The following is a 144179-nucleotide window of genomic DNA, read 5'->3' as shown; positions in this document are numbered from 1 at the left end:
CGTGTCTGGCGTTCTCAAGGGTGCAGAGAACGATTCTGTGATAATTTTTGAAATCCAAAATGGCTGCCACACACAATTATGTTTTCAGCAATATGGAAATCGTGTCCGAGGTTCACGAGGGTGCAGAGAACAATTTTGGTATAATTTTTAAATCCAAGAAGGCCGCCGCACAAAACTATGATTTTTGCAATATGGATATCGTGTCTGAGGTTCTCGAGGCTGCAGAGAACGATTTTGTGATCTTTTTTGAAATCCAAGATGGCCGCCGCACAAAATTATGATTTCAGCAATATGGATATCGTGTCCGAGGATCTCGAGGGTGCAAAAAACATTTTGTGATCATTTTAGAAATCCAAGATGGCCGCCGCACAAAATTATGATTTCAGCAATATGGATATCGTGTCGGAAAATAACGAGGGTGCAGAGAATGATTTTGGGATCATTTTTGAAAACGTAGATGGCCACCGATTTTGTGATCTTTTTTGAAATCCAAGATGGCCGCCGCACAAAATTATGATTTCAGCAATATGGATATCGTGTCCGAGGATCTCGAGGGTGCAAAAAACATTTTGTGATCATTTTAGAAATCCAAGATGGCTGCCGCACAAAATTATGACTTCAGCAATATGGATATCGTGTCCGAGGTTAACGAGGGTGCAGAGAACGATTTGTGATCATTTTAGAAATCCAAGATGGCTGCCTCACACAATTATGTTTTCAGCAATATGGATATCGTGTCCGAGGTTCTCGAAGGTGCAGAGAACAACTATGACATCATTTTTAAATCCGAGATGGCCGCCGCGCAACATTATGATTTCAGCAATATGGTGAACGTGGCCGAGCTTCTCGAGGGTGCAGAGAACAATTCAGTGACCATATTTCAAATCCAAGAGAGCTGCCGCACAAAATTATGTTTTCAGCAATATGGATATCGTGTCCGAGGTTCTCGAGGGTGCAGAGACCGATTTTGTGATCTTTTTTGAAATCCAAGATGGCCGCCGCACAAAATTATGATTTCAGCAATATGGATATCGTGTCCGAGGATCTCGAGGGTGCAAAAAACGTTTTGTGTTCATTTTAGAAATCCAAGATGGCCGCCGCACAAAATTATGATTTCAGCAATATGGATATCGTTGCAAAGTTAACGAGGGTGCAGAGAACGATTTTGGGATCATTTTTGAAAACGTAGATGGCCACCGCACAAAATTATGATAACAACATTATGGGTATCGTATCCGAGGTTCTCGAAGGTGCACAGAATGATTCTGGGATCATTTTTGAAATCCAAGATGGCCGCTGCAGGAAATTATAATTTCAGCAATATGGATATCGTGTCCGAGGATCTCGAAGGTGCAGAGAACGATTTGTGATCATTTTAGAAATCCAAGATGGCCGCCGCACAAAATTATGATTTCAGCAATATGGATATCGTGTCTGGCGTTCTCAAGGGTGCAGAGAACGATTCTGTGATAATTTTTGAAATCCAAAATGGCTGCCACACACAATTATGTTTTCAGCAATATGGAAATCGTGTCCGAGGTTCACGAGGGTGCAGAGAACAATTTTGGTATAATTTTTAAATCCAAGAAGGCCGCCGCACAAAACTATGATTTTTGCAATATGGATATCGTGTCTGAGGTTCTCGAGGCTGCAGAGAATGATTTTGTGATCATTTTTGAAATCCAAGATGGCCGCCGCAAAAATTTTGATTTCAGCAATATGGTTATCGTGTCCGAGATTCTCGAGAGTGCAGAGAACATTTCTGTGATAATTTTTGAAATCCAAGATGGCAACTACATACAATTATGTTTTCAGCAATATGAATATCGTGTCCCAGGTTCTCGAGGGTGCAGAGAACGATTTGGTGATCATTTTTCAAATCCAAGATGGCCCCCGCACAAAATTATGATTTCAGCAATATGGATATCGTGTCCGAGGTTCTCGAGGGTGCAGAGAACAATTCTGTGATAATTTTTGAAAACCAATATGGCTGCAACACACAATTATGTTTTCAGCAATATGGATATCGTGTCCGAGGTTCACGAGGGTGCAGAGAACAATTTTGGGATCATTTTTGAAAACGAAGATGGCCACCGCACAAAATTATAATCACAATATTATGGGTATCGTATACGAGGTTCTCGAAGGTGCAGAGAATGATTTTGCGATAATTTTTGAAATTAAAGATGGCCGCCGCATAAAATTATAATTTCAGCAATATGGATATCGTGTTCGAGGTTCTCGAAGGTGTAGAGAACGATTTTGTAATTATTTTTGAAAACCGAGATGGCCGCCGCACAAAACTATGATAGCAACAATATGGGTATAGTATCCGAGGCCCTGGTGGGTGCATAGAACGATTCTGTAATCATTTTTGAAATCCAAGATGGCCGCCGCACAAAACTATGATTTCTGCAATATGGATATCGTGTCCGAGGTTCTCGAAGGTGCAGAGAACAACTATGACATCATTTTTAAATCCGAGATGGCCGCCGCGCAACATTATGATTTCAGCAATATGGTTAACGTGGCCGAGCTTCTCGAGGGTGCAGAGAATAATTCAGTGACCATATTTCAAATCCAAGAGGGCTGCCGCACACAGTTATGTTTTCAGCAATATGGATACCGTGTCCGAGGTTCTCGAGGGTGCAGAGAACGATTTTGTGATCATTTTTGAAATCCAAGATGGCCGCCGCACAAAATTATGATTTCTGCAATATGGATATCGTGTCCGAGGTTCTCGAAGGTGCAGAGAACAACTATGACATCATTTTTAAATCCGAGATGGCCGCCGCGCAACATTATGATTTCAGCAATATGGTTAACGTGGCCGAGCTTCTCGAGGGTGCAGAGAATAATTCAGTGACCATATTTCAAATCCAAGAGGGCTGCCGCACACAATTATGTTTTCAGCAATATGGATACCGTGTCCGAGGTTCTCGAGGGTGCAGAGAACGATTTTGTGATCATTTTTGAAATCCAAGATGGCCGCCGCACAAAATTATGATTTCAGCAATATGGATATCGTGTTCGAAGATCTCGAGGGTGCAAAAAACGTTTTGTGATCATTTTAGAAATCCAAGATGGCCGCCGCACAAAATTATGATTTCAGCAATATGGATATCGTGTCCGAAGTTAACGAGGGTGCAGAGAACGATTTTGGGATTATTTTTGAAAACTTAGATGGCCACCGCACAAAATTATGATAACAACATTATGGGTATCGTATCCGAGGTTCTCGAAGGTCCACAGAATGATTCTGGGATCATTTTTGAAATCCAAGATGGCCGCTGCAGGAAATTATAATTTCAGCAATATGGATATTGTGGCCGAGGTTCTCGAAGGTGCAGAGAACGATTTTCTAATCATTTTTGAAAACCGAGATGGCCGCCGCACAAAACTAAGATTTCAGCAATATGGATATCGTGTCCGAGGTTCTCGAAGGTGCAGAGAACAACTTTGGGATCATTTTTAAATCCGAGATGGCCGCCGCACAAAATTATGATTTCAGCAATATGGATATCGTGTCCGAGGATCTCGAGGGTGAAGAGAACGATTTGTGATCATTTTAGAAATCCAAGATGGCTGCCTCACACAATTATGTTTTCAGCAATATGGATATCGTGTCCAAGGTTAACCAGGGTGCAGAGAACGATTTTGGGATCGTTTTTGAAAACGTAGATGGCCACCGCACAAAATTATGATAACAACATTATGAGTATCGTATCCGAGGTTCTCGAAGGTGCACAGAATGATTCTGGGATCATTTTTATAATCCAAGATGGCCGCTGCAGAAAATTATAAATTCAGCAATATGGATATTGTGTCCGAGGTTCTCGAAGGTGCAGAGAACAACTTTGGGATCATTTTTAAATCCGAGACGGCTGCCGCGCAAAATTATGATTTCAGCAAAATGGATATCGTGGCCGTGGTTCTCGAGGGTGCAGAGAACAATTCTGTGATCATATTTCAAATCCAAGAGGACTGCCGCACACAATTATGATTTCAGCAATATGGATATCGTGTCCGAGGTTCTCGTGGGTGCAGAGAACAATTCTGTGATAATTTCTGAAATCAAAAATGGCTGCCACACACAATTTTGTTTTCATCAATATGGATATTGTGACCGAGGTTCACTAGGGTGCAGAGAACAATTTTGGGATCATTTTTGAAAACGAAGATGGCCACCGAACAAAATTATAATTAAAACATTATGGAAATCGTATACGAGGTTCTGGAAGGTGCAGAGAATGATTTTGGGAACATTTTTGAAATGCAATATGGCAGCCACGCAAAATTATGATTTCAGCAATATGGATATCGAGTTCAAAGTTCTCGAGGGTGGAGAGAACAATTTTGGGATAATTTTTGAAATCGAAGATGGCCGCTGCGCAAGATTATGATTACAAAAATATGGGTTTCGTATTCAGGTTCTCGAGGGTGCAGAGAACGATTTTGTGATCATATTTGAAATCCAAGATGGCCGCCGTACAAAATATGATTTCAGCAATATGGATATCTTGTCCGAGATTCACGAGGGTGCAAAGAATGATTTTGGGATCATTTTTGAAATCCAAGATGGCCGCCGCGCAAGTTTATGATGACAACATTATGGGTATCGTATTCAGGTTCTCGAGGGTGCAGAGAACGATTTTGTGATCATATTTAAAATCCAAGATAGCCGCCGCATAAAATTATAATTTCGGCAATATGGATATCGTGTCCGAGGTTCTCGAAGGTGCAGAGAACGATTTTGTTATTATTTTTGAAAACCGAGATGGCCGCCGCACAAAACTATGATAACAACAATATGTGTATAGTATCCGAGGCCCTCGTGGGTGCATAGAACGATTCTGTAATCATTTTTGAAATCCAAGATGGACGCCGCACAAAACTATGATTTCAGCAATATGGATATCGTGTCCGAGGTTCTCGAAGGTGCAGAGAACAACTTTGGGATCATTTTTGAAATCCAAGATGGCCGCCGCACAAAAGTATGATTTCAGCATAATGGATATCGTGTCCGAGGTTCTCGAAGGTGCAGAGAACAACTTTGGGATCATTTTTAAATCCAAGAGGGCTGCCGCATACAATTATGTTTTTAGCAATATGGATATCGTGTACGAGGTTCTCGAGGGTGCAGAGAACGATTTTGTGATCATTTTTGAAATCCAAGATGGCCGCCGCACAAAATTATGATTTCAGCAATATGGATATCGTGTCCGGGGTTCATGAGGGTGCAGACAACAATTTTGGTATCATTTTTAAATCCATGATGGCCGCCGCACAAAACTATGATTTTAGCAATATGGATATCGTGTCCGAGGTTCTCGAGGCTGCAGAGAATGATTTTGTGATCATTTTTGAAATCCAATATTGCCGCCGCAAAAAATTATGATTTCAGCAATATGGATATCGTGTCCAAGAATCTCGAGAGTGCAGAGAACAATTCTGTGATAATTTTTGAAATCCAAGATGGCTGCTACATACAATTATGTTTTCAGCAATATGAATATCGTGTCCGAGGTTCTCGAGGGTGCAGAGAATAATTCTGTGATACTTTTTGAAATCCAATATGGCTGCCACAAACAACTATGTTTTCAGCAATATGGATATCGTGTCCGAGGTTCACGAGGGTGCAGAGAACAATTTTGGGATCATTTTTGAATACGAAGATGGCCACCGCACAAAATTATAATCACAACATTATGGGTATCGTATCCGAGGTTCTCGAATGTGCAGAGAATGATTCTGGGAACATTTTTGAAATCCAATATGGCAGCCGCACAAAATTTTGATTTCAGCAATATGGATATCGAGTCCAAAGTTCTCGAGGGTGCAGAGAACAATTTTGGGATCATTTTTGAAATCGAAGATGGCCGCTGCGCATGATTATGATTACAAAAATATGGGTTTCGTATTCAGGTTCTCGAGGGTGCAGAGAACGATTTTGTGATCATATTTGAAATCCAAGATGGCCGCCGTACAAAATATGATTTCAGCAATATGGATATCTTGTCCGAGATTCACGAGGGTGCAAAGAATGATTTTGGGATCATTTTTGAAATCCAAGATTGCCGCCGCGCAAGTTTATGATGACAACATTATGGGTATCGTATTCAGGTTCTCGAGGGTGCAGAGAACGATTTTGTGATCTTATTTTAAATCCAAGATAGCCGCCGCATAAAATTATAATTTCGGCAATATGGATATCGTGTCCGAGGTTCTCGAAGGTGCAGAGAACGATTTTGTAATTATTTTTGAAAACCGAGATGGCCGCCGCACAAAACTATGATAACAACAATATGTGTATAGTATCCGAGGCCCTCGTGGGTGCATAGAACGATTCTGTAATCATTTTTGAAATCCAAGATGGCCGCCGCACAAAACTATGATTTCAGCAATATGGATATCGTGTCCGAGGTTCTCGAAGGTGCAGAGAACCACTTTGGGATCATTTTTGAAATCCAAGATGGCCGCCGCACAAAAGTATGATTTCAGCAATATGGATATCGTGTCCGAGGTTCTCGAAGGTGCAGAGAACAACTTTGGGATCATTTTTAAATCCAAGAGGGCTGCCGCATACAATTATGTTTTTAGCAATATGGATATCGTGTACGAGGTTCTCGAGGGTGCAGAGAACGATTTTGTGATCATTTTTGAAATCCAAGATGGCCGCCGCACAAAATTATGATTTCAGCAATATGGATATCGTGTCCGGGGTTCATGAGGGTGCAGACAACAATTTTGGTAACATTTTTAAATCCATGATGGCCGCCGCACAAAACTATGATTTTAGCAATATGGATATCGTGTCCGAGGTTCTCGAGGCTGCAGAGAATGATTTTGTGATCATTTTTGAAATCCAATATTGCCGCCGCAAAAAATTATGATTTCAGCAATATGGATATCGTGTCCAAGAATCTCGAGAGTGCAGAGAACAATTCTGTGATAATTTTTGAAATCCAAGATGGCTGCTACATACTACTACTACTGTAATCATTTTTGAAATCCAAGATGGCCGCCGCACAAAACTATGATTTCAGCAATATGGATATCGTGTCCGAGGTTCTCGAAGGTGCAGAGAACAACTTTGGGATCATTTTTGAAATCCAAGATGGCCGCCGCTCAAAAGTATGATTTCAGCAATATGGATATCGTGTCCGAGGTTCTCGAAGGTGCAGAGAACAACTTTGGGATCATTTTTAAATCCAAGAGGGCTGCCGCATACAATTATGTTTTTAGCAATATGGATATCGTGTACGAGGTTCTCGAGGGTGCAGAGAACGATTTTGTGATCATTTTTGAAATCCAAGATGGCCGCCGCACAAAATTATGATTTCAGCAATATGGATATCGTGTCCGGGGTTCATGAGGGTGCAGACAACAATTTTGGTAACATTTTTAAATCCATGATGGCCGCCGCACAAAACTATGATTTTAGCAATATGGATATCGTGTCCGAGGTTCTCGAGGCTGCAGAGAATGATTTTGTGATCATTTTTGAAATCCAATATTGCCGCCGCAAAAAATTATGATTTCAGCAATATGGATATCGTGTCCAAGAATCTCGAGAGTGCAGAGAACAATTCTGTGATAATTTTTGAAATCCAAGATGGCTGCTACATACTACTACTACTGTAATCATTTTTGAAATCCAAGATGGCCGCCGCACAAAACTATGATTTCAGCAATATGGATATCGTGTCCGAGGTTCTCGAAGGTGCAGAGAACAACTTTGGGATCATTTTTGAAATCCAAGATGGCCGCCGCTCAAAAGTATGATTTCAGCAATATGGATATCGTGTCCGAGGTTCTCGAAGGTGCAGAGAACAACTTTGGGATCATTTTTAAATCCAAGAGGGCTGCCGCATACAATTATGTTTTTAGCAATATGGATATCGTGTACGAGGTTCTCGAGGGTGCAGAGAACGATTTTGTGATCATTTTTGAAATCCAAGATGGCCGCCGCACAAAATTATGATTTCAGCAATATGGATATCGTGTCCGAGGTTCTCGAGGCTGCAGAGAATGATTTTGTGATCATTTTTGAAATCCAATATTGCCGCCGCAAAAAATTATGATTTCAGCAATATGGATATCGTGTCCAAGAATCTCGAGAGTGCAGACAACAATTCTGTGATAATTTTTGAAATCCAAGATGGCTGCTACATACAATTATGTTTTCAGCAATATGAATATCGTGTCCGAGGTTCACGAGGGTGCAGAGAATAATTCTGTGATACTTTTTGAAATCCAATATGGCTGCCACAAACAACTATGTTTTCAGCAATATGGATATCGTGTCCGAGGTTCACGAGGGTGCAGAGAACAATTTTGGGATCATTTTTGAATACGAAGATGGCCACCGCACAAAATTATAATCACAACATTATGGGTATCGTATCCGAGGTTCTCGAAGGTGCAGAGAATGATTCTGGGAACATTTTTGAAATCCAATATGGCAGCCGCACAAAATTTTGATTTCAGCAATATGGATATCGAGTCCAAAGTTCTCGAGGGTGCAGAGAACAATTTTGGGATCATTTTTGAAATCGAAGATGGCCGCTGCGCAAGATTATGATTACAAAAATATGGGTTTCGTTTTCAGGTTCTCGAGGGTGCAGAGAACGATTTTGTGATCATATTTGAAATCCAAGATGGCCGCCGTACAAAATATGATTTCAGCAATATGGATATCTTGTCCGAGATTCACGAGGGTGCAAAGAATGATTTTGGGATCATTTTTGAAATCCAAGATGGCCGCCGCGCAAGTTTATGATGACAACATTATGGGTATCGTATTCAGGTTCTCGAGGGTGCAGAGAACGATTTTGTGATCATATTTAAAATCCAAGATAGCCGCCGCATAAAATTATAATTTCGGCAATATGGATATCGTGTCCGAGGTTCTCGAAGGTGCAGAGAACGATTTTGTAATTATTTTTGAAAACCGAGATGGCCGCCGCACAAAACTATGATAACAACAATATGTGTATAGTATCCGAGGCCCTCGTGGGTGCATAGAACGATTCTGTAATGATTTTTGAAAACCAAGATGGCCGCCGCACAAAACTATGATTTCAGCAATATGGATATCGTGTCCGAGGTTCTCGAAGGTGCAGAGAACCACTTTGGGATCATTTTTGAAATCCAAGATGGCCGCCGCACAAAAGTATGATTTCAGCAATATGGATATCGTGTCCGAGGTTCTCGAAGGTGCAGAGAACAACTTTGGGATCATTTTTAAATCCAAGAGGGCTGCCGCATACAATTATGTTTTTAGCAATATGGATATCGTGTACGAGGTTCTCGAGGGTGCAGAGAACGATTTTGTGATCATTTTTGAAATCCAAGATAGCCGCCGCACAAAATTATGATTTCAGCAATATGGATATCGTGTCCGGGGTTCATGAGGGTGCAGACAACAATTTTGGTAACATTTTTAAATCCGTGATGGCCGCCGCACAAAACTATGATTTTAGCAATATGGATATCGTGTCCGAGGTTCTCGAGGCTGCAGAGAATGATTTTGTGATCATTTTTGAAATCCAATATTGCCGCCGCAAAAAATTATGATTTCAGCAATATGGATATCGTGTCCAAGAATCTCGAGAGTGCAGAGAACAATTCTGTGATAATTTTTGAAATCCAAGATGGCTGCTACATACAATTATGTTTTCAGCAATATGAATATCGTGTCCGAGGTTCTCGAGGGTGCAGAGAATAATTCTGTGATACTTTTTGAAATCCAATATGGCTGCCACAAACAACTATGTTTTCAGCAATATGGATAACGTGTCCGAGGTTCACGAGGGTGCAGAGAACAATTTTGGGATCATTTTTGAAAACGAAGATGGCCACCGCACAAAATTATAATCACAACATTATGGGTATCGTATCCGAGGTTCTCGAAGGTGCAGAGAATGATTCTGGGAACATTTTTGAAATCCAATATGGCAGCCGCGCAAAATTTTGATTTCAGCAATATGGATATCGAGTCCAAAGTTCTCGAGGGTGCAGAGAACAATTTTGGGATCATTTTTGAAATCGAAGATGGCCGCTGCGCATGATTATGATCATGAAAATATGGGTATCGTATCCGAGACTCTCGTGGGTGCAGAGAACGATTCTGTAATCATTTTTGAATCCAAGATGGCCGCCGCACAAAACTATGATTTCAACAATATGGATATCGTGTCCGAGGTACTCGAAGGTGCAGAGAACAACTTTTGGATCATTTTTAAATCCGAGTTGGAAGCCGCGCGAAATTATGATTTCAGCAATATGGATGTCGTGTCCGAGGTTCTCGAGGGTGCAGAGAAGAATTCTGTGATAATTTTTGAAATCAAAAATGGATGCCACACACAATTATGTTTTCAGCAATATCGATATCGTGTCCGAGGTTCACTAGGGTGCAGAGAACAATTTTGGGATCATTTTTGAAAACGAAGATGGCCTCTGAACAATATTATAATTACAACATTTTCGAAATCCAATATGGCAGCCGCGCAAAATTATGATTTCAGCAATATGGATATCGAGTCCAAAGTTCTCGAGGGTGCAGAGAACAATTTTGGGATCATTTTTAAAATCAAAAATGGATGCCACACACAATTATGATTTCAGCAATATGGATATCGTGTCCGAGGTTCTCCAGGGTGCAGAGAACAATTCTGTGATAATTTTGAAATCAAAAATGGATGCCACACACAATTATGTTTTCAGCAATATCGATATCGAGTCCGAGGTTCACTAGGGTGCAGAGAACAATTTTGGGATCATTTTTGAAAACGAAGATGGCCACTGAACAAAATTATAATTACAACATTTTTGAAATCCAAGATGGCCGCCGCACAAAACTATGATTTCAGCTATATGGATATCGTGTCCGAGGTTCCCGAAGGTGCAGAGAACAACTGGGGGATCATTTTTAAATCCGAGATGGAAGCCGCGCAAAATTATGATTTCAGCAATATGGATATCGTGTCCGAGGTTCTCGAGGGTGCAGAGAACTATTTTTTGATCATTTTTGAAATCCAAGATGGCCGCCGCACAAAATTATGATTTTAGCAATATGGATATCTTGTCCGAGGTTCTCGAGGGTGCAGAGAACAATTTTGGGATCATTTTTGAAAACGAAGATGGCCACCGAACAAAATTATAATTACAACATTATGGGTATCGTATCCGAGGTTCTCAAAGGTGCAGAGAGTGATTTTGGGAACATTTTCGAAATCCAATATGGCAGCCGCGCAAAATTTTGATTTCAGCAATAAGGATATCGAGTCCAAAGATCTCGAGGGTGCAGAGAACAATTTTGGGATCATTTTTGAAATCGAAGATGGCCGCTGCGCAAGATTATGATCACAAAAATGTGGGTATCGTATCCGAGGTTCTCGAGAGTACACAGAACGATTTTGTGATCATTTTTGAAATCCAAGATGGCCCCCGCACAAAATTATGATTTCAGCAATATGGATATCGTGTCCGAGGTTATCGAGGGTGCAGAGAACGTTTTGTGATCATTTTTGAAATCCAATATGGCAGCCGCGCAAAATTATGATTTCAGCAATATGGATATCGGAATCAAAGTTCTCGAGGGTGGAGAGAACAATTTTGGGATCATTTTTGAAATCGAAGATGGCCGCTGCGCAAGATTATGATCACAAAAATATGGGTTTCGTATCCGAGGCTCTCGTGGGTGCAGAGAACGATTCTGTAATCATTTTTGAAATCCAAGATGGCCGCCGCACAAAAGTATGATTTCAGCAATATGAATATCGTGTCCCAGGTTCTCGAGGGTGCAGAGAACGATTTGTTGATCATTTTTCAAATCCAAGATGGCTGCCGCACAAAATTACGATTTCAGCAATATGGATATCGTGTCCGAGGATCTCGAGGGTGCAAAAAACATTTTGTGATCATCTTAGAAATCCAAGATGGCTGCCGCACAAAATTATGACTTCAGCAATATGGATATCGTGTCCGAGGTTAACGAGGGTGCAGAGAACGATTTGTGATCATTTTAGAAATCCAAGATGGCTGCCTCACACAATTATGTTTTCAGCAATATGGATATCGTGTCCGAGGTTCTCGAAGGTGCAGAGAACAACTATGACATCATTTTTAAATCCGAGATGGCCGCCGCGCAACATTATGATTTCAGCAATATGGTGAACGTGGCCGAGCTTCTCGAGGGTGCAGAGAACAATTCAGTGACCATATTTCAAATCCAAGAGAGCTGCCGCTCAAAATTATGATTTCAGCAATATGGATATCGTGTCGGAAGTTAACGAGGGTGCACAGAATGATTCTGGGAACATTTTTGAAATCCAAGATGGCCGCTGCAGGAAATTATAATTTCAGCAATATGGATATCGTGTCCGAGGATCTCGAAGGTGCAGAGAACAACTTTGTGAACATTTTTGAAATCCAAAGTGGCCGCCGCACAAAATTATGATTTCAGCAATATGGATATCGTGTCCGGCGTTCTCAAGGGTGCAGAGAACAATTCTGTGTTAATTTTTGAAATCCAAAATGGCTGCCACACACAATTATGTTTTCAGCAATATGGAAATCGTGTCCGAGGTTCACGAGGGTGCAGAGAACAATTTTGGTATCATTTTTAAATCCAAGAAGGCCGCCGCACAAAACTATGATTTTTGCAATATGGATATCGTGTCTGAGGTTCTCGAGGCTGCAGAGAATGATTTTGTGATCATTTTTGAAATCCAAGATGGCCGCCGCAAAAATTTTGATTTCAGCAATATGGTTATCGTGTCCGAGATTCTCGAGAGTGCAGAGAACATTTCTGTGATAATTTTTGAAATCCAAGATGGCAACTACATACAATTATGTTTTCAGCAATATGAATATCGTGTCCCAGGTTCTCGAGGGTGCAGAGAACGATTTGGTGATCATTTTTCAAATCCAAGATGGCCCCCGCACAAAATTATGATTTCAGCAATATGGATATCGTGTCCGAGGTTCTCGAGGGTGCAGAGAACAATTTTGGGATCATTTTTGAAAACGAAGATGGCCACCGCACAAAATTATAATCACAATATTATGGGTATCGTATACGAGGTTCTCGAAGGTGCAGAGAATGATTTTGTAATTATTTTTGAAAACCGAGATGGCCGCCGCACAAAACTATGATAACAACAATATGGGTATAGTATCCGAGGCCCTGGTGTATGCATAGAACGATTCTGTAATCATTTTTGAAATCCAAGATGGCCGCCGCACAAAACTATGATTTCTGCAATATGGATATCGTGTCCGAGGTTCTCGAAGGTGCAGAGAACAACTATGATATCATTTTTAAATCCGAGATGGCCGCCGCGCAACATTATGATTTCAGCAATATGGTTAACGTGGCCGAGCTTCTCGAAGGTGCAGAGAATAATTCAGTGACCATATTTCAAATCCAAGAGGGCTGCCGCACACAATTATGTTTTCAGCAATATGGATACCGTGTCCGAGGTTCTCGAGGGTGCAGAGAACGATTTTGTGATCATTTTTGAAATCCAAGATGGCCGCCGCACAAAATTATGATTTCAGCAATATGGATATCGTGTTCGAGGATCTCGAGGGTGCAAAAAACGTTTTGTGATTATTTTAGAAATCCAAGATGGCCGCCGCACAAATATATGATTTTAGCAATATGGATATCGTGTCCGAAGTTAACGAGGGTGCAGAGAACGATTTTGGGATCATTTTTGAAAACTTAGATGGCCACCGCACAAAATTATGATAACAACATTATGGGTATCGTATCCGAGGTTCTCGAAGGTCCACAGAATGATTCTGGGATCATTTTTGAAATCCAAGATGGCCGCTGCAGGAAATTATAATTTCAGCAATATGGATATTGTGGCCGAGGTTCTCGAAGGTGCAGAGAACGATTTTCTAATCATTTTTGAAAACCGAGATGGCCGCCGCACAAAACTACGATTTCAGCAATATGGATATCGTGTCCGAGGTTCTCGAAGGTGCAGAGAACAACTTTGGGATCATTTTTAAATCCGAGATGGCCGCCGCGCAAAATTATGATTTCAGCAATATGGTTATCGTGGCCGAGCTTCTCGAGGGTGCAGAGAACAATTCTGTGACCATATTTCAAATCCAAGAGGGCTGCCGCACACAATTATGTTTTCAGCAATATTGATATGGTGTCCGAGGTTCTCGAGGGTGCAGAGAACGATTTTGTGAAGATTTTTGAAATCCAAGATGGCCGCCGCACAAAATTATGATTTCAGCAATATGGATATCGTGTCCGAGGATCTCGAGGGTGCAGAGAACGTTTTGTGATCATTTTAGAAATCCAAGATGGCCGCCGCACAAAATTATGATTTCAGCAATATGTATATCGTGTCCGAGGTTTTCGAGGGTGCAGAGGACAATTCTGTGATTATTGTGAAATCCAAGATGACTGCCACACACAATTATGTTTTCAGCAATATGGATATCGTGTCCGAGGTTCTCGAGGCTGCAGAAAACGATTTTGTGAACATTTTTCAAATCCAAGATGGCCGCCGCACAAAATTATGATTTCAGCAATATGGATATCGTGTCCGAGGATCTCGAGGGTGCAGAGAACGATTTGTGATCATTTTAGAAATCCAAGATGGCTGCCTCACACAATTATGTTTTCAGCAATATGGATATCGTGTCCAAGGTTAACCAGGGTGCAGAGAACGATTTTGGGATCATTTTTGAAAACGTAGATGGCCACCGCACAAAATTATGATAACAACATTATGAGTATCGTATCCGAGGTTCTCGAAGGTGCACAGAATGATTCTGGGATCATTTTTATAATCCAAGATGGCCGCTGCAGAAAATTATAAATTCAGCAATATGGATATTGTGTCCGAGGTTCTCGAAGGTGCAGAGAACAACTTTGGGATCATTTTTAAATCCGAGACGGCTGCCGCGCAAAATTATGATTTCAGCAAAATGGATATCGTGGCCGTGGTTCTCGAGGGTGCAGAGAACAATTCTGTGATCATATTTCAAATCCAAGAGGACTGCCGCACACAATTATGATTTCAGCAATATGGATATCGTGTCCGAGGTTCTCGTGGGTGCAGAGAACAATTCTGTGATAATTTCTGAAATCAAAAATGGCTGCCACACACAATTTTGTTTTCATCAATATGGATATTGTGACCGAGGTTCACTAGGGTGCAGAGAACTATTTTGGGATCATTTTTGAAAACGAAGATGGCCACCGAACAAAATTATAATTAAAACATTATGGAAATCGTATACGAGGTTCTGGAAGGTGCAGAGAATGATTTTGGGAACATTTTTGAAATGCAATATGGCAGCCACGCAAAATTATGATTTCAGCAATATGGATATCGAGTTCAAAATTCTCGAGGGTGGAGAGAACAATTTTGGGATAATTTTTGAAATCGAAGATGGCCGCTGCGCAAGATTATGATTACAAAAATATGGGTTTCGTATTCAGGTTCTCGAGGGTGCAGAGAACGGTTTTGTGATCATATTTGAAATCCAAGATGGCCGCCGTACAAAATATGATTTCAGCAATATGGATATCTTGTCCGAGATTCACGAGGGTGCAAAGAATGATTTTGGGATCATTTTTGAAATCCAAGATGGCCGCCGCGCAAGTTTATGATGACAACATTATGGGTATCGTATTCAGGTTCTCGAGGGTGCAGAGAACGATTTTGTGATCATATTTAAAATCCAAGATAGCCGCCGCATAAAATTATAATTTCGGCAATATGGATATCGTGTCCGAGGTTCTCGAAGGTGCAGAGAACGATTTTGTAATTATTTTTGAAAACCGAGATGGCCGCCGCACAAAACTATGATAACAACAATATGTGTATAGTATCCGAGGCCCTCGTGGGTGCATAGAACGATTCTGTAATCATTTTTGAAATCCAAGATGGCCGCCGCACAAAACTATGATTTCAGCAATATGGATATCGTGTCCAAGGTTCTCGAAGGTGCAGAGAACAACTTTGGGATCATTTTTGAAATCCAAGATGGCCGCCGCACAAAAGTATGATTTCAGCAATATGGATATCGTGTCCGAGGTTCTCGAAGGTGCAGAGAACAACTTTGGGATCATTTTTAAATCCAAGAGGGCTGCCGCATACAATTATGTTTTTAGCAATATGGATATCGTGTACGAGGTTCTCGAGGGTGCAGAGAACGATTTTGTGATCATTTTTGAAATCCAAGATGGCCGCCGCACAAAATTATGATTTCAGCAATATGGATATCGTGTCCGGGGTTCATGAGGGTGCAGACAACAATTTTGGTATCATTTTTAAATCCATGATGGCCGCCGCACAAAACTATGATTTTAGCAATATGGATATCGTGTCCGAGGTTCTCGAGGCTGCAGAGAATGATTTTGTGATCATTTTTGAAATCCAATATTGCCGCCGCAAAAAATTATGATTTCAGCAATATGGATATCGTGTCCAAGAATCTCGAGAGTGCAGAGAACAATTCTGTGATAATTTTTGAAATCCAAGATGGCCGCCGCACAAAATTATGATTTCAGCAATATGGATATCGTGTCCGAGGTTCTCGAGGGTGCAGAGAACAATGCTGTGATCATTGTGAAATCCAAGATGGCTGCCACACACAATTATGTATTCAGCAATATGGATATCGTGTCCGAGGTTAACGAGGGTGCAGAGAACGATTTGTGATCATTTTAGAAATCCAAGATGGCTGCCACACACAATTATGTTTTCAGCAATATGGATATCGTGTCCAAGGTTAACCAGGGTGCAGAGAACGATTTTGGGATCATTTTTGAAAACGTAGATGGCCACCGCACAAAATTATGATAACAACATTATGAGTATCGTATCCGAGGTTCTCGAAGGTGCACAGAATGATTCTGGGATCATTTTTATAATCCAAGATGGCCGCTGCAGAAAATTATAAATTCAGCAATATGGATATTGTGTCCGAGGTTCTCGAAGGTGCAGAGAACAACTTTGGGATCATTTTTAAATCCGAGACGGCTGCCGCGCAAAATTATGATTTCAGCAAAATGGATATCGTGGCCGTGGTTCTCGAGGGTGCAGAGAACAATTATGTGATCATATTTCAAATCCAAGAGGACTGCCGCACACAATTATGATTTCAGCAATATGGATATCGTGTCCGAGGTTCTCGTGGGTGCAGAGAACAATTCTGTGATAATTTCTGAAATCAAAAATGGCCGCCGCACAAAACTATGATAACAACAATATGTGTATAGTATCCGAGGCCCTCGTGGGTGCATAGAACGATTCTGTAATCATTTTTGAAATCCAAGATGGCCGCCGCACAAAACTATGATTTCAGCAATATGGATATCGTGTCCGAGGTTCTCGAAGGTGCAGAGAACAACTTTGGGATCATTTTTGAAATCCAAGATGGCCGCCGCACAAAAGTATGATTTCAGCAATATGGATATCGTGTCCGAGGTTCTCGAAGGTGCAGAGAACAACTTTGGGATCATTTTTAAATCCAAGAGGGCTGCCGCATACAATTATGTTTTTAGCAATATGGATATCGTGTACGAGGTTCTCGAGGGTGCAGAGAACGATTTTGTGATCATTTTCATCGATATCGTGTCCGGGGTTCATGAGGGTGCAGACAACAATTTTGGTATCATTTTTAAATCCATGATGGCCGCCGCACAAAACTATGATTTTAGCAATATGGATATCGTGTCCGAGGTTCTCGAGGCTGCAGAGAATGATTTTGTGATCATTTTTGAAATCCAATATTGCCGCCGCAAAAAATTATGATTTCAGCAATATGGATATCGTGTCCAAGAATCTCGAGAGTGCAGAGAACAATTCTGTGATAATTTTTGAAATCCAAGATGGCTGCTACATACAATTATGTTTTCAGCAATATGAATATCGTGTCCGAGGTTCTCGAGGGTGCAGAGAATAATTCTGTGATACTTTTTGGAATCCAATATGGCTGCCACAAACAACTATGTTTTCAGCAATATGGATATCGTGTCCGAGGTGCAGAGTACAATTTTGGGATCATTTTTGAATACGAAGATGGCCACCGCACAAAATTATGATTACAACATTTTGGGTATCGAATCCGAGGTTTTCGAAGGTGCAGAGAATGATTCTGGGAACATTTTTGAAATCCAATATGGCAGCCGCACAAAATTTTGATTTCAGCAATATGGATATCGAGTCCAAAGTTCTCGAGGGTGCAGAGAACAATTTTGGGATCATTTTTGAAATCGAAGATGGCCGCTGCGCATGATTATGATTACAAAAATATGGGTTTCGTATTCAGGTTCTCGAGGGTGCAGAGAACGATTTTGTGATCATATTTGAAATCCAAGATGGCCGCCGTACAAAATATGATTTCAGCAATATGGATATCTTGTCCGAGATTCATGAGGGTGCAAAGAATGATTTTGGGATCATTTTTGAAATCCAAGATGGCCGCCGCGCAAGTTTATGATGACAACATTATGGGTATCGTATTCAGGTTCTCGAGGGTGCAGAGAACGATTTTGTGATCTTATTTTAAATCCAAGATAGCCGCCGCATAAAATTATAATTTCGGCAATATGGATATCGTGTCCGAGGTTCTCGAAGGTGCAGAGAACGATTTTGTAATTATTTTTGAAAACCGAGATGGCCGCCGCACAAAACTATGATAACAACAATATGTGTATAGTATCCGAGGCCCTCGTGGGTGCATAGAACGATTCTGTAATCATTTTTGAAATCCAAGATGGCCGCCGCACAAAACTATGATTTCAGCAATATGGATATCGTGTCCGAGGTTCTCGAAGGTGCAGAGAACCAGTTTGGGATCATTTTTGAAATCCAAGATGGCCGCCGCACAAAAGTATGATTTCAGCAATATGGATATCGTGTCCGAGGTTCTCGAAGGTGCAGAGAACAACTTTGGGATCATTTTTAAATCCAAGAGGATTGCCGCATACAATTATGTTTTTAGCAATATGGATATCGTGTACGAGGTTCTCGAGGGTGCAGAGAACGATTTTGTGATCATTTTTGAAATCCAAGATGGCCGCCGCACAAAATTATGATTTCAGCAATATGGATATCGTGTCCGGGGTTCATGAGGGTGCAGACAACAATTTTGGTAACATTTTTAAATCCATGATGGCCGCCGCACAAAACTATGATTTTAGCAATATGGATATCGTGTCCGAGGTTCTCGAGGCTGCAGAGAATGATTTTGTGATCATTTTTGAAATCCAATATTGCCGCCGCAAAAAATTATGATTTCAGCAATATGGATATCGTGTCCAAGAATCTCGAGAGTGCAGAGAACAATTCTGTGATAATTTTTGAAATCCAAGATGGCTGCTACATACAATTATGTTTTCAGCAATATGAATATCGTGTCCGAGGTTCTCGAGGGTGCAGAGAATAATTCTGTGATACTTTTTGAAATCCAATATGGCTGCCACAAACAACTATGTTTTCAGCAATATGGATATCGTGTCCGAGGTTCACGAGGGTGCAGAGAACAATTTTGGGATCATTTTTGAAAACGAAGATGGCCACCGCACAAAATTATAATCACAACATTATGGGTATCGTATCCGAGGTTCTCGAAGGTGCAGAGAATGATTCAGGGAACATTTTTTAAATCCAATATGGCAGCCGCGCAAAATTTTGATTTCAGCAATATGGATATCGAGTCCAAAGTTCTCGAGGGTGCAGAGAACAATTTTGGGATCATTTTTGAAATCGAAGATGGCCGCTGCGCATGATTATGATCATGAAAATATGGGTATCGTATCCGAGACTCTCGTGGGTGCAGAGAACGATTCTGTAATCATTTTTGAATCCAAGTTGGCCGCCGCACAAAACTATGATTTCAACAATATGGATATCGTGTCCGAGGTACTCGAAGGTGCAGAGAACAACTTTTGGATCATTTTTAAATCCGAGTTGGAAGCCGCGCGAAATTATGATTTCAGCAATATGGATGTCGTGTCCGAGGTTCTCGAGGGTGCAGAGAAGAATTCTGTGATAATTTTTGAAATCAAAAATGGATGCCACACACAGTTATGTTTTCAGCAATATCGATATCGTGTCCGAGGTTCACTAGGGTGCAGAGAACAATTTTGGGATCATTTTTGAAAACGAAGATGGCCTCTGAACAATATTATAATTACAACATTTTCGAAATCCAATATGGCAGCCGCGCAAAATTATGATTTCAGCAATATGGATATCGAGTCCAAAGTTCTCGAGGGTGCAGAGAACAATTTTGGGATCATTTTTAAAATCAAAAATGGATGCCACACACAATTATGATTTCAGCAATATGGATATCGTGTCCGAGGTTCTCCAGGGTGCAGAGAACAATTCTGTGATAATTTTGAAATCAAAAATGTATGCCACACACAATTATGTTTTCAGCAATATCGATATCGAGTCCGAGGTTCACTAGGGTGCAGAGAACAATTTTGGGATCATTTTTGAAAACGAAGATGGCCACTGAACAAAATTATAATTACAACATTTTTGAAATCCAAGATGGCCGCCGCACAAAACTATGATTTCAGCAATATGGATATCGTGTCCGAGGTTCCCGAAGGTGCAGAGAACAACTGGGGGATCATTTTTAAATCCGAGATGGAAGCCGCGCAAAATTATGATTTCAGCAATATGGATATCGTGTCCGAGGTTCTAGAGGGTGCAGAGAACTATTTTTTGATCATTTTTGAAATCCAAGATGGCCGCCGCACAAAATTATGATTTTAGCAATATGGATATCTTGTCCGAGGTTCTCGAGGGTGCAGAGAACAATTTTGGGATCATTTTTGAAAACGAAGATGGCCACCGAACAAAATTATAATTACAACATTATGGGTATCGTATCCGAGGTTCTCAAAGGTGCAGAGAGTGATTTTGGGAACATTTTCGAAATCCAATATGGCAGCCGCGCAAAATTTTGATTTCAGCAATAAGGATATCGAGTCCAAAGATCTCGAGGGTGCAGAGAACAATTTTGGGATCATTTTTGAAATCGAAGATGGCCGCTGCGCAAGATTATGATCACAAAAATATGGGTATCGTATCCGAGGTTCTCGAGAGTACACAGAACGATTTTGTGATCATTTTTGAAATCCAAGATGGCCCCCGCACAAAATTATGATTTCAGCAATATGGATATCGTGTCCGAGGTTATCGAGGGTGCAGTGAACAATTCTGTGGTAATTTTTGAAATCCAATATGGCTGCCACACACAATTATGTTTTCAGCAATATGGATATCGTGTCCGAGGTTCACGAGGGTGCAGAGAACAATTTTGGGATCAGTTTTGAAAACGAAGATGGCCACCACACAAAATTATAATCACAACATTATGGGTATCGTATACGAGGTTCTCGAAGGTGCAGAGAATGATTTTACGATAATTTTTGTAATCCAAGATGGCCGCCGTATAAAATTATAATTTCAGCAATATGGATATCGTGTCCAAGGTTCTCGAAGGTGCAGAGAACAACTATGGCATCATTTTTAAATCCGAGATGGCCGCCGCGAAAAATTATGATTTCAGCAATATGGTTATCGTGGCCGAGCTTCTCGAGGGTGCAGAGAACAATTCTGTGACCATATTTCAAATCCAAGAGGGCTGCCGCACACAATTATGTTTTCAGCAATATTGATATCGTGTCCGAGGTTCTCGAGTGTGCAGAGAACGATTTTGTGAACATTTTTGAAATCCAAGATGGCCGCCGCACAAAATTTTGATTTCAGCAATATGGATATCGTGTCCGAGGTTAACGAGGGTGCAGAGAACGATTTGTGATCATTTTACAAATCCAAGATGGCTGCCACACACAATTATGTTTTCAGCAATATGGATATCGTGTCCAAGGTTAACGAGGAAGCAGAGAACGATTTTGGGATCATTTTTGAAAACGTAGATGGCCACCGCACAAAATTATGAAAACAACATTATGGGTATCGTATCCGAGGTTCTCGAAGGTGCACAGAATGATTCTGGGATCATTTTTATAATCCAAGATGGCCGCTGCAGAAAATTATAATTTCAGCAATATGGATATTGTGTCCGAGGTTCTCTAAGGTGCAGAGAACAACTTTGGGATCATTTTAAAATCCGAGACGGCTGCCCCGCAAAATTATGATTTCAGCAAAATGGATATCGTGGCCGAGGTTCTCGAGGGTGCAGAGAACAATTCTGTGATCATATTTCAAATCCAAGAGGGCTGCCGCACAAAACTATGATTTCAGCAATATGGATATCGTGTCCGAGGTTCTCGAAGGTGTCGAGAACAACTTTGGGATCATTTTTAAATCCGAGATGGCCGCCGCGCAAAATTGTGATTTCAGCAATATGGTTATCGTGGCCGAGATTCTCGAGGGTGCAGAGAACAATTCTGTGATCATATTTCAAATTCATGAGGGCTGCCGCACACAATTATGTTTTCAGCAATATGGATATCGTGTCCGAGGTTTTCGTGGGTGCATAGAACGATTCTGTAATCATTTTTGAAATCCTAAATGGCCGCCGCACAAAACTATCATTTCAGCAATATGGATATCGTGTCCGAGGTTCCCGAAGGTGCAGAGAACAACTGGGGGATCATTTTTAAATCCGAGATGGAAGACGCGCAAAATTATGATTTCAGCAATATGGATATCGTGTCCGAGGTTCTCGAGGGTGCAGAGAACTATTTTTTGATCATTTTTGAAATCCAAGATGGCCGCCGCACAAAATTATGATTTTAGCAATATGGATATCTTGTCCGAGCTTCACGAGGGCGCAAAGAATGATTTTGGGATCATTTTTTAAATCCAAGATGGCCGCCGCACAAAATTATGATTTCAGCATTATGGATATCTTGTCCGAGATTCCCGAGGGTGCAAAGAATGATTTTGGGATCATTTTTGAAATCCAAGATGGCCGCCGCGCAAGATTATGATGACAACATTATGGGTATCGTATTCAGGTTCTCGAGGGTGCAGAGAACGATTGTGTGATCATATTTGAAATCCAAGATGGCCGCCGTACAAAATATGATTTCAGCAATATGGATATCGTGTCCGAGGTTCTCGAGGGTGCTGATTATTATTTTTGCGATAATTTTTGAAATCCAAGATGGCCGCCGCATAAAATTATAATTTCAGCAATATGGATATCGTGTCCGAGGTTCTCGAAGGTGCAGAGAACGATTTTGTAATTATTTTTGAAAACCGAGATGGCCGCCGCACAAAACTATGATAACAACAATATGGGTATAGTATCCGAGGCCCTGGTGGGTGCATAGAACGATTCTGTAATCATTTTTGAAATCCAAGATAGCCGCCGCACAAAACTATGATTTCAGCAATATGGATATCCTGTCCGAGGTTCTCGAAGGTGCAGAGAACAACTTTGGTATCATTTTTAAATCCGAGATGGCCGCCGCGCAAAATTATGATTTGAGCAATATGGTTATCGTGGCCGAGCTTCTCGAGGGTGCAGAGAACAATTCTGTGATCATATTTCAAATTCATGAGGGCTGCCGCACACAATTATGTTTTCAGCAATATGGATATCGTGTCCGAGTTTCTCGAGGGTGCAGAGAACAACTTTGGGATCATTTTTAAATCCGAGACGGCTGCCGCGCAAAATTATGATTTCAGCAAAATGGATATCGTGGCCGAGGTTCTCGAGGGTGCAGAGAACAATTCTGTGATCATATTTCACATCCAAGATGGCCGCCGCACAAAACTATGATTTCAGCAATATGGATATCGTGTCCGAGGTACTCGAAGGTGCAGAGAACAACTTTTGGATCATTTTTAAATCCGAGATGGAAGCCGCGCGAAATTATGATTTCAGCAATATGGATGTCGTGTCCGAGGTTCTCGAGGGTGCAGAGAAGAATTCTGTGATAATTTTTGAAATCAAAATGGATGCCACACACAATTATGTTTTCAGCAATATCGATATCGTGTCCGAGGTTCACTAGGGTGCAGAGAACAATTTTGGGATCATTTTTGAAAACGAAGATGGCCTCTGAACAATATTATAATTACAACATTTTTGAAATCCAATATGGCAGCCGCGCAAAATTATGTTTTCAGCAATATCGATATCGAGTCCGAGGTTCACTAGGGTGCAGAGAACAATTTTGGGATCATTTTTGAAAACGAAGATGGCCACTGAACAAAATTATAATTACAACATTTTTGAAATCCAAGATGGCCGCCGCACAAAACTATGATTTCAGCAATATGGATATCGTGTCCGAGGTTCCCGAAGGTGCAGAGAACAACTGGGGGATCATTTTTAAATCCGAGATGGAAGCCGCGCAAAATTATGATTTCAGCAATATGGATATCGTGTCCGAGGTTCTCGAGGGTGCAGAGAACTATTTTTTGATCATTTTTGAAATCCAATATGGCTGCCACACACAATTATGTTTTCAGCAATATGGATATCGTGTCCGAGGTTCACGAGGGTGCAGAGAACAATTTTGGGATCATTTTTGAAAATGAAGATGGCCACCGAACAAAATTATAATTACAACATTATGGGTATCGTATCCGAGGTTCTCAAAGGTGCAGAGAATGATTTTGGGAACAATTTCGAAATCCAATATGGCAGCCGCGCAAAATTTTGATTTCAGCAATAAGGATATCGAGTCCAAAGATCTCGAGGGTGCAGAGAACAATTTTGGGATCATTTTTGAAATCGAAGATGGCCGCTGCGCAAGATTATGATCACAAAATATGGGTATCGTATCCGAGGTTCTCGAGAGTACACAGAACGATTTTGTGATCATTTTTGAAATCCAAGATGGCCGCCGCATAAAATTATAATTTCAGCAATATGGATATCGTGTCCGAGGTTCTCGAAGGTGCAGAGAACGATTTTGTAATTATTTTTGAAAACCGAGATGGCCGCCGCACAAAACTATGATAACAACAATATGGGTATAGTATCCGAGGCCCTGGTGGGTGCATAGAACGATTCTGTGATCATTTTTGAAATCCAAGATGGCCGCCGCACAAAACTATGATTTCAGCAATATGGATATCGTGTCCGAGGTTCTCGAAGGTGCAGAGAACAACTTTGGGATCATTTTTAAATCCGAGATGGCCGCCGCGCAAAATTATGATTTGAGCAATATGGTTATCGTGGCCAAGCTTCTCGAGGGTGCAGAGAACAATTCTGTGATCATATTTCAAATTCATGAGGGCTGCCGCACACAATTATGTTTTCAGCAATATGGATATCGTGTCCGAGTTTCTCGAGGGTGCAGAGAACAACTTTGGGATCATTTTTAAATCCGAGACGGCTGCCGCGCAAAATTATGATTTCAGCAAAATGGATATCGTGGCCGAGGTTCTCGAGGGTGCAGAGAACAATTCTGTGATCATATTTCACATCCAAGAGGGCTGCCGCACACAATTATGATTTCAGCAATATGGATATCGTGTCCGAGGTTCTCGTGGGTGCAGAGAACGATTTTGTGAACATTTTTGAAATCCAAGATGGCCGCCGCACAAAATTTTGATTTCAGCAATATGGATATCGTGTCCGAGGTTAACGAGGGTGCAGAGAACGATTTGTGATCATTTTAGAAATCCAAGATGGCTGCCACACACAATTATGTTTTCAGCAATATGGATATCGGGTCCAAGGTTAACGAGGAAGCAGAGAACGATTTTGGGATCATTTTTGAAAACGTAGATGGCCACCGCACAAAATTATGATAACAACATTATGGGTATCGTATCCGAGGTTCTCGAAGGTGCAGAGAACAACTTTGGGATCATTTTTAAATCCGAGACGGCTGCCCCGCAAAATTATGACTTCAGCAAAATGGATATCGTGGCCGAGGTTCTCGAGGGTGCAGAGAACAATTCTGTGATCATATTTCAAATCCAAGAGGGCTGCCGCACAAAACTATGATTTCAGCAATATGGATATCGTGTCCAAGGTTCTCGAAGGTGCAGAGAACAACTTTGGGATCATTTTTAAATCCGAGATGGCCGCCGCGCAAAATTATGATTTCAGCAATATGGGTATCGTGGTCGAGCTTCTCGAGGGTGCAGAGAACAATTCTGTGATCATATTTCAAATTCATGAGGGCTGCCGCACACAATTATGTTTTCAGCAATATGGATATCGTGTCCGAGGTTTTCGTGGGTGCATAGAACGATTCTGTAATAATTTTTGAAATCCAAAATGGCCGCCGCACATAACTATGATTTCAGCAATATGGATATCGTGTCCGAGGTTCTCGAAGGTGCAGAGAACAACTGGGGGATCATTTTTAAATCCGAGATGGAAGCCGCGCAAAATTATGATTTCAGCAATATGGATATCGTCTCCGTGGTTCACTAGGGTGCAGAGAACAATTTTGGGATCATTTTTGAAAACGAAGATGGCCTCTGAACAAAATTATAATTACAACATTTTTGAAATCCAATAGGGCAGGCGCACAAAATTATGATTTCAGCAATCTGGATATCGAGTCCAAAGTTCTCGAGGGTGCAGAGAACAATTTTGGGATCATTTTTGAAAACGAAGATGGCCACCGCACTTAATTATAATCAGAACATTATGGGTATTGTATCCGAAGTTCTCAAAGGTGCAGAGAATGATTTGGGAACATTTTTGAAATCCAAGATGGCGGCCGCACAAAATTACGATTTCAGCAATATGGATATCGTGTCCGAGGATCTCGAGGGTGCAAAAAACATTTTGTGATCATCTTAGAAATCCAAGATGGCTGCCGCACAAAATTATGACTTCAGCAATATGGATATCGTGTCCGAGGTTCTCGAAGGTGCAGAGAACAACTATGATATCATTTTTAAATCCGAGATGGCCGCCGCGCAACATTATGATTTCAGCAATATGGTTAACGTGGCCGAGCTTCTCGAAGGTGCAGAGAATAATTCAGTGACCATATTTCAAATCCAAGAGGGCTGCCGCACACAATTATGTTTTCAGCAATATGGATACCGTGTCCGAGGTTCTCGAGGGTGCAGAGAACGATTTTGTGATCATTTTTGAAATCCAAGATGGCCGCCGCACAAAATTATGATTTCAGCAATATGGATATCGTGTTCGAGGATCTCGAGGGTGCAAAAAACGTTTTGTGATTATTTTAGAAATCCAAGATGGCCGCCGCACAAATATATGATTTTAGCAATATGGATATCGTGTCCGAAGTTAACGAGGGTGCAGAGAACGATTTTGGGATCATTTTTGAAAACTTAGATGGCCACCGCACAAAATTATGATAACAACATTATGGGTATCGTATCCGAGGTTCTCGAAGGTCCACAGAATGATTCTGGGATCATTTTTGAAATCCAAGATGGCCGCTGCAGGAAATTATAATTTCAGCAATATGGATATTGTGGCCGAGGTTCTCGAAGGTGCAGAGAACGATTTTCTAATCATTTTTGAAAACCGAGATGGCCGCCGCACAAAACTACGATTTCAGCAATATGGATATCGTGTCCGAGGTTCTCGAAGGTGCAGAGAACAACTTTGGGATCATTTTTAAATCCGAGATGGCCGCCGCGCAAAATTATGATTTCAGCAATATGGTTATCGTGGCCGAGCTTCTCGAGGGTGCAGAGAACAATTCTGTGACCATATTTCAAATCCAAGAGGGCTGCCGCACACAATTATGTTTTCAGCAATATTGATATGGTGTCCGAGGTTCTCGAGGGTGCAGAGAACGATTTTGTGAAGATTTTTGAAATCCAAGATGGCCGCCGCACAAAATTATGATTTCAGCAATATGGATATCGTGTCCGAGGATCTCGAGGGTGCAGAGAACGTTTTGTGATCATTTTAGAAATCCAAGATGGCCGCCGCACAAAATTATGATTTCAGCAATATGTATATCGTGTCCGAGGTTTTCGAGGGTGCAGAGGACAATTCTGTGATTATTGTGAAATCCAAGATGACTGCCACACACAATTATGTTTTCAGCAATATGGATATCGTGTCCGAGGTTCTCGAGGCTGCAGAGAACGATTTTGTGAACATTTTTGAAATCCAAGATGGCCGCCGCACAAAATTATGATTTCAGCAATATGGATATCGTGTCCGAGGATCTCGAGGGTGCAGAGAACGATTTGTGATCATTTTAGAAATCCAAGATGGCTGCCTCACACAATTATGTTTTCAGCAATATGGATATCGTGTCCAAGGTTAACCAGGGTGCAGAGAACGATTTTGGGATCATTTTTGAAAACGTAGATGGCCACCGCACAAAATTATGATAACAACATTATGAGTATCGTATCCGAGGTTCTCGAAGGTGCACAGAATGATTCTGGGATCATTTTTATAATCCAAGATGGCCGCTGCAGAAAATTATAAATTCAGCAATATGGATATTGTGTCCGAGGTTCTCGAAGGTGCAGAGAACAACTTTGGGATCATTTTTAAATCCGAGACGGCTGCCGCGCAAAATTATGATTTCAGCAAAATGGATATCGTGGCCGTGGTTCTCGAGGGTGCAGAGAACAATTCTGTGATCATATTTCAAATCCAAGAGGACTGCCGCACACAATTATGATTTCAGCAATATGGATATCGTGTCCGAGGTTCTCGTGGGTGCAGAGAACAATTCTGTGATAATTTCTGAAATCAAAAATGGCTGCCACACACAATTTTGTTTTCATCAATATGGATATTGTGACCGAGGTTCACTAGGGTGCAGAGAACTATTTTGGGATCATTTTTGAAAACGAAGATGGCCACCGAACAAAATTATAATTAAAACATTATGGAAATCGTATACGAGGTTCTGGAAGGTGCAGAGAATGATTTTGGGAACATTTTTGAAATGCAATATGGCAGCCACGCAAAATTATGATTTCAGCAATATGGATATCGAGTTCAAAATTCTCGAGGGTGGAGAGAACAATTTTGGGATAATTTTTGAAATCGAAGATGGCCGCTGCGCAAGATTATGATTACAAAAATATGGGTTTCGTATTCAGGTTCTCGAGGGTGCAGAGAACGGTTTTGTGATCATATTTGAAATCCAAGATGGCCGCCGTACAAAATATGATTTCAGCAATATGGATATCTTGTCCGAGATTCACGAGGGTGCAAAGAATGATTTTGGGATCATTTTTGAAATCCAAGATGGCCGCCGCGCAAGTTTATGATGACAACATTATGGGTATCGTATTCAGGTTCTCGAGGGTGCAGAGAACGATTTTGTGATCATATTTAAAATCCAAGATAGCCGCCGCATAAAATTATAATTTCGGCAATATGGATATCGTGTCCGAGGTTCTCGAAGGTGCAGAGAACGATTTTGTAATTATTTTTGAAAACCGAGATGGCCGCCGCACAAAACTATGATAACAACAATATGTGTATAGTATCCGAGGCCCTCGTGGGTGCATAGAACGATTCTGTAATCATTTTTGAAATCCAAGATGGCCGCCGCACAAAACTATGATTTCAGCAATATGGATATTGTGTCCGAGGTTCTCGAAGGTGCAGAGAACAACTTTGGGATCATTTTTGAAATCCAAGATGGCCGCCGCACAAAAGTATGATTTCAGCAATATGGATATCGTGTCCGAGGTTCTCGAAGGTGCAGAGAACAACTTTGGGATCATTTTTAAATCCAAGAGGGCTGCCGCATACAATTATGTTTTTAGCAATATGGATATCGTGTACGAGGTTCTCGAGGGTGCAGAGAACGATTTTGTGATCATTTTTGAAATCCAAGATGGCCGCCGCACAAAATTATGATTTCAGCAATATGGATATCGTGTCCGGGGTTCATGAGGGTGCAGACAACAATTTTGGTATCATTTTTAAATCCATGATGGCCGCCGCACAAAACTATGATTTTAGCAATATGGATATCGTGTCCGAGGTTCTCGAGGCTGCAGAGAATGATTTTGTGATCATTTTTGAAATCCAATATTGCCGCCGCAAAAAATTATGATTTCAGCAATATGGATATCGTGTCCAAGAATCTCGAGAGTGCAGAGAACAATTCTGTGATAATTTTTGAAATCCAAGATGGCCGCCGCACAAAATTATGATTTCAGCAATATGGATATCGTGTCCGAGGTTCTCGAGGGTGCAGAGAACAATGCTGTGATCATTGTGAAATCCAAGATGGCTGCCACACACAATTATGTATTCAGCAATATGGATATCGTGTCCGAGGTTAACGAGGGTGCAGAGAACGATTTGTGATCATTTTAGAAATCCAAGATGGCTGCCACACACAATTATGTTTTCAGCAATATGGATATCGTGTCCAAGGTTAACCAGGGTGCAGAGAACGATTTTGGGATCATTTTTGAAAACGTAGATGGCCACCGCACAAAATTATGATAACAACATTATGAGTATCGTATCCGAGGTTCTCGAAGGTGCACAGAATGATTCTGGGATCATTTTTATAATCCAAGATGGCCGCTGCAGAAAATTATAAATTCAGCAATATGGATATTGTGTCCGAGGTTCTCGAAGGTGCAGAGAACAACTTTGGGATCATTTTTAAATCCGAGACGGCTGCCGCGCAAAATTATGATTTCAGCAAAATGGATATCGTGGCCGTGGTTCTCGAGGGTGCAGAGAACAATTATGTGATCATATTTCAAATCCAAGAGGACTGCCGCACACAATTATGATTTCAGCAATATGGATATCGTGTCCGAGGTTCTCGTGGGTGCAGAGAACAATTCTGTGATAATTTCTGAAATCAAAAATGGCCGCCGCACAAAACTATGATAACAACAATATGTGTATAGTATCCGAGGCCCTCGTGGGTGCATAGAACGATTCTGTAATCATTTTTGAAATCCAAGATGGCCGCCGCACAAAACTATGATTTCAGCAATATGGATATCGTGTCCGAGGTTCTCGAAGGTGCAGAGAACAACTTTGGGATCATTTTTGAAATCCAAGATGGCCGCCGCACAAAAGTATGATTTCAGCAATATGGATATCGTGTCCGAGGTTCTCGAAGGTGCAGAGAACAACTTTGGGATCATTTTTAAATCCAAGAGGGCTGCCGCATACAATTATGTTTTTAGCAATATGGATATCGTGTACGAGGTTCTCGAGGGTGCAGAGAACGATTTTGTGATCATTTTCATCGATATCGTGTCCGGGGTTCATGAGGGTGCAGACAACAATTTTGGTATCATTTTTAAATCCATGATGGCCGCCGCACAAAACTATGATTTTAGCAATATGGATATCGTGTCCGAGGTTCTCGAGGCTGCAGAGAATGATTTTGTGATCATTTTTGAAATCCAATATTGCCGCCGCAAAAAATTATGATTTCAGCAATATGGATATCGTGTCCAAGAATCTCGAGAGTGCAGAGAACAATTCTGTGATAATTTTTGAAATCCAAGATGGCTGCTACATACAATTATGTTTTCAGCAATATGAATATCGTGTCCGAGGTTCTCGAGGGTGCAGAGAATAATTCTGTGATACTTTTTGGAATCCAATATGGCTGCCACAAACAACTATGTTTTCAGCAATATGGATATCGTGTCCGAGGTGCAGAGTACAATTTTGGGATCATTTTTGAATACGAAGATGGCCACCGCACAAAATTATGATTACAACATTTTGGGTATCGAATCCGAGGTTTTCGAAGGTGCAGAGAATGATTCTGGGATCATTTTTGAAATCCAATATGGCAGCCGCACAAAATTTTGATTTCAGCAATATGGATATCGAGTCCAAAGTTCTCGAGGGTGCAGAGAACAATTTTGGGATCATTTTTGAAATCGAAGATGGCCGCTGCGCATGATTATGATTACAAAAATATGGGTTTCGTATTCAGGTTCTCGAGGGTGCAGAGAACGATTTTGTGATCATATTTGAAATCCAAGATGGCCGCCGTACAAAATATGATTTCAGCAATATGGATATCTTGTCCGAGATTCATGAGGGTGCAAAGAATGATTTTGGGATCATTTTTGAAATCCAAGATGGCCGCCGCGCAAGTTTATGATGACAACATTATGGGTATCGTATTCAGGTTCTCGAGGGTGCAGAGAACGATTTTGTGATCTTATTTTAAATCCAAGATAGCCGCCGCATAAAATTATAATTTCGGCAATATGGATATCGTGTCCGAGGTTCTCGAAGGTGCAGAGAACGATTTTGTAATTATTTTTGAAAACCGAGATGGCCGCCGCACAAAACTATGATAACAACAATATGTGTATAGTATCCGAGGCCCTCGTGGGTGCATAGAACGATTCTGTAATCATTTTTGAAATCCCAGATGGCCGCCGCACAAAACTATGATTTCAGCAATATGGATATCGTGTCCGAGGTTCTCGAAGGTGCAGAGAACCACTTTGGGATCATTTTTGAAATCCAAGATGGCCGCCGCACAAAAGTATGATTTCAGCAATATGGATATCGTGTCCGAGGTTCTCGAAGGTGCAGAGAACAACTTTGGGATCATTTTTAAATCCAAGAGGATTGCCGCATACAATTATGTTTTTAGCAATATGGATATCGTGTACGAGGTTCTCGAGGGTGCAGAGAACGATTTTGTGATCATTTTTGAAATCCAAGATGGCCGCCGCACAAAATTATGATTTCAGCAATATGGATATCGTGTCCGGGGTTCATGAGGGTGCAGACAACAATTTTGGTAACATTTTTAAATCCATGATGGCCGCCGCACAAAACTATGATTTTAGCAATATGGATATCGTGTCCGAGGTTCTCGAGGCTGCAGAGAATGATTTTGTGATCATTTTTGAAATCCAATATTGCCGCCGCAAAAAATTATGATTTCAGCAATATGGATATCGTGTCCAAGAATCTCGAGAGTGCAGAGAACAATTCTGTGATAATTTTTGAAATCCAAGATGGCTGCTACATACAATTATGTTTTCAGCAATATGAATATCGTGTCCGAGGTTCTCGAGGGTGCAGAGAATAATTCTGTGATACTTTTTGAAATCCAATATGGCTGCCACAAACAACTATGTTTTCAGCAATATGGATATCGTGTCCGAGGTTCACGAGGGTGCAGAGAACAATTTTGGGATCATTTTTGAAAACGAAGATGGCCACCGCACAAAATTATAATCACAACATTATGGGTATCGTATCCGAGGTTCTCGAAGGTGCAGAGAATGATTCAGGGAACATTTTTGAAATCCAATATGGCAGCCGCGCAAAATTTTGATTTCAGCAATATGGATATCGAGTCCAAAGTTCTCGAGGGTGCAGAGAACAATTTTGGGATCATTTTTGAAATCGAAGATGGCCGCTGCGCATGATTATGATCATGAAAATATGGGTATCGTATCCGAGACTCTCGTGGGTGCAGAGAACGATTCTGTAATCATTTTTGAATCCAAGTTGGCCGCCGCACAAAACTATGATTTCAACAATATGGATATCGTGTCCGAGGTACTCGAAGGTGCAGAGAACAACTTTTGGATCATTTTTAAATCCGAGTTGGAAGCCGCGCGAAATTATGATTTCAGCAATATGGATGTCGTGTCCGAGGTTCTCGAGGGTGCAGAGAAGAATTCTGTGATAATTTTTGAAATCAAAAATGGATGCCACACACAATTATGATTTCAGCAATATCGATATCGTGTCCGAGGTTCACTAGGGTGCAGAGAACAATTTTGGGATCATTTTTGAAAACGAAGATGGCCTCTGAACAATATTATAATTACAACATTTTCGAAATCCAATATGGCAGCCGCGCAAAATTATGATTTCAGCAATATGGATATCGAGTCCAAAGTTCTCGAGGGTGCAGAGAACAATTTTGGGATCATTTTTAAAATCAAAAATGGATGCCACACACAATTATGATTTCAGCAATATGGATATCGTGTCCGAGGTTCTCCAGGGTGCAGAGAACAATTCTGTGATAATTTTGAAATCAAAAATGTATGCCACACACAATTATGTTTTCAGCAATATCGATATCGAGTCCGAGGTTCACTAGGGTGCAGAGAACAATTTTGGGATCATTTTTGAAAACGAAGATGGCCACTGAACAAAATTATAATTACAACATTTTTGAAATCCAAGATGGCCGCCGCACAAAACTATGATTTCAGCAATATGGATATCGTGTCCGAGGTTCCCGAAGGTGCAGAGAACAACTGGGGGATCATTTTTAAATCCGAGATGGAAGCCGCGCAAAATTATGATTTCAGCAATATGGATATCGTGTCCGAGGTTCTAGAGGGTGCAGAGAACTATTTTTTGATCATTTTTGAAATCCAAGATGGCCGCCGCACAAAATTATGATTTTAGCAATATGGATATCTTGTCCGAGGTTCTCGAGGGTGCAGAGAACAATTTTGGGATCATTTTTGAAAACGAAGATGGCCACCGAACAAAATTATAATTACAACATTATGGGTATCGTATCCGAGGTTCTCAAAGGTGCAGAGAGTGATTTTGGGAACATTTTCGAAATCCAATATGGCAGCCGCGCAAAATTTTGATTTCAGCAATAAGGATATCGAGTCCAAAGATCTCGAGGGTGCAGAGAACAATTTTGGGATCATTTTTGAAATCGAAGATGGCCGCTGCGCAAGATTATGATCACAAAAATATGGGTATCGTATCCGAGGTTCTCGAGAGTACACAGAACGATTTTGTGATCATTTTTGAAATCCAAGATGGCCCCCGCACAAAATTATGATTTCAGCAATATGGATATCGTGTCCGAGGTTATCGAGGGTGCAGTGAACAATTCTGTGGTAATTTTTGAAATCCAATATGGCTGCCACACACAATTATGTTTTCAGCAATATGGATATCGTGTCCGAGGTTCACGAGGGTGCAGAGAACAATTTTGGGATCAGTTTTGAAAACGAAGATGGCCACCACACAAAATTATAATCACAACATTATGGGTATCGTATACGAGGTTCTCGAAGGTGCAGAGAATGATTTTACGATAATTTTTGTAATCCAAGATGGCCGCCGTATAAAATTATAATTTCAGCAATATGGATATCGTGTCCGAGGTTCTCGAAGGTGCAGAGAACAACTATGGCATCATTTTTAAATCCGAGATGGCCGCCGCGAAAAATTATGATTTCAGCAATATGGTTATCGTGGCCGAGCTTCTCGAGGGTGCAGAGAACAATTCTGTGACCATATTTCAAATCCAAGAGGGCTGCCGCACACAATTATGTTTTCAGCAATATTGATATCGTGTCCGAGGTTCTCGAGTGTGCAGAGAACGATTTTGTGAACATTTTTGAAATCCAAGATGGCCGCCGCACAAAATTTTGATTTCAGCAATATGGATATCGTGTCCGAGGTTAACGAGGGTGCAGAGAACGATTTGTGATCATTTTACAAATCCAAGATGGCTGCCACACACAATTATGTTTTCAGCAATATGGATATCGTGTCCAAGGTTAACGAGGAAGCAGAGAACGATTTTGGGATCATTTTTGAAAACGTAGATGGCCACCGCACAAAATTATGAAAACAACATTATGGGTATCGTATCCGAGGTTCTCGAAGGTGCACAGAATGATTCTGGGATCATTTTTATAATCCAAGATGGCCGCTGCAGAAAATTATAATTTCAGCAATATGGATATTGTGTCCGAGGTTCTCTAAGGTGCAGAGAACAACTTTGGGATCATTTTAAAATCCGAGACGGCTGCCCCGCAAAATTATGATTTCAGCAAAATGGATATCGTGGCCGAGGTTCTCGAGGGTGCAGAGAACAATTCTGTGATCATATTTCAAATCCAAGAGGGCTGCCGCACAAAACTATGATTTCAGCAATATGGATATCGTGTCCGAGGTTCTCGAAGGTGTCGAGAACAACTTTGGGATCATTTTTAAATCCGAGATGGCCGCCGCGCAAAATTGTGATTTCAGCAATATGGTTATCGTGGCCGAGATTCTCGAGGGTGCAGAGAACAATTCTGTGATCATATTTCAAATTCATGAGGGCTGCCGCACACAATTATGTTTTCAGCAATATGGATATCGTGTCCGAGGTTTTCGTGGGTGCATAGAACGATTCTGTAATCATTTTTGAAATCCAAAATGGCCGCCGCACAAAACTATCATTTCAGCAATATGGATATCGTGTCCGAGGTTCCCGAAGGTGCAGAGAACAACTGGGGGATCATTTTTAAATCCGAGATGGAAGACGCGCAAAATTATGATTTCAGCAATATGGATATCGTGTCCGAGGTTCTCGAGGGTGCAGAGAACTATTTTTTGATCATTTTTGAAATCCAAGATGGCCGCCGCACAAAATTATGATTTTAGCAATATGGATATCTTGTCCGAGCTTCACGAGGGCGCAAAGAATGATTTTGGGATCATTTTTTAAATCCAAGATGGCCGCCGCACAAAATTATGATTTCAGCATTATGGATATCTTGTCCGAGATTCCCGAGGGTGCAAAGAATGATTTTGGGATCATTTTTGAAATCCAAGATGGCCGCCGCGCAAGATTATGATGACAACATTATGGGTATCGTATTCAGGTTCTCGAGGGTGCAGAGAACGATTGTGTGATCATATTTGAAATCCAAGATGGCCGCCGTACAAAATATGATTTCAGCAATATGGATATCGTGTCCGAGGTTCTCGAGGGTGCTGATTATTATTTTTGCGATAATTTTTGAAATCCAAGATGGCCGCCGCATAAAATTATAATTTCAGCAATATGGATATCGTGTCCGAGGTTCTCGAAGGTGCAGAGAACGATTTTGTAATTATTTTTGAAAACCGAGATGGCCGCCGCACAAAACTATGATAACAACAATATGGGTATAGTATCCGAGGCCCTGGTGGGTGCATAGAACGATTCTGTAATCATTTTTGAAATCCAAGATAGCCGCCGCACAAAACTATGATTTCAGCAATATGGATATCCTGTCCGAGGTTCTCGAAGGTGCAGAGAACAACTTTGGTATCATTTTTAAATCCGAGATGGCCGCCGCGCAAAATTATGATTTGAGCAATATGGTTATCGTGGCCGAGCTTCTCGAGGGTGCAGAGAACAATTCTGTGATCATATTTCAAATTCATGAGGGCTGCCGCACACAATTATGTTTTCAGCAATATGGATATCGTGTCCGAGTTTCTCGAGGGTGCAGAGAACAACTTTGGGATCATTTTTAAATCCGAGACGGCTGCCGCGCAAAATTATGATTTCAGCAAAATGGATATCGTGGCCGAGGTTCTCGAGGGTGCAGAGAACAATTCTGTGATCATATTTCACATCCAAGATGGCCGCCGCACAAAACTATGATTTCAGCAATATGGATATCGTGTCCGAGGTACTCGAAGGTGCAGAGAACAACTTTTGGATCATTTTTAAATCCGAGATGGAAGCCGCGCGAAATTATGATTTCAGCAATATGGATGTCGTGTCCGAGGTTCTCGAGGGTGCAGAGAAGAATTCTGTGATAATTTTTGAAATCAAAATGGATGCCACACACAATTATGTTTTCAGCAATATCGATATCGTGTCCGAGGTTCACTAGGGTGCAGAGAACAATTTTGGGATCATTTTTGAAAACGAAGATGGCCTCTGAACAATATTATAATTACAACATTTTTGAAATCCAATATGGCAGCCGCGCAAAATTATGTTTTCAGCAATATCGATATCGAGTCCGAGGTTCACTAGGGTGCAGAGAACAATTTTGGGATCATTTTTGAAAACGAAGATGGCCACTGAACAAAATTATAATTACAACATTTTTGAAATCCAAGATGGCCGCCGCACAAAACTATGATTTCAGCAATATGGATATCGTGTCCGAGGTTCCCGAAGGTGCAGAGAACAACTGGGGGATCATTTTTAAATCCGAGATGGAAGCCGCGCAAAATTATGATTTCAGCAATATGGATATCGTGTCCGAGGTTCTCGAGGGTGCAGAGAACTATTTTTTGATCATTTTTGAAATCCAATATGGCTGCCACACACAATTATGTTTTCAGCAATATGGATATCGTGTCCGAGGTTCACGAGGGTGCAGAGAACAATTTTGGGATCATTTTTGAAAACGAAGATGGCCACCGAACAAAATTATAATTACAACATTATGGGTATCGTATCCGAGGTTCTCAAAGGTGCAGAGAATGATTTTGGGAACAATTTCGAAATCCAATATGGCAGCCGCGCAAAATTTTGATTTCAGCAATAAGGATATCGAGTCCAAAGATCTCGAGGGTGCAGAGAACAATTTTGGGATCATTTTTGAAATCGAAGATGGCCGCTGCGCAAGATTATGATCACAAAATATGGGTATCGTATCCGAGGTTCTCGAGAGTACACAGAACGATTTTGTGATCATTTTTGAAATCCAAGATGGCCGCCGCATAAAATTATAATTTCAGCAATATGGATATCGTGTCCGAGGTTCTCGAAGGTGCAGAGAACGATTTTGTAATTATTTTTGAAAACCGAGATGGCCGCCGCACAAAACTATGATAACAACAATATGGGTATAGTATCCGAGGCCCTGGTGGGTGCATAGAACGATTCTGTAATCATTTTTGAAATCCAAGATAGCCGCCGCACAAAACTATGATTTCAGCAATATGGATATCGTGTCCGAGGTTCTCGAAGGTGCAGAGAACAACTTTGGGATCATTTTTAAATCCGAGATGGCCGCCGCGCAAAATTATGATTTGAGCAATATGGTTATCGTGGCCAAGCTTCTCGAGGGTGCAGAGAACAATTCTGTGATCATATTTCAAATTCATGAGGGCTGCCGCACACAATTATGTTTTCAGCAATATGGATATCGTGTCCGAGTTTCTCGAGGGTGCAGAGAACAACTTTGGGATCATTTTTAAATCCGAGACGGCTGCCGCGCAAAATTATGATTTCAGCAAAATGGATATCGTGGCCGAGGTTCTCGAGGGTGCAGAGAACAATTCTGTGATCATATTTCACATCCAAGAGGGCTGCCGCACACAATTATGATTTCAGCAATATGGATATCGTGTCCGAGGTTCTCGTGGGTGCAGAGAACGATTTTGTGAACATTTTTGAAATCCAAGATGGCCGCCGCACAAAATTTTGATTTCAGCAATATGGATATCGTGTCCGAGGTTAACGAGGGTGCAGAGAACGATTTGTGATCATTTTAGAAATCCAAGATGGCTGCCACACACAATTATGTTTTCAGCAATATGGATATCGGGTCCAAGGTTAACGAGGAAGCAGAGAACGATTTTGGGATCATTTTTGAAAACGTAGATGGCCACCGCACAAAATTATGATAACAACATTATGGGTATCGTATCCGAGGTTCTCGAAGGTGCAGAGAACAACTTTGGGATCATTTTTAAATCCGAGACGGCTGCCCCGCAAAATTATGACTTCAGCAAAATGGATATCGTGGCCGAGGTTCTCGAGGGTGCAGAGAACAATTCTGTGATCATATTTCAAATCCAAGAGGGCTGCCGCACAAAACTATGATTTCAGCAATATGGATATCGTGTCCAAGGTTCTCGAAGGTGCAGAGAACAACTTTGGGATCATTTTTAAATCCGAGATGGCCGCCGCGCAAAATTATGATTTCAGCAATATGGGTATCGTGGTCGAGCTTCTCGAGGGTGCAGAGAACAATTCTGTGATCATATTTCAAATTCATGAGGGCTGCCGCACACAATTATGTTTTCAGCAATATGGATATCGTGTCCGAGGTTTTCGTGGGTGCATAGAACGATTCTGTAATAATTTTTGAAATCCAAAATGGCCGCCGCACATAACTATGATTTCAGCAATATGGATATCGTGTCCGAGGTTCTCGAAGGTGCAGAGAACAACTGGGGGATCATTTTTAAATCCGAGATGGAAGCCGCGCAAAATTATGATTTCAGCAATATGGATATCGTCTCCGTGGTTCACTAGGGTGCAGAGAACAATTTTGGGATCATTTTTGAAAACGAAGATGGCCTCTGAACAAAATTATAATTACAACATTTTTGAAATCCAATAGGGCAGGCGCGCAAAATTATGATTTCAGCAATCTGGATATCGAGTCCAAAGTTCTCGAGGGTGCAGAGAACAATTTTGGGATCATTTTTGAAAACGAAGATGGCCACCGCACTTAATTATAATCAGAACATTATGGGTATTGTATCCGAAGTTCTCAAAGGTGCAGAGAATGATTTGGGAACATTTTTGAAATCCAAGATGGCGGCCGCGCAAAATTATGATTTCAGCAGTATGGATATCGTGTCCGAGGTTCTCGAAGGTGCAGAGAACGATTTTGTTATTATTTTTGAAAACCGAGATGGCCGCCGCGCAAAACTAAGATAACAACAATATGGTTATCGTATCCGTGGCTCTCGTGGGTGCAGAGAATGATTCTGTAATCATTTTTCAAATCCAAGATGGCCGCCGCACAAAACAATGATTTCAGCAATATGGATATCGTGTCCAAGGTTCTCGAAGGTGCAGAGAACAACTTTGGTATCATTTTTAAATTCGAGATGGCCGCCGCGCAAAATTATGATTTCAGCAATATGGATATCGTGGCCGAGGTTCTCGAGGGTGCAGAGAACAATTCTGCGATCATATTTCAAATCCAAGAGGGCTGCCGCACACACTTATGTTTCCAGCAATATGGATATCGTGTCCGAGGTTTTCGAGGGTGCAGAGTACGATTTTTTGATCATTTTTGAAATCCAAGATGGCCGCCGCACAAAATTATGATTTTAGCAATATGGATATCTTGTCCGAGGTTCTCGAGGGTGCAGAGAACAATTTTGGGATCATTTTTGAAAACGAAGATGGCCACCGAACAAAATTATAATAACAACATTATGGGTATCGTATCCGAGGTTCTCAAAGGTGCAGAGAATGATTTTGGGAACATTTTTGAAATCCAATATGGAAGCCGCGCAAAATTTTGATTTCAGCAATAAGGATATCGAGTCCAAAAATCTCGAGGGTGCAGAGAACAATTTTGAGATCATTATTGAAATCGAAGATGGCCGCTGCGCAAGATTATGATCACAAAAATATGGGTATCGTATCCGAGGTTCTCGAGAGTACACAGAACGATTTTGTGATCATTTTTTAAATCCAAGTTGGCCGCCGCACAAAATTATGATTTCAGCAATATGGATATCTTGTCCGAGATTCACGAGGGTGCAAAGAATGATTTTGGGATAATTTTTGAAATCCAAGATGGCCGCCGCGCAAGATTATGATGAAAACATAATGGGTATCGTATTCAGGTTCTCGAGGGTGCAGAGAACGATTTTGTGATCATATTCGAAATCCAAGACGGCCGCCGTACAAAATATGATTTCAGCAATATGGATATCGTGTCCGAGGTTCTCGAGGGTGCAGATTATTATTTTGCGATAATTTTTGAAATCCAAGATGGCCGCCGCATAAAATTATAATTTCAGCAATATGGATATCGTGTCCTAGGTTCTCGATGGTGCAGAGAACAATTTTGTAATTATTTTTGAAAACCGAGATGGCCGCCGCACAAAACTATGATAACAACAATATGGTTATAGTATCCGAGGCTCTCTTGGGTGCAGAGAACGATTCTGTAATCATTTTTGAAATCCAAGATGGCCGCCGCACAAAAGTATGATTTCAGCAATATCGATATCGTGTCCGAGGTTCTCGAAGGTGTAGAGAACAACTTTGGGATCATTTTTAAATCCGAGATGGCCGCCGCGCAAAATTATGATTTCAGCAATATGGATATCGTGGCCGAGGTTCTCGAGGGCGCAGAGATTAATTCTGTGATCATATTTCAAATCCAAGAGGGCTGCCGCACTCAATTATGTTTTTAGCAATATGGATATCGTGTCCGAGGTTCTCGAGGCTGCAGAGAATGTTTTGGTGATCATTTTTGAAATCCAAGATGGCCGCCGCAAAAAATTATGATTTCAGCAGTATGGATATCGTGTCCGAGGATCTCGAGGGTGCAGAGAACGATTTGTGATCATTTTATAAATCCAAGATGGCTGCCTCACACAATTATGTTTTCAGCAATATGGATATCGTGTCCAAGGTTAACCAGGGTGCAGAGAACGATTTTGGGATCATTTTTGAAAACGTAGATGGCCACCGCACAAAATTATGATAACAACATTATGAGTATCGTATCCGAGGTTCTCGAAGGTGCACAGAATGATTCTGGGATCATTTTTATAATCCAAGATGGCCGCTGCAGAAAATTATAAATTCAGCAATATGGATATTGTGTCCGAGGTTCTCGAAGGTGCAGAGAACAACTTTGGGATCATTTTTAAATCCGAGACGGCTGCCGCGCAAAATTATGATTTCAGCAAAATGGATATCGTGGCCGTGGTTCTCGAGGGTGCAGAGAACAATTCTGTGATCATATTTCAAATCCAAGAGGACTGCCGCACACAATTATGATTTCAGCAATATGGATATCGTGTCCGAGGTTCTCGTGGGTGCAGAGAACAATTCTGTGATAATTTCTGAAATCAAAAATGGCTGCCACACACAATTTTGTTTTCATCAATATGGATATTGTGACCGAGGTTCACTAGGGTGCAGAGAACTATTTTGGGATCATTTTTGAAAACGAAGATGGCCACCGAACAATATTATAATTAAAACATTATGGAAATCGTATACGAGGTTCTGGAAGGTGCAGAGAATGATTTTGGGAACATTTTTGAAATGCAATATGGCAGCCACGCAAAATTATGATTTCAGCAATATGGATATCGAGTTCAAAATTCTCGAGGGTGGAGAGAACAATTTTGGGATAATTTTTGAAATCGAAGATGGCCGCTGCGCAAGATTATGATTACAAAAATATGGGTTTCGTATTCAGGTTCTCGAGGGTGCAGAGAACGATTTTGTGATCATATTTGAAATCCAAGATGGCCGCCGTACAAAATATGATTTCAGCAATATGGATATCTTGTCCGAGATTCACGAGGGTGCAAAGAATGATTTTGGGATCATTTTTGAAATCCAAGATGGCCGCCGCGCAAGTTTATGATGACAACATTATGGGTATCGTATTCAGGTTCTCGAGGGTGCAGAGAACGATTTTGTGATCATATTTAAAATCCAAGATAGCCGCCGCATAAAATTATAATTTCGGCAATATGGATATCGTGTCCGAGGTTCTCGAAGGTGCAGAGAACGATTTTGTAATTATTTTTGAAAACCGAGATGGCCGCCGCACAAAACTATGATAACAACAATATGTGTATAGTATCCGAGGCCCTCGTGGGTGCATAGAACGATTCTGTAATCATTTTTGAAATCCAAGATGGCCGCCGCACAAAACTATGATTTCAGCAATATGGATATCGTGTCCAAGGTTCTCGAAGGTGCAGAGAACAACTTTGGGATCATTTTTGAAATCCAAGATGGCCGCCGCACAAAAGTATGATTTCAGCAATATGGATATCGTGTCCGAGGTTCTCGAAGGTGCAGAGAACAACTTTGGGATCATTTTTAAATCCAAGAGGGCTGCCGCATACAATTATGTTTTTAGCAATATGGATATCGTGTACGAGGTTCTCGAGGGTGCAGAGAACGATTTTGTGATCATTTTTGAAATCCAAGATGGCCGCCGCACAAAATTATGATTTCAGCAATATGGATATCGTGTCCGGGGTTCATGAGGGTGCAGACAACAATTTTGGTAACATTTTTAAATCCGTGATGGCCGCCGCACAAAACTATGATTTTAGCAATATGGATATCGTGTCCGAGGTTCTCGAGGCTGCAGAGAATGATTTTGTGATCATTTTTGAAATCCAATATTGCCGCCGCAAAAAATTATGATTTCAGCAATATGGATATCGTGTCCAAGAATCTCGAGAGTGCAGAGAACAATTCTGTGATAATTTTTGAAATCCAAGATGGCCGCCGCACAAAATTATGATTTCAGCAATATGGATATCGTGTCTGAGGTTCTCGAGGGTGCAGAGAACAATGCTGTGATCATTGTGAAATCCAAGATGGCTGCCACACACAATTATGTATTCAGCAATATGGATATCGTGTCCGAGGTTAACGAGGGTGCAGAGAACGATTTGTGATCATTTTTGAAATCCAAGATGGCCGCCGCACAAAATTATGATTTCAGCAATATGGATATCGTGTCCGAGGTTCTCGAGGGTGCAGAGAACGATTTTGTGAACATTTTTGAAATCCAAGATGGCCGCCGCACAAAATTATGATTTCAGCAATATGGATATCGTGTCCGAGGATCTCGAGGGTGCAGAGAACGATTTGTGATCATTTTAGAAATCCAAGATGGCTGCCTCACACAATTATGTTTTCAGCAATATGGATATCGTGTCCAAGGTTAACCAGGGTGCAGAGAACGATTTTGGGATCATTTTTGAAATCGTAGATGGCCACCGCACAAAATTATGATAACAACATTATGAGTATCGTATCCGAGGTTCTCGAAGGTGCACAGAATGATTCTGGGATCATTTTTATAATCCAAGATGGCCGCTGCAGAAAATTATAAATTCAGCAATATGGATATTGTGTCCGAGGTTCTCGAAGGTGCAGAGAACAACTTTGGGATCATTTTTAAATCCGAGACGGCTGCCGCGCAAAATTATGATTTCAGCAAAATGGATATCGTGGCCGTGGTTCTCGAGGGTGCAGAGAACAATTCTGTGATCATATTTCAAATCCAAGAGGACTGCCGCACACAATTATGATTTCAGCAATATGGATATCGTGTCCGAGGTTCTCGTGGGTGCAGAGAACAATTCTGTGATAATTTCTGAAATCAAAAATGGCTGCCACACACAATTTTGTTTTCATCAATATGGATATTGTGACCGAGGTTCACTAGGGTGCAGAGAACTATTTTGGGATCATTTTTGAAAACGAAGATGGCCACCGAACAAAATTATAATTAAAACATTATGGAAATCGTATACGAGGTTCTGGAAGGTGCAGAGAATGATTTTGGGAACATTTTTGAAATGCAATATGGCAGCCACGCAAAATTATGATTTCAGCAATATGGATATCGAGTTCAAAGTTCTCGAGGGTGGAGAGAACAATTATGGGATAATTTTTGAAATCGAAGATGGCCGCTGCGCAAGATTATGATTACAAAAATATGGGTTTCGTATTCAGGTTCTCGAGGGTGCAGAGAACGATTTTGTGATCATATTTGAAATCCAAGATGGCCGCCGTACAAAATATGATTTCAGCAATATGGATATCTTGTCCGAGATTCACGAGGGTGCAAAGAATGATTTTGGGATCATTTTTGAAATCCAAGATGGCCGCCGCGCAAGTTTATGATGACAACATTATGGGTATCGTATTCAGGTTCTCGAGGGTGCAGAGAACGATTTTGTGATCATATTTAAAATCCAAGATAGCCGCCGCATAAAATTATAATTTCGGCAATATGGATATCGTATCCGAGGTTCTCGAAGGTGCAGAGAACGATTTTGTAATTATTTTTGAAAACCGAGATGGCCGCCGCACAAAACTATGATAACAACAATATGTGTATAGTATCCGAGGCCCTCGTGGGTGCATAGAACGATTCTGTAATCATTTTTGAAATTCAAGATGGCCGCCGCACAAAACTATGATTTCAGCAATATGGATATCGTGTCCGAGGTTCTCGAAGGTGCAGAGAACAACTTTGGGATCATTTTTGAAATCCAAGATGGCCGCCGCACAAAAGTATGATTTCAGCAATATGGATATCGTGTCCGAGGTTCTCGAAGGTGCAGAGAACAACTTTGGGATCATTTTTAAATCCAAGAGGGCTGCCGCATACAATTATGTTTTTAGCAATATGGATATCGTGTACGAGGTTCTCGAGGGTGCAGAGAACGATTTTGTGATCATTTTTGAAATCCAAGATGGCCGCCGCACAAAATTATGATTTCAGCAATATGGATATCGTGTCCGGGGTTCATGAGGGTGCAGACAACAATTTTGATATCATTTTTAAATCCATGATGGCCGCCGCACAAAACTATGATTTTAGCAATATGGATATCGTGTCCGAGGTTCTCGAGGCTGCAGAGAATGATTTTGTGATCATTTTTGAAATCCAATATTGCCGCCGCAAAAAATTATGATTTCAGCAATATGGATATCGTGTCCAAGAATCTCGAGAGTGCAGAGAACAATTCTGTGATAATTTTTGAAATCCAAGATGGCTGCTACATACAATTATGTTTTCAGCAATATGAATATCGTGTCCGAGGTTCTCGAGGGTGCAGAGAATAATTCTGTGATACTTTTTGAAATCCAATATGGCTGCCACAAACAACTATGTTTTCAGCAATATGGATATCGTGTCCGAGGTGCAGAGTACAATTTTGGGATCATTTTTGAATACGAAGATGGCCACCGCACAAAATTATGATTACAACATTATGGGTATCGTATCCGAGGTTCTCGAAGGTGCAGAGAATGATTCTGGGAACATTTTTGAAATCCAATATGGCAGCCGCACAAAATTTTGATTTCAGCAATATGGATATCGAGGCCAAAGTTCTCGAGGGTGCAGAGAACAATTTTGGGATCATTTTTGAAATCGAAGATGGCCGCTGCGCATGATTATGATTACAAAAATATGGGTTTCGTATTCAGGTTCTCGAGGGTGCAGAGAACGATTTTGTGATCATATTTGAAATCCAAGATGGCCGCCGTAAAAAATATGATTTCAGCAATATGGATATCTTGTCCGAGATTCACGAGGGTGCAAAGAATGATTTTGGGATCATTTTTGAAATCCAAGATGGCCGCCGCGCAAGTTTATGATGACAACATTATGGGTATCGTATTCAGGTTCTCGAGGGTGCAGAGAACGATTTTGTGATCTTATTTTAAATCCAAGATAGCCGCCGCATAAAATTATAATTTCGGCAATATGGATATCGTGTCCGAGGTTCTCGAAGGTGCAGAGAACGATTTTGTAATTATTTTTGAAAACCGAGATGGCCGCCGCACAAAACTATGATAACAACAATATGTGTATAGTATCCGAGGCCCTCGTGGGTGCATAGAACGATTCTGTAATCATTTTTGAAATCCAAGATGGCCGCCGCACAAAACTATGATTTCAGCAATATGGATATCGTGTCCGAGGTTCTCGAAGGTGCAGAGAACCACTTTGGGATCATTTTTGAAATCCAAGATGGCCGCCGCACAAAAGTATGATTTCAGCAATATGGATATCGTGTCCGAGGTTCTCGAAGGTGCAGAGAACAACTTTGGGATCATTTTTAAATCCAAGAGGATTGCCGCATACAATTATGTTTTTAGCAATATGGATATCGTGTACGAGGTTCTCGAGGGTGCAGAGAACGATTTTGTGATCATTTTTGAAATCCAAGATGGCCGCCGCACCAAATTATGATTTCAGCAATATGGATATCGTGTCCGGGGTTCATGAGGGTGCAGACAACAATTTTGGTAACATTTTTAAATCCATGATGGCCGCCGCACAAAACTATGATTTTAGCAATATGGATATCGTGTCCGAGGTTCTCGAGGCTGCAGAGAATGATTTTGTGATCATTTTTGAAATCCAATATTGCCGCCGCAAAAAATTATGATTTCAGCAATATGGATATCGTGTCCAAGAATCTCGAGAGTGCAGAGAACAATTCTGTGATAATTTTTGAAATCCAAGATGGCTGCTACATACAATTATGTTTTCAGCAATATGAATATCGTGTCCGAGGTTCTCGAGGGTGCAGAGAATAATTCTGTGATACTTTTTGAAATCCAATATGGCTGCCACACACAATTATGTTTTCAGCAATATGGATATCGCGTCCGAGGTTCACGAGGGTGCAGAGAACAATTTTGGGATCAGTTTTGAAAACGAAGATGGCCACCACACAAAATTATAATCACATCATTATGGGTATCGTATACGAGGTTCTCGAAGGTGCAGAGAATGATTTTACGATAATTTTTGTAATCCAAGATGGCCGCCGTATAAAATTATAATTTCAGCAATATGGATATCGTGTCCAAGGTTCTCGAAGGTGCAGAGAACAACTATGGCATCATTTTTAAATCCGAGATGGCCGCCGCGAAAAATTATGATTTCAGCAATATGGTTATCGTGGCCGAGCTTCTCGAGGGTGCAGAGAACAATTCTGTGACCATATTTCAAATCCAAGAGGGCTGCCGCACACAATTATGTTTTCAGCAATATTGATATCGTGTCCGAGGTTCTCGAGTGTGCAGAGAACGATTTTGTGAACATTTTTGAAATCCAAGATGGCCGCCGCACAAAATTTTGATTTCAGCAATATGGATATCGTGTCCGAGGTTAACGAGGGTGCAGAGAACGATTTGTGATCATTTTACAAATCCAAGATGGCTGCCACACACAATTATGTTTTCAGCAATATGGATATCGTGTCCAAGGTTAACGAGGAAGCAGAGAACGATTTTGGGATCATTTTTGAAAACGTAGATGGCCACCGCACAAAATTATGAAAACAACATTATGGGTATCGTATCCGAGGTTCTCGAAGGTGCACAGAATGATTCTGGGATCATTTTTATAATCCAAGATGGCCGCTGCAGAAAATTATAATTTCAGCAATATGGATATTGTGTCCGAGGTTCTCTAAGGTGCAGAGAACAACTTTGGGATCATTTTAAAATCCGAGACGGCTGCCCCGCAAAATTATGATTTCAGCAAAATGGATATCGTGGCCGAGGTTCTCGAGGGTGCAGAGAACAATTCTGTGATCATATTTCAAATCCAAGAGGGCTGCCGCACAAAACTATGATTTCAGCAATATGGATATCGTGTCCGAGGTTCTCGAAGGTGTCGAGAACAACTTTGGGATCATTTTTAAATCCGAGATGGCCGCCGCGCAAAATTATGATTTCAGCAATATGGTTATCGTGGCCGAGATTCTCGAGGGTGCAGAGAACAATTCTGTGATCATATTTCAAATTCATGAGGGCTGCCGCACACAATTATGTTTTCAGCAATATGGATATCGTGTCCGAGGTTTTCGTGGGTGCATAGAACGATTCTGTAATCATTTTTGAAATCCAAAATGGCCGCCGCACAAAACTATCATTTCAGCAATATGGATATCGTGTCCGAGGTTCCCGAAGGTGCAGAGTTCTCTGCACCTTCGGGAACTGGGGGATCATTTTTAAATCCGAGATGGAAGCCGCGCAAAATTATGATTTCAGCAATATGGATATCGTGTCCGAGGTTCTCGAGGGTGCAGAGAACTATTTTTTGATCATTTTTGAAATCCAAGATGGCCGCCGCACAAAATTATGATTTTAGCAATATGGATATCTTGTCCGAGGTTCTCGAGGGTGCAGAGAACAATTTTGGGATCATTTTTGAAAACGAAGATGGCCACCGAACTAAATTATAATTACAACATTATGGGTATCGTATCCGAGGTTCTCAAAGGTGCAGAGAGTGATTTTGGGAACATTTTCGAAATCCAATATGGCAGCCGCGCAAAATTTTGATTTCAGCAATAAGGATATCGAGTCCAAAGATCTCGAGGGTGCAGAGAACAATTTTGGGATCATTTTTGAAATCGAAGATGGCCGCTGCGCAAGATTATGATCACAAAAATATGGGTATCGTATCCGAGGTTCTCGAGAGTACACAGAACGATTTTGTGATCATTTTTGAAATCCAAGATGGCCCCCGCACAAAATTATGATTTCAGCAATATGGATATCGTGTCCGAGGTTATCGAGGGTGCAGAGAACAATTCTGTGGTAATTTTTGAAATCCAATATGGCTGCCACACACAATTATGTTTTCAGCAATATGGATATCGTGTCCGAGGTTCACGAGGGTGCAGAGAACAATTTTGGGATCAGTTTTGAAAACGAAGATGGCCACCACACAAAATTATAATCACATCATTATGGGTATCGTATACGAGGTTCTCGAAGGTGCAGAGAATGATTTTACGATAATTTTTGTAATCCAAGATGGCCGCCGTATAAAATTATAATTTCAGCAATATGGATATCGTGTCCAAGGTTCTCGAAGGTGCAGAGAACAACTATGGCATCATTTTTAAATCCGAGATGGCCGCCGCGAAAAATTATGATTTCAGCAATATGGTTATCGTGGCCGAGCTTCTCGAGGGTGCAGAGAACAATTCTGTGACCATATTTCAAATCCAAGAGGGCTGCCGCACACAATTATGTTTTCAGCAATATTGATATCGTGTCCGAGGTTCTCGAGTGTGCAGAGAACGATTTTGTGAACATTTTTGAAATCCAAGATGGCCGCCGCACAAAATTTTGATTTCAGCAATATGGATATCGTGTCCGAGGTTAACGAGGGTGCAGAGAACGATTTGTGATCATTTTACAAATCCAAGATGGCTGCCACACACAATTATGTTTTCAGCAATATGGATATCGTGTCCAAGGTTAACGAGGAAGCAGAGAACGATTTTGGGATCATTTTTGAAAACGTAGATGGCCACCGCACAAAATTATGAAAACAACATTATGGGTATCGTATCCGAGGTTCTCGAAGGTGCACAGAATGATTCTGGGATCATTTTTATAATCCAAGATGGCCGCTGCAGAAAATTATAATTTCAGCAATATGGATATTGTGTCCGAGGTTCTCTAAGGTGCAGAGAACAACTTTGGGATCATTTTAAAATCCGAGACGGCTGCCCCGCAAAATTATGATTTCAGCAAAATGGATATCGTGGCCGAGGTTCTCGAGGGTGCAGAGAACAATTCTGTGATCATATTTCAAATCCAAGAGGGCTGCCGCACAAAACAATGATTTCAGCAATATGGATATCGTGTCCGAGGTTCTCGAAGGTGTCGAGAACAACTTTGGGATCATTTTTAAATCCGAGATGGCCGCCGCGCAAAATTATGATTTCAGCAATATGGTTATCGTGGCCGAGATTCTCGAGGGTGCAGAGAACAATTCTGTGATCATATTTCAAATTCATGAGGGCTGCCGCACACAATTATGTTTTCAGCAATATGGATATCGTGTCCGAGGTTTTCGTGGGTGCATAGAACGATTCTGTAATCATTTTTGAAATCCAAAATGGCCGCCGCACAAAACTATCATTTCAGCAATATGGATATCGTGTCCGAGGTTCCCGAAGGTGCAGAGTTCTCTGCACCTTCGGGAACTGGGGGATCATTTTTAAATCCGAGATGGAAGCCGCGCAAAATTATGATTTCAGCAATATGGATATCGTGTCCGAGGTTCTCGAGGGTGCAGAGAACTATTTTTTGATCATTTTTGAAATCCAAGATGGCCGCCGCACAAAATTATGATTTTAGCAATATGGATATCTTGTCCGAGCTTCACGAGGGCGCAAAGAATGATTTTGGGATCATTTTTTAAATCCAAGATGGCCGCCGCACAAAATTATGATTTCAGCATTATGGATATCTTGTCCGAGATTCCCGAGGGTGCAAAGAATAATTTTGGGATCATTTTTGAAATCCAAGATGGCCGCCGCGCAAGATTATGATGACAACATTATGGGTATCGTATTCAGGTTCTCGAGGGTGCAGAGAACGATTGTGTGATCATATTTGAAATCCAAGATGGCCGCCGTACAAAATATGATTTCAGCAATATGGATATCGTGTCCGAGGTTCTCGAGGGTGCTGATTATTATTTTTGCGATAATTTTTGAAATCCAAGATGGCCGCCGCATAAAATTATAATTTCAGCAATATGGATATCGTGTCCGAGGTTCTCGAAGGTGCAGAGAACGATTTTGTAATTATTTTTGAAAACCGAGATGGCCGCCGCACAAAACTATGATAACAACAATATGGGTATAGTATCCGAGGCCCTGGTGGGTGCATAGAACGATTCTGTAATCATTTTTGAAATCCAAGATAGCCGCCGCACAAAACTATGATTTCAGCAATATGGATATCCTGTCCGAGGTTCTCGAAGGTGCAGAGAACAACTTTGGGATCATTTTTAAATCCGAGATGGCCGCCGCGCAAAATTATGATTTGAGCAATATGGTTATCGTGGCCGAGCTTCTCGAGGGTGCAGAGAACAATTCTGTGATCATATTTCAAATTCATGAGGGCTGCCGCACACAATTATGTTTTCAGCAATATGGATATCGTGTCCGAGTTTCTCGAGGGTGCAGAGAACAACTTTGGGATCATTTTTAAATCCGAGACGGCTGCCGCGCAAAATTATGATTTCAGCAAAATGGATATCGTGGCCGAGGTTCTCGAGGGTGCAGAGAACAATTCTGTGATCATATTTCACATCCAAGATGGCCGCCGCACAAAACTATGATTTCAGCAATATGGATATCGTGTCCGAGGTACTCGAAGGTACAGAGAACAACTTTTGGATCATTTTTAAATCCGAGATGGAAGCCGCGCGAAATTATGATTTCAGCAATATGGATGTCGTGTCCGAGGTTCTCGAGGGTGCAGAGAAGAATTCTGTGATAATTTTTGAAATCAAAATGGATGCCACACACAATTATGTTTTCAGCAATATCGATATCGTGTCCGAGGTTCACTAGGGTGCAGAGAACAATTTTGGGATCATTTTTGAAAACGAAGATGGCCTCTGAACAATATTATAATTACAACATTTTTGAAATCCAATATGGCAGCCGCGCAAAATTATGTTTTCAGCAATATCGATATCGAGTCCGAGGTTCACTAGGGTGCAGAGAACAATTTTGGGATCATTTTTGAAAACGAAGATGGCCACTGAACAAAATTATAATTACAACATTTTTGAAATCCAAGATGGCCGCCGCACAAAACTATGATTTCAGCAATATGGATATCATGTCCGAGGTTCCCGAAGGTGCAGAGAACAACTGGGGGATCATTTTTAAATCCGAGATGGAAGCCGCGCAAAATTATGATTTCAGCAATATGGATATCGTGTCCGAGGTTCTCGAGGGTGCAGAGAACTATTTTTTGATCATTTTTGAAATCCAAGATGGCCGCCGCACAAAATTATGATTTTAGCAATATGGATATCTTGTCCGAGGTTCTCGAGGGTGCAGAGAACAATTTTGGGATCATTTTTGAAAACGAAGATGGCCATCGAACAAAATTATAATTACAACATTATGGGTATCGTATCCGAGGTTCTCAAAGGTGCAGAGAATGATTTTGGGAACAATTTCGAAATCCAATATGGCAGCCGCGCAAAATTTTGATTTCAGCAATAAGGATATCGAGTCCAAAGATCTCGAGGGTGCAGAGAACAATTTTGGGATTATTTTTGAAATCGAAGATGGCCGCTGCGCAAGATTATGATCACAAAATATGGGTATCGTATCCGAGGTTCTCGAGAGTACACAGAACGATTTTGTGATCATTTTTGAAATCCAAGATGGCCGCCGCATAAAATTATAATTTCAGCAATATGGATATCGTGTCCGAGGTTCTCGAAGGTGCAGAGAACGATTTTGTAATTATTTTTGAAAACCGAGATGGCCGCCGCACAAAACTATGATAACAACAATATGGGTATAGTATCCGAGGCCCTGGTGGGTGCATAGAACGATTCTGTAATCATTTTTGAAATCCAAGATAGCCGCCGCACAAAACTATGATTTCAGCAATATGGATATCGTGTCCGAGGTTCTCGAAGGTGCAGAGAACAACTTTGGGATCATTTTTAAATCCGAGATGGCCGCCGCGCAAAATTATGATTTGAGCAATATGGTTATCGTGGCCAAGCTTCTCGAGGGTGCAGAGAACAATTCTGTGATCATATTTCAAATTCATGAGGGCTGCCGCACACAATTATGTTTTCAGCAATATGGATATCGTGTCCGAGTTTCTCGAGGGTGCAGAGAACAACTTTGGGATCATTTTTAAATCCGAGACGGCTGCCGCGCAAAATTATGATTTCAGCAAAATGGATATCGTGGCCGAGGTTCTCGAGGGTGCAGAGAACAATTCTGTGATCATATTTCACATCCAAGAGGGCTGCCGCACACAATTATGATTTCAGCAATATGGATATCGTGTCCGAGGTTCTCGTGGGTGCAGAGAACGATTTTGTGAACATTTTTGAAATCCAAGATGGCCGCCGCACAAAATTTTGATTTCAGCAATATGGATATCGTGTCCGAGGTTAACGAGGGTGCAGAGAACGATTTGTGATCATTTTAGAAATCCAAGATGGCTGCCACACACAATTATGTTTTCAGCAATATGGATATCGGGTCCAAGGTTAACGAGGAAGCAGAGAACGATTTTGGGATCATTTTTGAAAACGTAGATGGCCACCGCACAAAATTATGATAACAACATTATGGGTATCGTATCCGAGGTTCTCGAAGGTGCAGAGAACAACTTTGGGATCATTTTTAAATCCGAGACGGCTGCCCCGCAAAATTATGACTTCAGCAAAATGGATATCGTGGCCGAGGTTCTCGAGGGTGCAGAGAACAATTCTGTGATCATATTTCAAATCCAAGAGGGCTGCCGCACAAAACTATGATTTCAGCAATATGGATATCGTGTCCAAGGTTCTCGAAGGTGCAGAGAACAACTTTGGGATCATTTTTAAATCCGAGATGGCCGCCGCGCAAAATTATGATTTCAGCAATATGGGTATCGTGGTCGAGCTTCTCGAGGGTGCAGAGAACAATTCTGTGATCATATTTCAAATTCATGAGGGCTGCCGCACACAATTATGTTTTCAGCAATATGGATATCGTGTCCGAGGTTTTCGTGGGTGCATAGAACGATTCTGTAATAATTTTTGAAATCCAAAATGGCCGCCGCACATAACTATGATTTCAGCAATATGGATATCGTGTCCGAGGTTCTCGAAGGTGCAGAGAACAACTGGGGGATCATTTTTAAATCCGAGATGGAAGCCGCGCAAAATTATGATTTCAGCAATATGGATATCGTCTCCGAGGTTCACTAGGGTGCAGAGAACAATTTTGGGATCATTTTTGAAAACGAAGATGGCCTCTCAACAAAATTATAATTACAACATTTTTGAAATCCAATAGGGCAGGCGCGCAAAATTATGATTTCAGCAATCTGGATATCGAGTCCAAAGTTCTCGAGGGTGCAGAGAACAATTTTGGGATCATTTTTGAAAACGAAGATGGCCACCGCACTAAATTATAATCAGAACATTATGGGTATTGTATCCGAAGTTCTCAAAGGTGCAGAGAATGATTTGGGAACATTTTTGAAATCCAAGATGGCGGCCGCGCAAAATTATGATTTCAGCAGTATGGATATCGTGTCCGAGGTTCTCGAAGGTGCAGAGAACGATTTTGTTATTATTTTTGAAAACCGAGATGGCCGCCGCGCAAAACTAAGATAACAACAATATGGTTATCGTATCCGTGGCTCTCGTGGGTGCAGAGAATGATTCTGTAATCATTTTTCAAATCCAAGATGGCCGCCGCACAAAACAATGATTTCAGCAATATGGATATCGTGTCCAAGGTTCTCGAAGGTGCAGAGAACAACTTTGGTATCATTTTTAAATTCGAGATGGCCGCCGCGCAAAATTATGATTTCAGCAATATGGATATCGTGGCCGAGGTTCTCGAGGGTGCAGAGAACAATTCTGCGATCATATTTCAAATCCAAGAGGGCTGCCGCACACACTTATGTTTCCAGCAATATGGATATCGTGTCCGAGGTTTTCGAGGGTGCAGAGTACGATTTTTTGATCATTTTTGAAATCCAAGATGGCCGCCGCACAAAATTATGATTTTAGCAATATGGATATCTTTTCCGAGGTTCTCGAGGGTGCAGAGAACAATTTTGGGATCATTTTTGAAAACGAAGATGGCCACCGAACAAAATTATAATAACAACATTATGGGTATCGTATCCGAGGTTCTCAAAGGTGCAGAGAATGATTTTGGGAACATTTTTGAAATCCAATATGGAAGCCGCGCAAAATTTTGATTTCAGCAATAAGGATATCGAGTCCAAAAATCTCGAGGGTGCAGAGAACAATTTTGAGATCATTATTGAAATCGAAGATGGCCGCTGCGCAAGATTATGATCACAAAAATATGGGTATCGTATCCGAGGTTCTCGAGAGTACACAGAACGATTTTGTGATCATTTTTTAAATCCAAGTTGGCCGCCGCACAAAATTATGATTTCAGCAATATGGATATCTTGTCCGAGATTCACGAGGGTGCAAAGAATGATTTTGGGATAATTTTTGAAATCCAAGATGGCCGCCGCGCAAGATTATGATGAAAACATAATGGGTATCGTATTCAGGTTCTCGAGGGTGCAGAGAACGATTTTGTGATCATATTCGAAATCAAAGACGGCCGCCGTACAAAATATGATTTCAGCAATATGGATATCGTGTCCGAGGTTCTCGAGGGTGCAGATTATTATTTTGCGATAATTTTTGAAATCCAAGATGGCCGCCGCATAAAATTATAATTTCAGCAATATGGATATCGTGTCCTAGGTTCTCGATGGTGCAGAGAACAATTTTGTAATTATTTTTGAAAACCGAGATGGCCGCCGCACAAAACTATGATAACAACAATATAGTTATAGTATCCGAGGCTCTCTTGGGTGCAGAGAACGATTCTGTAATCATTTTTGAAATCCAAGATGGCCGCCGCACAAAAGTATGATTTCAGCAATATCGATATCGTGTCCGAGGTTCTCGAAGGTGTAGAGAACAACTTTGGGATCATTTTTAAATCCGAGATGGCCGCCGCGCAAAATTATGATTTCAGCAATATGGATATCGTGGCCGAGGTTCTCGAGGGCGCAGAGATTAATTCTGTGATCATATTTCAAATCCAAGAGGGCTGCCGCACTCAATTATGTTTTTAGCAATATGGATATCGTGTCCGAGGTTCTCGAGGCTGCAGAGAATGTTTTGGTGGTCATTTTTGAAATCCAAGATGGCCGCCGCAAAAAATTATGATTTCAGCAGTATGGATATCGTGTCCGAGGATCTCGAGGGTGCAGAGAACGATTTGTGATCATTTTAGAAATCCAAGATGGCTGCCTCACACAATTATGTTTTCAGCAATATGGATATCGTGTCCAAGGTTAACCAGGGTGCAGAGAACGATTTTGGGATCATTTTTGAAAACGTAGATGGCCACCGCACAAAATTATGATAACAACATTATGAGTATCGTATCCGAGGTTCTCGAAGGTGCACAGAATGATTCTGGGATCATTTTTATAATCCAAGATGGCCGCTGCAGAAAATTATAAATTCAGCAATATGGATATTGTGTCCGAGGTTCTCGAAGGTGCAGAGAACAACTTTGGGATCATTTTTAAATCCGAGACGGCTGCCGCGCAAAATTATGATTTCAGCAAAATGGATATCGTGGCCGTGGTTCTCGAGGGTGCAGAGAACAATTCTGTGATCATATTTCACATCCAAGAGGGCTGCCGCACACAATTATGATTTCAGCAATATGGATATCGTGTCCGAGGTTCTCGTGGGTGCAGAGAACGATTTTGTGAACATTTTTGAAATCCAAGATGGCCGCCGCACAAAATTTTGATTTCAGCAATATGGATATCGTGTCCGAGGTTAACGAGGGTGCAGAGAACGATTTGTGATCATTTTAGAAATCCAAGATGGCTGCCACACACAATTATGTTTTCAGCAATATGGATATCGGGTCCAAGGTTAACGAGGAAGCAGAGAACGATTTTGGGATCATTTTTGAAAACGTAGATGGCCACCGCACAAAATTATGATAACAACATTATGGGTATCGTATCCGAGGTTCTCGAAGGTGCAGAGAACAACTTTGGGATCATTTTTAAATCCGAGACGGCTGCCCCGCAAAATTATGACTTCAGCAAAATGGATATCGTGGCCGAGGTTCTCGAAGGTGCAGAGAACAATTCTGTGATCATATTTCAAATCCAAGAGGGCTGCCGCACAAAACTATGATTTCAGCAATATGGATATCGTGTCCAAGGTTCTCGAAGGTGCAGAGAACAACTTTGGGATCATTTTTAAATCCGAGATGGCCGCCGCGCAAAATTATGATTTCAGCAATATGGGTATCGTGGTCGAGCTTCTCGAGGGTGCAGAGAACAATTCTGTGATCATATTTCAAATTCATGAGGGCTGCCGCACACAATTATGTTTTCAGCAATATGGATATCGTGTCCGAGGTTTTCGTGGGTGCATAGAACGATTCTGTAATAATTTTTGAAATCCAAAATGGCCGCCGCACATAACTATGATTTCAGCAATATGGATATCGTGTCCGAGGTTCTCGAAGGTGCAGAGAACAACTGGGGGATCATTTTTAAATCCGAGATGGAAGCCGCGCAAAATTATGATTTCAGCAATATGGATATCGTCTCCGAGGTTCACTAGGGTGCAGAGAACAATTTTGGGATCATTTTTGAAAACGAAGATGGCCACCGAACAATATTATAATTAAAACATTATGGAAATCGTATACGAGGTTCTGGAAGGTGCAGAGAATGATTTTGGGAACATTTTTGAAATGCAATATGGCAGCCACGCAAAATTATGATTTCAGCAATATGGATATCGAGTTCAAAGTTCTCGAGGGTGGAGAGAACAATTTTGGGATAATTTTTGAAATCGAAGATGGCCGCTGCGCAAGATTATGATTACAAAAATATGGGTTTCGTATTCAGGTTCTCGAGGGTGCAGAGAACGATTTTGTGATCATATTTGAAATCCAAGATGGCCGCCGTACAAAATATGATTTCAGCAATATGGATATCTTGTCCGAGATTCACGAGGGTGCAAAGAATGATTTTGGGATCATTTTTGAAATCCAAGATGGCCGCCGCGCAAGTTTATGATGACAACATTATGGGTATCGTATTCAGGTTCTCGAGGGTGCAGAGAACGATTTTGTGATCATATTTAAAATCCAAGATAGCCGCCGCATAAAATTATAATTTCGGCAATATGGATATCGTGTCCGAGGTTCTCGAAGGTGCAGAGAACGATTTTGTAATTATTTTTGAAAACCGAGATGGCCGCCGCACAAAACTATGATAACAACAATATGTGTATAGTATCCGAGGCCCTCGTGGGTGCATAGAACGATTCTGTAATCATTTTTGAAATCCAAGATGGCCGCCGCACAAAACTATGATTTCAGCAATATGGATATCGTGTCCAAGGTTCTCGAAGGTGCAGAGAACAACTTTGGGATCATTTTTGAAATCCAAGATGGCCGCCGCACAAAAGTATGATTTCAGCAATATGGATATCGTGTCCGAGGTTCTCGAAGGTGCAGAGAACAACTTTGGGATCATTTTTAAATCCAAGAGGGCTGCCGCATACAATTATGTTTTTAGCAATATGGATATCGTGTACGAGGTTCTCGAGGGTGCAGAGAACGATTTTGTGATCATTTTTGAAATCCAAGATGGCCGCCGCACAAAATTATGATTTCAGCAATATGGATATCGTGTCCGGGGTTCATGAGGGTGCAGACAACAATTTTGGTAACATTTTTAAATCCATGATGGCCGCCGCACAAAACTATGATTTTAGCAATATGGATATCGTGTCCGAGGTTCTCGAGGCTGCAGAGAATGATTTTGTGATCATTTTTGAAATCCAATATTGCCGCCGCAAAAAATTATGATTTCAGCAATATGGATATCGTGTCCAAGAATCTCGAGAGTGCAGAGAACAATTCTGTGATAATTTTTGAAATCCAAGATGGCCGCCGCACAAAATTATGATTTCAGCAATATGGATATCGTGTCTGAGGTTCTCGAGGGTGCAGAGAACAATGCTGTGATCATTGTGAAATCCAAGATGGCTGCCACACACAATTATGTATTCAGCAATATGGATATCGTGTCCGAGGTTAACGAGGGTGCAGAGAACGATTTGTGATCATTTTTGAAATCCAAGATGGCCGCCGCACAAAATTATGATTTCAGCAATATGGATATCGTGTCCGAGGTTCTCGAGGGTGCAGAGAACGATTTTGTGAACATTTTTGAAATCCAAGATGGCCGCCGCACAAAATTATGATTTCAGCAATATGGATATCGTGTCCGAGGATCTCGAGGGTGCAGAGAACGATTTGTGATCATTTTAGAAATCCAAGATGGCTGCCTCACACAATTATGTTTTCAGCAATATGGATATCGTGTCCAAGGTTAACCAGGGTGCAGAGAACGATTTTGGGATCATTTTTGAAAACGTAGATGGCCACCGCACAAAATTATGATAACAACATTATGAGTATCGTATCCGAGGTTCTCGAAGGTGCACAGAATGATTCTGGGATCATTTTTATAATCCAAGATGGCCGCTGCAGAAAATTATAAATTCAGCAATATGGATATTGTGTCCGAGGTTCTCGAAGGTGCAGAGAACAACTTTGGGATCATTTTTAAATCCGAGACGGCTGCCGCGCAAAATTATGATTTCAGCAAAATGGATATCGTGGCCGTGGTTCTCGAGGGTGCAGAGAACAATTCTGTGATCATATTTCAAATCCAAGAGGACTGCCGCACACAATTATGATTTCAGCAATATGGATATCGTGTCCGAGGTTCTCGTGGGTGCAGAGAACAATTCTGTGATAATTTCTGAAATCAAAAATGGCTGCCACACACAATTTTGTTTTCATCAATATGGATATTGTGACCGAGGTTCACTAGGGTGCAGAGAACTATTTTGGGATCATTTTTGAAAACGAAGATGGCCACCGAACAAAATTATAATTAAAACATTATGGAAATCGTATACGAGGTTCTGGAAGGTGCAGAGAATGATTTTGGGAACATTTTTGAAATGCAATATGGCAGCCACGCAAAATTATGATTTCAGCAATATGGATATCGAGTTCAAAGTTCTCGAGGGTGGAGAGAACAATTTTGGGATAATTTTTGAAATCGAAGATGGCCGCTGCGCAAGATTATGATTACAAAAATATGGGTTTCGTATTCAGGTTCTCGAGGGTGCAGAGAACGATTTTGTGATCATATTTGAAATCCAAGATGGCCGCCGTACAAAATATGATTTCAGCAATATGGATATCTTGTCCGAGATTCACGAGGGTGCAAAGAATGATTTTGGGATCATTTTTGAAATCCAAGATGGCCGCCGCGCAAGATTATGATGACAACATTATGGGTATCGTATTCAGGTTCTCGAGGGTGCAGAGAACGATTTTGTGATCATATTTAAAATCCAAGATAGCCGCCGCATAAAATTATAATTTCGGCAATATGGATATCGTGTCCGAGGTTCTCGAAGGTGCAGAGAACGATTTTGTAATTATTTTTGAAAACCGAGATGGCCGCCGCACAAAACTATGATAACAACAATATGTGTATAGTATCCGAGGCCCTCGTGGGTGCATAGAACGATTCTGTAATCATTTTTGAAATTCAAGATGGCCGCCGCACAAAACTATGATTTCAGCAATATGGATATCGTGTCCGAGGTTCTCGAAGGTGCAGAGAACAACTTTGGGATCATTTTTGAAATCCAAGATGGCCGCCGCACAAAAGTATGATTTCAGCAATATGGATATCGTGTCCGAGGTTCTCGAAGGTGCAGAGAACAACTTTGGGATCATTTTTAAATCCAAGAGGGCTGCCGCATACAATTATGTTTTTAGCAATATGGATATCGTGTACGAGGTTCTCGAGGGTGCAGAGAACGATTTTGTGATCATTTTTGAAATCCAAGATGGCCGCCGCACAAAATTATGATTTCAGCAATATGGATATCGTGTCCGGGGTTCATGAGGGTGCAGACAACAATTTTGATATCATTTTTAAATCCATGATGGCCGCCGCACAAATCTATGATTTTAGCAATATGGATATCGTGTCCGAGGTTCTCGAGGCTGCAGAGAATGATTTTGTGATCATTTTTGAAATCCAATATTGCCGCCGCAAAAAATTATGATTTCAGCAATATGGATATCGTGTCCAAGAATCTCGAGAGTGCAGAGAACAATTCTGTGATAATTTTTGAAATCCAAGATGGCTGCTACATACAATTATGTTTTCAGCAATATGAATATCGTGTCCGAGGTTCTCGAGGGTGCAGAGAATAATTCTGTGATACTTTTTGAAATCCAATATGGCTGCCACAAACAACTATGTTTTCAGCAATATGGATATCGTGTCCGAGGTTCACGAGGGTGCAGAGAACAATTTTGGGATCATTTTTGAATACGAAGATGGCCACCGCACAAAATTATAATCACAACATTATGGGTATCGTATCCGAGGTTCTCGAAGGTGCAGAGAATGATTCTGGGAACATTTTTGAAATCCAATATGGCAGCCGCACAAAATTTTGATTTCAGCAATATGGATATCGAGGCCAAAGTTCTCGAGGGTGCAGAGAACAATTTTGGGATCATTTTTGAAATCGAAGATGGCCGCTGCGCATGATTATGATTACAAAAATATGGGTTTCGTATTCAGGTTCTCGAGGGTGCAGAGAACGATTTTGTGATCATATTTGAAATCCAAGATGGCCGCCGTACAAAATATGATTTCAGCAATATGGATATCTTGTCCGAGATTCACGAGGGTGCAAAGAATGATTTTGGGATCATTTTTGAAATCCAAGATGGCCGCCGCGCAAGTTTATGATGACAACATTATGGGTATCGTATTCAGGTTCTCGAGGGTGCAGAGAACGATTTTGTGATCTTATTTTAAATCCAAGATAGCCGCCGCATAAAATTATAATTTCGGCAATATGGATATCGTGTCCGAGGTTCTCGAAGGTGCAGAGAACGATTTTGTAATTATTTTTGAAAACCGAGATGGCCGCCGCACAAAACTATGATAACAACAATATGTGTATAGTATCCGAGGCCCTCGTGGGTGCATAGAACGATTCTGTAATCATTTTTGAAATCCAAGATGGCCGCCGCACAAAACTATGATTTCAGCAATATGGATATCGTGTCCGAGGTTCTCGAAGGTGCAGAGAACCACTTTGGGATCATTTTTGAAATCCAAGATGGCCGCCGCACAAAAGTATGATTTCAGCAATATGGATATCGTGTCCGAGGTTCTCGAAGGTGCAGAGAACAACTTTGGGATCATTTTTAAATCCAAGAGGATTGCCGCATACAATTATGTTTTTAGCAATATGGATATCGTGTACGAGGTTCTCGAGGGTGCAGAGAACGATTTTGTGATCATTTTTGAAATCCAAGATGGCCGCCGCACCAAATTATGATTTCAGCAATATGGATATCGTGTCCGGGGTTCATGAGGGTGCAGACAACAATTTTGGTAACATTTTTAAATCCATGATGGCCGCCGCACAAAACTATGATTTTAGCAATATGGATATCGTGTCCGAGGTTCTCGAGGCTGCAGAGAATGATTTTGTGATCATTTTTGAAATCCAATATTGCCGCCGCAAAAAATTATGATTTCAGCAATATGGATATCGTGTCCAAGAATCTCGAGAGTGCAGAGAACAATTCTGTGATAATTTTTGAAATCCAAGATGGCTGCTACATACAATTATGTTTTCAGCAATATGAATATCGTGTCCGAGGTTCTCGAGGGTGCAGAGAATAATTCTGTGATACTTTTTGAAATCCAATATGGCTGCCACAAACAACTATGTTTTCAGCAATATGGATATCGTGTCCGAGGTTCTCGAGGGTGCAGAGAACAATATTGGGATCATTTTTGAAAACGAAGATGGCCACCGCACAAAATTATAATAACAACGGTATGGGTATCGTATCAGAGGTTCTCGAAGGTGCAGAGAATGATTCTGGGAACATTTTTGAAATCCAATATGGCAGCCGCGCAAAATTTTGATTTCAGCAATATGGATATCGAGTCCAAAGTTCTCGAGGGTGCAGAGAACAATTTTGGGATCATTTTTGAAATCGAAGATGGCCGCTGCGCATGATTATGATCATGAAAATATGGGTATCGTATCCGAGACTCTCGTGGGTGCAGAGAACGATTCTGTAATCATTTTTGAATCCAAGTTGGCCGCCGCACAAAACTATGATTTCAACAATATGGATATCGTGTCCGAGGTACTCGAAGGTGCAGAGAACAACTTTTGGATCATTTTTAAATCCGAGTTGGAAGCCGCGCGAAATTATGATTTCAGCAATATGGATGTCGTGTCCGAGGTTCTCGAGGGTGCAGAGAAGAATTCTGTGATAATTTTTGAAATCAAAAATGGATGCCACACACAGTTATGTTTTCAGCAATATCGATATCGTGTCCGAGGTTCACTAGGGTGCAGAGAACAATTTTGGGATCATTTTTGAAAACGAAGATGGCCTCTGAACAATATTATAATTACAACATTTTCGAAATCCAACATGGCAGCCGCGCAAAATTATGATTTCAGCAATATGGATATCGAGTCCAAAGTTCTCGAGGGTGCAGAGAACAATTTTGGGATCATTTTTAAAATCAAAAATGGATGCCACACACAATTATGATTTCAGCAATATGGATATCGTGTCCGAGGTTCTCCAGGGTGCAGAGAACAATTCTGTGATAATTTTGAAATCAAAAATGGATGCCACACACAATTATGTTTTCAGCAATATCGATATCGAGTCCGAGGTTCACTAGGGTGCAGAGAACAATTTTGGGATCATTTTTGAAAACGAAGATGGCCACTGAACCAAATTATAATTACAACATTTTTGAAATCCAAGATGGCCGCCGCACAAAACTATGATTTCAGCAATATGGATATCGTGTCCGAGGTTCCCGAAGGTGCAGAGAACAACTGGGGGATCATTTTTAAATCCGAGATGGAAGCCGCGCAAAATTATGATTTCAGCAATATGGATATCGTGTCCGAGGTTCTCGAGGGTGCAGAGAACTATTTTTTGATCATTTTTGAAATCCAAGATGGCCGCCGCACAAAATTATGATTTTAGCAATATGGATATCTTGTCCGAGGTTCTCGAGGGTGCAGAGAACAATTTTGGGATCATTTTTGAAAACGAAGATGGCCACCGAACAAAATTATAATTACAACATTATGGGTATCGTATCCGAGGTTCTCAAAGGTGCAGAGAGTGATTTTGGGAACATTTTCGAAATCCAATATGGCAGCCGCGCAAAATTTTGATTTCAGCAATAAGGATATCGAGTCCAAAGATCTCGAGGGTGCAGAGAACAATTTTGGGATCATTTTTGAAATCGAAGATGGCCGCTGCGCAAGATTATGATCACAAAAATATGGGTATCGTATCCGAGGTTCTCGAGAGTACACAGAACGATTTTGTGATCATTTTTGAAATCCAAGATGGCCCCCGCACAAAATTATGATTTCAGCAATATGGATATCGTGTCCGAGGTTATCGAGGGTGCAGAGAACAATTCTGTGGTAATTTTTGAAATCCAATATGGCTGCCACACACAATTATGTTTTCAGCAATATGGATATCGTGTCCGAGGTTCACGAGGGTGCAGAGAACAATTTTGGGATCAGTTTTGAAAACGAAGATGGCCACCACACAAAATTATAATCACAACATTATGGGTATCGTATACGAGGTTCTCGAAGGTGCAGAGAATGATTTTACGATAATTTTTGTAATCCATGATGGCCGCCGTATAAAATTATAATTTCAGCAATATGGATATCGTGTCCAAGGTTCTCGAAGGTGCAGAGAACAACTATGGCATCATTTTTAAATCCGAGATGGCCGCCGCGAAAAATTATGATTTCAGCAATATGGTTATCGTGGCCGAGCTTCTCGAGGGTGCAGAGAACAATTCTGTGACCATATTTCAAATCCAAGAGGGCTGCCGCACACAATTATGTTTTCAGCAATATTGATATCGTGTCCGAGGTTCTCGAGTGTGCAGAGAACGATTTTGTGAACATTTTTGAAATCCAAGATGGCCGCCGCACAAAATTTTGATTTCAGCAATATGGATATCGTGTCCGAGGTTAACGAGGGTGCAGAGAACGATTTGTGATCATTTTACAAATCCAAGATGGCTGCCACACACAATTATGTTTTCAGCAATATGGATATCGTGTCCAAGGTTAACGAGGAAGCAGAGAACGATTTTGGGATCATTTTTGAAAACGTAGATGGCCACCGCACAAAATTATGAAAACAACATTATGGGTATCGTATCCGAGGTTCTCGAAGGTGCACAGAATGATTCTGGGATCATTTTTATAATCCAAGATGGCCGCTGCAGAAAATTATAATTTCAGCAATATGGATATTGTGTCCGAGGTTCTCTAAGGTGCAGAGAACAACTTTGGGATCATTTTAAAATCCGAGACGGCTGCCCCGCAAAATTATGATTTCAGCAAAATGGATATCGTGGCCGAGGTTCTCGAGGGTGCAGAGAACAATTCTGTGATCATATTTCAAATCCAAGAGGGCTGCCGCACAAAACTATGATTTCAGCAATATGGATATCGTGTCCGAGGTTCTCGAAGGTGTCGAGAACAACTTTGGGATCATTTTTAAATCCGAGATGGCCGCCGCGCAAAATTATGATTTCAGCAATATGGTTATCGTGTCCGAGGTTCTCGAGGGTGCAGAGAACAATTCTGTGATCATATTTCAAATTCATGAGGGCTGCCGCACACAATTATGTTTTCAGCAATATGGATATCGTGTCCGAGGTTTTCGTGGGTGCATAGAACGATTCTGTAATCATTTTTGAAATCCAAAATGGCCGCCGCACAAAACTATCATTTCAGCAATATGGATATCGTGTCCGAGGTTCCCGAAGGTGCAGAGTTCTCTGCACCTTCGGGAACTGGGGGATCATTTTTAAATCCGAGATGGAAGCCGCGCAAAATTATGATTTCAGCAATATGGATATCGTGTCCGAGGTTCTCGAGGGTGCAGAGAACTATTTTTTGATCATTTTTGAAATCCAAGATGGCCGCCGCACAAAATTATGATTTTAGCAATATGGATATCTTGTCCGAGCTTCACGAGGGCGCAAAGAATGATTTTGGGATCATTTTTTAAATCCAAGATGGCCGCCGCACAAAATTATGATTTCAGCATTATGGATATCTTGTCCGAGATTCCCGAGGGTGCAAAGAATAATTTTGGGATCATTTTTGAAATCCAAGATGGCCGCCGCGCAAGATTATGATGACAACATTATGGGTATCGTATTCAGGTTCTCGAGGGTGCAGAGAACGATTGTGTGATCATATTTGAAATCCAAGATGGCCGCCGTACAAAATATGATTTCAGCAATATGGATATCGTGTCCGAGGTTCTCGAGGGTGCTGATTATTATTTTTGCGATAATTTTTGAAATCCAAGATGGCCGCCGCATAAAATTATAATTTCAGCAATATGGATATCGTGTCCGAGGTTCTCGAAGGTGCAGAGAACGATTTTGTAATTATTTTTGAAAACCGAGATGGCCGCCGCACAAAACTATGATAACAACAATATGGGTATAGTATCCGAGGCCCTGGTGGGTGCATAGAACGATTCTGTAATCATTTTTGAAATCCAAGATAGCCGCCGCACAAAACTATGATTTCAGCAATATGGATATCCTGTCCGAGGTTCTCGAAGGTGCAGAGAACAACTTTGGGATCATTTTTAAATCCGAGATGGCCGCCGCGCAAAATTATGATTTGAGCAATATGGTTATCGTGGCCGAGCTTCTCGAGGGTGCAGAGAACAATTCTGTGATCATATTTCAAATTCATGAGGGCTGCCGCACACAATTATGTTTTCAGCAATATGGATATCGTGTCCGAGTTTCTCGAGGGTGCAGAGAACAACTTTGGGATCATTTTTAAATCCGAGACGGCTGCCGCGCAAAATTATGATTTCAGCAAAATGGATATCGTGGCCGAGGTTCTCGAGGGTGCAGAGAACAATTCTGTGATCATATTTCACATCCAAGATGGCCGCCGCACAAAACTATGATTTCAGCAATATGGATATCGTGTCCGAGGTACTCGAAGGTGCAGAGAACAACTTTTGGATCATTTTTAAATCCGAGATGGAAGCCGCGCGAAATTATGATTTCAGCAATATGGATGTCGTGTCCGAGGTTCTCGAGGGTGCAGAGAAGAATTCTGTGATAATTTTTGAAATCAAAATGGATGCCACACACAATTATGTTTTCAGCAATATCGATATCGTGTCCGAGGTTCACTAGGGTGCAGAGAACAATTTTGGGATCATTTTTGAAAACGAAGATGGCCTCTGAACAATATTATAATTACAACATTTTTGAAATCCAATATGGCAGCCGCGCAAAATTATGTTTTCAGCAATATCGATATCGAGTCCGAGGTTCACTAGGGTGCAGAGAACAATTTTGGGATCATTTTTGAAAACGAAGATGGCCACTGAACAAAATTATAATTACAACATTTTTGAAATCCAAGATGGCCGCCGCACAAAACTATGAATTCAGCAATATGGATATCATGTCCGAGGTTCCCGAAGGTGCAGAGAACAACTGGGGGATCATTTTTAAATCCGAGATGGAAGCCGCGCAAAATTATGATTTCAGCAATATGGATATCGTGTCCGAGGTTCTCGAGGGTGCAGAGAACTATTTTTTGATCATTTTTGAAATCCAAGATGGCCGCCGCACAAAATTATGATTTTAGCAATATGGATATCTTGTCCGAGGTTCTCGAGGGTGCAGAGAACAATTTTGGGATCATTTTTGAAAACGAAGATGGCCACCGAACAAAATTATAATTACAACATTATGGGTATCGTATCCGAGGTTCTCAAAGGTGCAGAGAATGATTTTGGGAACAATTTCGAAATCCAATATGGCAGCCGCGCAAAATTTTGATTTCAGCAATAAGGATATCGAGTCCAAAGATCTCGAGGGTGCAGAGAACAATTTTGGGATCATTTTTGAAATCGAAGATGGCCGCTGCGCAAGATTATGATCACAAAATATGGGTATCGTATCCGAGGTTCTCGAGAGTACACAGAACGATTTTGTGATCATTTTTGAAATCCAAGATGGCCGCCGCATAAAATTATAATTTCAGCAATATGGATATCGTGTCCGAGGTTCTCGAAGGTGCAGAGAACGATTTTGTAATTATTTTTGAAAACCGAGATGGCCGCCGCACAAAACTATGATAACAGCAATATGGGTATAGTATCCGAGGCCCTGGTGGGTGCATAGAACGATTCTGTAATCATTTTTGAAATCCAAGATAGCCGCCGCACAAAACTATGATTTCAGCAATATGGATATCGTGTCCGAGGTTCTCGAAGGTGCAGAGAACAACTTTGGGATCATTTTTAAATCCGAGATGGCCGCCGCGCAAAATTATGATTTGAGCAATATGGTTATCGTGGCCAAGCTTCTCGAGGGTGCAGAGAACAATTCTGTGATCATATTTCAAATTCATGAGGGCTGCCGCACACAATTATGTTTTCAGCAATATGGATATCGTGTCCGAGTTTCTCGAGGGTGCAGAGAACAACTTTGGGATCATTTTTAAATCCGAGACGGCTGCCGCGCAAAATTATGATTTCAGCAAAATGGATATCGTGGCCGAGGTTCTCGAGGGTGCAGAGAACAATTCTGTGATCATATTTCACATCCAAGAGGGCTGCCGCACACAATTATGATTTCAGCAATATGGATATCGTGTCCGAGGTTCTCGTGGGTGCAGAGAACGATTTTGTGAACATTTTTGAAATCCAAGATGGCCGCCGCACAAAATTTTGATTTCAGCAATATGGATATCGTGTCCGAGGTTAACGAGGGTGCAGAGAACGATTTGTGATCATTTTAGAAATCCAAGATGGCTGCCACACACAATTATGTTTTCAGCAATATGGATATCGGGTCCAAGGTTAACGAGGAAGCAGAGAACGATTTTGGGATCATTTTTGAAAACTTAGATGGCCACCGCACAAAATTATTATAACAACATTATGGGTATCGTATCCGAGGTTCTCGAAGGTGCAGAGAACAACTTTGGGATCATTTTTAAATCCGAGACGGCTGCCCCGCAAAATTATGACTTCAGCAAAATGGATATCGTGGCCGAGGTTCTCGAGGGTGCAGAGAACAATTCTGTGATCATATTTCAAATCCAAGAGGGCTGCCGCACAAAACTATGATTTCAGCAATATGGATATCGTGTCCAAGGTTCTCGAAGGTGCAGAGAACAACTTTGGGATCATTTTTAAATCCGAGATGGCCGCCGCGCAAAATTATGATTTCAGCAATATGGGTATCGTGGTCGAGCTTCTCGAGGGTGCAGAGAACAATTCTGTGATCATATTTCAAATTCATGAGGGCTGCCGCACACAATTATGTTTTCAGCAATATGGATATCGTGTCCGAGGTTTTCGTGGGTGCATAGAACGATTCTGTAATAATTTTTGAAATCCAAAATGGCCGCCGCACATAACTATGATTTCAGCAATATGGATATCGTGTCCGAGGTTCTCGAAGGTGCAGAGAACAACTGGGGGATCATTTTTAAATCCGAGATGGAAGCCGCGCAAAATTATGATTTCAGCAATATGGATATCGTGTCCGAGGTTCACTAGGGTGCAGAGAACAATTTTGGGATCATTTTTGAAAACGAAGATGGCCTCTGAACAAAATTATAATTACAACATTTTTGAAATCCAATAGGGCAGGCGCGCAAAATTATGATTTCAGCAATCTGGATATCGAGTCCAAAGTTCTCGAGGGTGCAGAGAACAATTTTGGGATCATTTTTGAAAACGAAGATGGCCACCGCACTAAATTATAATCAGAACATTATGGGTATTGTATCCGAAGTTCTCAAAGGTGCAGAGAATGATTTGGGAACATTTTTGAAATCCAAGATGGCGGCCGCGCAAAATTATGATTTCAGCAGTATGGATATCGTGTCCGAGGTTCTCGAAGGTGCAGAGAACGATTTTGTAATTATTTTTGAAAACCGAGATGGCCGCCGCGCAAAACTAAGATAACAACAATATGGTTATCGTATCCGTGGCTCTCGTGGGTGCAGAGAATGATTCTGTAATCATTTTTCAAATCCAAGATGGCCGCCGAACAAAACAATGATTTCAGCAATATGGATATCGTGTCCAAGGTTCTCGAAGGTGCAGAGAACAACTTTGGTATCATTTTTAAATCCGAGATGGCCGCCGCGCAAAATTATGATTTCAGCAATATGGATATCGTGGCCGAGGTTCTCGAGGGTGCAGAGAACAATTCTGCGATCATATTTCAAATCCAAGAGGGCTGCCGCACACACTTATGTTTCCAGCAATATGGATATCGTGTCCGAGGTTTTCGAGGGTGCAGAGTACGATTTTTTGATCATTTTTGAAATCCAAGATGGCCGCCGCACAAAATTATGATTTTAGCAATATGGATATCTTGTCCGAGGTTCTCGAGGGTGCAGAGAACAATTTTGGGATCATTTTTGAAAACGAAGATGGCCACCGAACAAAATTATAATAACAACATTATGGGTATCGTATCCGAGGTTCTCAAAGGTGCAGAGAATGATTTTGGGAACATTTTTGAAATCCAATATGGAAGCCGCGCAAAATTTTGATTTCAGCAATAAGGATATCGAGTCCAAAGATCTCGAGGGTGCAGAGAACAATTTTGGGATCATTATTGAAATCGAAGATGGCCGCTGCGCAAGTTTATGATCACAAAAATATGGGTATCGTATCCGAGGTTCTCGAGAGTACACAGAACGATTTTGTGATCATTTTTTAAATCCAAGTTGGCCGCCGCACAAAATTATGATTTCAGCAATATGGATATCTTGTCCGAGATTCACGAGGGTGCAAAGAATGATTTTGGGATCATTTTTGAAATCCAAGATGGCCGCCGCGCAAGATTATGATGAAAACATAATGGGTATCGTATTCAGGTTCTCGAGGGTGCAGAGAACGATTTTGTGATCATATTCGAAATCCAAGACGGCCGCCGTACAAAATATGATTTCAGCAATATGGATATCGTGTCCGAGGTTCTCGAGGGTGCAGATTATTATTTTGCGATAATTTTTGAAATCCAAGATGGCCGCCGCATAAAATTATAATTTCAGCAATATGGATATCGTGTCCTAGGTTCTCGATGGTGCAGAGAACAATTTTGTAATTATTTTTGAAAACCGAGATGGCCGCCGCACAAAACTATGATAACAACAATATGGTTATAGTATCCGAGGCTCTCTTGGGTGCAGAGAACGATTCTGTAATCATTTTTGAAATCCAAGATGGCCGCCGCACAAAAGTATGATTTCAGCAATATCGATATCGTGTCCGAGGTTCTCGAAGGTGCAGAGAACAACTGGGGGATCATTTTTAAATCCGAGATGGCCGCCGCGCAAAATTATGATTTCAGCAATATGGATATCGTGGCCGAGGTTCTCGAGGGCGCAGAGATTAATTCTGTGATCATATTTCAAATCCAAGAGGGCTGCCGCACTCAATTATGTTTTTAGCAATATGGATATCGTGTCCGAGGTTCTCGAGGCTGCAGAGAATGTTTTGGTGATCATTTTTGAAATCCAAGATGGCCGCCGCAAAAAATTATGATTTCAGAAGTATGGATATCGTGTCCGAGATTCTCGAGAGTGCAGAGAACAATTCTGTGATAATTTTTGAAATCCAAGATGGCTGCTTCATACAATTATGTTTTCAGCAATATGAATATCGTGTCCCAGGTTCTCGAGGGTGCAGAGAACGATTTGGTGATCATTTTTCAAATCCAAGATGGCCGCCGCACAAAATTATGATTTCAGCAATATGGATATCGTGTCCGAGGTTCTTCAAGGTGCAGAGAACAACTTTGGGATCATTTTTAAATCCGAGATGGCCGCCGCGCAAAATTATGATTTCAGCAATATGGTTATCGTGGCCGAGCTTCTCGAGGGTGCAGAGAACAATTCTGTGATCATATTTCAAATTCATGGGGGCTGCCGCACACAATTATGTTTTCAGCAATATGGATATCGTGTCCGAGGTTTTCGAGGGTGCAGAGAACGATTTTGTGATCATTTTTGAAATCTAAGATGGCCGCCGCACAAAATTATGATTTCAGCTATATGGATATCGTGTCCGAGTTTCTCGAGGTTGCAGAGAACAATTCTGTAATAATTTTTGATATCAAAAATGGCTGCCACACACAACTATGTTTTCAGCAATATGGATATCGTGTCCGAGGTTCACTAGGGTGCAGAGAACAATTTTGGGATCATTTTTGAAAACGAAGATGGCCACCGAATAAAATTATAATTAAAACATTATGGGAATCGTATCCGAGGTTCTCGATGGTGCAGAGAACAATTTTGTAATTATTTTTGAAAACCGAGATGGCCGCCGCACAAAACTATGATAACAACAATATGGTTATAGTATCTGAGGCCCTGGTGGGTGCATAGAACGATTCTGTAATCATTTTTGAAATCGAAGATTGCCGCCGCACAAAACTATGATTTCAGCAATATGGATATCGTGTCCGAGGTTCTCGAAGGTGCAGAGAACAACTTTGGGATCATTTTTAAATCCGAGATGGCCGCCGCGCAAAATTATGATTTCAGCAATATGGTTATCGTGGCCGAGCTTCTCGAGGGTGCAGAGAACAATTCTGTGATCATATTTCAAATTCATGTGGGCTGCCGCACACAATTATGTTTTCAGCAATATGGATATCGTGTCCGAGGTTTTCGAGAGTGCAGAGAACGATTTTGTGATCATTTTTGAAATCTAAGATGGCCGCCGCACAAAATTATGATTTCAGCAATATGGATATCGTGTCCGAGTTTCTCGAGGGTGCAGAGAACAATTCTGTGACATTTTTTGAATTCAAAAATGGCTGCCACACACAACTATGTTTTCAGCAATATGGATATCGTGTCCGAGATTCTCGAGAGTGCAGAGAACAATTCTGTGATAATTTTTGAAATCCAATATGGCTGCCACATACAATTATGTTTTCAGCAATATGAATATCGTACCCGAGGTTCTCGAGGGTGCAGAGAACGATTTGGTTATCATTTTTCAAATCCAAGATTGCCGCCGCACAAAATTATGATTTCAGCAATATGGATATCGTGTCCGAGGTTCTTCAAGGTGCAGAGAACAACTTTGGGATCATTTTTAAATCCGAGATGGCCGCCGCGCAAAATTATGATTTCAGCAATATGGTTATCGTGGCCGAGCTTCTCGAGGGTGCAGAGAACAATTCTGTGATCATATTTCAAATTCATGAGGGCTGCCGCACACAATTATGTTTTCAGCAATATGGATATCGTGTCCGAGGTTTTCGAGGGTGCAGAGAACGATTTTGTGATCATTTTTGAAATCTAAGATGGCCGCCGCACAAAATTATGTTTTCAGCGATATGAATATCGTGTCCCAGGTTCTCGAGGGTGCAGAGAACGATTTGGTGAACATTTTTCAAATCCAAGATGGCCGCCGCACAAAATTATGATTTCAGCAATATGGATATCGTGTCCGAGGTTCTTCAAGGTGCAGAGAACAACTTTGGGATCATTTTTAAATCCGAGATGGCCGCCGCGCAAAATTATGATTTCAGCAATATGGTTATCGTGGCCGAGCTTCTCGAGGGTGCAGAAAACAATTCTGTGATCATATTTCAAATTCATGAGGGCTGCCGTACACAATTATGTTTTCAGCAATATGGATATCGTGTCCGAGGTTTTCGAGGGTGCAGAGAACAATTTTGTGATCATTTTTGAAATCCAAGAGGGCTGCCGCACACAATTATGTTTTCAGCAATATTGATATCGTGTCCGAGGTTCTCGAGTGTGCAGAGAACGATTTTGTGAACATTTTTGAAATCCAAGATGGCCGCCGCACAAAATTATGATTTCAGCAATATGGATATCGTGTCCGAGGTTCTTCAAGGTGCAGAGAACAACTTTGGGATCATTTTTAAATCCGAGATAGCTGCCGCGCAAAATTATGATTTCAGCAATATGGTTATCGTGGCCGAGCTTCTCGAGGGTGCAGAAAACAATTCTGTGATCATATTTCAAATTCATGAGGGCTGCCGTACACAATTATGTTTTCAGCAATATGGAAATCGTGTCCGAGGTTTTCGAGGGTGCAGAGAACAATTTTGTGATCATTTTTGAAATCCAAGAGGGCTGCCGCACACAATTATGTTTTCAGCAATATTGATATCGTGTCCGAGGTTCTCGAGTGTGCAGAGAACGATTTTGTGATCATTTTAGAAATCCAAGATGGCCGCCGCACAAAATTATGATTTCAGCAATATGGATATCGTGTCCAAAGTAAATGAGGGTACAGAGAACGATTTTGGGATCATTTTTGAAAACGTAGATGGCCACCGCACAAAATTATGATAACAATATTATGGGTATCGTATCCGAGATTCTCGAAGGTGCACAGAATGATTCTGGGATCATTTTTATAATCCAAGATGGCCGCTGCAGAAAATTATAATTTCAGCAATATGGATATTGTGTCCGAATTTCTCGAAGGTGCAGAGAACAACTTTGGGATCATTTTTAAATCCGAGACGGCTGCTGCGCAAAATTATGATTTCAGCAAAATGGATATCGTGGCCGAGGTTCTCGAGGGTGCAGAGAACAATTCTGTGATCATATTTCACATCCAAGAGGGCTGCCGCACACAATTATGATTTCAGCAATATGGATATCGTGTCCGAGGTTCTCGTGGGTGCAGAGAACATTTCTGTGATAATTTTTGAAATCCAAAATGGCTGCCACACACAATTTTGTTTTCAGCAATATTGATATTGTGACCGAGGTTCACTAGGGTGCAGAGAACAATTCTATGATCATTGTGAAATCCAAGATGGCTGCCACACACAATTATGTTTTCAGCAATATGGATATCGTGTCCGAGGTTAACGAGGGTGCAGAGAACGATTTGTGATCATTTTAGAAATCCAAGATGGCTGCCACACACAATTATGTTTTCAGCAATATGGATATCGTGTCCCAGGTTAACGAGGAAGCAGAGAACGATTTTGGGATCATTTTTGAAAACGTAGATGGCCACCGCACAAAATTATGATAACAACATTATGGGTATCGTATCCGAGGTTCTCGAAGGTGCACAGAATGATTCTGGGATCATTTTTATAATCCAAGATGGCCGCTGCAGAAAATTATAATTTCAGCAATATGGATATTGTGTCCGAGGTTCTCGAAGGTGCAGAGAACAACTTTGGGATCATTTTTAAATCCGAGACGGCTGCCCCGCAAAATTATGATTTCAGCAAAATGTATATCGTGGCCGAGGTTCTCGAGGCTGCAGAGAACAATTCTGTGATCATATTTCAAATCCAAGAGGGCTGCCGCACAAAACTATGATTTCAGCAATATGGATATCATGTCCGAGGTTCTCGAAGGTGCAGAGAACAACTTTGGGATCATTTTTAAATCCGAGATGGCCGCCGCGCAAAATTATGATTTCAGCAATATGGTTATCGTGGCCGAGCTTCTCGAGGGTGCAGAGAACAATTCTGTGATCATATTTCAAATTCATGAGGGCTGCCGCACACAATTATGTTTTCAGCAATATGGATATCGTGTCCGAGGTTTTCGTGGGTGCAAAGAACGATTCTGTAATCATTTTTGAAATCCAAAATGGCCGCCGCACAAAACTATGATTTCAGCAATATGGATATCGTGTCCGAGGTTCTCGAAGGTGCAGAGAACAACTGGGGTATCATTTTTAAATCCGAGATGGAAGCCGCGCAAAATTAAGATTTCAGCAATATGGATATCGTGTCCGAGGTTCACTAGGGTGCAGAGAACAATTTTGGGATCATTTTTGAAAACGAAGATGGCCTCTGAACAAAATTATAATTACAACATTTTTGAAATTCAATAGGGCAGCCGCGCAAAATTATGATTTCAGCAATCTGGATATCGAGTCCAAAGTTCTCGAGGGTGCAGAGAACAATTTTGGGATCATTTTTGAAAACGAAGATGGCCACCGCACTAAATTATAATCAGAACATTATGGGTATCGTATCCGAGGTTCTCAAAGGTGCAGAGAATGATTTGGGAACATTTTTGAAATCCAAGATGGCGGCCGCGCAAAATTATGATTTCAGCAGTATGGATATCGTGTCCGAGGTTCTCGAAGGTGCAGAGAACGATTTTGTAATTATTTTTGAAAACCGAGATGGCCGCCGCGCAAAACTAAGATAACAACAATATGGGTATCGTATCCGTGGCTCTCGTGGGTGCAGAGAACGATTCTGTAATCATTTTTCAAATCCAAGATGGCCGCAACACAAAACAATGATTTCAGCAATATGGTTATCTTGTCCGAGGTTCTCGAGGGTGCAGAGAACAATTTTGGGATCATTTTTGAAAACGAAGATGGCCACCGAACAAAATTATAATAACAACATTATGGGTATCGTATCCGAGGTTCTCAAAGGTGCAGAGAATGATTTTGGGAACATTTTTGAAATCCAATATGGCAGCCGCGCAAAATTTTGATTTCAGCAATAAGGATATCGAGTCCAAAGATCTCGAGGGTGCAGAGAACAATTTTGGGATCATTATTGAAATCAAAGATGGCCGCTGCGCAAGATTATGATCACAAAAATATGGGTTTCGTATCCGAGGCTCTCTTGGGTGCAGAGAACGATTCTGTAATCATTTTTGAAATCCAAGATGGCCGCCGCACAAAATTATGATTTCAGCAAAATGGATATCGTGTCCAAGTTTCTCGAGGGTGCAGAGAACAATTCTGTGATATTTTTTGAAATCAAAAATGGCTGCCACACACAACTATGTTTTCAACAATATGGATATCGTGTCCGAGGTTCACTAGGGTGCAGAGAACAATTTTGGGATCATTTTTGAAAACGAAGATGGCCACCGAACAAAATTATAATTAAAACATTATGGGAATCGTATCCGAGGTTCTCGAAGGTGCAGAGAATAATTTTGGGAACATTTTTGAAATCCATAGTGGCAGCCGCGCAAAATTTTGATTTCAGCAATATGGATATCGAGTTCAAAGTTCGCGAGGGTGGAGTGAACAATTTTGGGATCATTTTTGAAAGCGAAGATGGCCGCTGCGCAAGATTATGATCACAAAAATATGGGTTTCGTATCCGAGGCTCTCTTGGGTGCAGAGAACGATTCTGTAATCATTTTTGAAATCCAAGATGGCCGCCGCACAAAAGTATGATTTCAGCAATATCGATATCGTGTCCGAGGTTCTCGAAGGTGTAGAGAACAACTTTGGGATCATTTTTAAATCCGAGATGGCCGCCGCGCAAAATTATGATTTCAGCAATATGGATATCGTGGCCGAGGTTCTCGAGGGCGCAGAGATTAATTCTGTGATCATATTTCAAATTCAAGAGGGCTGCCGCACTCAATTATGTTTTTAGCAATATGGATATCGTGTCTGAGGTTTTCGAGGGTGCAGAGAACGATTTTGTGATAATTTTTGAAATCCAAGATAGCCGTCGCACAAAATTATGATTTCAGCAATATGGATATCGTGTCCGGGGTTTTCAAGGGTGCAGAGAACAATTCTGTGATAATTTTTGAAATCCAAAATGGCTGCCACACACAACTATGTTTTCAGCAATATGGATATCGTGTCCGAGGTTCACTAGGGTGCAGAGAACAATTTTGGGATCATTTTTGAAAACGAAGATGGCCACTGAACAAAATTATAATTAAAACATTATGGGAATCGTATCCGAGGTTCTCGATGGTGCAGAGAACAATTTTGTAATTATTTTTGAAAACCGAGATGGCCGCCGCACAAAACTATGATAACAACAATATGGTTATAGTATCCGAGGCCCTGGTGGGTGCATAGAACGATTCTGTAATCATTTTTGAAATCCAAGATGGCCGCCGCACAAAACTATGATTTCAGCAATATGGATATCGTGTCCGAGGTTCTCGAAGGTGCAGAGAACAACTTTGGGATCATTTTTAAATCCGAGATGGCCGCCGCGCAAAATAATGATTTCAGCAATATGGTTATCGTGGCCGAGCTTCTCGAGGGTGCACAGAACAATTCTGTGATCTTATTTCAAATTCATGATGGCTGCCGCACACAATTATGTTTTCAGCAATATGGATATCGTGTCCGAGGTTTTCGAGAGTGCAGAGAACGATTTTGTGATCATTTTTGAAATCTAAGATGGCCGCCGCACAAAATTATGATTTCAGCAATATGGATATCGTGTCCGAGTTTCTCGAGGGTGCAGAGAACAATTCTGTGATATTTTTTGAATTCAAAAATGGCTGCCACACACAACTATGTTTTCAGCAATATGGATATCGTGTCCGAGGTTCACTAGGGTGCAGAGAACAATTTTGGGATCATTTTTGAAAACGAAGATGGCCGCTGCGCAAGATTATGATCACAAAAATATGGGTTTCGTATCCGAGGCTCTCTTGGGTGCAGAGAACGATTCTGTAATCATTTTTGAAATCCAAGATGGCCGCCGCACAAAAGTATGATTTCAGCAATATCGATATCGTGTCCGAGGTTCTCGAAGGTGTAGAGAACAACTTTGGGATCATTTTTAAATCCGAGATGGCCGCCGCGCAAAATTATGATTTCAGCAATATGGATATCGTGGCCGAGGTTCTCGAGGGCGCAGAGATTAATTCTGTGATCATATTTCAAATCCAAGAGGGCTGCCGCACTCAATAATGTTTTTAGCAATATGGATATCGTGTCTGAGGTTTTCGAGGGTGCAGAGAACGATTTTGTGATAATTTTTGGAATCCAAGATAGCCGTCGCACAAAATTATGATTTCAGCAATATGGATATCGTGTCCGGGGTTTTCAAGGGTGCAGAGAACAATTTTGGGATCATTTTTGAAATCGAAGATGGCCGCTGCGCAAGATAATGATCACAAAAATATGGGTTTCGTATCCGAGGCTCTCGTGGGTGCAAAGAACGATTCTGTCATCATTTTTGAAATCCAAGATGGCCGCCGCACAAAAGTATGATTTCAGCAATATTAATATCGTGTCCCAGGTTCTCGAAGGTGCAGAGAACGATTTTGTAATTATTTTTGAAAACCGAGATGGCCGCCGCACAAAACTATGATAACCACAATATGGGTATAGTATCCGAGGCCCTGGTGGGTGCATAGAACGATTCTGTAATCATTTTTGAAATCCAAGATGGCCGCCGCACAAAACTATGATTTCAGCAATATGGATATCGTGTCCGAGGTTCTCGAAGGTGCAGAGAACAACTTTGGGATCATTTTTAAATCCGAGATGGCCGCCGCGCAAAATTATGATTTCAGCAATATGGTTATCGTGGCCGAGCTTCTCGAGGGTGCAGAGAACAATTCTGTGATCATATTTCAAATTCATGAGGGCTGCCGCACACAATTATGTTTTCAGCAATATGGATATCGTGTCCGAGGTTTTCGAGGGTGCAGAGAACGATTTTGTGATCATTTTTTAAATCTAAGATGGCCGCCGCACAAAATGATGATTTCAGCAATATGGATATCGTGTCCGAGTTTCTCGAGGGTGCAGAGAACAATTCTGTGATAATTTTTGAAATCAAAAATGGCTGCCACACACAACTATGTTTTCAGCAATATGGATATCGTGTCCGAGCTTCACTAGGGTGCAGAGAACAATTTTGGGATCATTTTTGAAAACGAAGATGGCCACCGAACAAAATTATAATTGAAACATTATGGGAATTGTATCCGAGGTTCTCGAAGGTTCAGAGAATAATTTTGGGAACATTTTTGAAATCCAATATGGCAGCCGCGCAAAATTATGATTTCAGCAATATGGATATCGAAATCAAAGTTCTCGAGGGTGGAGAGAACAATTTTGGGATCATTTTTGAAATCGAAGATGGCCGCTGCGCAAGATTATGATCACAAAAATATGGGTTTCGTATCCGAGGCTCTCGTGGGTGCAGAGAACTATTCTGTAATCATTTTTGAAATCCAAGATGGCCGCCGCACAAAAGTATGATTTCAGCAATATGGATATCGTGTCCGAGGTTCTCGAAGGTGCAGAGAACAACTTTGGGATCATTTTTAAATCCGAGATGGCCGCCGCGCAAAATTATGATTTCATCAATATGGTTATCGTGGCCGAGCTTCTCGAGGGTGCACAGAACAATTCTGTGATCATATTTCAAATTCATGAGGGCTGCCGCACACAATTATGTTTTCAGCAATATGGATATCGTGTCCGAGGTTTTCGAGAGTGCAGAGAACGATTTTGTGATCATTTTTGAAATCTAAGATGGCCGCCGCACAAAATTATGATTTCAGCAATATGGATATCGTGTCCGAGTTTCTCGAGGGTGCAGAGAACAATTCTGTGATATTTTTTGAATTCAAAAATGGCTGCCACACACAACTATGTTTTCAGCAATATGGATATCGTGTCCGAGGTTCACTAGGGTGCAGAGAACAATTTTGGGATCATTTTTGAAAACGAAGATGGCCACCGAACAAAATTATAATTAAAACATTATGGGAATCGTATCCGAGGTTCTCGAAGGTGCAGAGAATAATTTTGGGAACATTTTTGAAATCCATAATGGCAGCCGCGCAAAATTATGATTTCAGCAATATGGATATCGAGTTCAAAGTTCTCGAGGGTGGAGACAACAATTTTGGGATCATTTTTGAAATCGAAGATGGCCGCTGCGCAAGATTATGATCACAAAAATATGGGTTTCGTATCCGAGGCTCTCTTGGGTGCAGAGAACGATTCTGTAATCATTTTTGAAATCCAAGATGGCCGCCGCACAAAAGTATGATTTCAGCAATATCGATATCGTGTCCGAGGTTCTCGAAGGTGTAGAGAACAACTTTGGGATCATTTTTAAATCCGAGATGGCCGCCGCGCAAAATTATGATTTCAGCAATATGGATATCGTGGCCGAGGTTCTCGAGGGCGCAGAGATTAATTCTGTGATCATATTTCAAATCCAAGAGGGCTGCCGCACTCAATTATGTTTTTAGCAATATGGATATCGTGTCTGAGGTTTTCGAGGGTGCAGAGAACGATTTTGTGATAATTTTTGAAATCCAAGATAGCCGTCGCACAAAATTATGATTTCAGCAATATGGATATCGTGTCCGAGGTTCTCGAAGGTGCAGAGAACAACTTTGGGATCATTTTTAAATCCGAGATGGCCGCCGCGCAAAATTATGATTTCAGCAATATGGTTATCGTGGCCGAGCTTCTCGAGGGTGCAGAGAACAATTCTGTGATCATATTTCAAATTCATGTGGGCTGCCGCACACAATTATGTTTTCAGCAATATGGATATCGTGTCCGAGGTTTTCGAGAGTGCAGAGAACGATTTTGTGATCATTTTTGAAATCTAAGATGGCCGCCGCACAAAATTATGATTTCAGCAATATGGATATCGTGTCCGAGTTTCTCGAGGGTGCAGAGAACAATTCTGTGACATTTTTTGAATTCAAAAATGGCTGCCACACACAACTATGTTTTCAGCAATATGGATATCGTGTCCGAGATTCTCGAGGGTGCAGAGAACAATTCTGTGATCATTTTTGAAATCCAATATGGCTGCCACATACAATTATGTTTTCAGCAATATGAATATCGTACCCGAGGTTCTCGAGGGTGCAGAGAACGATTTGGTTATCATTTTTCAAATCCAAGATGGCCGCCGCACAAAATTATGATTTCAGCAATATGGATATCGTGTCCGAGGTTCTTCAAGGTGCAGAGAACAACTTTGGGATCATTTTTAAATCCGAGATGGCCGCCGCGCAAAATTATGATTTCAGCAATATGGTTATCGTGGCCGAGCTTCTCGAGGGTGCAGAGAACAATTCTGTGATCATATTTCAAATTCATGAGGGCTGCCGCACACAATTATGTTTTCAGCAATATGTATATCGTGTCCGAGGTTTTCGAGGGTGCAGAGAACGATTTTGTGATCATTTTTGAAATCTAAGATGGCCGCCGCACAAAATTATGTTTTCAGCAATATGAATATCGTGTCCCAGGTTCTCGAGGGTGCAGAGAACGATTTGGTGATCATTTTTCAAATCCAAGATGGCCGCCGCACAAAATTATGATTTCAGCAATATGGATATCGTGTCCGAGGTTCTTCAAGGTGCAGAGAACAACTTTGGGATCATTTTTAAATCCGAGATGGCCGCCGCGCAAAATTATGATTTCAGCAATATGGTTATCGTGGCCGAGCTTCTCGAGGGTGCAGAAAACAATTCTGTGATCATATTTCAAATTCATGAGGGCTGCCGTACACAATTATGTTTTCAGCAATATGGATATCGTGTCCGAGGTTTTCGAGGGTGCAGAGAACAATTTTGTGATCATTTTTGAAATCCAAGAGGGCTGCCGCACACAATTATGTTTTCAGCAATATTGATATCGTGTCCGAGGTTCTCGAGTGTGCAGAGAACGATTTTGTGATCATTTTAGAAATCCAAGATGGCCGCCGCACAAAATTATGATTTCAGCAATATGGATATCGTGTCCAAAGTAAATGAGGGTACAGAGAACGATTTTGGGATCATTTTTGAAAACGTAGATGGCCACCGCACAAAATTATGATAACAATATTATGGGTATCGTATCCGAGATTCTCGAAGGTGCACAGAATGATTCTGGGATCATTTTTATAATCCAAGATGGCCGCTGCAGAAAATTATAATTTCAGCAATATGGATATTGTGTCCGAATTTCTCGAAGGTGCAGAGAACAACTTTGGGATCATTTTTAAATCCGAGACGGCTGCTGCGCAAAATTATGATTTCAGCAAAATGGATATCGTGGCCGAGGTTCTCGAGGGTGCAGAGAACAATTCTGTGATCATATTTCACATCCAAGAGGGCTGCCGCACACAATTATGATTTCAGCAATATGGATATCGTGTCCGAGGTTCTCGTGGGTGCAGAGAACATTTCTGTGATAATTTTTGAAATCCAAAATGGCTGCCACACACAATTTTGTTTTCAGCAATATTGATATTGTGACCGAGGTTCACTAGGGTGCAGAGAACAATTCTGTGATCATTGTGAAATCCAAGATGGCTGCCACACACAATTATGTTTTCAGCAATATGGATATCGTGTCCGAGGTTAACGAGGGTGCAGAGAACGATTTGTGATCATTTTAGAAATCCAAGATGGCTGCCACACACAATTATGTTTTCAGCAATATGGATATCGTGTCCCAGGTTAACGAGGAAGCAGAGAACGATTTTGGGATCATTTTTGAAAACGTAGATGGCCACCGCACAAAATTATGATAACAACATTATGGGTATCGTATCCGAGGTTCTCGAAGGTGCACAGAATGATTCTGGGATCATTTTTATAATCCAAGATGGCCGCTGCAGAAAATTATAATTTCAGCAATATGGATATTGTGTCCGAGGTTCTCGAAGGTGCAGAGAACAACTTTGGGATCATTTTTAAATCCGAGACGGCTGCCCCGCAAAATTATGATTTCAGCAAAATGTATATCGTGGCCGAGGTTCTCGAGGCTGCAGAGAACAATTCTGTGATCATATTTCAAATCCAAGAGGGCTGCCGCACAAAACTATGATTTCAGCAATATGGATATCATGTCCGAGGTTCTCGAAGGTGCAGAGAACAACTTTGGGATCATTTTTAAATCCGAGATGGCCGCCGCGCAAAATTATGATTTCAGCAATATGGTTATCGTGGCCGAGCTTCTCGAGGGTGCAGAGAACAATTCTGTGATCATATTTCACATTCATGAGGGCTGCCGCACACAATTATGTTTACAGCAATATGGATATCGTGTCCGAGGTTTTCGTGGGTGCAAAGAACGATTCTGTAATCATTTTTGAAATCCAAAATGGCCGCCGCACAAAACTATGATTTCAGCAATATGGATATCGTGTCCGAGGTTCTCGAAGGTGCAGAGAACAACTGGGGTATCATTTTTAAATCCGAGATGGAAGCCGCGCAAAATTAAGATTTCAGCAATATGGATATCGTGTCCGAGGTTCACTAGGGTGCAGAGAACAATTTTGGGATCATTTTTGAAAACGAAGATGGCCTCTGAACAAAATTATAATTACAACATTTTTGAAATCCAATAGGGCAGCCGCGCAAAATTATGATTTCAGCAATCTGGATATCGAGTCCAAAGTTCATTTTTGAAAACGAAGATGGCCACCGCAATAAATTATAATCAGAACATTATGGGTATCGTATCCGAGGTTCTCAAAGGTGCAGAGAATGATTTGGGAACATTTTTGAAATCCAAGATGGCGGCCGCGCAAAATTATGATTTCAGCAGTATGGATATCGTGTCGGAGGTTCTCGAAGGTGCAGAGAACGATTTTGTAATTATTTTTGAAAACCGAGATGGCCGCCGCGCAAAATTATGATTTCAGCGTTCTCGAGGGCGCAGAGATTAATTCTGTGATCATATTTCAAATCCAAGAGGGCTGCCGCACTCAATTATGTTTTTAGCAATATGGATATCGTGTCTGAGGTTTTCGAGGGTGCAGAGAACGATTTTGTGATAATTTTTGAAATCCAAGATAGCCGCCGCACAAAATTATGATTTCAGCAATATGGATATCGTGTCCGGGGTTCTCAAGGGTGCAGAGAAAAATTCTGTGATAATTTTTGAAATCCAAAATGGCTGCCACACACAACTATGTTTTCAGCAATATGGATATCGTGTCCGAGGTTCACTAGGGTGCAGAGAACAATTTTGGGATCATTTTTGAAAACGAAGATGGCCACCGAACAAAATTATAATTAAAACATTATGGAAATCGTATCCGAGGTTCTCGATGGTGCAGAGAACAATTTTGTAATTATTTTTGAAAACCGAGATGGCCGCCGCACAAAACTATGATAACAACAATATGGTTATAGTATCCGAGGCCCTGGTGGGTGCATAGAACGATTCTGTAATCATTTTTGAAATCCAAGATAGCCGCCGCACAAAACTATGATTTCAGCAATATGGATATCGTGTCCGAGGTTCTCGAAGGTGCAGAGAACAACTTTGGGATTATTTTTAAATCCGAGATGGCCGCCGCGCAAAATTATGATTTCAGCAATATGGTTATCGTGGCCGAGCTTCTCGAGGGTGCAGAGAACAATTCTGTGATCATATTTCAAATTCATGAGGGCTGCCGCACACAATTATGTTTTCAGCAATATGGATATCGTGTCCGAGGTTTTCGAGGGTGCAGAGAACGATTTTGTGATCATTTTTGAAATCTAAGATGGCCGCCGCACAAAATTATGATTTCAGCAAAATGGATATCGTGTCCAAGTTTCTCGAGGGTGCAGAGAACAATTCTGTGATATTTTTTGAAATCAAAAATGGCTGCCACACACAACTATGTTTTCAGCAATATGGATATCGTGTCCGAGGTTCACTAGGATGCAGAGAACAATTTTGAGATCATTTTTGAAAACGAAGATGGCCACCGAACAAAATTATAATTAAAACATTATGGGAATCGTATCCGAGGTTCTCGAAGGTGCAGAGAATAATTTTGGGAACATTTTTGAAATCCATAGTGGCAGCCGCGCAAAATTATGATTTCAGCAATATGGATATCGAGTTCAAAGTTCGCGAGGGTGGAGTGAACAATTTTGGGATCATTTTTGAAATCGAAGATGGCCGCTGCGCAAGATTATGATCACAAAAATATGGGTTTCGTATCCGAGGCTCTCTTCGGTGCAGAGAACGATTCTGTAATCATTTTTGAAATCCAAGATGGCCGCCGCACAAAAGTATGATTTCAGCAATATCGATATCGTGTCCGAGGTTCTCGAAGGTGTAGAGAACAACTTTGGGATCATTTTTAAATCCGAGATGGCCGCCGCGCAAAATTATGATTTCAGCAATATGGATATCGTGGCCGAGGTTCTCGAGGGCGCAGAGATTAATTCTGTGATCATATTTCAAATTCAAGAGGGCTGCCGCACTCAATTATGTTTTTAGCAATATGGATATCGTGTCTGAGGTTTTCGAGGGTGCAGAGAACGATTTTGTGATAATTTTTGAAATCCAAGATAGCCGTCGCACAAAATTATGATTTCAGCAATATGGATATCGTGTCCGGGGTTTTCAAGGGTGCAGAGAACAATTCTGTGATAATTTTTGAAATCCAAAATGGCTGCCACACACAACTATGTTTTCAGCAATATGGATATCGTGTCCGAGGTTCACTAGGGTGCAGAGAACAATTTTGGGATCATTTTTGAAAACGAAGATGGCCACCGAACAAAATTATAATTAAAACATTATGGGAATCGTATCCGAGGTTCTCGATGGTGCAGAGAACAATTTTGTAATTATTTTTGAAAACCGAGATGGCCGCCGCACAAAACTATGATAACAACAATATGGTTATAGTATCCGAGGCCCTGGTGGGTGCATAGAACGATTCTGTAATCATTTTTGAAATCCAAGATGGCCGCCGCACAAAACTATGATTTCAGCAATATGGATATCGTGTCCGAGGTTCTCGAAGGTGCAGAGAACAACTTTGGGATCATTTTTAAATCCGAGATGGCCGCCGCGCAAAATTATGATTTCAGCAATATGGTTATCGTGGCCGAGCTTCTCGAGGGTGCACAGAACAATTCTGTGATCTTATTTCAAATTCATGAGGGCTGCCGCACACAATTATGTTTTCAGCAATATGGATATCGTGTCCGAGGTTTTCGAGAGTGCAGAGAACGATTTTGTGATCATTTTTGAAATCTAAGATGGCCGCCGCACAAAATTATGATTTCAGCAATATGGATATCGTGTCCGAGTTTCTCGAGGGTGCAGAGAACAATTCTGTGATATTTTTTGAATTCAAAAATGGCTGCCACACACAACTATGTTTTCAGCAATATGGATATCGTGTCCGAGGTTCACTAGGGTGCAGAGAACAATTTTGGGATCATTTTTGAAAACGAAGATGGCCGCTGCGCAAGATTATGATCACAAAAATATGGGTTTCGTATCCGAGGCTCTCTTGGGTGCAGAGAACGATTCTGTAATCATTTTTGAAATCCAAGATGGCCGCCGCACAAAAGTATGATTTCAGCAATATCGATATCGTGTCCGAGGTTCTCGAAGGTGTAGAGAACAACTTTGGGATCATTTTTAAATCCGAGATGGCCGCCGCGCAAAATTATGATTTCAGCAATATGGATATCGTGGCCGAGGTTCTCGAGGGCGCAGAGATTAATTCTGTGATCATATTTCAAATCCAAGAGGGCTGCCGCACTCAATAATGTTTTTAGCAATATGGATATCGTGTCTGAGGTTTTCGAGGGTGCAGAGAACGATTTTGTGATAATTTTTGGAATCCAAGATAGCCGTCGCACAAAATTATGATTTCAGCAATATGGATATCGTGTCCGGGGTTTTCAAGGGTGCAGAGAACAATTCTGTGATAATTTTTGAAATCCAAAATGGCTGCCACACACAATTATGTTTTCAGCAATATGGATATCGTGTCCGAGGTTCACGAGGGTGCAGAAAACAATTTTGGTATCATTTTTAAATCCAAAATGGCCGCCGCTCAAAACTATGATTTTAGCAATATGGATATCGTGTCCGAGGTTCTCGAGGCTGCAGAGAATGTTTTGGTGATCATTTTTGAAATCCAAGATGGCCGCCGCAAAAAATTGTGTTTTCAGCAATATGAATATCGTGTCCCAGGTTCTCGAGGGTGCAGAGAACGATTTGGTGATCATTTTTCAAATCCAAGATGGCCACCGAACAAAATTATAATTAAAACATTATGGGAATCGTATCCGAGGTTCTCGAAGGTGCAGAGAATAATTTTGGGAACATTTATGAAATCCAATATGGCAGCCGCGCAAAATTATGATTTCAGCAATATGGATATCGAAATCAAAATTCTCGAGGGTGGAGAGAACAATTTTGGGATCATTTTTGAAATCGGAGATGGCCGCTGCGCAAGATTATGATCACAAAAATATGGGTTTCGTATCCGAGGCTCTCGTGGGTGCAAAAAACGATTCTGTAATCATTTTTGAAATCCAAGATGGCCGCCGCACAAAAGTATGATTTCAGCAATATGAATATCGTGTCCCAGGTTCTCGAAGGTGCAGAGAACGATTTTGTAATTATTTTTGAAAACCGAGATGGCCGCCGCACAAAACTATGATAACAACAATATGGGTATAGTATCTGAGGCCCTGGTGGGTGCATAGAACGATTCTGTAATCATTTTTGAAATCCAAGATGGCCGCCGCACAAAACTATGATTTCAGCAATATGGATATCGTGTCCGAGGTTCTCGAAGGTGCAGAGAACAACTTTGGGATCATTTTTAAATCCGAGATGGCCGCCGCGCAAAATTATGATTTCAGCAATATGGTTATCGTGGCCGAGCTTCTCGAGGGTGCAGAGAACAATTCTGTGATCATATTTCAAATTCATGAGGGCTGCCGCACACAATTATGTTTTCAGCAATATGGATATCGTGTCCGAGGTTCTCGAAGGTGCAGAGAACGATTTTGTGATCATTTTTGAAATCCGAGATGGCCGCCGCACAAAACTATGATAACAACAATATGGGTATAGTATCCGAGGCCCTGGTGGGTGCATAGAACGATTCTGTAATCATTTTTGAAATCCAAGATGGCCGCCGCACAAAACTATGATTTCAGCAATATGGATATCGTGTCCGAGGTTCTCGAGGGTGCAGAGAACAACTTTGGGATCATTTTTAAATCCGAGATGGCCGCCGCGCAAAATTATGATTTCAGCAATATGGTTATCGTGGCCGAGCTTCTCGAGGGTGCAGAGAACAATTCTGTGATCATATTTCAAATTCATGAGGGTCGCCGCACACAATTATGTTATCAGCAATATGGATATCGTGTCCGAGGTTTTCGAGGGTGCAGAGAACGATTTTGTGATCATTTTTGAAATCTAAGATGGCCGCCGCACAAAATTATGATTTCAGCAATATGGATATCGTGTCCAAGTTTCTCGAGGGTGCAGAGAACAATTCTGTGATAATTTTTGAAATCAAAAATGGCTGCCAAACACAACTATGTTTTCAGCAATATGGATATCGTGTCCGAGCTTCACTAGGGTGCAGAGAACAATTTTGGGATCATTTTTGAAAACGAAGATGGCCACCGAACAAAATTATAATTAAAACATTATGGGAATCGTATCTGAGGTTCTCGAAGGTGCAGAGAATAATTTTGGGAACATTTTTGAAATCCAATATGGCAGCCGCGCAAAATTATGATTTCAGCAATATGGATATCGAAATCAAAGTTCTCGAGGGTGGAGAGAACAATTTTGGGATCATTTTTGAAATCGAAGATGGCCGCTGCGCAAGATAATGATCACAAAAATATGGGTTTCGTATCCGAGGCTCTCGTGGGTGCAAAGAACGATTCTGTCATCATTTTTGAAATCCAAGATGGCCGCCGCACAAAAGTATGATTTCAGCAATATGAATATCGTGTCCCAGGTTCTCGAAGGTGCAGAGAACGATTTTGTAATTATTTTTGAAAACCGAGATGGCCGCCGCACAAAACTATGATAACAACAATATGGGTATAGTATCCGAGGCCCTGGTGGGTGCATAGAACGATTCTGTAATCATTTTTGAAATCCAAGATGGCCGCCGCACAAAACTATGATTTCAGCAATATGGATATCGTGTCCGAGGTTCTCGAAGGTGCAGAGAACAACTTTGGGATCATTTTTAAATCCGAGATGGCCGCCGCGCAAAATTATGATTTCAGCAATATGGTTATCGTGGCCGAGCTTCTCGAGGGTGCAGAGAACAATTCTGTGATCATATTTCAAATTCATGAGGGCTGCCGCACACAATTATGTTTTCAGCAATATGGATATCGTGTCCGAGGTTTTCGAGGGTGCAGAGAACGATTTTGTGATCATTTTTGAAATCTAAGATGGCCGCCGCACAAAATGATGATTACAGCAATATGGATATCGTGTCCGAGTTTCTCGAGGGTGCAGAGAACAATTCTGTGATAATTTTTGAAATCAAAAATGGCTGCCACACACAACTATGTTTTCAGCAATATGTATATCGTGTCCGAGCTTCACTAGGGTGCAGAGAACAATTTTGGGATCATTTTTGAAAACGAAGATGGCCACCGAACAAAATTATAATTGAAACATTATGGGAATTGTATCCGAGGTTCTCGAAGGTTCAGAGAATAATTTTGGGAACATTTTTGAAATCCAATATGGCAGCCGCGCAAAATTATGATTTCAGCAATATGGATATCGAAATCAAAGTTCTCGAGGGTGGAGAGAACAATTTTGGGATCATTTTTGAAATCGAAGATGGCCGCTGCGCAAGATTATGATCACAAAAATATGGGTTTCGTATCCGAGGCTCTCGTGGGTGCAGAGAACTATTCTGTAATCATTTTTGAAATCCAAGATGGCCGCCGCACAAAAGTATGATTTCAGCAATATGGATATCGTGTCCGAGGTTCTCGAAGGTGCAGAGAACAACTTTGGGATCATTTTTAAATCCGAGATGGCCGCCGCGCAAAATTATGATTTCAGCAATATGGATATCGTGGCCGAGGTTCTCGAGGGCGCAGAGATTAATTCTGTGATCATATTTCAAATCCAAGAGGGCTGCCGCACTCAATTATGTTTTTAGCAATATGGATATCGTGTCTGAGGTTTTCGAGGGTGCAGAGAACGATTTTGTGATAATTTTTGAAATCCAAGATAGCCGTCGCACAAAATTATGATTTCAGCAATATGGATATCGTGTCCGGGGTTTTCAAGGGTGCAGAGAACAATTCTGTGATAATTTTTGAAATCCAAAATGGCTGCCACACACAATTATGTTTTCAGCAATATGGATATCGTGTCCGAGGTTCACGAGGGTGCAGAAAACAATTTTGGTATCATTTTTAAATCCAAAATGGCCGCCGCTCAAAACTATGATTTTAGCAATATGGATATCGTGTCCGAGGTTCTCGAGGCTGCAGAGATTGTTTTGGTGATCATTTTTGAAATCCAAGACGGCCGCCGCAAAAAATTGTGTTTTCAGCAATATGAATATCGTGTCCCAGGTTCTCGAGGGTGCAGAGAACGATTTGGTGATCATTTTTCAAATCCAAGATGGCCACCGAACAAATTTATAATTAAAACATTATGGGAATCGTATCCGAGGTTCTCGAAGGTGCAGAGAATAATTTTGGGAACATTTTTGAAATCCAATATGGCAGCCGCGCAAAATTATGATTTCAGCAATATGGATATCGTGTCCGAGGTTCTCCAAGGTGCAGAGAACGATTTTGTAATTATTTTTGAAAACCGAGATGGCCGCCGCACAAAACTATGATAACAACAATATGGGTATAGTATCCGAGGCCCTGGTGGGTGCATAGAACGATTCTGTAATCATTTTTGAAATCCAAGATGGCCGCCGCACAAAACTATGATTTCAGCAATATGGTTATCGTGGCCGAGCTTCTCGAGGGTGCAGAGAACAATTCTGTGATCATATTTCAAATTCATGGGGGCTGCCGCACACAATTATGTTTTCAGCAATATGGATATCGTGTCCGAGGTTTTCGAGGGTGCAGAGAACGATTTTGTGATCATTTTTGAAATCTAAGATGGCCGCCGCACAAAATTATGATTTCAGCTATATGGATATCGTGTCCGAGTTTCTCGAGGTTGCAGAGAACAATTCTGTAATAATTTTTGATATCAAAAATGGCTGCCACACACAACTATGTTTTCAGCAATATGGATATCGTGTCCGAGGTTCACTAGGGTGCAGAGAACAATTTTGGGATCATTTTTGAAAACGAAGATGGCCACCGAATAAAATTATAATTAAAACATTATGGGAATCGTATCCGAGGTTCTCGATGGTGCAGAGAACAATTTTGTAATTATTTTTGAAAACCGAGATGGCCGCCGCACAAAACTATGATAACAACAATATGGTTATAGTATCTGAGGCCCTGGTGGGTGCATAGAACGATTCTGTAATCATTTTTGAAATCGAAGATTGCCGCCGCACAAAACTATGATTTCAGCAATATGGATATCGTGTCCGAGGTTCTCGAAGGTGCAGAGAACAACTTTGGGATCATTTTTAAATCCGAGATGGCCGCCGCGCAAAATTATGATTTCAGCAATATGGTTATCGTGGCCGAGCTTCTCGAGGGTGCAGAGAACAATTCTGTGATCATATTTCAAATTCATGAGGGTCGCCGCACACAATTATGTTATCAGCAATATGGATATCGTGTCCGAGGTTTTCGAGGGTGCAGAGAACGATTTTGTGATCATTTTTGAAATCCAATATGGCTGCCACACACAATTACGTTTTCAGCAATATGGATATCGTGTCCGAGGTTCACGAGGGTGCAGAGAACAATTTTGGGATCATTTTTGAAAACGAAGATGGCCACCACACAAAATTATAATCACAACATTATGGGTATCGTATACGAGGTTCTCGAAGGTGCAGAGAATGATTTTGCGATAATTTTTGTAATCCAAGATGGCCGCCGTATAAAATTATAATTTCAGCAATATGGATATCGTGTCCGAGTTTAACGAGGGTGCAGAGAACAATTCTGTGATCATATTTGTAATCCAAGAGGGCTGCCGCACACAACTATGTTTTCAGCAATATGGATATCGTGTGCGAGGTTTTCGAGGGTGCAGAGAACGATTTTGTGATCATTTTTGAAATCCAAGATGGGCCCCGCACAAAATTATGATTTCAGCAATATGGATATCGTGTCCGAGGTTCTCGAGGGTGCAGGGAACAATTCTGTGATAATTTTTGAAATCCAATATGGCTGCCACACACAATTACGTTTTCAGCAATATGGATATCGTGTCCGAGGTTCACGAGGGTGCAGAGAACAATTTTGGGATCATTTTTGAAAACGAAGATGGCCACCACACAAAATTATAATCACAACATTATGGGTATCGTATACGAGGTTCTCGAAGGTGCAGAGAATGATTTTGCGATAATTTTTGTAATCCAAGATGGCCGCCGTATAAAATTATAATTTCAGCAATATGGATATCGTGTCCATGGTTCTCGAAGGTGCAGAGAACGATTTTGTAATTATTTTTGAAAACCGAGATGGCCGCCGCACAAAACTATGATAACAACAATATGGGTATAGTATCCGAGGCCCTGGTGGGTGCATAGAACGATTCTGTAATCATTTTTGAAATCCAAGATGGCCGCCGCGCAAAATTATGATTTCAGCAATATGGATATCGTGTCCGAGGTTCTCGAAGGTGCAGAGAACAACTATGGCATCATTTTTAAATCCGAGATGGCCGCCACGCAAAATTATGATTTCAGCAATATGGTTATCGTGGCCGAGCTTCTCGAGGGTGCAGAGAACAATTCAGTGACCATATTTCAAATCCAAGAGGGCTGCCGCACACAATTATGTTTTCAGCAATATGGATGTCGTGTCCGAGGTTCTCGAGGGTGCAGAGACCGATTTTGTGATCTTTTTTGAAATCCAAGATGGCCGCCGCACAAAATTATGATTTCAGCAATATGGATATCGTGTCCGAGGATCTCGAGGGTGCAGAGAACGTTTTGTGATCATTTTAGAAATCCAAGATGGCCGCCGCACAAAATTATGATTTCAGCAATATGGATATCGTGTCCGAGGATCTCGAGGGTGCAAAAAACGTTTTGTGTTCATTTTAGAAATCCAAGATGGCCGCCGCACAAAATTATGATTTCAGCAATATGGATATCGTTGCAAAGTTAACGAGGGTGCAGAGAACGATTTTGGGATCATTTTTGAAAACGTAGATGGCCACCGCACAAAATTATGATAACAACATTACGAATATCGTATCCGAGGTTCTCGAAGGTGCACAGAATGATTCTGGGATCATTTTTGAAATCCAAGATGGCCGCTGCAGGAAATTATAATTTCAGCAATATGGATATTGTGTCCGAGGTTCTCGAAAGTGCAGAGAACGATTTTCTAATCATTTTTGAAAACCGAGATGGCCGCCGCACAAAACTATGATTTCAGCAATATGGATATCGTGTCCGAGGTTCTCGAAGGTGCAGAGAACAACTTTGGGATCATTTTTAAATCCGAGATGGCCGCCGCGCAAAATTATGATTTCAGCAATATGGTTATCGTGACCGAGCTTCTCGAGGGTGCAAAGAATAATTCTGTGACCATATTTCAAATCCAAGAGGGCTGCCGCACACAATTATGTTTTCAGCAATATTGATATCGTTTCCGAGGTTCTCGAGTGTGCAGAGAACGATTTTGTGAACATTTTTGAAATCCAAGATGGCCGCTGCAGGAAATTATAATTTCAGCAATATGGATATTGTGTCCGAGGTTCTCGAAAGTGCAGAGAACGATTTTCTAATCATTTTTGAAAACCGAGATGGCCGCCGCACAAAACTATGATTTCAGCAATATGGATATCGTGTCCGAGGTTCTCGAAGGTGCAGAGAACAACTTTGGGATCATTTTTAAATCCGAGATGGCCGCCGCGCAAAATTATGATTTCAGCAATATGGTTATCGTGACCGAGCTTCTCGAGTGTGCATAGAATAATTCTGTGACCATATTTCAAATCCAAGAGGGCTGCCGCACACAATTATGTTTTCAGCAATATTGATATCGTGTCCGAGGTTCTCGAGTGTGCAGAGAACGATTCTGTAATCATTTTTGAAATCCAAGATGGCCGCCGAACAAAAGTATGATTTCAGCAATATGAATATCGTGACCCAGGTTCTCGAGGGTGCAGAGAACGATTTGGTGATCATTTTTCAAATCCAAGATGGCTGCCGTACAAAATTATGATTTTAGCAATATGGATATCGTGTCCGAGTTTAACGAGGGTGCAGAGAACAATTCTGTGATCATATTTGTAATCCCAGAGGGCTGCCGCACACAACTATGTTTTCAGCAACATGGATATCGTGTGCGAGGTTTTCGAGGGTGCAGAGAACGATTTTGTGATCATTTTTGAAATCCAAGATGGCCCCCGCACAAAATTATGATTTCAGCAATATGGATATCGTGTCCGAGGTTCACGAGGGTGCAGAGAACAATTTTGGGATCATTTTTGAAAACGAAGATGGCCACCACACAAAATTATAATCACAACATTATCGGTATCGTATACGAGGTTTTCGAAGGTGCAGAGAATGATTTTGCGATAATTTTTGTAATCCAAGATGGCCGCCGTATAAAATTATAATTTCAGCAATATGGATATCGTGTCCATGGTTCTCGAAGGTGCAGAGAACGATTTTGTAATTATTTTTGAAAACCGAGATGGCCGCCGCACAAAACTATGATAACAACAATATGGGTATAGTATCCGAGGCCCTGGTGGGTGCATAGAACGATTCTGTAATCATTTTTGAAATCCAAGATGGCCGCCGCACAAAACTATGATTTCAGCAATATGGATATCGTGTCCGAGGTTCTCGAAGGTGCAGAGAACAACTATGGCATCATTTTTAAATCCGAGATGGCCGCCACGCAAAATTATGATTTCAACAATATGGTTATCGTGGCCGAGCTTCTCGAGGGTGCAGAGAACAATTCAGTGACCATATTTCAAATCCAAGAGGGCTGCCGCACACAATTATGTTTTCAGCAATATGGATGTCGTGTCCGAGGTTCTCGAGGGTGCAGAGACCGATTTTGTGATCTTTTTTGAAATCCAAGATGGCCGCCGCACAAAATTATGATTTCAGCAATATGGATATCGTGTCCGAGGATCTCGAGTGTGTAAAAAACGTTTTGTGTTCATTTTAGAAATCCAAGATGGCCGCCGCACAAAATTATGATTTCAGCAATATGGATATCGTTGCAAAGTTAACGAGGGTGCAGAGAACGATTTTGGGATCATTTTTGAAAACGTAGATGGCCACCGCACAAAATTATGATAACAACATTACGAATATCGTATCCGAGGTTCTCGAAGGTGCACAGAATGATTCTGGGATCATTTTTGAAATCCAAGATGGCCGCTGCAGGAAATTATAATTTCAGCAATATGGATATTGTGTCCGAGGTTCTCGAAAGTGCAGAGAACGATTTTCTAATCATTTTTGAAAACCGAGATGGCCGCCGCACAAAACTATGATTTCAGCAATATGGATATCGTGTCCGAGGTTCTCGAAGGTGCAGAGAACAACTTTGGGATCATTTTTAAATCCGAGATGGCCGCCGCGCAAAATTATGATTTCAGCAATATGGTTATCGTGACCGAGCTTCTCGAGGGTGCAGAGAATAATTCTGTGACCATATTTCAAATCCAAGAGGGCTGCCGCACACAATTATGTTTTCAGCAATATTGATATCGTGTCCGAGGTTCTCGAGTGTGCAGAGAACGATGTTGTGAACATTTTTGAAATCCAAGATGGCCGCTGCAGGAAATTATAATTTCAGCAATATGGATATTGTGTCCGAGGTTCTCGAAAGTGCAGAGAACGATTTTCTAATCATTTTTGAAAACCGAGATGGCCGCCGCACAAAACTATGATTTCAGCAATATGGATATCGTGTCCGATGTTCTCGAAGGTGCAGAGAACAACTTTGGGATCATTTTTAAATCCGAGATGGCCGCCGCGCAAAATTATGATTTCAGCAATATGGTTATCGTGACCGAGCTTCTCGAGTGTGCATAGAATAATTCTGTGACCATATTTCAAATCCAAGAGGGCTGCCGCACACAATTATGTTTTCAGCAATATTGATATCGTGTCCGAGGTTCTCGAGTGTGCAGAGAACGATTTTGTGAACATTTTTGAAATCCAAGATGGCCACCGCACAAAATTATGATTTCAGCAATATGGATATCGTGTCCGAGGATCTCGAGGGTGCAGAGAACGTTTTGTGATCATTTTAGAAATCCAAGATGGCCGCCGCACAAAATTATGGTTTCAGCAATATGGATATCGTGTCCGAGGTTCTCGAGGGTGCAGAGAACAATTCTGTGATCATTGTGAAATCCAAGATGGCTGCCACACACAATTATGTATTCAGCAATATGGATATCGTGTCCGAGGTTAACGAGGGTGCAGAGAACGATTTGTGATAATTTTAGAAATCCAAGATGGCTGCCACACACAATTATGTTTTCAGCAATATGGATATCGTGTCCATGGTTAACGAGGGTGCAGAGAACGATTTTGGGATCATTTTTGAAAACGTAGATGGCCACCGCACAAAATTATGATAACAACATTATGGGTATCGTATCCGAGGTTCTCGAAGGTGCACAGAATGATTCTGGGATCATTTTTATAATCCAAGATGGCCGCTGCAGAAAATTATAATTTCAGCAATATGGATATTGTGCCCGAAGTTCTCGAAGGTGCAGACAATAATTTTGGGAACATTTTTGAAATCCAATATGGCAGCCGCGCAAAATTAGGATTTCAGCAATATGGATATCGAAATCAAAGTTCTCGAGGGTGGAGAGAACAATTTTGGGATCATTTTTGAAATCGAAGATGGCCGCTGCGCAAGATTATGATCACAAAAATATGGGTTTCGTATCCGAGGCTCTCGTGGGTGCAGAGAACGATTCTGTAATCATTTTTGAAATCCAAGATGGCCGCCGCACAAAAGTATGATTTCAGCAATATGGATATCGTGTGCGAGGTTTTCGAGGGTGCAGAGAACAATTCTGTGATAATTTTTGAAATCCAATATGGCTGCCACACACAATTATGTTTTCAGCAATATGGATATCGTGTCCGAGGTTCACGAGGGTGCAGAGAACAATTTTGGGATCATTTTTGAAAACGAAGATGGCCACCACACAAAATTATAATCACAACATTATGGGTATCGTATACTAGGTTCTCGAAGGTGCAGAGAATGATTTTGCGATAATTTTTGTAATCCAAGATGGCCGCGGTATAAAATTATAATTTCAGCAATATGGATATCGTGGCCAAGGTTCTCGAAGGTGCAGAGAACGATTTTGTAATTATTTTTGAAAACCGAGATGGCCGCCGCACAAAACTATTATAACAACAATATGGGTTTCGTATCCGAGGCTCTCGGGGGTGCAAAAACGTTTTGTGTTCATTTTAGAAATCCAAGATGGCCGCCGCACAAAACTATGATTTCAGCAATATGGATATCGTGTCCGAGGTTCTCGAAGATGCAGAGAACAACTTTGGGATCATTTTTAAATCCGAGATGGCCGCCGCGCAAAATTATGATTTCAGCAATATGGTTATCGTGGCCGAGCTTCTCGAGGGTGCAGAGAACAATTCTGTGATCATATTTCAAATTCATGAGGGCTGCCGCACACAATTATGTTTTCAGCAATATGGATATCGTGTCCAAGGTTCTCGAAGGTGCAGAGAACGATTTTGTAATCATTTTTGAAAACCGAGATGGCCGCCGCACAAAACTATGATAACAACAATATGGGTATAGTATCCGAGGCCCTGGTGGGTGCATAGAACGATTCTGTAATCATTTTTGAAATCCAAGATGGCCGCCGCACAAAATTATGTTTTCAGCAATATGGATATCGTGTCCGAGGTTTTCGAGGGTGCAGAGAACGATTTTGTGATCATTTTTGAAATCTAAGATGGCCGCCGCACAAAATTATGATTTCAGCAATATGGATATCGTGTCCGAGGTTTTCGAGGGTGCAGAGAACGATTTTGTGATCATTTTTGAAATCTAAGATGGCCGCCGCACAAAATTATGATTTCAGCAATATGGATATCGTGTCCGAGTTTCTCGAGGGTGCAGAGAACAATTCTGTGATAATTTTTGATATCAAAAATGGCTGCCACACACAACTATGTTTTCAGCAATATGGATATCGTGTCCGAGGTTCACTAGGGTGCAGAGAACAATTTTGGGATCATTTCTGAAAACGAAGATGGCAACCGAACAAAATTATAATTAAAACATTATGGGAATCGTATCCGAGGTTCTCGAAGGTTCAGAGAATAATTTTGGGAACATTTTTGAAATCCAATATGGCAGCCGAGCAAAATTATGATTTCAGCAATATGGATATCGAAATCAAAGTTCTCGAGGGTGGAGAGAACAATTTTGGGATCATTTTTGAAATCGAAGATGGCCGCTGCGCAAGATTATGATCACAAAAATATGGGTTTCGTATCCGAGGCTCTCGTGGGTGCAGAGAACGATTCTGTAATCATTTTTGAAATCCAAGATGGCCGCCGCACAAAAGTATGATTTCAGCAATATGAATATCGTGTCCCAGGTTCTCGAGGGTGCAGAGAACGATTTGGTGATCATTTTTCAAATCCAAGATGGCTGCCACACACAATTATGTATTCAGCAATATGGATATCGTGTCCGAGGTTAACGAGGGTGCAGAGAACGATTTGTGATCATTTTAGAAATCCAAGATGGCTGCCACACACAATTATGTTTTCAGCAATATGGATATCGTGTCCATGGTTAACGAGGGTGCAGAGAACGATTTTGGGATCATTTTTGAAAACGTAGATGGCCACCGCACAAAATTATGATAACAACATTATGGGTATCGTATCCGAGGTTCTCGAAGGTGCACAGAATGATTCTGGGATCATTTTTATAATCCAAGATGGCCGCTGCAGAAAATTATAATTTCAGCAATATGGATATTGTGCCCGAAGTTCTCGAAGGTGCAGACAATAATTTTGGGAACATTTTTGAAATCCAATATGGCAGCCGCGCAAAATTATGATTTCAGCAATATGGATATCGTGTACGAGGATCTCGAGGGTGCAGAGAACGTTTTGTGATCATTTTAGAAATCCAAGATGGCCGCCGCACAAAATTATGATTTCAGCAATATGGATATCGTGTCCGAGGTTCTCGAGGGTGCAGAGAACAATTCTGTGATCATTGTGAAATCCAAGATGGCTGCCACACACAATTATGTATTCAGCAATATGGATATCGTGTCCGAGGTTAACGAGGGTGCAGAGAACGATTTGTGATCATTTTAGAAATCCAAGATGGCTGCCACACACAATTATGTTTTCAGCAATATGGATATCGTGTCCATGGTTAACGAGGGTGCAGAGAACGATTTTGGGATCATTTTTGAAAACGTAGATGGCCACCGCACAAAATTATGATAACAACATTATGGGTATCGTATCCGAGGTTCTCGAAGGTGCACAGAATGATTCTGGGATCATTTTTATAATCCAAGATGGCCGCTGCAGAAAATTATAATTTCAGCAATATGGATATCGTGTCCGAGGTTCTCGAAGGTGCAGAGAACGATTTTGTAATTATTTTTGAAAACCGAGATGGCCGCCGCACAAAACTATGATAACAACAATATGTGTATAGTATCCGAGGCCCTCGTGGGTGCATAGAACGATTCTGTAATCATTTTTGAAATCCAAGATGGCCGCCGCACAAAACTATGATTTCAGCAATATGGATATCGTGTCCGAGGTTCTCGAAGGTGCAGAGAACCACTTTGGGATCATTTTTGAAATCCAAGATGGCCGCCGCACAAAAGTATGATTTCAGCAATATGGATATCGTGTCCGAGGTTCTCGAAGGTGCAGAGAACAACTTTGGGATCATTTTTAAATCCAAGAGGGCTGCCGCATACAATTATGTTTTTAGCAATATGGATATCGTGTACGAGGTTCTCGAGGGTGCAGAGAACGATTTTGTGATCATTTTTGAAATCCAAGATAGCCGCCGCACAAAATTATGATTTCAGCAATATGGATATCGTGTCCGGGGTTCATGAGGGTGCAGACAACAATTTTGGTAACATTTTTAAATCCGTGATGGCCGCCGCACAAAACTATGATTTTAGCAATATGGATATCGTGTCCGAGGTTCTCGAGGCTGCAGAGAATGATTTTGTGATCATTTTTGAAATCCAATATTGCCGCCGCAAAAAATTATGATTTCAGCAATATGGATATCGTGTCCAAGAATCTCGAGAGTGCAGAGAACAATTCTGTGATAATTTTTGAAATCCAAGATGGCTGCTACATACAATTATGTTTTCAGCAATATGAATATCGTGTCCGAGGTTCTCGAGGGTGCAGAGAATAATTCTGTGATACTTTTTGAAATCCAATATGGCTGCCACAAACAACTATGTTTTCAGCAATATGGATATCGTGTCCGAGGTTCACGAGGGTGCAGAGAACAATTTTGGGATCATTTTTGAAAACGAAGATGGCCACCGCACAAAATTATAATCACAACATTATGGGTATCGTATCCGAGGTTCTCGAAGGTGCAGAGAATGATTCTGGGAACATTTTTGAAATCCAATATGGCAGCCGCGCAAAATTTTGATTTCAGCAATATGGATATCGAGTCCAAAGTTCTCGAGGGTGCAGAGAACAATTTTGGGATCATTTTTGAAATCGAAGATGGCCGCTGCGCATGATTATGATCATGAAAATATGGGTATCGTATCCGAGACTCTCGTGGGTGCAGAGAACGATTCTGTAATCATTTTTGAATCCAAGATGGCCGCCGCACAAAACTATGATTTCAACAATATGGATATCGTGTCCGAGGTACTCGAAGGTGCAGAGAACAACTTTTGGATCATTTTTAAATCCGAGTTGGAAGCCGCGCGAAATTATGATTTCAGCAATATGGATGTCGTGTCCGAGGTTCTCGAGGGTGCAGAGAAGAATTCTGTGATAATTTTTGAAATCAAAAATGGATGCCACACACAATTATGTTTTCAGCAATATCGATATCGTGTCCGAGGTTCACTAGGGTGCAGAGAACAATTTTGGGATCATTTTTGAAAACGAAGATGGCCTCTGAACAATATTATAATTACAACATTTTCGAAATCCAATATGGCAGCCGCGCAAAATTATGATTTCAGCAATATGGATATCGAGTCCAAAGTTCTCGAGGGTGCAGAGAACAATTTTGGGATCATTTTTAAAATCAAAAATGGATGCCACACACAATTATGATTTCAGCAATATGGATATCGTGTCCGAGGTTCTCCAGGGTGCAGAGAACAATTCTGTGATAATTTTGAAATCAAAAATGGATGCCACACACAATTATGTTTTCAGCAATATCGATATCGAGTCCGAGGTTCACTAGGGTGCAGAGAACAATTTTGGGATCATTTTTGAAAACGAAGATGGCCACTGAACAAAATTATAATTACAACATTTTTGAAATCCAAGATGGCCGCCGCACAAAACTATGATTTCAGCTATATGGATATCGTGTCCGAGGTTCCCGAAGGTGCAGAGAACAACTGGGGGATCATTTTTAAATCCGAGATGGAAGCCGCGCAAAATTATGATTTCAGCAATATGGATATCGTGTCCGAGGTTCTCGAGGGTGCAGAGAACTATTTTTTGATCATTTTTGAAATCCAAGATGGCCGCCGCACAAAATTATGATTTTAGCAATATGGATATCTTGTCCGAGGTTCTCGAGGGTGCAGAGAACAATTTTGGGATCATTTTTGAAAACGAAGATGACCACCGAACAAAATTATAATTACAACATTATGGGTATCGTATCCGAGGTTCTCAAAGGTGCAGAGAGTGATTTTGGGAACATTTTCGAAATCCAATATGGCAGCCGCGCAAAATTTTGATTTCAGCAATAAGGATATCGAGTCCAAAGATCTCGAGGGTGCAGAGAACAATTTTGGGATCATTTTTGAAATCGAAGATGGCCGCTGCGCAAGATTATGATCACAAAAATATGGGTATCGTATCCGAGGTTCTCGAGAGTACACAGAACGATTTTGTGATCATTTTTGAAATCCAAGATGGCCCCCGCACAAAATTATGATTTCAGCAATATGGATATCGTGTCCGAGGTTATCGAGGGTGCAGAGAACGTTTTGTGATCATTTTTGAAATCCAATATGGCAGCCGCGCAAAATTATGATTTCAGCAATATGGATATCGGAATCAAAGTTCTCGAGGGTGGAGAGAACAATTTTGGGATCATTTTTGAAATCGAAGATGGCCGCTGCGCAAGATTATGATCACAAAAATATGGGTTTCGTATCCGAGGCTCTCGTGGGTGCAGAGAACGATTCTGTAATCATTTTTGAAATCCAAGATGGCCGCCGCACAAAAGTATGATTTCAGCAATATGAATATCGTGTCCCAGGTTCTCGAGGGTGCAGAGAACGATTTGTTGATCATTTTTCAAATCCAAGATGGCTGCCGCACAAAATTACGATTTCAGCAATATGGATATCGTGTCCGAGGATCTCGAGGGTGCAAAAAACATTTTGTGATCATCTTAGAAATCCAAGATGGCTGCCGCACAAAATTATGACTTCAGCAATATGGATATCGTGTCCGAGGTTAACGAGGGTGCAGAGAACGATTTGTGATCATTTTAGAAATCCAAGATGGCTGCCTCACACAATTATGTTTTCAGCAATATGGATATCGTGTCCGAGGTTCTCGAAGGTGCAGAGAACAACTATGACATCATTTTTAAATCCGAGATGGCCGCCGCGCAACATTATGATTTCAGCAATATGGTGAACGTGGCCGAGCTTCTCGAGGGTGCAGAGAACAATTCAGTGACCATATTTCAAATCCAAGAGAGCTGCCGCTCAAAATTATGATTTCAGCAATATGGATATCGTGTCGGAAGTTAACGAGGGTGCACAGAATGATTCTGGGAACATTTTTGAAATCCAAGATGGCCGCTGCAGGAAATTATAATTTCAGCAATATGGATATCGTGTCCGAGGATCTCGAAGGTGCAGAGAACAACTTTGTGAACATTTTTGAAATCCAAAGTGGCCGCCGCACAAAATTATGATTTCAGCAATATGGATATCGTGTCCGGCGTTCTCAAGGGTGCAGAGAACAATTCTGTGTTAATTTTTGATATCCAAAATGGCTGCCACACACAATTATGTTTTCAGCAATATGGAAATCGTGTCCGAGGTTCACGAGGGTGCAGAGAACAATTTTGGTATCATTTTTAAATCCAAGAAGGCCGCCGCACAAAACTATGATTTTTGCAATATGGATATCGTGTCTGAGGTTCTCGAGGCTGCAGAGAATGATTTTGTGATCATTTTTGAAATCCAAGATGGCCGCCGCAAAAATTTTGATTTCAGCAATATGGTTATCGTGTCCGAGATTCTCGAGAGTGCAGAGAACATTTCTGTGATAATTTTTGAAATCCAAGATGGCAACTACATACAATTATGTTTTCAGCAATATGAATATCGTGTCCCAGGTTCTCGAGGGTGCAGAGAACGATTTGGTGATCATTTTTCAAATCCAAGATGGCCCCCGCACAAAATTATGATTTCAGCAATATGGATATCGTGTCCGAGGTTCTCGAGGGTGCAGAGAACAATTTTGGGATCATTTTTGAAAACGAAGATGGCCACCGCACAAAATTATAATCACAATATTATGGGTATCGTATACGAGGTTCTCGAAGGTGCAGAGAATGATTTTGCGATAATTTTTGAAATTAAAGATGGCCGCCGCATAAAATTATAATTTCAGCAATATGGATATCGTGTCCGAGGTTCTCGAAGGTGTAGAGAACGATTTTGTAATTATTTTTGAAAACCGAGATGGCCGCCGCACAAAACTATGATAACAACAATATGGGTATAGTATCCGAGGCACTGGTGTATGCATAGAACGATTCTGTAATCATTTTTGAAATCCAAGATGGCCGCCGCACAAAACTATGATTTCTGCAATATGGATATCGTGTCCGAGGTTCTCGAAGGTGCAGAGAACAACTATGACATCATTTTTAAATCCGAGATGGCCGCCGCGCAACATTATGATTTCAGCAATATGGTTAACGTGGCCGAGCTTCTCGAAGGTGCAGAGAATAATTCAGTGACCATATTTCAAATCCAAGAGGGCTGCCGCACACAATTATGTTTTCAGCAATATGGATACCGTGTCCGAGGTTCTCGAGGGTGCAGAGAACGATTTTGTGATCATTTTTGAAATCCAAGATGGCCGCCGCACAAAATTATGATTTCAGCAATATGGATATCGTGTTCGAGGATCTCGAGGGTGCAAAAAACGTTTTGTGATTATTTTAGAAATCCAAGATGGCCGCCGCACAAATATATGATTTCAGCAATATGGATATCGTGTCCGAAGTTAACGAGGGTGCAGAGAACGATTTTGGGATCATTTTTGAAAACTTAGATGGCCACCGCACAAAATTATGATAACAACATTATGGGTATCGTATCCGAGGTTCTCGAAGGTCCACAGAATGATTCTGGGATCATTTTTGAAATCCAAGATGGCCGCTGCAGGAAATTATAATTTCAGCAATATGGATATTGTGGCCGAGGTTCTCGAAGGTGCAGAGAACAACTTTGGGATCATTTTTAAATCCGAGATGGCCGCCGCGCAAAATTATGATTTCAGCAATATGGTTATCGTGGCCGAGCTTCTCGAGGGTGCAGAGAACAATTCTGTGACCATATTTCAAATCCAAGAGGGCTGCCGCACACAATTATGTTTTCAGCAATATTGATATGGTGTCCGAGGTTCTCGAGGGTGCAGAGAACGATTTTGTGAAGATTTTTGAAATCCAAGATGGCCGCCGCACAAAATTATGATTTCAGCAATATGGATATCGTGTCCGAGGATCTCGAGGGTGCAGAGAATGTTTTGTGATCATTTTAGAAATCCAAGATGGCCGCCGCACAAAATTATGATTTCAGCAATATGGATATCGTGTCCGAGGTTTTCGAGGGTGCAGAGGACAATTCTGTGATTATTGTGAAATCCAAGATGACTGCCACACACAATTATGTTTTCAGCAATATGGATATCGTGTCCGAGGTTCTCGAGGCTGCAGAGAACGATTTTGTGAACATTTTTGAAATCCAAGATGGCCGCCGCACAAAATTATGATTTCAGCAATATGGATATCGTGTCCGAGGATCTCGAGGGTGCAGAGAACGATTTGTGATCATTTTAGAAATCCAAGATGGCTGCCACACACAATTATGTTTTCAGCAATATGGATATCGTGTCCATGGTTAACGAGGGTGCAGAGAACGATTTTGGGATCATTTTTGAAAACGTAGATGGCCACCGCACAAAATTATGATAACAACATTATGGGTATCGTATCCGAGGTTCTCGAAGGTGCACAGAATGATTCTGGGATCATTTTTATAATCCAAGATGGCCGCTGCAGAAAATTATAAATTCAGCAATATGGATATTGTGTCCGAGGTTCTCGAAGGTGCAGAGAACAACTTTGGGATCATTTTTAAATCCGAGACGGCTGCCGCGCAAAATTATGATTTCAGCAAAATGGATATCGTGGCCGTGGTTCTCGAGGGTGCAGAGAACAATTCTGTGATCATATTTCAAATCCAAGAGGACTGCCGCACACAATTATGATTTCAGCAATATGGATATCGTGTCCGAGGTTCTCGTGGGTGCAGAGAACAATTCTGTGATAATTTCTGAAATCAAAAATGGCTGCCACACACAATTTTGTTTTCATCAATATGGATATTGTGACCGAGGTTCACTAGGGTGCAGAGAACTATTTTGGGATCATTTTTGAAAACGAAGATGGCCACCGAACAAAATTATAATTAAAACATTATGGAAATCGTATACGAGGTTCTGGAAGGTGCAGAGAATGATTTTGGGAACATTTTTGAAATGCAATATGGCAGCCACGCAAAATTATGATTTCAGCAATATGGATATCGAGTTCAAAGTTCTCGAGGGTGGAGAGAACAATTTTGGGATAATTTTTGAAATCGAAGATGGCCGCTGCGCAAGATTATGATTACAAAAATATGGGTTTCGTATTCAGGTTCTCGAGGGTGCAGAGAACGGTTTTGTGATCATATTTGAAATCCAAGATGGCCGCCGTACAAAATATGATTTCAGCAATATGGATATCTTGTCCGAGATTCACGAGGGTGCAAAGAATGATTTTGGGATCATTTTTGAAATCCAAGATGGCCGCCGCGCAAGTTTATGATGACAACATTATGGGTATCGTATTCAGGTTCTCGAGGGTGCAGAGAACGATTTTGTGATCATATTTAAAATCCAAGATAGCCGCCGCATAAAATTTTAATTTCGGCAATATGGATATCGTGTCCGAGGTTCTCGAAGGTGCAGAGAACGATTTTGTAATTATTTTTGAAAACCGAGATGGCCGCCGCACAAAACTATGATAACAACAATATGTGTATAGTATCCGAGGCCCTCGTGGGTGCATAGAACGATTCTGTAATCATTTTTGAAATCCAAGATGGCCGCCGCACAAAACTATGATTTCAGCAATATGGATATCGTGTCCAAGGTTCTCGAAGGTGCAGAGAACAACTTTGGGATCATTTTTGAAATCCAAGATGTACGCGGCACAAAAGTATGATTTCAGCAATATGGATATCGTGTCCGAGGTTCTCGAAGGTGCAGAGAACAACTTTGGGATCATTTTTAAATCCAAGAGGGCTGCCGCATACAATTATGTTTTTAGCAATATGGATATCGTGTACGAGGTTCTCGAGGGTGCAGAGAACGATTTTGTGATCATTTTTGAAATCCAAGATGGCCGCCGCACAAAATTATGATTTCAGCAATATGGATATCGTGTCCGGGGTTCATGAGGGTGCAGACAACAATTTTGGTATCATTTTTAAATCCATGATGGCCGCCGCACAAAACTATGATTTTAGCAATATGGACATCGTGTCCGAGGTTCTCGAGGCTGCAGAGAATGATTTTGTGATCATTTTTGAAATCCAATATTGCCGCCGCAAAAAATTATGATTTCAGCAATATGGACATCGTGTCCAAGAATCTCGAGAGTGCAGAGAACAATTCTGTGATAATTTTTGAAATCCAAGATGGCCGCCGCACAAAATTATGATTTCAGCAATATGGATATCGTGTCCGAGGTTCTCGAGGGTGCAGAGAACAATGCTGTGATCATTGTGAAATCCAAGATGGCTGCCACACACAATTATGTATTCAGCAATATGGATATCGTGTCCGAGGTTAACGAGGGTGCAGAGAACGATTTGTGATCATTTTAGAAATCCAAGATGGCTGCCACACACAATTATGTTTTCAGCAATATGGATATCGTGTCCAAGGTTAACCAGGGTGCAGAGAACGATTTTGGGATCATTTTTGAAAACGTAGATGGCCACCGCACAAAATTATGATAACAAAATTATGAGTATCGTATCCGAGGTTCTCGAAGGTGCACAGAATGATTCTGGGATCATTTTTATAATCCAAGATGGCCGCTGCAGAAAATTATAAATTCAGCAATATGGATATTGTGTCCGAGGTTCTCGAAGGTGCAGAGAACAACTTTGGGATCATTTTTAAATCCGAGACGGCTGCCGCGCAAAATTATGATTTCAGCAAAATGGATATCGTGGCCGTGGTTCTCGAGGGTGCAGAGAACAATTATGTGATCATATTTCAAATCCAAGAGGACTGCCGCACACAATTATGATTTCAGCAATATGGATATCGTGTCCGAGGTTCTCGTGGGTGCAGAGAACAATTCTGTGATAATTTCTGAAATCAAAAATGGCCGCCGCACAAAACTATGATAACAACAATATGTGTATAGTATCCGAGGCCCTCGTGGGTGCATAGAACGATTCTGTAATCATTTTTGAAATCCAAGATGGCCGCCGCACAAAACTATGATTTCAGCAATATGGATATCGTGTCCGAGGTTCTCGAAGGTGCAGAGAACAACTTTGGGATCATTTTTGAAATCCAAGATGGCCGCCGCACAAAAGTATGATTTCAGCAATATGGATATCGTGTCCGAGGTTCTCGAAGGTGCAGAGAACAACTTTGGGATCATTTTTAAATCCAAGAGGGCTGCCGCATACAATTATGTTTTTAGCAATATGGATATCGTGTACGAGGTTCTCGAGGGTGCAGAGAACGATTTTGTGATCATTTTCATCGATATCGTGTCCGGGGTTCATGAGGGTGCAGACAACAATTTTGGTATCATTTTTAAATCCATGATGGCCGCCGCACAAAACTATGATTTTAGCAATATGGATATCGTGTCCGAGGTTCTCGAGGCTGCAGAGAATGATTTTGTGATCATTTTTGAAATCCAATATTGCCGCCGCAAAAAATTATGATTTCAGCAATATGGATATCGTGTCCAAGAATCTCGAGAGTGCAGAGAACAATTCTGTGATAATTTTTGAAATCCAAGATGGCTGCTACATACAATTATGTTTTCAGCAATATGAATATCGTGTCCGAGGTTCTCGAGGGTGCAGAGAATAATTCTGTGATACTTTTTGAAATCCAATATGGCTGCCACAAACAACTATGTTTTCAGCAATATGGATATCGTGTCCGAGGTTCACGAGGGTGCAGAGTACAATTTTGGGATCATTTTTGAATACGAAGATGGCCACCGCACAAAATTATGATTACAACATTTTGGGTATCGAATCCGAGGTTTTCGAAGGTGCAGAGAATGATTCTGGGAACATTTTTGAAATCCAATATGGCAGCCGCACAAAATTTTGATTTCAGCAATATGGATATCGAGTCCAAAGTTCTCGAGGGTGCAGAGAACAATTTTGGGATCATTTTTGAAATCGAAGATGGCCGCTGCGCATGATTATGATTACAAAAATATGGGTTTCGTATTCAGGTTCTCGAGGGTGCAGAGAACGATTTTGTGATCATATTTGAAATCCAAGATGGCCGCCGTACAAAATATGATTTCAGCAATATGGATATCTTGTCCGAGATTCACGAGGGTGCAAAGAATGATTTTGGGATCATTTTTGAAATCCAAGATGGCCGCCGCGCAAGTTTATGATGACAACATTATGGGTATCGTATTCAGGTTCTCGAGGGTGCAGAGAACGATTTTGTGATCTTATTTTAAATCCAAGATAGCCGCCGCATAAAATTATAATTTCGGCAATATGGATATCGTGTCCGAGGTTCTCGAAGGTGCAGAGAACGATTTTGTAATTATTTTTGAAAACCGAGATGGCCGCCGCACAAAACTATGATAACAACAATATGTGTATAGTATCCGAGGCCCTCGTGGGTGCATAGAACGATTCTGTAATCATTTTTGAAATCCAAGATGGCCGCCGCACAAAACTATGATTTCAGCAATATGGATATCGTGTCCGAGGTTCTCGAAGGTGCAGAGAACCACTTTGGGATCATTTTTGAAATCCAAGATGGCCGCCGCACAAAAGTATGATTTCAGCAATATGGATATCGTGTCCGAGGTTCTCGAAGGTGCAGAGAACAACTTTGGGATCATTTTTAAATCCAAGAGGATTGCCGCATACAATTATGTTTTTAGCAATATGGATATCGTGTCCGAGGTTCTCGAGGGTGCAGAGAACGATTTTGTGATCATTTTTGAAATCCAAGATGGCCGCCGCACAAAATTATGATTTCAGCAATATGGATATCGTGTCCGGGGTTCATGAGGGTGCAGACAACAATTTTGGTAACATTTTTAAATCCATGATGGCCGCCGCACAAAACTATGATTTTAGCAATATGGATATCGTGTCCGAGGTTCTCGAGGCTGCAGAGAATGATTTTGTGATCATTTTTGAAATCCAATATTGCCGCCGCAAAAAATTATGATTTCAGCAATATGGATATCGTGTTCAAGAATCTCGAGAGTGCAGAGAACAATTCTGTGATAATTTTTGAAATCCTAGATGGCTGCTACATACAATTATGTTTTCAGCAATATGAATATCGTGTCCGAGGTTCTCGAGGGTGCAGAGAATAATTCTGTGATACTTTTTGAAATCCAATATGGCTGCCACAAACAACTATGTTTTCAGCAATATGGATATCGTGTCCGAGGTTCACGAGGGTGCAGAGAACAATTTTGGGATCATTTTTGAAAACGAAGATGGCCACCGCACAAAATTATAATCACAACATTATGGGTATCGTATCCGAGGTTCTCGAAGGTGCAGAGAATGATTCTGGGAACATTTTTGAAATCCAATATGGCAGCCGCGCAAAATTTTGATTTCGTCAATATGGATATCGAGTCCAAAGTTCTCGAGGGTGCAGAGAACAATTTTGGGATCATTTTTGAAATCGAAGATGGCCGCTGCGCATGATTATGATCATGAAAATATGGGTATCGTATCCGAGACTCTCGTGGGTGCAGAGAACGATTCTGTAATCATTTTTGAATCCAAGTTGGCCGCCGCACAAAACTATGATTTCAACAATATGGATATCGTGTCCGAGGTACTCGAAGGTGCAGAGAACAACTTTTGGATCATTTTTAAATCCGAGTTGGAAGCCGCGCGAAATTATGATTTCAGCAATATGGATGTCGTGTCCGAGGTTCTCGAGGGTGCAGAGAAGAATTCTGTGATAATTTTTGAAATCAAAAATGGATGCCACACACAGTTATGTTTTCAGCAATATCGATATCGTGTCCGAGGTTCACTAGGGTGCAGAGAACAATTTTGGGATCATTTTTGAAAACGAAGATGGCCTCTGAACAATATTATAATTACAACATTTTCGAAATCCAATATGGCAGCCGCGCAAAATTATGATTTCAGCAATATGGATATCGAGTCCAAAGTTCTCGAGGGTGTAGAGAACAATTTTGGGATCATTTTTAAAATCAAAAATGGATGCCACACACAATTATGATTTCAGCAATATGGATATCGTGTCCGAGGTTCTCCAGGGTGCAGAGAACAATTCTGTGATAATTTTGAAATCAAAAATGGATGCCACACACAATTATGTTTTCAGCAATATCGATATCGAGTCCGAGGTTCACTAGGGTGCAGAGAACAATTTTGGGATCATTTTTGAAAACGAAGATGGCCACTGAACAAAATTATAATTACAACATTTTTGAAATCCAAGATGGCCGCCGCACAAAACTATGATTTCAGCAATATGGATATCGTGTCCGAGGTTCCCGAAGGTGCAGAGAACAACTGGGGGATCATTTTAGAATCCGAGATGGAAGCCGCGCAAAATTATGATTTCAGCAATATGGATATCGTGTCCGAGGTTCTCGAGGGTGCAGAGAACTATTTTTTGATCATTTTTGAAATCCAAGATGGCCGCCGCACAAAATTATGATTTTAGCAATATGGATATCGTGTCCGAGGTTCTCGAGGGTGCAGAGAACAATTTTGGGATCATTTTTGAAAACGAAGATGGCCACCGAACAAAATTATAATTACAACATTATGGGTATCGTATCCGAGGTTCTCAAAGGTGCAGAGAGTGATTTTGGGAACATTTTCGAAATCCAATATGGCAGCCGCGCAAAATTTTGATTTCAGCAATAAGGATATCGAGTCCAAAGATCTCGAGGGTGCAGAGAACAATTTTGGGATCATTTTTGAAATCGAAGATGGCCGCTGCGCAAGATTATGATCACAAAAATATGGGTATCGTATCCGAGGTTCTCGAGAGTACACAGAACGATTTTGTGATCATTTTTGAAATCCAAGATGGCCCCCGCACAAAATTATGATTTCAGCAATATGGATATCGTGTCCGAGGTTATCGAGGGTGCAGAGAACAATTCTGTGGTAATTTTTGAAATCCAATATGGCTGCCACACACAATTATGTTTTCAGCAATATGGATATCGTGTCCGAGGTTCACGAGGGTGCAGAGAACAATTTTGGGATCAGTTTTGAAAACGAAGATGGCCACCACACAAAATTATAATCACAACATTATGGGTATCGTATACGAGGTTCTCGAAGGTGCAGAGAATGATTTTACGATAATTTTTGTAATCCAAGATGGCCGCCGTATAAAATTATAATTTCAGCAATATGGATATCGTGTCCAAGGTTCTCGAAGGTGCAGAGAACAACTATGGCATCATTTTTAAATCCGAGATGGCCGCCGCGAAAAATTATGATTTCAGCAATATGGTTATCGTGGCCGAGCTTCTCGAGGGTGCAGAGAACAATTCTGTGACCATATTTCAAATCCAAGAGGGCTGCCACACACAATTATGTTTTCAGCAATATGGATATCGTGTCCGAGGTTCTCGAGTGTGCAGAGAACGATTTTGTGAACATTTTTGAAATCCAAGATGGCCGCCGCACAAAATTTTGATTTCAGCAATATGGATATCGTGTCCGAGGTTAACGAGGGTGCAGAGAACGATTTGTGATCATTTTACAAATCCAAGATGGCTGCCACACACAATTATGTTTTCAGCAATATGGATATCGTGTCCAAGGTTAACGAGGAAGCAGAGAACGATTTTGGGATCATTTTTGAAAACGTAGATGGCCACCGCACAAAATTATGAAAACAACATTATGGGTATCGTATACGAGGTTCTCGAAGGTGCAGAGAATGATTTTACGATAATTTTTGTAATCCAAGATGGCCGCTGCAGAAAATTATAATTTCAGCAATATGGATATTGTGTCCGAGGTTCTCTAAGGTGCAGAGAACAACTTTGGGATCATTTTAAAATCCGAGACGGCTGCCCCGCAAAATTATGATTTCAGCAAAATGGATATCGTGGCCGAGGTTCTCGAGGGTGCAGGGAACAATTCTGTGATCATATTTCAAATCCAAGAGGGCTGCCGCACAAAACTATGATTTCAGCAATATGGATATCGTGTCCGAGGTTCTCGAAGGTGTCGAGAACAACTTTGGGATCATTTTTAAATCCGAGATGGCCGCCGCGCAAAATTGTGATTTCAGCAATATGGTTATCGTGGCCGAGATTCTCGAGGGTGCAGAGAACAATTCTGTGATCATATTTCAAATTCATGAGGGCTGCCGCACACAATTATGTTTTCAGCAATATGGATATCGTGTCCGAGGTTTTCGTGGGTGCATAGAACGATTCTGTAATCATTTTTGAAATCCAAAATGGCCGCCGCACAAAACTATCATTTCAGCAATATGGATATCGTGTCCGAGGTTCCCGAAGGTGCAGAGAACAACTGGGGGATCATTTTTAAATCCGAGATGGAAGACGCGCAAAATTATGATTTCAGCAATATGGATATCGTGTCCGAGGTTCTCGAGGGTGCAGAGAACTATTTTTTGATCATTTTTGAAATCCAAGATGGCCGCCGCACAAAATTATGATTTTAGCAATATGGATATCTTGTCCGAGCTTCACGAGGGCGCAAAGAATGATTTTGGGATCATTTTTTAAATCCAAGATGGCCGCCGCACAAAATTATGATTTCAGCATTATGGATATCTTGTCCGAGATTCCCGAGGGTGCAAAGAATGATTTTGGGATCATTTTTGAAATCCAAGATGGCCGCCGCGCAAGATTATGATGACAACATTATGGGTATCGTATTCAGGTTCTCGAGGGTGCAGAGAACGATTGTGTGATCATATTTGAAATCCAAGATGGCCGCCGTACAAAATATGATTTCAGCAATATGGATATCGTGTCCGAGGTTCTCGAGGGTGCTGATTATTATTTTTGCGATAATTTTTGAAATCCAAGATGGCCGCCGCATAAAATTATAATTTCAGCAATATGGATATCGTGTCCGAGGTTCTCGAAGGTGCAGAGAACGATTTTGTAATTATTTTTGAAAACGAAGATGGCCTCTGAACAATATTATAATTACAACATTTTCGAAATCCAATATGGCAGCCGCGCAAAATTATGATTTCAGCAATATGGATATCGAGTCCAAAGTTCTCGAGGGTGTAGAGAACAATTTTGGGATCATTTTTAAAATCAAAAATGGATGCCACACACAATTATGATTTCAGCAATATGGATATCGTGTCCGAGGTTCTCCAGGGTGCAGAGAACAATTCTGTGATAATTTTGAAATCAAAAATGGATGCCACACACAATTATGTTTTCAGCAATATCGATATCGAGTCCCAGGTTCACTAGGGTGCAGAGAACAATTTTGGGATCATTTTTGAAAACGAAGATGGCCACTGAACAAAATTATAATTACAACATTTTTGAAATCCAAGATGGCCGCCGCACAAAACTATGATTTCAGCAATATGGATATCGTGTCCGAGGTTCCCGAAGGTGCAGAGAACAACTGGGGGATCATTTTAGAATCCGAGATGGAAGCCGCGCAAAATTATGATTTCAGCAATATGGATATCGTGTCCGAGGTTCTCGAGGGTGCAGAGAACTATTTTTTGATCATTTTTGAAATCCAAGATGGCCGCCGCACAAAATTATGATTTTAGCAATATGGATATCTTGTCCGAGGTTCTCGAGGGTGCAGAGAACAATTTTGGGATCATTTTTGAAAACGAAGATGGCCACCGAACAAAATTATAATTACAACATTATGGGTATCGTATCCGAGGTTCTCAAAGGTGCAGAGAGTGATTTTGGGAACATTTTCGAAATCCAATATGGCAGCCGCGCAAAATTTTGATTTCAGCAATAAGGATATCGAGTCCAAAAATCTCGAGGGTGCAGAGAACAATTTTGGGATCATTTTTGAAATCGAAGATGGCCGCTGCGCAAGATTATGATCACAAAAATATGGGTATCGTATCCGAGGTTCTCGAGAGTACACAGAACGATTTTGTGATCATTTTTGAAATCCAAGATGGCCCCCGCACAAAATTATGATTTCAGCAATATGGATATCGTGTCCGAGGTTATCGAGGGTGCAGAGAACAATTCTGTGGTAATTTTTGAAATCCAATATGGCTGCCACACACAATTATGTTTTCAGCAATATGGATATCGTGTCCGAGGTTCACGAGGGTGCAGAGAACAATTTTGGGATCAGTTTTGAAAACGAAGATGGCCACCACACAAAATTATAATCACAACATTATGGGTATCGTATACGAGGTTCTCGAAGGTGCAGAGAATGATTTTACGATAATTTTTGTAATCCAAGATGGCCGCCGTATAAAATTATAATTTCAGCAATATGGATATCGTGTCCAAGGTTCTCGAAGGTGCAGAGAACAACTATGGCATCATTTTTAAATCCGAGATGGCCGCCGCGAAAAATTATGATTTCAGCAATATGGTTATCGTGGCCGAGCTTCTCGAGGGTGCAGAGAACAATTCTGTGACCATATTTCAAATCCAAGAGGGCTGCCGCACACAATTATGTTTTCAGCAATATTGATATCGTGTCCGAGGTTCTCGAGTGTGCAGAGAACGATTTTGTGAACATTTTTGAAATCCAAGATGGCCGCCGCACAAAATTTTGATTTCAGCAATATGGATATCGTGTCCGAGGTTAACGAGGGTGCAGAGAACGATTTGTGATCATTTTACAAATCCAAGATGGCTGCCACACACAATTATGTTTTCAGCAATATGGATATCGTGTCCAAGGTTAACGAGGAAGCAGAGAACGATTTTGGGATCATTTTTGAAAACGTAGATGGCCACCGCACAAAATTATGAAAACAACATTATGGGTATCGTATACGAGGTTCTCGAAGGTGCAGAGAATGATTTTACGATAATTTTTGTAATCCAAGATGGCCGCTGCAGAAAATTATAATTTCAGCAATATGGATATTGTGTCCGAGGTTCTCTAAGGTGCAGAGAACAACTTTGGGATCATTTTAAAATCCGAGACGGCTGCCCCGCAAAATTATGATTTCAGCAAAATGGATATCGTGGCCGAGGTTCTCGAGGGTGCAGAGAACAATTCTGTGATCATATTTCAAATCCAAGAGGGCTGCCGCACAAAACTATGATTTCAGCAATATGGATATCGTGTCCGAGGTTCTCGAAGGTGTCGAGAACAACTTTGGGATCATTTTTAAATCCGAGATGGCCGCCGCGCAAAATTGTGATTTCAGCAATATGGTTATCGTGGCCGAGATTCTCGAGGGTGCAGAGAACAATTCTGTGATCATATTTCAAATTCATGAGGGCTGCCGCACACAATTATGTTTTCAGCAATATGGATATCGTGTCCGAGGTTTTCGAGGGTGCAGAGAACGATTTTGTGATCATTTTTGAAATCCAAAATGGCCGCCGCACAAAACTATCATTTCAGCAATATGGATATCGTGTCCGAGGTTCCCGAAGGTGCAGAGAACAACTGGGGGATCATTTTTAAATCCGAGATGGAAGACGCGCAAAATTATGATTTCAGCAATATGGATATCGTGTCCGAGGTTCTCGAGGGTGCAGAGAACTATTTTTTGATCATTTTTGAAATCCAAGATGGCCGCCGCACAAAATTATGATTTTAGCAATATGGATATCTTGTCCGAGCTTCACGAGGGCGCAAAGAATGATTTTGGGATCATTTTTTAAATCCAAGATGGCCGCCGCACAAAATTATGATTTCAGCATTATGGATATCTTGTCCGAGATTCCCGAGGGTGCAAAGAATGATTTTGGGATCATTTTTGAAATCCAAGATGGCCGCCGCGCAAGATTATGATGACAACATTATGGGTATCGTATTCAGGTTCTCGAGGGTGCAGAGAACGATTGTGTGATCATATTTGAAATCCAAGATGGCCGCCGTACAAAATATGATTTCAGCAATATGGATATCGTGTCCGAGGTTCTCGAGGGTGCTGATTATTATTTTTGCGATAATTTTTGAAATCCAAGATGGCCGCCGCATAAAATTATAATTTCAGCAATATGGATATCGTGTCCGAGGTTCTCGAAGGTGCAGAGAACGATTTTGTAATTATTTTTGAAAACCGAGATGGCCGCCGCACAAAACTATGATAACAACAATATGGGTATAGTATCCGAGGCCCTGGTGGGTGCATAGAACGATTCTGTAATCATTTTTGAAATCCAAGATAGCCGCCGCACAAAAAAATATGATTTCAGCAATATGGATATCCTGTCCGAGGTTCTCGAAGGTGCAGAGAACAACTTTGGTATCATTTTTAAATCCGAGATGGCCGCCGCGCAAAATTATGATTTGAGCAATATGGTTATCGTGGCCGAGCTTCTCGAGGGTGCAGAGAACAATTCTGTGATCATATTTCAAATTCATGAGGGCTGCCGCACACAATTATGTTTTCAGCAATATGGATATCGTGTCCGAGTTTCTCGAGGGTGCAGAGAACAACTTTGGGATCATTTTTAAATCCGAGACGGCTGCCGCGCAAAATTATGATTTCAGAAAAATGGATATCATGGCCGAGGTTCTCGAGGGTGCAGAGAACAATTCTGTGATCATATTTCACATCCAAGATGGCCGCCGCACAAAACTATGATTTCAGCAATATGGATATCGTGTCCGAGGTACTCGAAGGTGCAGAGAACAACTTTTGGATCATTTTTAAATCCGAGATGGAAGCCGCGCGAAATTATGATTTCAGCAATATGGATGTCGTGTCCGAGGTTCTCGAGGGTGCAGAGAAGAATTCTGTGATAATTTTTGAAATCAAAATGGATGCCACACACAATTATGTTTTCAGCAATATCGATATCGTGTCCGAGGTTCACTAGGGTGCAGAGAACAATTTTGGGATCATTTTTGAAAACGAAGATGGCCTCTGAACAATATTATAATTACAACATTTTTGAAATCCAATATGGCAGCCGCGCAAAATTATGTTTTCAGCAATATCGATATCGAGTCCGAGGTTCACTAGGGTGCAGAGAACAATTTTGGGATCATTTTTGAAAACGAAGATGGCCACTGAACAAAATTATAATTACAACATTTTTGAAATCCAAGATGGCCGCCGCACAAAACTATGATTTCAGCAATATGGATATCGTGTCCGAGGTTCCCGAAGGTGCAGAGAACAACTGGGGGATCATTTTTAAATCCGAGATGGAAGCCGCGCAAAATTATGATTTCAGCAATATGGATATCGTGTCCGAGGTTCTCGAGGGTGCAGAGAACTATTTTTTGATCATTTTTGAAATCCAAGATGGCCGCCGCACAAAATTATGATTTTAGCAATATGGATATCTTGTCCGAGGTTCTCGAGGGTGCAGAGAACAATTTTGGGATCATTTTTGAAAACGAAGATGGCCACCGAACAAAATTATAATTACAACATTATGGGTATCGTATCCGAGGTTCTCAAAGGTGCAGAGAATGATTTTGGGATCATTTTTGAAATCGAAGATGGCCGCTGCGCAAGATTATGATCACAAAATATGGGTATCGTATCCGAGGTTCTCGAGAGTACACAGAACGATTTTGTGATCATTTTTGAAATCCAAGATGGCCGCCGCATAAAATTATAATTTCAGCAATAAGGATATCGAGTCCAAAGATCTCGAGGGTGCAGAGAACAATTTTGGGATCATTTTTGAAATCGAAGATGGCCGCTGCGCAAGATTATGATCACAAAATATGGGTATCGTATCCGAGGTTCTCGAGAGTACACAGAACGATTTTGTGATCATTTTTGAAATCCAAGATGGCCGCCGCATAAAATTATAATTTCAGCAATATGGATATCGTGTCCGAGGTTCTCGAAGGTGCAGAGAACGATTTTGTAATTATTTTTGAAAACCGAGATGGCCGCCGCACAAAACTATGATAACAACAATATGGGTATAGTATCCGAGGCCCTGGTGGGTGCATAGAACGATTCTGTAATCATTTTTGAAATCCAAGATAGCCGCCGCACAAAACTATGATTTCAGCAATATGGATATCGTGTCCGAGGTTCTCGAAGGTGCAGAGAACAACTTTGGGATCATTTTTAAATCCGAGATGGCCGCCGCGCAAAATTATGATTTGAGCAATATGGTTATCGTGGCCAAGCTTCTCGAGGGTGCAGAGAACAATTCTGTGATCATATTTCAAATTCATGAGGGCTGCCGCACACAATTATGTTTTCAGCAATATGGATATCGTGTCCGAGTTTCTCGAGGGTGCAGAGAACAACTTTGGGATCATTTTTAAATCCGAGACGGCTGCCGCGCAAAATTATGATTTCAGCAAAATGGATATCGTGGCCGAGGTTCTCGAGGGTGCAGAGAACAATTCTGTGATCATATTTCACATCCAAGAGGGCTGCCGCACACAATTATGATTTCAGCAATATGGATATCGTGTCCGAGGTTCTCGTGGGTGCAGAGAACGATTTTGTGAACATTTTTGAAATCCAAGATGGCCGCCGCACAAAATTTTGATTTCAGCAATATGGATATCGTGTCCGAGGTTAACGAGGGTGCAGAGAACGATTTGTGATCATTTTAGAAATCCAAGATGGCTGCCACACACAATTATGTTTTCAGCAATATGGATATCGGGTCCAAGGTTAACGAGGAAGCAGAGAACGATTTTGGGATCATTTTTGAAAACGTAGATGGCCACCGCACAAAATTATGATAACAACATTATGGGTATCGTATCCGAGGTTCTCGAAGGTGCAGAGAACAACTTTGGGATCATTTTTAAATCCGAGACGGCTGCCCCGCAAAATTATGACTTCAGCAAAATGGATATCGTGGCCGAGGTTCTCGAGGGTGCAGGGAACAACTGGGGGATCATTTTTAAATCCGAGATGGAAGACGCGCAAAATTATGATTTCAGCAATATGGATATCGTGTCCGAGGTTCTCGAGGGTGCAGAGAACTATTTTTTGATCATTTTTGAAATCCAAGATGGCCGCCGCACAAAATTATGATTTTAGCAATATGGATATCTTGTCCGAGCTTCACGAGGGCGCAAAGAATGATTTTGGGATCATTTTTTAAATCCAAGATGGCCGCCGCACAAAATTATGATTTCAGCATTATGGATATCTTGTCCGAGATTCCCGAGGGTGCAAAGAATGATTTTGGGATCATTTTTGAAATCCAAGATGGCCGCCGCGCAAGATTATGATGACAACATTATGGGTATCGTATTCAGGTTCTCGAGGGTGCAGAGAACGATTGTGTGATCATATTTGAAATCCAAGATGGCCGCCGTACAAAATATGATTTCAGCAATATGGATATCGTGTCCGAGGTTCTCGAGGGTGCTGATTATTATTTTTGCGATAATTTTTGAAATCCAAGATGGCCGCCGCATAAAATTATAATTTCAGCAATATGGATATCGTGTCCGAGGTTCTCGAAGGTGCAGAGAACGATTTTGTAATTATTTTTGAAAACCGAGATGGCCGCCGCACAAAACTATGATAACAACAATATGGGTATAGTATCCGAGGCCCTGGTGGGTGCATAGAACGATTCTGTAATCATTTTTGAAATCCAAGATAGCCGCCGCACAAAAAAATATGATTTCAGCAATATGGATATCCTGTCCGAGGTTCTCGAAGGTGCAGAGAACAACTTTGGTATCATTTTTAAATCCGAGATGGCCGCCGCGCAAAATTATGATTTGAGCAATATGGTTATCGTGGCCGAGCTTCTCGAGGGTGCAGAGAACAATTCTGTGATCATATTTCAAATTCATGAGGGCTGCCGCACACAATTATGTTTTCAGCAATATGGATATCGTGTCCGAGTTTCTCGAGGGTGCAGAGAACAACTTTGGGATCATTTTTAAATCCGAGACGGCTGCCGCGCAAAATTATGATTTCAGCAAAATGGATATCGTGGCCGAGGTTCTCGAGGGTGCAGAGAACAATTCTGTGATCATATTTCACATCCAAGATGGCCGCCGCACAAAACTATGATTTCAGCAATATGGATATCGTGTCCGAGGTACTCGAAGGTGCAGAGAACAACTTTTGGATCATTTTTAAATCCGAGATGGAAGCCGCGCGAAATTATGATTTCAGCAATATGGATGTCGTGTCCGAGGTTCTCGAGGGTGCAGAGAAGAATTCTGTGATAATTTTTGAAATCAAAATGGATGCCACACACAATTATGTTTTCAGCAATATCGATATCGTGTCCGAGGTTCACTAGGGTGCAGAGAACAATTTTGGGATCATTTTTGAAAACGAAGATGGCCTCTGAACAATATTATAATTACAACATTTTTGAAATCCAATATGGCAGCCGCGCAAAATTATGTTTTCAGCAATATCGATATCGAGTCCGAGGTTCACTAGGGTGCAGAGAACAATTTTGGGATCATTTTTGAAAACGAAGATGGCCACTGAACAAAATTATAATTACAACATTTTTGAAATCCAAGATGGCCGCCGCACAAAACTATGATTTCAGCAATATGGATATCGTGTCCGAGGTTCCCGAAGGTGCAGAGAACAACTGGGGGAGCATTTTTAAATCCGAGATGGAAGCCGCGCAAAATTATGATTTCAGCAATATGGATATCGTGTCCGAGGTTCTCGAGGGTGCAGAGAACTATTTTTTGATCATTTTTGAAATCCAAGATGGCCGCCGCACAAAATTATGATTTTAGCAATATGGATATCTTGTCCGAGGTTCTCGAGGGTGCAGAGAACAATTTTGGGATCATTTTTGAAAACGAAGATGGCCACCGAACAAAATTATAATTACAACATTATGGGTATCGTATCCGAGGTTCTCAAAGGTGCAGAGAATGATTTTGGGATCATTTTTGAAATCGAAGATGGCCGCTGCGCAAGATTATGATCACAAAATATGGGTATCGTATCCGAGGTTCTCGAGAGTACACAGAACGATTTTGTGATCATTTTTGAAATCCAAGATGGCCGCCGCACAAAATTATAATTTCAGCAATAAGGATATCGAGTCCAAAGATCTCGAGGGTGCAGAGAACAATTTTGGGATCATTTTTGAAATCGAAGATGGCCGCTGCGCAAGATTATGATCACAAAATATGGGTATCGTATCCGAGGTTCTCGAGAGTACACAGAACGATTTTGTGATCATTTTTGAAATCCAAGATGGCCGCCGCATAAAATTATAATTTCAGCAATATGGATATCGTGTCCGAGGTTCTCGAAGGTGCAGAGAACGATTTTGTAATTATTTTTGAAAACCGAGATGGCCGCCGCACAAAACTATGATAACAACAATATGGGTATAGTATCCGAGGCCCTGGTGGGTGCATAGAACGATTCTGTAATCATTTTTGAAATCCAAGATAGCCGCCGCACAAAACTATGATTTCAGCAATATGGATATCGTGTCCGAGGTTCTCGAAGGTGCAGAGAACAACTTTGGGATCATTTTTAAATCCGAGATGGCCGCCGCGCAAAATTATGATTTGAGCAATATGGTTATCGTGGCCAAGCTTCTCGAGGGTGCAGAGAACAATTCTGTGATCATATTTCAAATTCATGAGGGCTGCCGCACACAATTATGTTTTCAGCAATATGGATATCGTGTCCGAGTTTCTCGAGGGTGCAGAGAACAACTTTGGGATCATTTTTAAATCCGAGACGGCTGCCGCGCAAAATTATGATTTCAGCAAAATGGATATCGTGGCCGAGGTTCTCGAGGGTGCAGAGAACAATTCTGTGATCATATTTCACATCCAAGAGGGCTGCCGCACACAATTATGATTTCAGCAATATGGATATCGTGTCCGAGGTTCTCGTGGGTGCAGAGAACGATTTTGTGAACATTTTTGAAATCCAAGATGGCCGCCGCACAAAATTTTGATTTCAGCAATATGGATATCGTGTCCGAGGTTAACGAGGGTGCAGAGAACGATTTGTGATCATTTTAGAAATCCAAGATGGCTGCCACACACAATTATGTTTTCAGCAATATGGATATCGGGTCCAAGGTTAACGAGGAAGCAGAGAACGATTTTGGGATCATTTTTGAAAACGTAGATGGCCACCGCACAAAATTATGATAACAACATTATGGGAATCGTATCCGAGGTTCTCGAAGGTGCAGAGAACAACTTTGGGATCATTTTTAAATCCGAGACGGCTGCCCCGCAAAATTATGACTTCAGCAATATGGATATCGTGGCCGAGGTTCTCGAGGGTGCAGAGAACAATTCTGTGATCATATTTCAAATCCAAGAGGGCTGCCGCACAAAACTATGATTTCAGCAATATGGATATCGTGTCCAAGGTTCTCGAAGGTGCAGAGAACAACTTTGGGATCATTTTTAAATCCGAGATGGCCGCCGCGCAAAATTATGATTTCAGCAATATGGGTATCGTGGTCGAGCTTCTCGAGGGTGCAGAGAACAATTCTGTGATCATATTTCAAATTCATGAGGGCTGCCGCACACAATTATGTTTTCAGCAATATGGATATCGTGTCCGAGGTTTTCGTGGGTGCATAGAACGATTCTGTAATAATTTTTGAAATCCAAAATGGCCGCCGCACATAACTATGATTTCAGCAATATGGATATCGTGTCCGAGGTTCTCGAAGGTGCAGAGAACAACTGGGGGATCATTTTTAAATCCGAGATGGAAGCCGCGCAAAATTATGATTTCAGCAATATGGATATCGTCTCCGAGGTTCACTAGGGTGCAGAGAACAATTTTGGGATCATTTTTGAAAACGAAGATGGCCTCTGAACAAAATTATAATTACAACATTTTTGAAATCCAATAGGGCAGGCGCGCAAAATTATGATTTCAGCAATCTGGATATCGAGTCCAAAGTTCTCGAGGGTGCAGAGAACAATTTTGGGATCATTTTTGAAAACGAAGATGGCCACCGCACTAAATTATAATCAGAACATTATGGGTATTGTATCCGAAGTTCTCAAAGGTGCAGAGAATGATTTGGGAACATTTTTGAAATCCAAGATGGCGGCCGCGCAAAATTATGATTTCATCAGTATGGATATCGTGTCCGAGGTTCTCGAAGGTGCAGAGAACGATTTTGTTATTATTTTTGAAAACCGAGATGGCCGCCGCGCAAAACTAAGATAACAACAATATGGTTATCGTATCCGTGGCTCTCGTGGGTGCAGAGAATGATTCTGTAATCATTTTTCAAATCCAAGATGGCCGCCGCACAAAACAATGATTTCAGCAATATGGATATCGTGTCCAAGGTTCTCGAAGGTGCAGAGAACAACTTTGGTATCATTTTTAAATCCGAGATGGCCGCCGCGCAAAATTATGATTTCAGCAATATGGATATCGTGGCCGAGGTTCTCGAGGGTGCAGAGAACAATTCTGCGATCATTTTTCAAATCCAAGAGGGCTGCCGCACACACTTATGTTTCCAGCAATATGGATATCGTGTCCGAGGTTTTCGAGGGTGCAGAGTACGATTTTTTGATCATTTTTGAAATCCAACATGGCCGCCGCACAAAATTATGATTTTAGCAATATGGATATCTTGTCCGAGGTTCTCGAGGGTGCAGAGAACAATTTTGGGATCATTTTTGAAAACGAAGATGGCCACCGAACAAAATTATAATAACAACATTATGGGTATCGTATCCGAGGTTCTCAAAGGTGCAGAGAATGATTTTGGGAACATTTTTGAAATCCAATATGGAAGCCGCGCAAAATTTTGATTTCAGCAATAAGGATATCGAGTCCAAAAATCTCGAGGGTGCAGAGAACAATTTTGAGATCATTATTGAAATCGAAGATGGCCGCTGCGCAAGATTATGATCACAAAAATATGGGTATCGTATCCGAGGTTCTCGAGAGTACACAGAACGATTTTGTGATCATTTTTTAAATCCAAGTTGGCCGCCGCACAAAATTATGATTTCAGCAATATGGATATCTTGTCCGAGATTCACGAGGGTGCAAAGAATGATTTTGGGATAATTTTTGAAATCCAAGATGGCCGCCGCGCAAGATTATGATTAAAACATAATGGGTATCGTATTCAGGTTCTCGAGGGTGCAGAGAACGATTTTGTGATCATATTCGAAATCCAAGACGGCCGCCGTACAATATTATGATTTCAGCAATATGGATATCGTGTCCGAGGTTCTCGAGGGTGCAGATTATTATTTTGCGATAATTTTTGAAATCCAAGATGGCCGCCGCATAAAATTATAATTTCAGCAATATGGATATCGTGTCCTAGGTTCTCGATGGTGCAGAGAACAATTTTGTAATTATTTTTGAAAACCGAGATGGCCGCCGCACAAAACTATGATAACAACAATATGGTTATAGTATTCGAGGCTCTCTTGGGTGCAGAGAACGATTCTGTAATCATTTTTGAAATCCAAGATGGCCGCCGCACAAAAGTATGATTTCAGCAATATCGATATCGTGTCCGAGGTTCTCGAAGGTGTAGAGAACAACTTTGGGATCATTTTTAAATCCGAGATGGCCGCCGCGCAAAATTATGATTTCAGCAATATGGATATCGTGGCCGAGGTTCTCGAGGGCGCAGAGATTAATTCTGTGATCATATTTCAAATCCAAGAGGGCTGCCGCACTCAATTATGTTTTTAGCAATATGGATATCGTGTCCGAGGTTCTCGAGGCTGCAGAGAATGTTTTAGTGATCATTTTTGAAATCCAAGATGGCCGCCGCAAAAAATTATGATTTCAGCAGTATGGATATCGTGTCCGAGGATCTCGAGGGTGCAGAGAACGATTTGTGATCATTTTAGAAATCCAAGATGGCTGCCTCACACAATTATGTTTTCAGCAATATGGATATCGTGTCCAAGGTTAACCAGGGTGCAGAGAACGATTTTGGGATCATTTTTGAAAACGTAGATGGCCACCGCACAAAATTATGATAACAACATTATGAGTATCGTATCCGAGGTTCTCGAAGGTGCACAGAATGATTCTGGGATCATTTTTATAATCCAAGATGGCCGCTGCAGAAAATTATAAATTCAGCAATATGGATATTGTGTCCGAGGTTCTCGAAGGTGCAGAGAACAACTTTGGGATCATTTTTAAATCCGAGACGGCTGCCGCGCAAAATTATGATTTCAGCAAAATGGATATCGTGGCCGTGGTTCTCGAGGGTGCAGAGAACAATTCTGTGATCATATTTCAAATCCAAGAGGACTGCCGCACACAATTATGATTTCAGCAATATGGATATCGTGTCCGAGGTTCTCGTGGGTGCAGAGAACAATTCTGTGATAATTTCTGAAATCAAAAATGGCTGCCACACACAATTTTGTTTTCATCAATATGGATATTGTGACCGAGGTTCACTAGGGTGCAGAGAACTATTTTGGGATCATTTTTGAAAACGAAGATGGCCACCGAACAATATTATAATTAAAACATTATGGAAATCGTATACGAGGTTCTGGAAGGTGCAGAGAATGATTTTGGGAACATTTTTGAAATGCAATATGGCAGCCACGCAAAATTATGATTTCAGCAATATGGATATCGAGTTAAAAGTTCTCGAGGGTGGAGAGAACAATTTTGGGATAATTTTTGAAATCGAAGATGGCCGCTGCGCAAGATTATGATTACAAAAATATGGGTTTCGTATTCAGGTTCTCGAGGGTGCAGAGAACGATTTTGTGATCATATTTGAAATCCAAGATGGCCGCCGTACAAAATATGATTTCAGCAATATGGATATCTTGTCCGAGATTCACGAGGGTGCAAAGAATGATTTTGGGATCATTTTTGAAATCCAAGATGGCCGCCGCGCAAGTTTATGATGACAACATTATGGGTATCGTATTCAGGTTCTCGAGGGTGCAGAGAACGATTTTGTGATCATATTTAAAATCCAAGATAGCCGCCGCATAAAATTATAATTTCGGCAATATGGATATCGTGTCCGAGGTTCTCGAAGGTGCAGAGAACGATTTTGTAATTATTTTTGAAAACCGAGATGGCCGCCGCACAAAACTATGATAACAACAATATGTGTATAGTATCCGAGGCCCTCGTGGGTGCATAGAACGATTCTGTAATCATTTTTGAAATCCAAGATGGCCGCCGCACAAAACTATGATTTCAGCAATATGGATATCGTGTCCAAGGTTCTCGAAGGTGCAGAGAACAACTTTGGGATCATTTTTGAAATCCAAGATGGCCGCCGCACAAAAGTATGATTTCAGCAATATGGATATCGTGTCCGAGGTTCTCGAAGGTGCAGAGAACAACTTTGGGATCATTTTTAAATCCAAGAGGGCTGCCGCATACAATTATGTTTTTAGCAATATGGATATCGTGTACGAGGTTCTCGAGGGTGCAGAGAACGATTTTGTGATCATTTTTGAAATCCAAGATGGCCGCCGCACAAAATTATGATTTCAGCAATATGGATATCGTGTCCGGGGTTCATGAGGGTGCAGACAACAATTTTGGTATCATTTTTAAATCCATGATGGCCGCCGCACAAAACTATGATTTTAGCAATATGGATATCGTGTCCGAGGTTCTCGAGGCTGCAGAGAATGATTTTGTGATCATTTTTGAAATCCAATATTGCCGCCGCAAAAAATTATGATTTCAGCAATATGGATATCGTGTCCAAGAATCTCGAGAGTGCAGAGAACAATTCTGTGATAATTTTTGAAATCCAAGATGGCCGCCGCACAAAATTATGATTTCAGCAATATGGATATCGTGTCTGAGGTTCTCGAGGGTGCAGAGAACAATGCTGTGATCATTGTGAAATCCAAGATGGCTGCCACACACAATTATGTATTCAGCAATATGGATATCGTGTCCGAGGTTAACGAGGGTGCAGAGAACGATTTGTGATCATTTAAGAAATCCAAGATGGCTGCCACACACAATTATGTTTTCAGCAATATGGATATCGTGTCCGAGGTTCTCGAGGGTGCAGAGAACGATTTTGGTATCATTTTTGAAATCCAAGATGGCCGCCGCACAAAATTATGATTTCAGCAATATGGATATCGTGTCCGAGGATCTCGAGGGTGCAGAGAACGATTTGTGATAATTTTAGAAATCCAAGATGGCTGCCTCACACAATTATGTTTTCAGCAATATGGATATCGTGTCCAAGGTTAACCAGGGTGCAGAGAACGATTTTGGGATCATTTTTGAAAACGTAGATGGCCACCGCACAAAATTATGATAACAACATTATGAGTATCGTATCCGAGGTTCTCGAAGGTGCACAGAATGATTCTGGGATCATTTTTATAATCCAAGATGGCCGCTGCAGAAAATTATAAATTCAGCAATATGGATATTGTGTCCGAGGTTCTCGAAGGTGCAGAGAACAACTTTGGGATCATTTTTAAATCCGAGACGGCTGCCGCGCAAAATTATGATTTCAGCAAAATGGATATCGTGGCCGTGGTTCTCGAGGGTGCAGAGAACAATTCTGTGATCATATTTCAAATCCAAGAGGACTGCCGCACACAATTATGATTTCAGCAATATGGATATCGTGTCCGAGGTTCTCGTGGGTGCAGAGAACAATTCTGTGATAATTTCTGAAATCAAAAATGGCTGCCACACACAATTTTGTTTTCATCAATATGGATATTGTGACCGAGGTTCACAAGGGTGCAGAGAACTATTTTGGGATCATTTTTGAAAACGAAGATGGCCACCGAACAAAATTATAATTAAAACATTATGGAAATCGTATACGAGGTTCTGGAAGGTGCAGAGAATGATTTTGGGAACATTTTTGAAATGCAATATGGCAGCCACGCAAAATTATGATTTCAGCAATATGGATATCGAGTTCAAAGTTCTCGAGGGTGGAGAGAACAATTTTGGGATAATTTTTGAAATCGAAGATGGCCGCTGCGCAAGATTATGATTACAAAAATATGGGTTTCGTATTCAGGTTCTCGAGGGTGCAGAGAACGATTTTGTGATCATTTTTGAAATCCAAGATGGCCGCCGCACAAAAGTATGATTTCAGCAATATCGATATCGTGTCCGAGGTTCTCGAAGGTGTAGAGAACAACTTTGGGATCATTTTTAAATCCGAGATGGCCGCCGCGCAAAATTATGATTTCAGCAATATGGATATCGTGGCCGAGGTTCTCGAGGGCGCAGAGATTAATTCTGTGATCATATTTCAAATTCAAGAGGACTGCCGCACACAATTATGATTTCAGCAATATGGATATCGTGTCCGAGGTTCACTAGGGTGCAGAGAACAATTTTGGGATCATTTTTGAAAACGAAGATGGCCACCGAACAAAATTATAATTAAAACATTATGGGAATCGTATCCGAGGTTCTCGATGGTGCAGAGAACAATTTTGTAATTATTTTTGAAAACCGAGATGGCCGCCGCACAAAACTATGATAACAACAATATGGTTATAGTATCCGAGGCCCTGATGGGTGCATAGAACGATTCTGTAATCATTTTTGAAATCCAAGATGGCCGCCGCACAAAACTATGATTTCAGCAATATGGATATCGTGTCCGAGGTTCTCGAAGGTGCAGAGAACAACTTTGGGATCATTTTTAAATCCGAGATGGCCGCCGCGCAAAATTATGATTTCAGCAATATGGTAATCGTGGCCGAGCTTCTCGAGGGTGCACAGAACAATTCTGTGATCTTATTTCAAATTCATGAGGGCTGCCGCACACAATTATGTTTTCAGCAATATGGATATCGTGTCCGAGGTTTTCGAGAGTGCAGAGAACGATTTTGTGATCATTTTTGAAATCTAAGATGGCCGCCGCACAAAATTATGATTTCAGCAATATGGATATCGTGTCCGAGTTTCTCGAGGGTGCAGAGAACAATTCTGTGATATTTTTTGAATTCAAAAATGGCTGCCACACACAACTATGTTTTCAGCAATATGGATATCGTGTCCGAGGTTCACTAGGGTGCAGAGAACAATTTTGGGATCATTTTTGAAAACGAAGATGGCCGCTGCGCAAGATTATGATCACAAAAATATGGGTTTCGTATCCGAGGCTCTCTTGGGTGCAGAGAACGATTCTGTAATCATTTTTGAAATCCAAGATGGCCGCCGCACAAAAGTATGATTTCAGCAATATCGATATCGTGTCCGAGGTTCTCGAAGGTGTAGAGAACAACTTTGGGATCATTTTTAAATCCGAGATGGCCGCCGCGCAAAATTATGATTTCAGCAATATGGATATCGTGGCCGAGGTTCTCGAGGGCGCAGAGATTAATTCTGTGATCATATTTCAAATCCAAGAGGGCTGCCGCACTCAATAATGTTTTTAGCAATATGGATATCGTGTCTGAGGTTTTCGAGGGTGCAGAGAACGATTTTGTGATAATTTTTGGAATCCAAGATAGCCGTCGCACAAAATTATGATTTCAGCAATATGGATATCGTGTCCGGGGTTTTCAAGGGTGCAGAGAACAATTCTGTGATAATTTTTGAAATCCAAAATGGCTGCCACACACAATTATGTTTTCAGCAATATGGATATCGTGTCCGAGGTTCACGAGGGTGCAGAAAACAATTTTGGTATCATTTTTAAATCCAAAATGGCCGCCGCTCAAAACTATGATTTTAGCAATATGGATATCGTGTCCGAGGTTCTCGAGGCTGCAGAGAATGTTTTGGTGATCATTTTTGAAATCCAAGATGGCCGCCGCAAAAAATTGTGTTTTCAGCAATATGAATATCGTGTCCCAGGTTCTCGAGGGTGCAGAGAACGATTTGGTGATCATTTTTCAAATCCAAGATGGCCACCGAACAAAATTATAATTAAAACATTATGGGAATCGTATCCGAGGTTCTCGAAGGTGCAGAGAATAATTTTGGGAACATTTTTGAAATCCAATATGGCAGCCGCGCAAAATTATGATTTCAGCAATATGGATATCGAAATCAAAATTCTCGAGGGTGGAGAGAACAATTTTGGGATCATTTTTGAAATCGGAGATGGCCGCTGCGCAAGATTATGATCACAAAAATATGGGTTTCGTATCCGAGGCTCTCGTGGGTGCAAAAAACGATTCTGTAATCATTTTTGAAAACCGAGATGGCCGCCGCACAAAACTATGATAACAACAATATGGTTATAGTATTCGAGGCTCTCTTGGGTGCAGAGAACGATTCTGTAATCATTTTTGAAATCCAAGATGGCCGCCGCACAAAAGTATGATTTCAGCAATATCGATATCGTGTCCGAGGTTCTCGAAGGTGTAGAGAACAACTTTGGGATCATTTTTAAATCCGAGATGGCCGCCGCGCAAAATTATGATTTCAGCAATATGGATATCGTGGCCGAGGTTCTCGAGGGCGCAGAGATTAATTCTGTGATCATATTTCAAATCCAAGAGGGCTGCCGCACTCAATTATGTTTTTAGCAATATGGATATCGTGTCCGAGGTTCTCGAGGCTGCAGAGAATGTTTTAGTGATCATTTTTGAAATCCAAGATGGCCGCCGCAAAAAATTATGATTTCAGCAGTATGGATATCGTGTCCGAGGATCTCGAGGGTGCAGAGAACGATTTGTGATCATTTTAGAAATCCAAGATGGCTGCCTCACACAATTATGTTTTCTGCAATATGGATATCGTGTCCAAGGTTAACCAGGGTGCAGAGAACGATTTTGGGATCATTTTTGAAAACGTAGATGGCCACCGCACAAAATTATGATAACAACATTATGAGTATCGTATCCGAGGTTCTCGAAGGTGCACAGAATGATTCTGGGATCATTTTTATAATCCAAGATGGCCGCTGCAGAAAATTATAAATTCAGCAATATGGATATTGTGTCCGAGGTTCTCGAAGGTGCAGAGAACAACTTTGGGATCATTTTTAAATCCGAGACGGCTGCCGCGCAAAATTATGATTTCAGCAAAATGGATATCGTGGCCGTGGTTCTCGAGGGTGCAGAGAACAATTCTGTGATCATATTTCAAATCCAAGAGGACTGCCGCACACAATTATGATTTCAGCAATATGGATATCGTGTCCGAGGTTCTCGTGGGTGCAGAGAACAATTCTGTGATAATTTCTGAAATCAAAAATGGCTGCCACACACAATTTTGTTTTCATCAATATGGATATTGTGACCGAGGTTCACTAGGGTGCAGAGAACTATTTTGGGATCATTTTTGAAAACGAAGATGGCCACCGAACAATATTATAATTAAAACATTATGGAAATCGTATACGAGGTTCTGGAAGGTGCAGAGAATGATTTTGGGAACATTTTTGAAATGCAATATGGCAGCCACGCAAAATTATGATTTCAGCAATATGGATATCGAGTTAAAAGTTCTCGAGGGTGGAGAGAACAATTTTGGGATAATTTTTGAAATCGAAGATGGCCGCTGCGCAAGATTATGATTACAAAAATATGGGTTTCGTATTCAGGTTCTCGAGGGTGCAGAGAACGATTTTGTGATCATATTTGAAATCCAAGATGGCCGCCGTACAAAATATGATTTCAGCAATATGGATATCTTGTCCGAGATTCACGAGGGTGCAAAGAATGATTTTGGGATCATTTTTGAAATCCAAGATGGCCGCCGCGCAAGTTTATGATGACAACATTATGGGTATCGTATTCAGGTTCTCGAGGGTGCAGAGAACGATTTTGTGATCATATTTAAAATCCAAGATAGCCGCCGCATAAAATTATAATTTCGGCAATATGGATATCGTGTCCGAGGTTCTCGAAGGTGCAGAGAACGATTTTGTAATTATTTTTGAAAACCGAGATGGCCGCCGCACAAAACTATGATAACAACAATATGTGTATAGTATCCGAGGCCCTCGTGGGTGCATAGAACGATTCTGTAATCATTTTTGAAATCCAAGATGGCCGCCGCACAAAACTATGATTTCAGCAATATGGATATCGTGTCCAAGGTTCTCGAAGGTACAGAGAACAACTTTGGGATCATTTTTGAAATCCAAGATGGCCGCCGCACAAAAGTATGATTTCAGCAATATGGATATCGTGTCCGAGGTTCTCGAGGGTGCAGAGAACAACTTTGGGATCATTTTTAAATCCAAGAGGGCTGCCGCACACAATTATGTTTTTAGCAATATGGATATCGTGTCCGAGGTTCTCGAGGGTGCAGAGAACGATTTTGTGATCATTTTTGAAATCCAAGATGGCCGCCGCACAAAATTATGATTTCAGCAATATGGATATCGTGTCCGGGGTTCATGAGGGTGCAGACAACAATTTTGGTATCATTTTTAAATCCATGATGGCCGCCGCACAAAACTATGATTTTAGCAATATGGATATCGTGTCCGAGGTTCTCGAGGGTGCAGAGAATGATTTTGTGATCATTTTTGAAATCCAATATTGCCGCCGCAAAAAATTATGATTTCAGCAATATGGATATCGTGTCCAAGAATCTCGAGAGTGCAGAGAACAATTCTGTGATAATTTTTGAAATCCAAGATGGCCGCCGCACAAAATTATGATTTCAGCAATATGGATATCGTGTCTGAGGTTCTCGAGGGTGCAGAGAACAATGCTGTGATCATTGTGAAATCCAAGATGGCTGCCACACACAATTATGTATTCAGCAATATGGATATCGTGTCCGAGGTTAACGAGGGTGCAGAGAACGATTTGTGATCATTTAAGAAATCCAAGATGGCTGCCACACACAATTATGTTTTCAGCAATATGGATATCGTGTCCGAGGTTCTCGAGGGTGCAGAGAACGATTTTGGTATCATTTTTGAAATCCAAGATGGCCGCCGCACAAAATTATGATTTCAGCAATATGGATATCGTGTCCGAGGATCTCGAGGGTGCAGAGAACGATTTGTGATAATTTTAGAAATCCAAGATGGCTGCCTCACACAATTATGTTTTCAGCAATATGGATATCGTGTCCAAGGTTAACCAGGGTGCAGAGAACGATTTTGGGATCATTTTTGAAAACGTAGATGGCCACCGCACAAAATTATGATAACAACATTATGAGTATCGTATCCGAGGTTCTCGAAGGTGCACAGAATGATTCTGGGATCATTTTTATAATCCAAGATGGCCGCTGCAGAAAATTATAAATTCAGCAATATGGATATTGTGTCCGAGGTTCTCGAAGGTGCAGAGAACAACTTTGGGATCATTTTTAAATCCGAGACGGCTGCCGCGCAAAATTATGATTTCAGCAAAATGGATATCGTGGCCGTGGTTCTCGAGGGTGCAGAGAACAATTCTGTGATCATATTTCAAATCCAAGAGGACTGCCGCACACAATTATGATTTCAGCAATATGGATATCGTGTCCGAGGTTCTCGTGGGTGCAGAGAACAATTCTGTGATAATTTCTGAAATCAAAAATGGCTGCCACACACAATTTTGTTTTCATCAATATGGATATTGTGACCGAGGTTCACTAGGGTGCAGAGAACTATTTTGGGATCATTTTTGAAAACGAAGATGGCCACCGAACAAAATTATAATTAAAACATTATGGAAATCGTATACGAGGTTCTGGAAGGTGCAGAGAATGATTTTGGGAACATTTTTGAAATGCAATATGGCAGCCACGCAAAATTATGATTTCAGCAATATGGATATCGAGTTCAAAGTTCTCGAGGGTGGAGAGAACAATTTTGGGATAATTTTTGAAATCGAAGATGGCCGCTGCGCAAGATTATGATTACAAAAATATGGGTTTCGTATTCAGGTTCTCGAGGGTGCAGAGAACGATTTTGTGATCATTTTTGAAATCCAAGATGGCCGCCGCACAAAAGTATGATTTCAGCAATATCGATATCGTGTCCGAGGTTCTCGAAGGTGTAGAGAACAACTTTGGGATCATTTTTAAATCCGAGATGGCCGCCGCGCAAAATTATGATTTCAGCAATATGGATATCGTGGCCGAGGTTCTCGAGGGCGCAGAGATTAATTCTGTGATCATATTTCAAATTCAAGAGGGCTGCCGCACTCAATTATGTTTTTAGCAATATGGATATCGTGTCTGAGGTTTTCGAGGGTGCAGAGAACGATTTTGTGATAATTTTTGAAATCCAAGATAGCCGTCGCACAAAATTATGATTTCAGCAATATGGATATCGTGTCCGGGGTTTTCAAGGGTGCAGAGAACAATTCTGTGATAATTTTTGAAATCCAAAATGGCTGCCACACACAACTATGTTTTCAGCAATATGGATATCGTGTCCGAGGTTCACTAGGGTGCAGAGAACAATTTTGGGATCATTTTTGAAAACGAAGATGGCCACCGAACAAAATTATAATTAAAACATTATGGGAATCGTATCCGAGGTTCTCGATGGTGCAGAGAACAATTTTGTAATTATTTTTGAAAACCGAGATGGCCGCCGCACAAAACTATGATAACAACAATATGGTTATAGTATCCGAGGCCCTGATGGGTGCATAGAACGATTCTGTAATCATTTTTGAAATCCAAGATGGCCGCCGCACAAAACTATGATTTCAGCAATATGGATATCGTGTCCGAGGTTCTCGAAGGTGCAGAGAACAACTTTGGGATCATTTTTAAATCCGAGATGGCCGCCGCGCAAAATTATGATTTCAGCAATATGGTTATCGTGGCCGAGCTTCTCGAGGGTGCACAGAACAATTCTGTGATCTTATTTCAAATTCATGAGGGCTGCCGCACACAATTATGTTTTCAGCAATATGGATATCGTGTCCGAGGTTTTCGAGAGTGCAGAGAACGATTTTGTGATCATTTTTGAAATCTAAGATGGCCGCCGCACAAAATTATGATTTCAGCAATATGGATATCGTGTCCGAGTTTCTCGAGGGTGCAGAGAACAATTCTGTGATATTTTTTGAATTCAAAAATGGCTGCCACACACAACTATGTTTTCAGCAATATGGATATCGTGTCCGAGGTTCACTAGGGTGCAGAGAACAATTTTGGGATCATTTTTGAAAACGAAGATGGCCGCTGCGCAAGATTATGATCACAAAAATATGGGTTTCGTATCCGAGGCTCTCTTGGGTGCAGAGAACGATTCTGTAATCATTTTTGAAATCCAAGATGGCCGCCGCACAAAAGTATGATTTCAGCAATATCGATATCGTGTCCGAGGTTCTCGAAGGTGTAGAGAACAACTTTGGGATCATTTTTAAATCCGAGATGGCCGCCGCGCAAAATTATGATTTCAGCAATATGGATATCGTGGCCGAGGTTCTCGAGGGCGCAGAGATTAATTCTGTGATCATATTTCAAATCCAAGAGGGCTGCCGCACTCAATAATGTTTTTAGCAATATGGATATCGTGTCTGAGGTTTTCGAGGGTGCAGAGAACGATTTTGTGATAATTTTTGGAATCCAAGATAGCCGTCGCACAAAATTATGATTTCAGCAATATGGATATCGTGTCCGGGGTTTTCAAGGGTGCAGAGAACAATTCTGTGATAATTTTTGAAATCCAAAATGGCTGCCACACACAATTATGTTTTCAGCAATATGGATATCGTGTCCGAGGTTCACGAGGGTGCAGAAAACAATTTTGGTATCATTTTTAAATCCAAAATGGCCGCCGCTCAAAACTATGATTTTAGCAATATGGATATCGTGTCCGAGGTTCTCGAGGCTGCAGAGAATGTTTTGGTGATCATTTTTGAAATCCAAGATGGCCGCCGCAAAAAATTGTGTTTTCAGCAATATGAATATCGTGTCCCAGGTTCTCGAGGGTGCAGAGAACGATTTGGTGATCATTTTTCAAATCCAAGATGGCCACCGAACAAAATTATAATTAAAACATTATGGGAATCGTATCCGAGGTTCTCGAAGGTGCAGAGAATAATTTTGGGAACATTTTTGAAATCCAATATGGCAGCCGCGCAAAATTATGATTTCAGCAATATGGATATCGAAATCAAAATTCTCGAGGGTGGAGAGAACAATTTTGGGATCATTTTTGAAATCGGAGATGGCCGCTGCGCAAGATTATGATCACAAAAATATGGGTTTCGTATCCGAGGCTCTCGTGGGTGCAAAAAACGATTCTGTAATCATTTTTGAAATCCAAGATGGCCGCCGCACAAAAGTATGATTTCAGCAATATGAATATCGTGTCCCAGGTTCTCGAAGGTGCAGAGAACGATTTTGTAATTATTTTTGAAAACCGAGATGGCCGCCGCACAAAACTATGATAACAACAATATGGGTATAGTATCTGAGGCCCTGGTGGGTGCATAGAACGATTCTGTAATCATTTTTGAAATCCAAGATGGCCGCCGCACAAAACTATGATTTCAGCAATATGGATATCGTGTCCGAGGTTCTCGAAGGTGCAGAGAACAACTTTGGGATCATTTTTAAATCCGAGATGGCCGCCGCGCAAAATTATGATTTCAGCAATATGGTTATCGTGGCCGAGCTTCTCGAGGGTGCAGAGAACAATTCTGTGATCATATTTCAAATTCATGAGGGCTGCCGCACACAATTATGTTTTCAGCAATATGGATATCGTGTCCGAGGTTCTCGAAGGTGCAGAGAACGATTTTGTAATTATTTTTGAAAACCGAGATGGCCGCCGCACAAAACTATGATAACAACAATATGGGTATAGTATCCGAGGCCCTGGTGGGTGCAGAGAACGATTCTGTAATCATTTTTGAAATCCAAGATGGCCGCCGCACAAAACTATGATTTCAGCAATATGGATATCGTGTCCGAGGTTCTCGAAGGTGCAGAGAACAACTTTGGGATCATTTTTAAATCCGAGATGGCCGCCGCGCAAAATTATGATTTCAGCAATATGGTTATCGTGGCCGAGCTTCTCGAGGGTGCAGAGAACAATTCTGTGATCATATTTCAAATTCATGAGGGTCGCCGCACACAATTATGTTATCAGCAATATGGATATCGTGTCCGAGGTTTTCGAGGGTGCAGAGAACGATTTTGTGATCATTTTTGAAATCTAAGATGGCCGCCGCACAAAATTATGATTTCAGCAATATGGATATCGTGTCCAAGTTTCTCGAGGGTGCAGAGAACAATTCTGTGATAATTTTTGAAATCAAAAATGGCTGCCAAACACAACTATGTTTTCAGCAATATGGATATCGTGTCCGAGCTTCACTAGGGTGCAGAGAACAATTTTGGGATCATTTTTGAAAACGAAGATGGCCACCGAACAAAATTATAATTAAAACATTATGGGAATCGTATCTGAGGTTCTCGAAGGTGCAGAGAATAATTTTGGGAACATTTTTGAAATCCAATATGGCAGCCGCGCAAAATTATGATTTCAGCAATATGGATATCGAAATCAAAGTTCTCGAGGGTGGAGAGAACAATTTTGGGATCATTTTTGAAATCGAAGATGGCCGCTGCGCAAGATAATGATCACAATAATATGGGTTTCGTATCCGAGGCTCTCGTGGGTGCAAAGAACGATTCTGTCATCATTTTTGAAATCCAAGATGGCCGCCGCACAAAAGTATGATTTCAGCAATATGAATATCGTGTCCCAGGTTCTCGAAGGTGCAGAGAACGATTTTGTAATTATTTTTGAAAACCGAGATGGCCGCCGCACAAAACTATGATAACAACAATATGGGTATAGTATCCGAGGCCCTGGTGGGTGCATAGAACGATTCTGTAATCATTTTTGAAATCCAAGATGGCCGCCGCACAAAACTATGATTTCAGCAATATGGATATCGTGTCCGAGGTTCTCGAAGGTGCAGAGAACAACTTTGGGATCATTTTTAAATCCGAGATGGCCGCCGCGCAAAATTATGATTTCAGCAATATGGTTATCGTGGCCGAGCTTCTCGAGGGTGCAGAGAACAATTCTGTGATCATATTTCAAATTCATGAGGGCTGCCGCACACAATTATGTTTTCAGCAATATGGATATCGTGTCCGAGGTTTTCGAGGGTGCAGAGAACGATTTTGTGATCATTTTTGAAATCTAAGATGGCCGCCGCACAAAATGATGATTTCAGCAATATGGATATCGTGTCCGAGTTTCTCGAGGGTGCAGAGAACAATTCTGTGATAATTTTTGAAATCAAAAATGGCTGCCACACACAACTATGTTTTCAGCAATATGGATATCGTGTCCGAAATTCACTAGGGTGCAGAGAACAATTTTGGGATCATTTTTGAAAACGAAGATGGCCACCGAACAAAATTATAATTGAAACATTATGGGAATTGTATCCGAGGTTCTCGAAGGTTCAGAGAATAATTTTGGGAACATTTTTGAAATCCAATATGGCAGCCGCGCAAAATTATGATTTCAGCAATATGGATATCGAAATCAAAGTTCTCGAGGGTGGAGAGAACAATTTTGGGATCATTTTTGAAATCGAAGATGGCCGCTGCGCAAGATTATGATCACAAAAATATGGGTTTCGTATCCGAGGCTCTCGTGGGTGCAGAGAACTATTCTGTAATCATTTTTGAAATCCAAGATGGCCGCCGCACAAAAGTATGATTTCAGCAATATGGATATCGTGTCCGAGGTTCTCGAAGGTGCAGAGAACAACTTTGGGATCATTTTTAAATCCGAGATGGCCGCCGCGCAAAATTATGATTTCAGCAATATGGTTATCGTGGCCGAGCTTCTCGAGGGTGCACAGAACAATTCTGTGATCATATTTCAAATTCATGAGGGCTGCCGCACACAATTATGTTTTCAGCAATATGGATATCGTGTCCGAGGTTTTCGAGAGTGCAGAGAACGATTTTGTGATCATTTTTGAAATCTAAGATGGCCGCCGCACAAAATTATGATTTCAGCAATATGGATATCGTGTCCGAGTTTCTCGAGGGTGCAGAGAACAATTCTGTGATATTTTTTGAATTCAAAAATGGCTGCCACACACAACTATGTTTTCAGCAATATGGATATCGTGTCCGAGGTTCACTAGGGTGCAGAGAACAATTTTGGGATCATTTTTGAAAACGAAGATGGCCACCGAACAAAATTATAATTAAAACATTATGGGAATCGTATCCGAGGTTCTCGAAGGTGCAGAGAATAATTTTGGGAACATTTTTGAAATCCATAATGGCAGCCGCGCAAAATTATGATTTCAGCAATATGGATATCGAGTTCAAAGTTCTCGAGGGTGGAGAGAACAATTTTGGGATCATTTTTGAAATCGAAGATGGCCGCTGCGCAAGATTATGATCACAAAAATATGGGTTTCGTATCCGAGGCTCTCTTGGGTGCAGAGAACGATTCTGTAATCATTTTTGAAATCCAAGATGGCCGCCGCACAAAAGTATGATTTCAGCAATATCGATATCGTGTCCGAGGTTCTCGAAGGTGTAGAGAACAACTTTGGGATCATTTTTAAATCCGAGATGGCCGCCGCGCAAAATTATGATTTCAGCAATATGGATATCGTGGCCGAGGTTCTCGAGGGCGCAGAGATTAATTCTGTGATCATATTTCAAATCCAAGAGGGCTGCCGCACTCAATTATGTTTTTAGCAATATGGATATCGTGTCTGAGGTTTTCGAGGGTGCAGAGAACGATTTTGTGATAATTTTTGAAATCCAAGATAGCCGTCGCACAAAATTATGATTTCAGCAATATGGATATCGTGTCCGAGGATCTCGAGGGTGCAGAGAACGATTTGTGATAATTTTAGAAATCCAAGATGGCTGCCTCACACAATTATGTTTTCAGCAATATGGATATCGTGTCCAAGGTTAACCAGGGTGCAGAGAACGATTTTGGGATCATTTTTGAAAACGTAGATGGCCACCGCACAAAATTATGATAACAACATTATGAGTATCGTATCCGAGGTTCTCGAAGGTGCACAGAATGATTCTGGGATCATTTTTATAATCCAAGATGGCCGCTGCAGAAAATTATAAATTCAGCAATATGGATATTGTGTCCGAGGTTCTCGAAGGTGCAGAGAACAACTTTGGGATCATTTTTAAATCCGAGACGGCTGCCGCGCAAAATTATGATTTCAGCAAAATGGATATCGTGGCCGTGGTTCTCGAGGGTGCAGAGAACAATTCTGTGATCATATTTCAAATCCAAGAGGACTGCCGCACACAATTATGATTTCAGCAATATGGATATCGTGTCCGAGGTTCTCGTGGGTGCAGAGAACAATTCTGTGATAATTTCTGAAATCAAAAATGGCTGCCACACACAATTTTGTTTTCATCAATATGGATATTGTGACCGAGGTTCACTAGGGTGCAGAGAACTATTTTGGGATCATTTTTGAAAACGAAGATTGCCACCGAACAAAATTATAATTAAAACATTATGGAAATCGTATACGAGGTTCTGGAAGGTGCAGAGAATGATTTTGGGAACATTTTTGAAATGCAATATGGCAGCCACGCAAAATTATGATTTCAGCAATATGGATATCGAGTTCAAAGTTCTCGAGGGTGGAGAGAACAATTTTGGGATAATTTTTGAAATCGAAGATGGCCGCTGCGCAAGATTATGATTACAAAAATATGGGTTTCGTATTCAGGTTCTCGAGGGTGCAGAGAACGATTTTGTGATCATTTTTGAAATCCAAGATGGCCGCCGCACAAAAGTATGATTTCAGCAATATCGATATCGTGTCCGAGGTTCTCGAAGGTGTAGAGAACAACTTTGGGATCATTTTTAAATCCGAGATGGCCGCCGCGCAAAATTATGATTTCAGCAATATGGATATCGTGGCCGAGGTTCTCGAGGGCGCAGAGATTAATTCTGTGATCATATTTCAAATTCAAGAGGGCTGCCGCACTCAATTATGTTTTTAGCAATATGGATATCGTGTCTGAGGTTTTCGAGGGTGCAGAGAACGATTTTGTGATAATTTTTGAAATCCAAGATAGCCGTCGCACAAAATTATGATTTCAGCAATATGGATATCGTGTCCGGGGTTTTCAAGGGTGCAGAGAACAATTCTGTGATAATTTTTGAAATCCAAAATGGCTGCCACACACAACTATGTTTTCAGCAATATGGATATCGTGTCCGAGGTTCACTAGGGTGCAGAGAACAATTTTGGGATCATTTTTGAAAACGAAGATGGCCACCGAACAAAATTATAATTAAAACATTATGGGAATCGTATCCGAGGTTCTCGATGGTGCAGAGAACAATTTTGTAATTATTTTTGAAAACCGAGATGGCCGCCGCACAAAACTATGATAACAACAATATGGTTATAGTATCCGAGGCCCTGGTGGGTGCATAGAACGATTCTGTAATCATTTTTGAAATCCAAGATGGCCGCCGCACAAAACTATGATTTCAGCAATATGGATATCGTGTCCGAGGTTCTCGAAGGTGCAGAGAACAACTTTGGGATCATTTTTAAATCCGAGATGGCCGCCGCGCAAAATTATGATTTCAGCAATATGGTTATCGTGGCCGAGCTTCTCGAGGGTGCACAGAACAATTCTGTGATCTTATTTCAAATTCATGAGGGCTGCCGCACACAATTATGTTTTCAGCAATATGGATATCGTGTCCGAGGTTTTCGAGAGTGCAGAGAACGATTTTGTGATCATTTTTGAAATCTAAGATGGCCGCCGCACAAAATTATGATTTCAGCAATATGGATATCGTGTCCGAGTTTCTCGA

The sequence above is a fragment of the Leptidea sinapis genome, chromosome 23, assembly GCF_905404315.1.
Source record: "Leptidea sinapis chromosome 23, ilLepSina1.1, whole genome shotgun sequence".
NCBI lineage: Eukaryota > Metazoa > Arthropoda > Insecta > Lepidoptera > Pieridae > Leptidea > Leptidea sinapis.
Note: the sequence above shows the minus strand (reverse complement) of the source record.